This window comes from Buteo buteo, chromosome 9 (assembly GCF_964188355.1).
Source record: "Buteo buteo chromosome 9, bButBut1.hap1.1, whole genome shotgun sequence".
Lineage (NCBI taxonomy): Eukaryota > Metazoa > Chordata > Aves > Accipitriformes > Accipitridae > Buteo > Buteo buteo.
This window is the reverse complement of record NC_134179.1, coordinates 27,870,392-27,992,287: the sequence shown is the minus strand read 5'-3', so window position 1 is coordinate 27,992,287 and position 121,896 is coordinate 27,870,392. Positions and strand designations below refer to the sequence as shown.

General features: G+C 38.5%; 1 protein-coding gene across 5 annotated transcripts; it reads right to left on the bottom strand.

Moving 5' to 3' along the window:
* Window positions 1–330: 330 nt before the first annotated feature.
* On the bottom strand, window positions 331–115,953 carry ADGRG6 (adhesion G protein-coupled receptor G6). 5 transcript variants are annotated; one of them, XM_075035859.1, is made up of 26 exons: window positions 115,839–115,953; window positions 109,692–109,792; window positions 71,386–71,727; window positions 65,044–65,664; window positions 58,986–59,054; window positions 55,778–55,861; window positions 48,523–48,608; window positions 47,088–47,140; window positions 46,954–47,007; window positions 37,441–37,583; window positions 36,615–36,729; window positions 34,521–34,582; window positions 32,832–33,039; window positions 32,180–32,345; window positions 28,767–28,907; window positions 24,981–25,097; window positions 23,794–23,839; window positions 21,948–22,054; window positions 19,039–19,166; window positions 17,466–17,734; window positions 15,788–15,902; window positions 14,399–14,682; window positions 10,372–10,473; window positions 7,862–8,014; window positions 5,564–5,610; window positions 331–3,281 (listed from the first exon to the last, which is right to left on the bottom strand). In XM_075035859.1, coding segments are annotated over exons 1-25 (3,582 nt in total). In that variant the 5' UTR covers window positions 115,841–115,953; the 3' UTR covers window positions 331–3,281; window positions 5,564–5,596. The 5 variants fall into 5 exon arrangements, with proteins under 5 accessions (XP_074891960.1, XP_074891955.1, XP_074891958.1 ...); XM_075035854.1 differs by lacking the exon at window positions 5,564–5,610; XM_075035857.1 differs by lacking the exons at window positions 5,564–5,610; window positions 115,839–115,953 and adding an exon at window positions 114,989–115,100.
* Between the last annotated feature and the right edge of the window lie 5,943 nt (window positions 115,954–121,896).

Sequence of the window (121,896 nt, the reverse complement as noted above, 5' to 3'; positions counted from 1 at the left end):
AGATCATCCCAGCATATTGTCCATTGCCTTGATTTTCCTTTCATTTCTATGACATGACTGCTACCATAAATAAATGAACTTGCATAACTTTCAGATCATTCACTGAATGTGGCATTGAGTAAATCACAAAAGGGAAAAGCATATTCTGCAAACTGTGTTACTCTGATGAGAGGGAGTTAGTCTTGCACATTTATTTCCAACATTTTGGCTAGGCATGTACCTGTCTCACATCCTTAATAAACACAAGATTATTTTCCAGAATTCCACTGAGTAATTTTTCCCATTAAACACTAAAAAAGAAAAAACAAAACAAAACAAAAACCCCAACGATTCACTATTAAAAGACTTTAATTATCTGGAACACTAACATCAAGAATGTTTACTTGAAAATGTTTCTTTCCACTTTAGTCCATCTTTAAACCTGTTACACTATATTCCACTGACTAGTATTACAAATTACACTGACATGTTTCCTTATACTTGTAAAAGATAGAACTACAGTAAATTGTTTCACAAGGCATTTGGAAAAAAACATATATAAGAAATTATTCTTTCCTTCTTCTATGATGAAACAGAAGCTTAATTTTAAAGTAACAAGAACAGACATTGTAGAGCTAAATAGATTTGACATATTTAACCTCACAAATAAATAAATATATACAAGGGAGGTTACAGCATGTCAACTACAAAATAGAAGCTTTACATTGTAGAATTGAGAGCATTCAAGAGCATCTAACTGACACAGACAGTTTAAGATTACTACATGGTAGTAAAAAAAGAGAAAAAAATCTTAATTCAGCAAAAATATAGGTAGCTGTACTTTAAACTGATAGGATACAGCTCAGCTTCAGTCAGGATAGTGTGTTTGCTTTTTATTTATATTTTACTAACCTATTTTGTTTTATTGATTCCTCATTTTTTCAGGAATGTTTGTTTTTCCTTGTCTTCACTTCAGAACACCTTAATCAGGTAGAAATCTCACAGTAAGCTGCTATGTGAACACTATTATCTACAGTAGTTAAGCAAGTGGGATGATAAAATGTAAGTTCAGCAAATGCTTGTACATAATCTCTCCCTAAATTATTTCCCTTATTAAAGATATCTGACAACACTCATTCCTGTTCATAATTACCTTTAAGTGAACTGGGTTGACTTTCATTCATACCACCATGTAAGTATTTGCAGTTATGAGACTGAGGTTTCATTAAGGTCCGTGTAGCGACAGCAGTGTTTCTGGACGGAATACCATCAGGACATCCTCCTCCCACCAGGTGTTTGCAGCCAGGGAAAATACGCCATTTGTGCGGTCACAGCATTAAATGACCTCTGCACACAAAGTGTGTGCAGAGAGCAAAGAAAGGCACAAATCCACATCCCTAATCACTGAACATCCACCGGCTTGGCAACTGAAAAATCTCAGCATAACTTTCTGGTCACCTTCTGAATACAATTAATTAAATATTTGGCTAAAAATATTTTGGTTAAAAAAAAAAAGCCTTTTTAAAATGAAAATTTCCATTAGGAGACATTCTCCTCTGAAAACAGTACTTGAAAATACCTTTGATGTTTTGGCCCATGCCTTCAGTGACATGTGCAGTTACAATTGTTATAGAACCTGTCACTGGGCGAAACATGCATCATGAAGAGATGCGCTTTTGGCAGTCATGGCCACATGCTTACGTGTCACACATTTATAGAGATTAAAACAAGTAAGTATTTTATGCTCTTGTCTGTTCTCTGCACACACACAGCTCTGTGTCATTATGCACACAGTATAGCAATGCAAAAACCTTAATGTTGCCTGAACACTGTTTAAACTCTGTGCCTCCAACAACCTCAATCAAGTCAACCAAGAGCAGGGCAGGAGAGGGTTTCTGATACTGATAACGTTATGTCCCCAGAAAGATGTTATTTATTTACTACTGGTAAACGTATTCCAGGTTATTCTAATGCTGCAATGCCATCTGATGGAGGTGCCTATACATACAGTATTTCTGAAGTACAGAGACTGACAAATGAACCCATGGGTTTACAAAGTATTCATCTTGTATTTAAATACTTAAACTTGAGTTTTAGCACCGTTCATTGTTCTTAGATTGTCTGTGGTACACATTGCGGTTTCCTCTGTCATACTTACTGTGTGCATTATTATAAAAATATGTGTGGAGAGAGATCTAGGTATATATTTATATGTCTATATATAGTTGAATGTCTTCTATTTTGTTTAGTGGAAAAGAACAGTAAACATAGAATTGCAATGGGAGATGCTGCATTTCATACATACCAATCAATAAATGTTGAAACGTGACTTTGTGTAAACTTTGGGTTTACCTGTGTACTTGTTCTGCACAGATGCAAATGATAGGTATCACTGTCTGTTTCCATATGTATCAATGGACTTAAAATTTGCAAGCATTACTAGCAACCTGCACGCCCTTCTCAGCCAGCACATCTATGTAATAAGTGTGTTTCTATGTATATGGATACAAAATAGCCTGAGTTTACAGCACATACTGTTCTGGTAAGCAAGATTTGCGTGATTAGCTCTATTTAGTAAAAAATGGTTTAAAATAACCCTTTAATGTGGGTGTTAGGGTTTTATTCACTTACTAATAAAGAACAGACAGCACTAGACAGTCAAGAAGCAAGAATCTAACAAGTGTCATAGGGAAAATCCGTATTTTTCAAAAGAAAAAGACCATAAGTAGACTGTTCAATAAGAGCTTTCCTGTACTGCGTGACATGTCTGCTATTTTCTCAAGGAGTCAAGGCTTGCATCTGTTTGAACTACATAATTTAGAGTTAGGCTTGTGGTCCTTCAGTCTTAAAAAATATTTACACAGGATTACAATTAGCTGTCCAAGCATCATGTTTGCTGGCACACATTTAGAAACAGCTCAATACCATGGTAGAAAATTGTCTTCTTCCACAACAGTAAAAAGGTAGAGAAATTGGTCCTTGAGTGGCAGCTGTTAACAGGAGAACATTATAAATGGAGAAAAAAAAAAAAAACCTAAACAGGTCACATTCTACGACATCCAGTACTCTCAATTCCAGGCAGACTTTTTGTCTTCCTTTGGTTTAAAAAATTCAGAAGCCCAGTTAGAACTTTGTGCTGTGACTAAATGTGTCAGACATGATGATGTTTTTATAGAAGTTATCGGAGTGAGGATTGCAGTATCCCTTGACCTTGTCAATAACCTGGTGGACAGGGATGATTGATGTCTGTTCTCCATCCTCTTGGGCAAATTTTGAAGATGGCTTGTCAAGAAAAACATTCTCTAGGAAGAGGAAAAAGCAACAAGTAGTTAGGGCTTCTTAAGCAAACTCATAGTTTAAGCGGTGTGTCACTCCTGTATAGATATGCCTTCAATTGCCGCTACTGCTGAATGAAATTACTGCCCTAAAAGCCAGCAAACAACTTTTTGGCTTGGCACTACTGCTTCTAAATTCTTTTGAGATGCCTAGTTTTGTGGGCAGACCTCTCAGGTCTCTCTTGAAATTATCCCCCTATTCTTTTGCCTAAAGTGTAACTGAACCCTATGACCTTTCAACACTGGAATAGGGGTGACCTCCATAACATCTGGTAAATAACAACTCCACATAATGAAGTAGTGGAAAATGACAATAAACGGATTTAATTATTTCAACGTAGGAGGTTTTAAGCTGTGCGCAGAAATAATCACTCTGCACAGAATGTAGCAGGAGATGGTTTGCACCCTAAACCACTTTGTGCTTGCCTAACATCACTTTGTTTTTTCCATAATGTGGAGGGTACAGACTGAACAACTGTGGGGAGGAAAAGATGCAGAAAAGTGGCATCCCTTCAGAGTTCATGTGCTATAAGCCAAGGGTGGAGCTGAATAGAAAAAGGAGCCAGGCAATTCCCAGCCAGGCTGGGAAAGTCTCCTTCAGCTAACAGTACTGCTGTTCGGAGATCTGTCAGCAGGTAGAGCTCATGTAGCGAGCAATGAGAAGAAGAGAGCCTGTGTCTCATTTTCTCAAGTATAGTCCTAATGAGCTTTCTTGTCTCTTCCACTGTAGTGAATAAATCTGGAATTAATTCTTTTGACCCAGTCAAGGTTTGGACCATCGCATGCCGATGGTAAGATGGAGTATCCTGTGGAGCAATGTTTTCTACAAGTGACATTTTTGATGGCTGTTTACAAGACCTTGGTGAAATCAGCTTCAAAAATTCCTTGGTAAAGGATCATTTAAGAATTTAGCATATTAATTTAACTATTATTTCATACAAAACTTTTTTCTTATAGAAATAAATTAACCAAAACCAAACAGAAAAGTAACCCGCCCCTGCAGAAGTCATGATATCAAGCCATAACAGAGTATGAAGTATTGCAAGGGAGAAATGGATTGCAGAGTGAGAAATCAAAACAGTTTCACTCATGAAAAAAGAAACAGGCATGTTCAGGCATATCAGGATGATTTTTTTCGAAGCACGCAAGAACATCCATGAATTGCAGCAAATAACTCCATGTCCAATAGCAAACTGCTGAGTACTGTGTGCCTTTCAAATGTATGCATTTACTAGCCAATAGTACTACATTTTGAAGTTTTTCTACATATTGACATCTTATTACAAAGATGAAAATTTAATTCTCAGTCTCTAGGGAAAGTTTTTGAAATTCCTTGCAGATATGTATACTTTTTTTCACAAGTCATCATTACATTGTTAAATACCAGCTATTTCCTCACGAAATTTGCATGCACAGTAATTATGCACTGCTGTTGAAACTAGTGGGCCCCTCTGTTTTTTAGCTCAGTGGGCTTCACACCTAAGTACAGGGTTAAAATCCTGTATCACTGAAGTAAATGGGAGTTGTACCACCAAATTCTCTGCAGAAATAATCTTAACTTCTAATTCATAGAGGTGTTATATACGGGATTTAAGTATTATCTACAACACGTTTGTTTCAGACTTGTAAATAGCAGGGCCACAAGATGTCAAGGTGATTACTTTTGTCTACCCAGTAGGGTCCACCCAATATTCATGTCCCAGTTGGTGCATTCTGCAGTCAACCAGCAGTTCCTAGCATGTCTTTCAGGCATATATAGTTTGTCATTCAGAGTTATTCTGGGTGTGACTGGATATGAAAAAACAATAGCTAGAAGACTAATTCCATAGTGGCCATAGACCAAATAGAAATACAGTATCTTAAAATTCTTGTAACAACTTTTAAAAATACTAAAAATAATTCTAGGACTCAATCAGATTGTTTTTGCTTTTTAATGTATGCTTTGTGTATGGGTGTTTCAACTTAATGTCCTTTCCCCAGACTACTGTACACAGGCATTAATGTCAGGACATGGTCTGTTTTCTAAAATGGTATCTTCCAAATGCTTCATGCCCCATGCAGTGTGCAGACACCCAGAGTTTGAAGCACACTTATCCTTTGATTCAGCACCAATGATGCAAGATGTAATAGTGAGAAACAAGCAGCGTTTCTGATTAGCAAAGTCCTTTGTGTCAATGAGGACATCATGCAAGTGGCATCCCTCCACCCTGTTCAAACCATGCATTCAGCAAAAGCAATTCTCACTTTACCTGCAATGCTCCACCACTGATGAGGAAAGGGCCTTAGAAGACATTATCTATACCACAAACACATGAATGCTTGTGTCAGTTCCAGGGAGCACGTTATAACCATATTAACAAGAGTTGCCAAGACATGTTGCTATTACATTATGTGCTTGCAATTTAGCTAAGACATCAAACCGAGAAGTTTAGCTGTATTAAAAATCAGAATCTTAATGTTATTTTCTATTACTTTAACATGTGAGAAGATGAGTCAGTATTTAAAAACCTAATATTAGCAAAAATTCCTTTGGAGTGTCACAATAAATGTGTATTTTCAGAGGTCAAAGCAAAATGTATAAAAATTCAAAAAATATGGAGAAAAATGTGGTATTCCCTTAATGTCCAATAAGCCATCACATTACAAGTTATGATTACATTACCAACTGCAATCCCTTTTAGGAAATAATTTATGCCTGGGATTAAGCTCACTACTTTTGACAAAAGTACATGAGCATGTTCCTAACTGCAAGTTTCTTTTAACTTATATCTTCTTATCTAGAACTGTTTTATTGTTTTGCTTCAAGAACGCATTGCAAAAACTCCAGCACCAAGCCTCTTTAATTGTCAGACTGACAAAAAGCCCTGAGTCTAACAAAACATTTAAGCATATTTTTAGCATTAATCCCAATACCAAGGGGGTAGAGGTTGATCTGCCATGAGTACAAATGGGAATTCTCTGTCTGCAGAATGGAGAATACTCTGCTGCAGAAAGGGCACAAATCTCTCCTCCTCTACTATTAAATTAATAGCAGCACTGTGACCGGTGGATATTATAGACGCTGTTCGTGGAAGACTGCTGACAAAAGTGTCCCTTCATAAGGGAGCGAGCTGAAGACAGCTTGCGCAGGGCAGCTGGGTGCCTGGCGCATCAAACCTGAGATGGCAGCAGGGACGGGCACCCTGGTGAGGCAGGTGCCAGCTGTGTGCTCCCAGCGTGGCTGTGAACGGCAGTCCTGAGAGCAGGCTCAGCTGCACCGGGGAACTTCTAAGATACCACCCACTTTTACTGTATTTGAAGCAAATGTACTTCATGTACATTCTCAATAACCAAAAAAGATTTGCACTCTTAAAATACCTGATGCACAACCCGTCATGCTAATGGATGCACTGAATATTGGTTAGTGAGAAAATAACAATGTAATTCTTAAAAAAGGGGGCTTTCTAGACAAAAATTGTGTGCCTAACTGAACCAGTTAATGGTCATCAATAAAAATAGGAAGATATTTCCTGGGGACTATGCCACATATCAAGAAAGAAGACTGTATCATCATAAATGAGACCCTGGGGCTTCTGAAAATAATTTATTCTTAAGAAACAGTGGAACTTTCCTTCCACTAAAATAATCTATTTCATATCCAAAACAGTGCTTCTAACAAATATTTTAAAGATAGAAAATATATCTTTGGGTTAAATATGTTTGCGGACTTTATTTTCTCTATGGTTTAGAAGAGGATTCTGTGATAATGTTACGTGACTTTATACAGTACAAAAGCATGAGTTCACAAAAACCCAGTAACAAAAAAATCTGAGCTATTTAAGTGATTTTCTGAAATATTATATCAGACCTAAGCAACAGACTTGCAAATCATTCCATCTTCTCTCTTTTTGTGCTCCTTTAAAGTGTTCTTAAAATGAGCACATTTTTATGGCATGAGTGGAATACAGATGATGCCTTTTATTACATACATGACTGACATCTAAATAAAAAAGCAGTTGATATGGCATGCTATTTGTAGAAGGGAAAGACAATGCATACTCTGGGAACACAGCATCCATTTCCAAGTAGCCTCCATTTGTGACTTTACCCATAAATGTGTTAAATGGAAGCAATTTGACCGAGTGAATCAGCTGTGGACTTGGATTCAGAAGACTTGATTCCTATTTGCAGCTGTGCTGCTAGCTTTCATGTTACCTTGAGTGATGAATGTCATCTCTGTGTGCTTTGGCTACCCTATGTTTACAATGGGGTAATAAGACTCACCTTCTTACAGCCAAAAAGGTGAAAGTGTTATAGGAAAAGCAAGATTTGCTTTTGTCACGCCTACTTTGTTTAGTATGGGAACATACTGAGATCAGAACTATATATTGGTTGTATTGTATATTAGGTTAAGATTCCTATTAAACAGTAAAATATATTTTAAAACACTAAAACTATATAAATTGGTGAATTTTTTTCACATTAACCTTTGGGTAGAAATCCCTACTGTACCTTTAACATGAAACTACATATTTACAGAGGCACTGTGTTACAGTGCAAGAACTCACCTGTATGGCTGTTCCGTTTACAATATGTATTCGTTGTCGATTTTGATTTGGATGTTAAGTAGGTTGAATTGGAGCCGATGGAACTAGAGGATAAGGATTTCCCAAGATTATCAGAACTCTTCTTTATAATATTGGTTGCTGTTTTGCTCCAATCTAAAAATGATTGAAAAGTTTTACATAAATTATTACCATAGGTACTACATGCCTAATTTATTCAATTATGAACATTTCAAGTATCAGATGCATTTCTTAGTCTTGCTTATAACAAACAGCCTATCATTTTCTTGTCAGGTAGCCTCTTTGGTTCTTAAGAAACACAAGAATTATTCCAACTTGATTTACTTTGCTGTTTACCACAGTAGTTAAAATTGGTGGCTCTAACACTCTAACAGTCATTTGGCTGGATGGCAGAACCATAAGATTTGGCTTTCCAGGATGCAGGAGAGCAGTGAAGATCTGCAGCAGTATAAGGATGCCAAAGTTTCATCACCTCAAGAGAGAAATCCAAAGGGGATGGGTAGGAAAGGGAGGGATAGGAGCATTTACAGAGGTCTCATCATTTGAGGGCTTGATCTGCTGAGGTAGATACTACATACTAGTGGATTTGCACTTGCTGTTACAGGGTTTAACATATTGGTGCACTATTAATAACAATGAATAATAATGGTTATTCAATAGTTCACATTTGAAGAGTTTTGTCTGAACCATTAACACCATAGGCTCTTATACTGGAACAACTTCCAAAATTAAATTAAATAACTAATACTGAAATACTCATCACAAGTGTCCCAATACCAGTAGAATAAATGTATCAAACTACTTTTATATCATATACTTGCAGGTAGGTACAGGTAGTTTCACATGTTCGTCTTGTTGCCGTTATTCAGTGTACTGCAATGGGATTCACAAAATGGAAGAGAAGTCCAAACCAAAGACACATGGGCCACTTTAGTCTTGATTTAGATCAAGACAAGGATTTTGTCCTAAATCATTACTATAGCGTATAGGTTACTATTTCTCCATCCTAGCTATGGCAGTGTTGCAAGGCTTTGGCTTGTTTGTTTCTTTGCTTTATTATAACATGCCCTAAAGTACACTTAATTGGATAGGTATGCAAGTTCACATTTGGCTTATATTTCACTGTTCTGCCTGCAAACTGTGTCAGGTTCATGGAGAATAAAACCAGCGGGTGGTGACGGACTGGTTAATGCTAGGTGTAATGACAGCACATTAACTATACCACTGAGGTACTCAAATCCTTCAGGTTTTTATTTCTATCATACCCACAAGCTGCCCAACAGCAGCATAAAAATATGGAAATAATTTGATCCATCTGTGTTTTCCAGTTCAGGAGTTACAGCATGAACCCCATGGAAACTGAACATACGAAACAATCTGGATGCCTGAGCTGAATGAATATGCTTTTCCTAACTTGTATTAACTCTTTGAAATCATGAATCAGGTTGTCCTACTACAAAGTGAAAGCATAAATATTTTACAGTGTACAATGAGAATGCATTCTCTGAACAAAACAGAGCAAGAAGAAACAAAAGTTTTGATGGCAAAGCAGTTACTTAAAACCTTGAAACAAACCCTGGATGCCAAGAGAGAAAAGACACAAGAGTATTTGGAACACTTATTATCTGGGATAGACTGGCTTACCTTATTAGGCAATGAGCTGATGCCACCTTACATCAACTGTAGATTTCAGCCCTGGTCATTGAGCAAGAACCATATGGGCAAGAATTATATGGTCCACAGTCATTACATCATAAAGCAAACCAAGATCCAGTTGCCTAAAAAGGGGAGTCTAATGCCATCTGAGATGGCCGAAGGTGCTGGAGACTATAAACAGAGTGTCCCAAGTGTTGCACTTCAAAGTGTCCAAACCAACTGCTCTCCTTTCTCTCTGAGAGTCACAGATAAAGATGAACTTCAGTCCTGGAACCTAATCAGGCTTCTGCTAAAGGAATTTGCTATGTTTTTGAGTCTCTAATGGTCTCCCTGAATTACACGATGAAGGACAGAACAGTTTGAAAAGGCAAAGATAAAGGCAAAAGACCTCAGAGTATTTCTATCTGCCTATTAAGAATTGCTCCTATGTCAACTTAACAGTCCACACAATTCAGTCAACATACTGTAATGTAGGAGAAAAGGAATAAGATTGTCTTTTGAATGACAGAGTTTGAATCCTGGATCTTAATTTAATTTTTTTTTTTTTTTCCAGGGTCCAAAGGGCCTTCCAAAACCATTCTCATAGCACTACAAAATTTACCAGCTGTCTTCAGTGGAAAACTGAAAGAGAAGACTTGAAAATTTTTATGAAGTGATATCTGAGAAGTCCCTTGGCAATTGTTAGTACTGAAGTGAAGTGACAGCCTATGATTAATCTATTTTTCCACATCTCTGGCTTACATTGTATTATATTAAAAATAACACAGCAAGCTGTTCACCTGGGCTTTTGTGGACTACTGCAGCATCTAAGGAGGGGAGCTGTGAATTGTTTTTACCTGAATTGTCTGCCAGTCGGAATCTGCCACAACAGAGATGTCTCCTCCATTGTTTCTGCACGTTTTCTTTCATAGCGCAATGGAATACAAATATAAATAAACCTGCGACAAAAGCAAATAAACAGCAAGTGAAGCATGTATTTATAGATAGACAAACAGATTAACTAAAATCTGCTAACAAAAGACTATGAAGTACAAGCAGAGGAAAATAATCTTAAAATTTTCTTACTGTCATCTATGCCTCATTTAAGAGCTATGGAAATTAATTAAAGCTTTCTCATCCTCTAGCTGCTATATAAGCATCTGGGATATCAGAACAGAGAGAACAGGACCCCTTTTATTGACACTGTTGATTCAGATCCAGCTCAGTGTGTGTCTTTTTATTATTCTTTTTGGCTTAGAGGAAAATAATTAAAAGGTTCTGTCTTTGAACCAAATGAATATTTTGCACCCAACAAGACTACAAGAGCCAGATTGCAAAGTAAATACAGATACTGTTATATTCGCAAGAAGATATTTTATCTCCTCCTGTTCCATATCTACAGAGCTGTGGGCTACATTCTTTTAAAACCAGAAGTCTTGTAACTGGCACTAAAGAGTGCCCTTAAAAAACACACTTGGATTTATGTGCATCACATGCATGTACTTGAAAAGATTATGAAAATGGTAAGAATATGTTTGCAAGTACTAATTAGGTGTCCAGCTACTTACTGCTGAAGAAAATTACCTGCTTTGTGCATGCAATTGCAATAAATGTGTTTTAAGAATGTTTTTGCAGAGTTCATTTTTCTCATGCAATTGTATAATCTTTGTTTTCAAGACAGAAGATAAGCATCTACCACGTGGTAAAGAAGGTCTTAACTGGGCGTATGGTATGATTTCATCATTCTACAGAGATACTTCGGAGCTAAATATAGAAGTTGGAAATCTCATATGCTCCTGGCTCTTCCCAGGCAGGCACTGGCTGTGGAATCTTCCATCGTTCTCTGGCTTGGCCTGTTCTTGTTTTACTCTTATTCTCTGGGAAACAGCCAACCTGAGGCTGAACACCTGATGGCAAAATGTTACTGCCAAATCCCTCATGATTATATCTTAAACATGAATAAATGCTACATAATATGGGCAAACATGGTTAAGTGCCATCCTCTAAACACGTTCCTTTATGATCATTGAATAGTTCCATATATTAATGCATACTATGTTTCAGCTGGTAGAACAAAATGGCAGGGTACAGCTTGGAAAAAAATGCTCTGGAGCATAAAATTATCCTCTCTCCTCCAAGGTCCTGAGGTCTAATTTTGCACAAACACATATCATTGAACTGGACATGTATTTGCTTATAGCCATCAGGCCACACTAAGACCACTGAGATCAGTTTACTTTAGGTAAAGGTTGTGTCGTGAAACACATTTTTTGCAAAATTTTTCAAGACCTTGTGGGAAAAAAAAAAGGAAAAGCACAATTTAAGAAAGGCAAACATACCTTAATGCATCCCATATGCAAGCTCTGTTGCATTATGGTTACCGTGTTTGTGTTCAGTAAAACATTTCTGTGTGATTTGTTTTAAACACAGAGTAATTCCAATGCAATCACTAGCAGCTCTTACAGGCTTAGAGATATGCAGTTGTTTGTGTCCCAAAGTACCTCTTAGGACTTCTGCATAGCTACAAACTTACTAGATTGATGCTTAATTAAATTGTGGTTAATGTTTGGAACATTCTGAATGGTTAAAAAAGAAAATGCATATGTCTATAGTAATACGAAACAAATGTACTGCATTAAGTACTTTGCCTTTGCGCTGTCTGGGCTTGGTCTCCAAAATTTTTTTCTCTGTATTTCATTATTCATTAAGTTTACAATGTGCTTTAGTAATACAGCTTTGGTTTTGTTTCCCAGAGCCAAATCAGACCTTAGGCTTGGTTCTAGCTTGGCTCTGACTTGAAAGTATTTGGCTTGCCCAGGCATATATATAAAATGAGCAGCCAAAAAAGAGATGTTCCCAGATTTTTTACTTTGAGTGTCAAAGAAAGAAAAATCATTTCCTATGTAGATGAAATAGCAAAGTACAGTAATACCAGTAGTTGCTGCAATTTACTTTTTCACTGCCAGTGCCCTGAAAACTGTTGATGGAGGCTGCTGGTATAGCTTAAAATACTTGTGCAGTTTTCAAAAACTTGAAAGAGAGAATAAACATATTTACTGAATTCTCAACAATTACGCTCATGCTAATACTGATGAAAGACTTGCCATACTGAACTGCTTTTTGCTGCTAGGAAATATTTCCTGATACAAATCCTAATTTTTTCTTTGCTCCATTCCATCCCCTTACTGCTACATGTGCACCGCACCAGTTATATGTGATTTTAAACATCCTCTTCCTCATTTCTTTAGCTTTGCCTAGCTCTTTCTGATGCAGCAATAAGCATTTTCAGGTACGGGATTGTTATCTTCCTGTGCTTGGTATGACATGCCTGAGCATATACTGTGTCATCATTGCTACCATGATCCATGAAGAGCTCATCACCCTTCTTTTTGCATTTACTTCTCAGGTTTTTCAGTTTCATCTTCTGACTTAACTGTCTTCCAAATGTCCATTTTCCATTGAACAGTGCTATTGCCCCACAGAGACTTAAGCAGTGGTGGTCAACTTTGTGTGCACTCTGCAAATACAAGCTTAATTGATTGCACTGGAAATTCTGGTTACAGAGAACTTGTTCAATTTGATCCTTGGCATGCTTTTCAGAGTTTTAATCTTTTTTCATGTTCTTCCCATACTTTTAACCTCTCTAGGCCCTTCTGAATTTCTAACATAGACATTGCAGCAAATACTTCATTATGCTGCTAGGGGAGTATCAGAATCTGTCCTTTGGAAAAAAAGTCTTTAGTAAGAACTCTACATCCAAACAACTTTTGCCATTTTGCCTAGCATTTTAGGTTGAAACTGAACCAAACCAAAACCCACAACATTATTCTCTTTCCGCGAAAGCTCAATAAATCTTTTAGCACAGTAAATACATCTCAACTGTAACAGATAAAATCCATACAGTGTAGCATTAAGTACTTTTTCCATAAAGGGAAGATATTTTGCTGATCCTGGGAAAATTTATTTTTTATATCAATATTTGTGTGGCACAACACACGCTCCTCCAATGACATTCTTGGGTTTGGTTGGTTTTGTTTGTTTGTTTGTTTGTTTGTTTTCCAGGCAAATTTATTATTTATATCAATATGTGTGTCATAGAACACATTCCCGTCCAATGACTTTCTTGGTTTTTTCTTCGTGTTAAGTTTTTAGTTTTTCTTTATTAGTGGGTAGGGCAAGCGGAGGTGGTGATTCTTATGTCATTTGGTACATATGCAAATTTCAGCTCTGAGCTGAAATTATTTTAAATGTCAGCTATATAATTCTGTAATTTATAACCATTTGATTACAATTTACAGCATTTTTTCAGAAGGATAAAGTACGTTGGAAAAGTAAAATATTTAAAATGTCAGTAAAGGAAACAAAAATAAGTTGACTATAACAGTCACTGAATTTTCCTTAAAGAACCAAAGAATATCCCATACCTCTGTGCTATCTCTCCACACTGAAACAGGACTGAATTTTGTTTCATGAGCTTCTCATGCCTTAACAAAATAGTTATGAGTTTTACAGATTCTTTAAAGGAATAAATTAAGGAAAGAGGCTTTCTATATTTGTTATAATTAGTGAAAGGAAATGCTGAAGGTCATACAGCATCTATCTCAACAGAGATCACTGCAGACTGTTAGTTAGGAATAGCACTATTTATAATACAGTGAATTTTATGGAAAAGACCTTGAAACATTAACTAATTTACCTAAGATATTCAACCCATATGTAGTTGGTATCATTATTCCAGATAAGGGGAAACCAATGATGGTTTGTATCAAGGAAAAACCTAGAGAGCTTGGATCTGAGCTCCCTAGTCAAATAACTGGACATAATATGTCCCAGAACAGCAACAGCTCAAATATTATTTGTTCACAGAATAGAAATTCAGCTTACCTTGCAATGAATTGAAAATTGAGAAGAGGTACAGGAAAGGAAGAGTTAAGGGACCCCAGGCAAAAAAGGCAAAGCCCCATGTCATGCCCAGGAGGAAGGTCAGGCTGACAACACTACGGAGGTTCCTCAGGATCTCTTCCTTCAGGCTCCGATTAGTTCTTTTCCCATTCCTCCCACATATCTGCACCATCACCACAATAAACATGGCAACATTCATCAGAAACATGATTCCAAAGTAGCCGGCACAAGTTACATAAAAGACGACTTCATTCTTGATCCAGCAGCTGTAAAAAAATATGAAAATATGATCATTTTTAGATAAGGCAAACTATCCTCCAATTATTTACAGGATGACAAGGAAAATCAGACTATGTCTGATACCACTGATGCAGAGCTATACTTTAAAATGAAACCTTTGTCCATTTTCTGTTTGTAAATAGGATGAAGCCCAGTGGCATCTTAAGTGACTATGGCCTATAGGATTATCATGTCAGAAATCTGAGGCTTGTACCACATTTTAGTTAAAACTAATTTAAAAGGAAATCTGACCTCAGATACAAGTTGTGGGAACTGCAACCCCATCAGGGAAAGTTTAGACTCAGCATGAGTAGCTTCACCACTTTCATCTGTGTGAAGCATATGACGCTTTAGTAACAGAATGAGCAAACTTGGATCTTCAGCGTCAAAATCTCAAGTTTCTGCCACTTTAGCTAAAGGAGAACTCGTATATATATCTCTGGAGAAGAAACAGGACAGATAGTCCTTTGAGGTAGCCATTTGACAGTCAGCCATGTGAGAGATCTATCTTTTTTCCTCTAGCAGCAAATGGCCAGAATGCTTAGCATGATACTAAAAATGATAATGATAACAAAAATACCAAATGACATTTTAATTTATCATGATGAAGCTTTGGCAGGCAAGGAACAGAAAACGAGGTAACAGTCATATAAAAAGTTTGGCAATTGGAGATTACTATCTGGACATCAAGAGAAGAACATAGAAAGCTGTTGAACTACATTGACAAAAGGCTGGTTTATTTGCAAAGGAGACTATTTTTAGACAACTTTTTTCTTTGCTCTTACCTAGAAGATATAGCTATCATTTAAGATAAACAAACCCAGGTACTTTTATTTTATTTTCTTGACAAAACTTATGAATTATTCTTTTGCCAGAGGAGTGTTTGTACCTGGCACTGGGTAATGCAGATTTCCCTCCAATTTTTCTTACAGCCTTCTTCACACCTCAGATTCAAATAATTTAGAAAACGATTTTGCCCACTTTGCTTGTTTAATGCACCTCTGACTTTTCCAAAGCAATCTGACCGATGCTAATTTATTTTTTTTTCAGACTGTAAATCCTAAATTGTAAGAGATTAGATGAAATACTCACAAGTCGTCTCCTCCTTGCCCAGTAGCATCTTTGCCGTATAACTCTTTGCCATAAACGTGACTTGCATTTGTATTAGCACTCGCTAAAACAATTGCTATCACCAGAGCTGGCAAACCTGTAACACAAGAAAACTTGCAGCTTGCTTTCAAATCTCCTAAACCTTCAAAATCACCATGCAAAGCTGAATTATTGATGTCTCCATCCCTATTGCTTTAGTACAAAGTATCCTGAGTTCTATGTGAGAAAACTGCACAGAGAAGTAGAAGGAAACAATTTTTCAAACAGTACAAATGTATGAAACTTGCAAAGCACTTAATGGGCATTAATGAATAAACCTCATAATGTTCTGTAAGGTAGAAAATGTTATTTTAGTATGTGATATGGAAACTAAAGTAAAATAATCACCCTTAATTACCCAAAGTTAAATTTGCAATTGCACACAGACTCTCATTATATAGTGAGAAGATTAACAAACTATTACAAAAATGAGATCTAATGGAGGGATGGTATTGGGATTTTTTTGAGGGATATTTTTTGGAGGTGCTAATGTCACTGGATTAGGCTGGGGAACTGGGGAAGATGAACTTGAACCTGTAATTTCTCCACTGCTTCTCTCAACAGTAAATGTCTTCTCTTTTTCTACAGCATTATATATCCTTTACTTAAACGTGTCCCCCCAAAAAATGAAGCAAACTGTGTATTTTTTAATAATAAGATAAAGGGAATACTTTGGGCAAATAGACAACTATGCAGAAGAGAACTCTGTGCAAAGAGGTACAGCTCCCACAAAAGAAATGTATGTTTCCTGACTTGCCTTATTTACTTGTCTTATCCTTGCTATGACAAAACAGATTCAAAGGGGAAGAGGTTAATTTGCTTTTCCGACCACTCAGCCCTTGTCCTCTGCTGAGGTTGCCAAAGAGGATGCTAGTTGCCAATGGAAAGACATCAATTATCAGCTGGACTGAGGTCAGTGCTCTAGCCATGAGGTTAATGGTTTTGTATTGTGTTGTATTATTTCAAACACAATATGTGCATTCAAGCAGAAGGCACAGATTCCTGATATAGAAAAAACCAAAAAATAAAAGCCTTGCTGCCTGAGCCTTGCAGTTATTTTTCAGTATTACATTTTCCATTTCAGTCCTGCTGTGTATACTGCTTAGGGCAGGCAGGATCTCTCTGTGGTTTAAACATTGTGCTGAAGCTCAGGAAATTTTGGTTGTTTCTAATTCCACCATAGGCTTTGTACTTGTTGGCAAGAAACTTTAAGCTGGATTTAAACCTTTTTGAAAGTCAATGCAAAGATCCCCATAGGCTTTGTAGTAACTTCAAGAGTTTCTGAATTCATTGTGTGCCATGGTTCTCCATCTCTCATGTGACATTTCCCCTCTCCCATTCTGGCCTCCCTGGAAAGTAAGGCCAGTTTATCTGGTCTCTCCGCTCCTCCTCCAGCTGTAAGCTGCTCTGGGCAGAGAGTGCCAGTTATGGTGTATTTGTGCAGAATTATACAGGGGAACTTGGCGACAGAGAGGGCTGGCTGCACGCTGGCACTGCCATGGGGTGAAGGGAAGGAAATGCTATGCCGATTTTGATTCTGCTCTTCATTTATGATAAAGAGCTTTTATACGGCATCATTTCAATATACATGCTATGTAAATATTGCATCTACTGAACTCACCCCAGCCAATGATACAAAATTTCAGTATGTATCGCCGTATATACGTGTTGAACACTTTCACTAGAGCAATGTACATATGAACAGCTTCTAGTCCCATCCATGTAAAGGTGGCCAGAAGAAAAAAGTGCAAAAGTGCAGCTACACCTATGCAGAGGCCACCTATGTCAAACGATGCAATCCAACCATCAAGCAAGAAGATGAGGTTAAGAAAGAGCAGGGCTGTGCTCAAATTCATGAGGATTTTGGATGGATAATCTCTTCGCAGCTTCCTAATGAGAGAAATACAGGTACATATGATTAATCGGCTTCAATCACCCAAGCCACTTAGAGCAGCTGGGTTTACCAGTTTACAAAGTAAATAAAAGCACAGGGATCTCCTCCTAGCTGTAAGCTTTTATGGCAGTAAGTCATAGTGATGTGTACCTCTCTGTGATATCACTGAAGACTTCTGCTGTATGTAGTGTAGGAAAGCTACCACTTCTTTGGGTCCTTAATGAGCTAATTAATTGCCACAATATTTTAGCAACTGATTTATTATTAAAAACATTTCAAATTAAATATAATACAAAGTGGTTTTGTACTTCAAACAAAACCTGAAGAAAATGAAAACTTTCAAAATACAGTTGAGCAGAAGCTTATCTCTGACCATTTTATATGTAAATCTTTGCTTATTTTTTGGAATATATTGTCCAGTGCATGTTATTTTCTGTTTGTTTGGTTTTTTTAATAGCATAGGAAGACTGAAGATGAGGTCAATTTTCTTTCTTAACTGATACACATTGAAATATATGAACTGAGGGGCAAGCCAACAATTTCTGCCATCTTGGACCAGAACACTATACTGTAGGTAATGGAATAGGAATGCAATCATTGGAGATATTTAGAACTCAAACCCTCCCCCTGCCAGCAAACTATGCTTCTTTAGCAGCTACTCTGTCCTGTCCTGTTACAGGCAGAATGGTTCCTTTGTGTTTAAATGACTTCATTTTCTCTTTTCACTGTTCACAGAACTGTATCACTTCAGAACTTTTGCATTCTGTTGAGTCACTTTCACATTTCAGTAGGACTGCTGTTGAAATTGTTGTAACACTTCACAATTTATTTTCATTTTAATTCTCTTCCCACTTCTTTCTGAAGGGCTCTAGAATGTAATTGTTCTAGTTGGAAATTTCTCTTTTTATACTTAGGACTTGTTATGCTCACACAGGCAAATTTTGTTTTGTTTTTACAAAAAGCCCAGTTGAGGACTTTAAAATAATACATATCTGTTCAGAATCTAGAGGATACTGTACTCCCAAAAGAGAAAATTCTGAGACACAATAGCCTTATTCCCAGACCTGAGCAGCACAACACATTGGAAACAGGAGGAAAGAGTCTGAACTTAGGTCCCCTTGAAAAAAATTTCCACTTACAACATTGTGTCCATGATTTTGCAGGGTTTTTTTATTTTTATTTTTTTAACATAGATTGCCCTTCCTAGACAAATAAACCACACTAACCATGTAACTAATTTATTTTATTCATCACATACAGGTACATCCTTTGTGATGTTTTTCACAGAACTAATACTTACTCAAATGCAATATATGTCAGAAGAGTTGCAGCTGAAAATATAGCAGATATCCCACAGCCTATGTAAGAGATAAAGGTGAGGACCTTGGTATTCTGTGGGTCTATTTGTGTAACGGTTCTCTGAAGGTCCTACGGGAGAGAGGAGGAAGAGGCATCAGTTATAGCAAACACCTTTTCCATGAGCACAACATTCTTTCTTGGTAATTAGTCAAGTAAAACTCAAAAGCACTTTAGCAATACCACTATAACCCTGACATTAGGGTTCATGTTTACTTAGTCTACTTAGTCTATAGTTGTTACACCTCTGACTTCCTTCCCATAGTTCTTCAAAACATTGCACTTTTAAGTATTAAAACTGCTGAGATTAGCAGATAGACAGAGCCTGATACTGATCCTTAAAATTCAGTACCAGGACTTCAAATTGTCCTTCTCTGGAAAAATCTCCCCTTTTCAAACTTTTTAGTTCTGTTGCTTATAGACAACTAACTTTAAGAAGATGTAAGATTTAGGAAAATGTAATTTAAAAGTATTCATACTGAAATGTGCAACATTCTGGGGAGCTTCTGACATCACTTCTCATTATTAAAACTTCCTAAGAGTCAAGGTAGCTAATCATCTATGGGTGAAACCAAGGGTAAGATACTGCTTTTTGGTTTTATGGTCTGTTTTGACATGCAAACTACAGTTATAAATAGAATTGGTCAGAAAAATAGTGACAAAGACAACATAAAAAAAAATAAATTGGAAATGAAGCAGGAACATTCTGAGGATTTTTTTTCCAGTTTTCTGTCCAACTGTAATTGCCACATAGTACCGTCTGAGAATGCATGCCAGTGTTATTTCCTTTTTTAAGGACAAGAAAAAATGAGAATGTTTGGATCTATATCACTGTGGAGTAAATGTGAGCAAATACTGACACATAATGGTGTCCATTCTACAGTCAATGTTACTGTTGTCCCTAGCAAAACTATCTAGCAAAAAGAAATTAATAAAAGGCTGCAAAACTTGCCATTCTTCATAGGAAAAGGAAGGAGCAGGTTTTTTACACACTGTTCCAACCTTATGTAACAGTTTATACATATAAGGAGAGTGTTATTTGAAAACAATTTAATGCCTAAATAAAAGTCAGAAAAGATTATTACAATGGAAAAGCAATTGGAAGGATCAAAACTGTGTAAAAATCTATTGGAACACAGCCCAAATTCAAAGAACTTCTGCCTTATTTCCTAATGCCACAAATGCATTTGGAGAAGAGAAGGGACTCATTGAATATATCCTAAAGAAAGCCCTTTTTTCTCCCTTTGAGGATGAAAAGAGAAACAAGACCACAATTTAGCTTGCAAAAAAGACAAAGAGCTTATGGCTTTTTCATATCTACATTTAAGCATGACGTGAAGACAGCAGCTCTATTAAGAAGGGTCTGGAAGGCCAAAGCTGAAAAAGTCAGTGCATGCAGTTCCCTGTGTGGTTGTGTCATTGCAACAAGTTAAATCAAAACCCAAATACTTTGTCTAGGAGCATTGCTGTGATCAGGAGCAAACAACTTTTCTGCAGGTATGTTTTACAGGCCAAAGAATGTTAATTTCAGATGGAAAGAAATGTTTCAGCCCATTACTGAATATAAAAAAATCACCAAATGTTAAGAAAAGATAGCAGTGTTCCATCTTTTTCATGTTGGAATTATTTTCTCTCAAAAACATTTGACACATGCGAATTGCTGGAGCCACCTGAATGCTAGACAAATTACGCTACTGGGGCTGAAGTGCTCTACATGGTTCCCACTTTCATCTCCCTGATGGGCTCTACCTACCTCAGCCACCCAGCCTGGAGACTCTCCTTAAGGCTCTGATAGAGTCCAAGTTACACGTTTTGTACCAGCCCTCTGTGGCAGACCTTTTCCAAGAGAAGGCCTGTACTGCAAGGCCCCCCCAAAGCTGGTTAAAGCCATTTATAAGAACACAGCAAATACAGACTTACACATTTCATGAAAGAAGATATTTCTTTATACTTTTTTGACATTAAATAAATATAAAACTTGTTAATTTGCAACCTAAATTTGCAAGGGGCAATTTAGCCTCTTGAATCTCAGGATTCATCCTGATGAAAGGGAATTATTGAGTTTCCTTGACTTTTCATCCTCATTAGCAGTTTTACTGACTGTAGGGCATTTTTCTTTCCCTGACAATATAAGTCTCTCTTTTTTGTTGTTCTGAAAACAGTACCTCAACATTTTATCCTACTTTTTTTTTTTTTTTTTTCTGCAAACAACTTCCCACTTTCCTGATCTTGACATTTAAAATCTACCTAGGCTTGTTTCTCATTAGTTTCCCTGTTTCAGCTGCAGGTCATTTTTGTCAGATTATATTGTTAAGGGAAATGACAGAGACCCTCTGCACCTTAGGACTCATTAAGATCAATTTTTTCTGTTTCACTATGGAAGTTGTAGTGCTGGGCCTTGGTTTTACAGTCCCTGCCTTTCTTTTTTGCCCAGCCATGTCCCAGCTTTGAAGTTGGATGTTATAACATGCTATTTGTATTTTGGTATCGCTCAGAAGTCTCAACCCCAGCTCTTCTGTGGCACAGTATTTTCAAAATTTGGAATACTCTTATGGGCACATTTTACTTTTTATTTTACAATATTTAGCCACTTGTAAAGAACATAATAACAACAACGACAACAACTTTCATTACTAACTTTATTCATTATCTCAGTCCAGAATCCTTATGACTAGCTATTTTGTTATGAAAAGATAACTTTATGACAATAGGGGGCAAAATTATGTATCATTATTAAAAATCATGTGCAAAAGGAGTAACCCAAGTAACAAAAATGAGAGTTGTCTTAACCCAAGATGAAGACTGCATTGAGCTCCTAGGAAAGATAACTTAGTGAACAGTGAGTTTGCCTACCATTAGGACCCCGAAGTGCGTGAGGTGGTTGCATAAGCAAACTGTCTCATTTTCATTGGACTCTGTGTGCACTTGGCAGCCTGCAGGGTTCCAGCCACCATTGCCACCTGTGGAAATGAAACAGGAGAAACTGTACTTTCCAACAAACTCATGTCACGCACTCTTTTAACAGATTTCTCACTTCATCTGGTGCAGATGCAGAAGTGCTTTCTCAAACTGAATGAGTGAACATTAAAAACAATCAGGAGAGAAGCAAGTGTCAGATTTCCTGGTTTCTGCAGAGAATGGCACCAAATGAGTGTCCCAGTAATGGACTACTGAGCAGAAGCAATAGATGGAGATATATAATAAAGGTAGGGAGCTTTTTGGTTAATGAGGGTTGAATAAGACATACTATGAGGATCACGCATTAAGACACACCTTAGTTTTACCCAACAATAAGATGGTTTTAGAACTCCCTTTTACTACACTGATGTGATGTCTGCACCTGCCTCCCTCCTACTCATATATCCCCAGGCACATGAAAGCATTTATGGCCCAGGAGCAGAGGGTCCCGCCCTTCCTCTCTGCCACGTGTAATGCAGAAGGTCAGAGGGGGTAATCCTGATGATCCTTTGTGGCCTTAAGAAACAACATGAAGTAAACTACCCCCTTCTCGACCCACCTGAAAAGGCCATTCTGAAAAATAAGTAGATTTTATTTTTAAAAATTAAATGTTAAAGACTAGAATTTGTATTTCTCTTTACGCCTTTCATTTTTCTCTGCTAAAATACTAACTAATTTTGTCAAATAATTCATATTCTCTGAACCCTTAAAGACATTTTTGCACACCTCCAGGCAAAATCCAGCAAATTATCTGACTGGCCCTATAACTTTACCTCAAATTCAAGATAGAATCTCTCAAGACTGTCAAGATATTCCAAAACCACTTAAAACTCTCCCCCACTCAAGCAGTAGCCACTGAGAATAATTTCCTCCCTGTGTGTTTCTCCTTTAATGTGCTTTTAAAGTTTATCTTCCTAACTGGATTCTCTTTTTTTTTTTTCTTTCTTATTTTTATCCTTATGAGTACAACTTTGGATGGTAAACTTCATTTCTTGCAAGACTTTGTACTAAACACCTCCACCCGAAATCCTGCTGCTAAGGACAGTTACTTCTTCCCTCTATCTGTTTCATCATAAGGAAGAGTAACATCTCAGTAGTGATCTCTAAAATAGAAGGATCTGGAAAGTCATCCCAGAGAATGACTTTGTGCAAAGGATGAAGAGCCCGAGTGTAACATCACACATGGGTTAGGCAGTAGCAATGAAGAATGGGCTAAAATGCTGCCTCGTTAATGTGTGTCTCCATATGGGACCTCATCATGCTGACTGTCATCCATTTACAAGGTGGTTGAAGTTTGTGTAATGTAGTTCCTAACCTTCCATGGAGGAAAAACCAGCTTAAGGTTTGTAACAGGCACAATCTTGCAATCAAATAACCCAACATTTTAAAAATGACCAATTAAAAGTATGGCTAAGAACCATTAATGTGTCTGAGCAGCATCACTATTTAATTTGCACGTACAGACAGATCAGTGAAAAACTGCTATCGGATACAGAAAAGTAGAGAAACTTAATTTATGAATTTAAAATGTTAAACAAATTTACATAAAAAAACTTTTTAAAAGAATATTTAACATCTGCTGTTACAAGCAACTGTACTAACCAGAAGAAACGATACAGTCTAAAAACTTCATCAAATTCTGCAAGGATTAATTAAGAAGCAAAATGGCCAAGACTGACTGATTTTAAAACTTTATTCCCCACAAAAAAAAAAAAATAAATTACAGTATTTTTAAACTTACCATTTTTGTTCATATCCCAGAAGACACAGGTAGGCTTAGGATCTTCCTAAAAACACATGCAAAAGTAGACTTTGTATGCCTCTTCAGACATAAACCTCATCAACATATGCATTTACAACAGATGTTTTCCTACATATCTTTTCATTTAATGAGCAGAAGAATAAATATCATTTGGATTGTTGAAATTTTGTTTACTGTCAAATTAGAACTTGTTCTGCTGGAAAGACAGACCTACCCAGATTATAAAATCTAGAGCACTGTTCCTCTGCACTGTTCCTTTTCCACATCCTCCGAATAATGAAGTTTTATTGTCTCACTAAAGTTATCCATGAGTATGATGTCTTTACAGAGTCTAAATACTTTTTAATGTTCACTTTCTTAGGACTTCTCAGTGAATCCTCTATGTAACTGGCCTTGAAAATGTGCAAAAGCCTGCTGAACCTAAGTTGAGGTTGTTTTGTCTGACCTTAAAATTATCGTTATAATGAAATGCAAGATAAAGTTAATTGAACTGTGAAAATTACAAACCAGGTTCTCATTACCTAAACAATTTACTCAGGTAATGCATTTTAACAGCTTCTTTCTTAACTTCTCTAGTGCTATCGTCTCTTTTGGAGTAGCTACTGACAACATGTCTGAGAACAGAGTCAAGCTCACATGTTTTTTAACTGAAACACTATGTGCCAAAAGGTTGCATTTGGTCTGTATTTCCCTAAATTAATTGTAGTCATCTTTTAACAACGTGGTTCTGTCCATTCTTCCTTTGCTGAAAACCACATAACAACAAAATAACTTGGGGAACTGTTAACAAAGCAATTGATGTTTGATCAAATAATTTAAGTCATTCTGAAGTTCCAGAGTAATAAATTGTGTCCCTGGTCACTGGTCATGAACATGGTCATGAACAGAGGTTTTGCCTCCAGTTATTGGCACAGAAATTGCCTCTGAGTGGCAGAATCAATAGTCTTTCAGATAGATGCTAGATCATGAACAGAGCAGGAATGTGTGAGGATAGGAGAGTTTATTTGTTTTTACTTTTTGCTTACTTGCTTTTGTTCTAGAGTTTTTATTTCCATTTGAGTTTATGTTCTTACTCAAAATCCACCCAAATCAATCAGGCTATATGCTTAGCCTTTACTACATATAATCTGCATTCCTGTTTCTCTGAATAACCAGTTTTGTTTTACCTGAATTTTGGTGTGCTTAATTGTAACCTTCACATAATCCTGAAGATCCTGGATGGTTATGTTTCCAATACTGCATGCCACCACAAAACTGGTCAAATTGGCAGGATTTTCTGCATCCTTTGAAAGATTCAGAAAAATATAATAAATGCTTAGACAGCACATAACATAAAAGCTAGAGCACAATGTTTCATTTTTTGCAGCGTGCCAGAATAAATAAATTGTCAGCATTTCTACACTTTTGATTATGCAATATAAGAACATTATGTTTATAAAATCAAATTATGGGTTTGCCTCATGGAAGTTTCCCTATTTTCCTTATAGTCATAAACATATAGGCACAATTATAGAGAGAGGTTAGAAGGCATAAGTTCCCCTTTTAATCGTTATGTCTGATGCCAACAAAATTATAACTTAAACAATGTAGCAGATAACAACCCATTATAAGATTAGCTCACTTCCCTAAACAAGAATGAACTAGCCTTCTTATCTTATTGTCGATGCTGTCCTTTTTAGTAGATGCAAAGTTTTTTGGGAATAACGTGTTTTCTGTGTATAGTTGCTAAATCATCCTCTATCTTACAATGAATGACTAAGAAGTAGTAAACAAATTCAAAGCAGTGTTACATACTGTAGGAGATAATATTTCCTACAAGGTCTTATTTAATTGGAATTTAAATAGAAGACTGATGTTATCACTGAGAAATACCATTTCTAACCTGCAGTGAGAAAGCACCAGGTTGAGAATTTTCCAAATGAGAAGTTTTCCTTGGAAACTGATGATTTATGAAAATGGAAGTGAGCTTCCATTGAAACTTGCATAGTCACATGCCTGGTTAGCCTTGTGGGAAGCTGGGAAGCTTGGTCACTGCCTGCAGCAGATTTTAGGTCAAATGAAGTCTATTGCCACTCACTTTCCCTCCAAAAATCTGGGCTGCCAAACTCCTGAAGCCCCCTGATTCCTTCACTTTACCTTACTTTTGTTAGCCTGACAAGGTATCAGGTATCAGCTTAGCACTGGGCTTATGAGATCCCACCACTTATGAGAGACAGAATAGATTCAGTTATTAAGTGCACATTATCCTGAGAAGAACATTTCATTTAAGAACCATATGCAAGAGTTTTCAAACACAGTATTTCAGATTATACTGGAGCTTTGTGACATAATTTCCTAAAAACTTAAAAGTTGCAAAGGAATAAAAATGCAGTTTTCTAGACAGTTCTTGAGCATTCAAACAAGAGAAAACCTCTTGACTACCACCTAAATTTCAACATCTGATGAAGTCTATGAAAACCTTTGGACAGATTTCTATGGGTTTCAGTGGATTCTGTCTCTAGCATATAACAAAAACTAGAAATAAATATCAGATGGTCTCTTTAAGGAAGGCAATTTATTCTTACTTGTCCTTAGAAAGGAAAAGAAATTATGTGTGCATTGAAGTAAAATACAGATGACTGCTTATTTAGCTATAAGGCTGTGCTTAGCTACAGTTAGGGGAAAGGTTTTAGCCAATAAAATATATAGACGTACAAGGTAAAGCAATGCTGAGGCTAGTGTCAGTGATATAAATCTGGTCTAGTCTAGACAATCATTACAATTCACATATTTACCATGTTTGGACATTATTTTCATGTCCTCAGAACTCATGAGGATGATCCTTCCAACCTAACTTTAGACATGTAAAAAGAAGGTCTAGAACTGAAGTAGCCATTCTAGCATTTCTTAACATAGTCAATGAAAGGAAACTGGCACATCCAGGGCATAATCCATTTTACCTATTCTATACATCTAGGTCAAGTACTAGTTGCCTAAAAGTAAGTGTCCATTTCAGAACCTTTAAGGTGTCCTGCCCAGTCTCCAGCTGCTACTGCAGAAGATCTCACATCTCTTACAGGTTCATTGTCACATCTGTTGGCCAATAGTACCTTTGCACCTTGGGGTGTCTGAAATTGCACTACCCTCCTTTGTCTGGGCAACTGATGCCTAGTCCTGCACTAGGATGAGATGTGTCACACCTCAATGGTGTCCATTCTTTTCCATCAACTGTCTTTGAAGGAAGCTTTTGGATAACAGTGCAGGCACAGGTATGCGCATTGAACACACCGGCCTTTGGTGAAATGAATCCCACCCTGAATAGCCTACATCAATTTTTCATATAGTCTTCTAAATAATGTAACCATCTGATTTTAATGAATGACAAGATAAAATTTACTAGCATTCTCTCAGTTGCAATAAAAAAACCCCTCCAGTGCTGTGAAGTATGATGTTTCACTGTTATGTTGAATGTTTATAAGAAATACAGCTAATAGCTTTGGGAATTTTTTAAATTGCAATTGGAATAAATATAGTTATGAAATACTTTTATACTAATGGATAAAGTTATTGGGTTTGAGATGGCATGTAGAACAATTTATTTTTAGCCTTTTTTTTTTTTAGACTTATTTTATTTTTAGACTTACTAAAATGCAAGTTTTACACATTTTTGATTACTTGTGTTGAACATGTCACCCATTAATAGCTTGAAAAACACACAGAAAAAGGAAAGGAATTTTAGTTGCAAATGTAGGTGCAAATTTTCCTGTTTTTTGCTTTTCAATGACTTATTAAGTATCCCTTAGAAACACATTCTAGCACCTTCAAAGGACACATTCTTCATATGATTTTATGTCATTATGACAAGCCTACATCTGTATTCTTCTGGTTTCTTTATTAAATATATCCATCCTGTTTTTCATAAAAGCAGGCTTAAAATGAATACTATTTTAAATAGTTAAAGATACTTTGGGGTGTATTTCAGAAGGCAACTGAGGGTCATGGGTATTTTCTTGCCTAGATTATCTGAAGAATCTGGATACACTGCCAATAAAAACGATAATATAGGGACAATACAATACTACAGAGTTCTGCGGATGCACAAGAGCCAAAGGTCACTTGAAATACTAATGGGAAAACAAACTCAAGTCTTCTGAGGCTCAGTCTACAGTTCACTATGAAACAATGTTTCCTTCTTAATTGACTCATTTTTATTTTTTTTCAAAATAGGTATGCTTTTGGTTGTTATTTTTCCAAGCTGCAAACTCTTCCTAATTTTTTTGGCATCTACCGTGCAGGAACTATTTATAATTAGCATGTGATGGCACCCAAAGGAGAAAAAACCAAATCTACTTGAGTTCCTTTAGTTTTCAGGTACAGGTATTGTTATCCTTATTCCACATTAAAATACAGTGTGCTTGTGAGAACACATATATGAAAAGAAGAATATTATGTATAGAAACAAATGTTCTCTGGCTGATGACCATCAGCCCAGAGTTTCCAGCTGAATGTTAAGTAGTCAGCTGGATATGAGTGCCAACCAAGGAAAAGAGAAAGAAAGAGTACTTGACAGCGTTATAGGCCAAATTCTCTTCTGATAGAAAAGAATCTGGCTCCACTGAACATCAAGGACCTATATTAATGCATTTTAACAGAAGTTATGCCCTTTAAGAGGCCTTGCTACTTCACTCTGATTATAAGCAGCTGGGATACAGTTTTCCATAGATTAACCCGAGAAAGAGTTTATCTCACATGTGACAGGAATTTGCAGTCAAATCACTGACTTTAATTCAACTTGGGCACTTGGACTATTTTGTCATTCTGAACATAACACTGTCTCTAGTGCCTACATCTGTTATCACCTTGACATTCCTATAACTCATGAGATGCTGTGAAATGATTACACTACAGGAAACTTTTAGCAGCTGGCTTTGTCTCACCCTAACTGAAATGACTTCAAACACATTAAAGTTTACCTGAAAAAGACCATTTTTATTGAAGAAAGTAAATTGAGCCCTGGATATAACTTCAAACTCATCTTGACTTAAATTCTTCAATAAACTTGGTGGCAGAACGACAGAAGCGAAGGCATTTGTCTGATCCTTGTCAAAATCTATCTGTTAAATAAAAACAACAGAAGAACATGTTCAAACAAAAATCAAACCATCCATTGTCACAACTGAGTTCACACCCTTACACAAAGATATCTCAACATGGGTCTAGAACCAATCAACACTAATATGACCCGTACCTATGTAAGAGTTGATGCAATAAATAAATAAAAAAAAGGCTTATGAAGTTTTCCCACCCTTCAAGCATGAGATCAGTCTTCTGCTACAAAAAAACCTATTAGATAAAACAAACAAACAAACAAACAAACATCTCCACTGCTATAATGATGATTTGGAAATAATGAGATGGCAATAATGGCAGTCATAATAATTTTCAGTAAACTTCAAGACACTTTTCCTCATACCAAAAAACGTTGAGAACTGAAAAATATGCTCCAAATCCTTCTTTCTTGAGTTGTATTACTTAGTTTGATCTGCACATCTGAATTAATTCTCTTAGGAGCTTTTCTAGTTTCTCTGTTAGAGAACGGAGATTTTAAAATAATGATTAATGTCATCTCTCTATATTTATTGTGCTATGTAGCACAAAAAAGACATTTTCTGCCATCAATGTAAGCTTAATCTATACTGGCAACCTGTCAGACAGCTGAAAGCCCTCTATGGCACAGGGATGTAACTAGTGAGCAGGAAATAAATGAGGGTGAAAACTTGCATTTCATTAGCTACCAGGCAGTAATTCTATGACTGCATTGTCTCCCTCGGTGACACACTCATGCCACCCTACCCATCAAAGGAAGGGGAACAAGCCATCTCACAGTGGCTCTGTAGTAAAAGCATTTAAGAATTTCACTGTGAGATTAGGAAACTCACACTCCTGACTTCTCCAGAGGCAACTTGCTCATGTATTTATGCCTCTCATGATCAGCTGTATGATTCTAAAAGCACCATTAGCTAATAGAAAGTTAAAAGCCATAGGCTACTGATAGATTTATTTAACTTCTAAATTTTCACTGATTTACTGTGAATAACAGGCACCCTTGGAAATTAGTGAGAAGTGGTTCATAGGTATCTTCTGACAGGGCTAAATACAGTTGAATAAAAGGTTTTCAAAGAACAATTCTGCCACATTAAACAGAAAGTGTGTGTGATAAAGATGTCCCATTAGGTATTGTCTGCAAATAGAGTGGAAGAGGCTTCTATAAAGAAGTGTGGATATATTACAGGAACAATTTAATAATATGAATCACCAAGAGCTAAGTCAGTCAAAGGTTTGGCAAGAAACATAAAGACACAGGGGACTGAAAAAGAATCTTTCCAAATTGCCATGGATACATTTGCTTGATATCTTCTTTAAGAAAAAAATATGAAATAAAATCTGGAAACACTCTGACATACAGCTTGAAGAGTTTAATGCTCCCTGATGAGCCTGGGATAGATCATCACATCGCTGGTGAAAAACCTGGGCTTTCAGAAGGGAATCTCCCTCCAGCAGGGATAGCAAGTATCTTTCCTGATAGGCATGGAAAATATAAGCAGTGACCACAGCTGCTGCAGACTTTTCTGGTAGGAAGGATGCTAAGAATTCTCAGTCAGCTGTTGGAAATGTGAAAGTCTGAGAATAAACTCATGTTCCAATAGGAACATTATAAATAATTTGACAGAGTTTGGGTTTTATGATTATTTAGACAGTGCTGTAATGAATGATTCCAGGGCAAAAAAATTCCTGGATGTCCTCAAGCCACAGATGGTAATTCTTATTATACATGCAAACATCCCAAACCTGGCTTCAGAATTTTTCCTTTCCTCTTTCCATAAATACAGGATGAAATCTGGAGGAGAAACGTTCATTTGATAACAATCAAAGAACAATCAGCTATTGACCTTCATAATAAGAGAGCTAAAAAAAGTAGATTTACAATCATAAAAAATTTCTAATAAAATCGATTCAAAGAATTTTAGCCAAAATATCTATGAATATAAACATGTGAAAACTCAACTACATTAAATCCATTTGTATCTATTTCAACCAGCATTTGGGTTTTGATCTAAAGTCTATATACACAACACATAAAAGGCCTGCAGCCTATTATATTACTACTACTTTTTCTAGCACTGCCTTCATTACTGTTTTTGATTTTTACAGTACATAGTACTTTATAAAATGATCAGACATTTATTAGGATTGTTGTCTTGCCAATTTGCAGCAGGAATTAATTTGGTTCCATAAGATGCGTATACTCCAGTGATAGTCTTTAACACTTTTCATAATGCCATGTTTTATTTTAATTCACTTTTGGTTCCTCTGGCCCAAATGATAGCATATTTCTTGAATTTTCTGTTTAATCTTTTCTGTGTGTTTCTCCAAGTAAGGCTCTCTGTATTTGAATGGTTAGACTCCCAGGAAACTGAGATTACGTTACCTCTGTCATAGACTTCTTATATAACTGTGAAAAAAATACATTGCACTACATTTTTAAAAGCATTTAGGTGCCATAAAATGCAGACAGGCATATAGTGAAATTTAAAAAGTCTCCGCACCTCATTGCTATTGATTTCAACAGAGCCTTTGGAAAATCCCAGTAGGTGCTCATGTGCATCTCAAATGCTATTTCATAGCTTTTAAATGCCTGAGCTTTTATATTTGTGAAAAAAGAAGAAAAAATATTTTTGAGGTGATGATAAATATCTTAACTATAGCAGCCTGTCTAGATACTGTAGCACTGGAGACCATTCTGTATTTTGAGTGACCTGTGTTTCTTTTATTTTTTATGTCTAGGCTGGTCAAGCTCCACATGAATGTCTTGAACTGCCTCGGACATCCCAAATGGCATAAGCCTATCAACCTATGTGTGGACAACTGGATCACCCTTAGGTCTCTGTTAGTAGTAGGTGTTTAAACTATACTGGAAGGTTGAAGACCTATTGTATCTGCATAAATCTATGTGTAGATACCTACTTTTAGGTGTCTTATTCTAAAGCTGAAATGCATCAGTGGAGTTCTTAGCTAGTGTACAATGGGTAACACAGCAGACTGTTAAAGATTATTTTCCCTTTTCATTAGTAAAAAAAACCCCCTTAAACGGAAAAAATTCTGTTCTGGATTTGTAAGCAAATTACTTTTCATCCGTATGGAACATGTGAGTTTATCTGGGTTTCCTGTCACTCAAGGAAATACATTAATCTGTTTGGATGATTGCAGGAAAAAGGAAATAGTAGGGGGAGAATTGGGAGTTGTAAGTGGATTTATAGGAACCACAGTAAACACACTTGGAACAACAGGAACATTTCACGTTCAAATACAACTGCTTGTTCCATACCTGGAAATCAGATGCATTATTCTGTGGACTGACACTGAAAGAACCACCTCTGAATGAAGTTGAGTTTATAGAAGACACTCCAAGTGCGAGGTTTCGTGTTGAAATACTCATGGATGGTCCAGTGAACTGTATCTTTAAAGCCAAGGCATCGATAGTTTTTAGAGCTCTAAAAACAGAAATAAAATTATTCTAAAAACTGAATACAGAAAAAAAAAAAGTTATGCTCTATGCTTTCCATGTTTAAGATGATCCTCTTATTATTGACTGTGTTTCTATCACCCATCTGTGTATTCACACGGAGACTGTAGGGCTGTAAATTTATGCACCTCTGTTGAAAACAGAAGCTTTTGATTGACAGAAATGATATGACTACATATCACTGGTCCTGAAATAATTTTCCGACAATACTTAGATCTATGTTGTGTCATATATCAGGAGAGTTCTTTTCCATCCAAATACTTTAACTTTGCTAGGCACATTAATTTTAGTACAAATAGAAATATTTGTATATCTAATTTGGAAAGTTCTTTTTGATGCAAATCAGAAAAGTTTGATTTTTGTACTGCAATTGTTTGTCTACATATGGAAGGATGAACACTTCCAAGCTTGCAGGTTGCTCTCAAAAGCTTGTCTCAAATGCAGAAATACTTACTCTGAAGATGATGCTGCCAATACACTGTCTGAACTGGTTAGAATATTGGAAAAAATTGTGACCACGGTAGAACCCAGAGATTCATCAATTTCTTCATCATTCACAATTTTTTTGAGCTTTTGCACAACATCATTTACTTTGTCTGAGGTTAGCTGCTGCCCTTCACCAGTGAGATTCAGAAGCTGATTGGCTATATCAGCTGCGTTTTCTGTAAGTGTACACGTAAAATGAAGTAAAAAGAGAAAAAAATGCATATAAGTCCTGAAGAAATTCAGAAATACAAATTTTTATCCTCATTGTTGAAAGCTAAAGCATGTTCTGTGGTACTTGTAATGAACATAGGATTTTATCATTTTATCAAATTTATAATTTATGAAAAAGTATATAGAACCTGCTGATAATTATACGCTGTCCTCATTGGCTGTCTTTCTTTTCCTTAATATGATTTGAGTTTGTAAATCAGAATTATTATTGAAAGGACTGATTGAACAAAAAAAGGGAAAGTAAGGAATAAAAAAGAACATTTTCTCTCTTTTTTTTCTCCTTACGGTATCCTTTCTTTTTCACTGGGAGAAAGAGTGTCACTCTTGAAGTGAAAGAAATGCATCCAAAGTCACTATTACTGAGAAAGCATTCACCCTTTTAAGCTTTGGGGAGAAAGTCTGACCCCACTGCAAATACTTCAGTTCCTTCAGAAGACTGTATTCTTACTCAGAGTGTTGGCAAGCACAATGCACAAGCAAATTTAATGAGAAGAATCTTCCTGGTAAGAAAAGTTTGATAGTGTGTCCAATGGCGATACATTAGTGTAAATCACATGTTAAACTCTAAGTTTGATGCCACCTCGATAGAAAACTAATGTAAACACTAACATTTTACAATATCAAAATACGTGAGATTTATTGCAATTAGCAAATAAGATCTTGAAAGAAGATCAGCCTTCTTTAGTCTGCAACTGGCTGTGCTTTTTTAATGTTGTGTTTTATAATATAGCTTTTGCTACATTTACTGTAGCATGTTATTTTACATGAAATGATGTTTTCATATAGCCTGACTGCAAGTACTCAATCAACTAAGGTAGGTAGCCAGGCACCCTAGGACCCCTCTATCAGTGGAGAAAGAAAAAGAGGCTTCTCCAAGAAAGCAATTCAGAGTAGGAGCTTACTGTAGGTGCTCTGAATTACTTATGAAAGTATCATTCTCTTCTCTAGCTCTGGCACTGAATAACGGGGCCATAAAATTGTCGTCTATTTATTTTATTACTCCTTTAAGGACAGAATGACATCAAGGGGTGTTTTGCAAACTGAGAATAAATCTGAAAATATCTGATCGTAAGCCCAGTGAAGAGAGTGGGAGTCTTTCCACTGGCACCTACAGGCACTGGAAACATTTAAAAATTTGTCTGAACCTGAATATCAAATTGAGGCAAGCTACCACCTGACTCTATTCTTGCTTAAATTACCTGAAGAGTTTGATTTATCTCATTAATTGGTATCCAGAATTGGGCTGAGTTCAACTTGGTGCACTTCCCCAGAGTTTAAATATTTACTTTGCACTGATTTTTTAGAAAGATTTTAAATAACATAAAGGAGGAACATATTCTTCCTTAATGTAACCTCCTTATAGTAAGCAGTAACCAAAGTCTACAAAACTATTCCTTTAGCCAATGGCCAACATCAATATACTCACCTGTGCAATTTCTAAGATCAGGCTGGCCCCAGTATGATGTATAATTCTGCAGACCCAAATAGCTAAAGAGGAAAAATGACAAAATTCACATGAATACGATAGCAAAATTATGTAAATGTTTCATATTTCTTTTGTAGGTGTCACAGTGGTCTACTCTTCTCAATTCACAATTTTCCTAGCAACTTGGCACCTATTAAAATGAAATATGTATGCTTGACAGTGGAAATATGTGATCAATTAAGTAACAGTGCTGAGAGAAACCCTAGTTCTTTTGGACAAATTCCCAGCTGATTCCTATACTGATTTGATAAACTGCATCAGTGGAAATTCTGGCCTTGTATTTCAGGAAAGACCCAAATGTTGCCACAAACTATTATGCCCCTATTATGGCCTAATTGGATGCTGTTCCTGTAATTACCCTTTGATATAAAGGGCTTTGCTCAAGTCAATAGCAGGCTATAATACCTCTCAGAAGAACATGCAGAGGAGCTATGTGGAGATATAAACTTATGCTACCCATAAAAACTAGGGCAGGTCACCATCAGATCCAGGTCCAAGGTGAGGGGCAGATATAAAGGTGTATTTTTTCAAAATGCTTTTTTAAAAAGCCTTACCATAGAAAAATACCCAGATGTGGCTCCAAAATTAAACACACTTTTCCCTCAGTTTTCTTTGAAGACAGTCATGTTATCATAGCATGGCAAAGGCAGGATGGAGGATGGGAGAAAGTTACCCTTTCACTCAGCACATGATAGAATAAAGTTATTCCTCAGTTGATCGCTATTATAGCAGCACACTAGCAGGTAACCTTCTACTGTGGGATGCGCAGGACTAGAGACCATTAGAAGAGCTTCCTCTTCTTTCAAAACACATCCCACCTGTGCTCCATATTGGCAAAAGCTAGTGGAGGCAGAGGCAAGGAAAGAATAGCACAGTGCAGAACACAGCCATTTTTTTTATGAGAAGTGCTGCACATGGACAATCAATGGTATTGTGTAGACCACAAATGAACAATAAAGATAAGCAATACTGGGGCAGCAAAGGCCAGAAACTTTAATTTTTAATGATTCTGAGGCTCTGACAAAACAATTTGGCTTCTGCACTATTCTCTCTACAACAAAATTTGGTCAATCAGAATCCAGCAGTTCTTGTACAAGATTAAGAGGCTGAGGAAGTGAGTTAGTTAAATATAATGCTGGTTGCTTTCCTGTTTGGCACAGAACCTCAAAGCTGATTCATATCCATGTTGCCATATTGTTTTCAAAAAGTAAAAGATACGGTATTCTCAGAACATGTTCCAGATGCAATGTAGGCAGATAAGGCTACCATATTGCATTTAATGGTGATCATCCTAAATACTGAAGAAATTAATTAACATTGCATCATCATAGCCGTGTTCAAGGCACTCAAAGGAGATCAAAGCCATATTGTTTTGGTAATATATGAAAGGAAGTAATAATATTCCCATTTTACAAATGGGAAATAGAGATACAGTATCTAAATCTTCTGTACATGTTCCCAAAGAAAGCTTACATTAGGGAAAATTTATCCTAAACCTTAGAAACACAAGATCAAATCTTTAAGCATAAGATTATCCCCACCTCCAGTTATGACTAACTACTGGCAAAATACTTGTTTCACAGAATTTCTTTTACTTTTCCTTAATGAGATGAGAGGATCTGAATTAAACCAAATACACATCTCATCTTCATAGAATTTTGTTGAGAATTTCTCATACAAGTCAGATAGTAGTAGAGGAGTGGTAGCAAATGTGAAACTTTGGTTTCAGTACCATAAACAGCATGACTTGAAGAAAGCAGTTTCATTCTGTAAGAAGGTGCTATTTTTATAGTCCCTTTGAACATGTATTAATTGTGACCCTCAATATGCCCTGCAGAAGTGGTTGATGAGCTTTTTTTTCTTACCAATGAAGTACATACTCTTACTGCACACACATCATCTCTCACAGTATAGAAACCATCTTCCTGAAATACAATACCAGCCAATGGCAACCATTATGGGGGATGCAGTTTAACTATATAACCAGAAAGTTGCATTTGAAGCTCTCGGCTTCTCAGATGTTTGAATACCTACCAGGTTCTTGATGCAGTCTGAACTGAGCTCCCATGGCATAATGTGAAATTGGTCACAGTTGGTCTGGTATCTGGCCAAAAATAGTTCGGAGGGTTTTCTTCAGCTAAACATTTTTCTGTAAAAATAAAAGTATATCAGTGTTAATGGTAAATTTCTTGATCTAATAATTTTCCATTTCTTGTCCTCAACTCATCAACCAGTCTACAGCACAAAGCTGTCTTCAAATGAAATGCTTGGTTGTTATCTATGGAGTAGTGGCAATAGAGGAGTGCACAACAGGGGACAACATATACTGCTGCTGCTCAAGGGAAAGGATTAAATGTGCATGCTGCATCCACTTGCACTCCACCAGTCCCTACCTCCTCCTTCCCAAGGGAAGGGCAATCTCTGACTGAAAGAAGGTGAATGGGAAAAGATGAGAGCTAGAAGAAAATTGATTAAAGGCAGCAGCTGGCAGAAGCACAAGCAACAGAGTTGAGGAGCGGGCATGAGGGGCCTTGGAGGTCCAAAATGTCTCTTTATAGCTCTGGCTGTAAATAATATTTCTTTATCCTCAAACTACCAGAGGAGCTGTCAGGAACTGTCCCAGCCTCTTTGAACCAGACAGCAAAACACTAACTAAAGCAATGTGGACAACTGTGTTTGTGTTAAAAGAGGTATCTTGAGCGCAGCTCTCTCAGATTAGTGGAACACTGAGGCTTAAAGGGACAGTTTAAAATCTGAAACAGTCATACTGTTTGGAAATTGTGATTATTTTAACACAAAGATGCTTATTTATGGACAAGCAAACAAAATCTGTTGTGTAACAAAACTGAAAACTACTTACCCACTGGATCAACTTTCACACTATGAAGCTTGTATCCTCCTTCTATGGTCCCATTATTATTTATGAGCTTCTGTCGGATGTCTTCCTCTTCTAAATTGATGTTGTTGGTAGAATTATAAACCAGAAGAGCCAAAACCCCAAAACTGCAAGGAAAATTATCTGAGTGTTTGAGTCAGAACAGCAGAAGCCAAATGTGTGGAAATTAAAATATCTGACAAACTCTGGTTTTCTGCATATGGAACAATGTCACCAAGACAATGTTGCTCATTATCTGTAAATTATTATTTTTGTATATATAGGACCACAACAAGAAAGTACGGTTGGGAAATTTCATCCTCTAGTTACCATTAAAGAAGCATCTCATCAACAGAGCTAAGAAATGTTTTCAGAATATTTAGATTATTTTAAAAGATAGTAAAAGATGAAAGCATAAAGTTGAAAGTTGTGAGTTCTAAATGGGCCCTAATTAAGTTTAAAAATCTGGTTGCTGATGGCTTAGGAACTTAAGAGCTGATTCATCCCACCTTACAAATCTTGTCAGGATGGGACAAGTCAACCTCCAGAGGGTCTATCTCTTCACAGTCTACAGAGGAAGACTAGAAGATTAATAAATAACAGATGCCTAACATTTAAATGTTTAAATTTTGATGGAGAGAAAAACACCCTGACACACTTCTGAAACTTTTAGTCCTAATTAGGAAAGTCTAGTTGCTCAGATGAGTAATTCAAGTTTGAGCAGTAATAGCTGTTTTGTACTGTAGCCCACTGCTACTTTCTTGGGCATAAGAAGTAGTTCAAAGTGCCCAAGTCTCTTTCCTGTGAGAGAAATAAAACAGTCCCCACCCTTGTCCAAAAACATAGCTTTTCTGGAAGGGAAATAATGAACAGAAAAGCAGTTCTAGCAGGACACAGGAAAGCAGCCCAGAGTGGAAGGCTCAAAAATTTCCTCCTGGGACACAGAAAACACATGTTGGAGAAGAGAATATGCCGGTACCCAAGAGCATTGCTTGGCTCTGGCTAGTAGGAGGTGACGCCACTGAAGCATGGAACATTGGATCTCCATGGGAGCCAAAATGTGGAAAAAAGGAAAAAGCAAGCCTACTTTGGGCTGTCTTCATCTTAGCCTTGCCCTTGGATACCCAGCAGCCTGAATAAAGGCAGACCTTCGCGGTGTGTGAGCAGTTCCTGGCAGCCTGGGAAGTGGCAGCACTGCCAGCACACATACAGCGAGAAGGGCACACACTGGACAGAGGTGCTTCACCAGTGGCCCCCCATGCGAGAAAGCAGCAGTGACCTAAAAGGTCTTGCGGTCTTCTTGAGGAAGAGTAGGAGAAAAAAATCTGTAGGGTGCTGCATGGGAGAGGGCTAGTAGGGTTTTCAGGTACCCCTTCCTAGACAGACCAGGACTCCATTTCCAAAAATCTTCCAGAAAGACATCCCCATGATGACAGCATAGAGTTGCACTTTCCAGAGGTGCCTAATCTGGTACAGTATAAAACTGTACCTTAGTGTACAGATGTTCCTCTTAGATGGCAGATTTAACCCTCTTTCTGTCAGACATCAATCTGAAAACTGAGTAACTCCAACCAATAATTCTGAAGTATTCTCACTAGTGAAATGGCATTAAAAGAGCTGACATTAGAAAAACAACCTTTCAGTCTAGGAAAAAAAGAAAAAAAGAAAAGAAAAGCCCAAACCTCAGAAAGAAATCATGAATGTGAACTAAATTCTCCACACATTTCACTGTTGCAGCTGTAAAGAAATAAGCAAATAAATATACACAGTCCATGGTTGGTGTTTTTTTGGGTTTTTTTTGTGTGTGGTTTTTGTTGTTGTTATTGTTGTTGTTGTTGAATACCAGTACACTTCTCTTTTTTCTTGCCATATCTGCTGTTTTACTAGTAACATGTTGCTGGAGAAGATAAAAATGTGACTACCTGCTGGCTTGGCTTGTTTTTTCCCCAATGGATGTATTTTAGCAGAGAAATTCCAGCTATCCCTGGCCAGGTTGCTCCTGCCCTGCTCCCAGAGATACTGAGTTCCTCCTAACATTCCTTTGGTCTCTGTGGAGTGTTTAAAATATGGCAATAGCCTCATTAGGGTGGATGTGCATTAGCAGGCTTTTGCTGTATGCCTTGTATATATTACAAGGCACAAGTTTATTATGGCATTTATTTTTAGCAGAAGCATGGAAATTGCCTACGGGATTGCCAATTCCCTCAACCCTCCAGTACTTCAGCCCCAGAGTCTCCTGGCACTTAACCATCTTTCCTAAAAGATTCTGGCTTCACTCATCTATTCCCTTTACTTCAGAAGAGGAAAACTTAATATACTGATGCCACTCCCTACCTCAGCACTTTGGCTGCAAAACAGAAGTCATAAGTTAACAGTCACTGCTACTGCTATGCTGCCTATTGCAGGACTCCCAACTAACCAAAATGATATTTATACCCATAAGCATGCAGAGGGATAATGGCAACAAAACAGAAGGGATAATGATAGATGAGGTAGAACTGGTTACAGTTATCTCAAACAATTATAGAGAAAAGTATTGATTATGAAGCCCTGATAAAAATAATCTGTTAAACAACTTCGTTATTTGTTTTCTGAGAAACTCTTAGACCATAAGTCATATATACTGTGTAATAAGAGCCTGTTCCATGTTATGATGAAAACATTTTCTATAAACTTTTCAGAATGACTCATGCCAGCTTCCCAAAGTAAATAAATACCTTTTAACTTGACAGCTGACGCAATATGAAGCTGAGTGCTTCCTTCCACTTTTGTCACACTCAGATCCCAAAAAGAAAACATTTTAATGGTGAAGAACAAAGTTCTTGATTTCGGAAACAGTAGGCCTACACTCAGATAAATGGCAACACTGCCATGCTCTTCTGGTGTCACCAGATTTGCTACACCCAACCTTACATCTTTTATTGTGTGCCATATAAAACCAGACAGATTCTCACAGCAGTAATCAATTACAAATTACACATCCCCTGCAGTAACCTGTACTGCTAGTATTACTGCTGTCAATATAAAAAAGTGGACTGTGGTGTAGGTAAACACAATGGGGATAAGTATTTATGCCTCTCTTCTCTTTGACTGAAATGGTGACAGCTGGAGCAAACAGCAAAGCAGGGGACGACCGGCGTCTATCCCACTTTGTCCTGGTCTGTTGAGCTAAGCTGGCTCCGAGAGAGGAGTTTACGGAGCTGCATCTTCATCAGAGGCAAAGGAGGCGGTGGGGGTGCCTGCGCTGCCATGGCACATACCACAAAGCCGGCTTTCTTCTCTGGCAGCGTGACTCAGAGCTATTCCAGGACAGTGTGCCTACACACAGGCTGTGGTCTTACTGCTATGCGATGCGAGGAGCCTGAAGGAAGGATTAACAAACCATGCGAACCGTGCAGCACGAACTGTCTCATACCTGAAGATACGTGGTTGATGATTAGCAATGCATATTTCTCCTCTCATTTCAGTTCTACTAGACAGGCTGAACTAATACTGAATTACTGTGGTTGTCAAACTGTTTAACAATTCACTGTTAATTTCTTTCGTAGTTAATGTTAGTTGTTGTAAAGTATATAAAGAATCATTTTTAAAGCACCTAAATACTCAGGGAGTCTAATTTTCCACTAAAAGGCACTGGGAATTTCATTCCTAACTACCTTGGCATATTTTAAAAAGTTTTAAGATGTCAACATTAAATTCTTTACCAATCTTGCTGTTACATTGGCTTTGAAGATAAGCAGCGACGGGTAGCTGTAACTCAAGACTGGCAGCACAGGTAGGCCCACATAGTCACCTGTAAACACTACTGACTTCTTCACGTTAACTGGACAGACAAAAAAAAGAGCTGACTATTGCAGAAGTCACTCAGTGAAGATGTAATACAAACAGCAGACAAAATGTTAGAAAACACACTGAATGAGACAGAAAGAAATATGAAAGTAGAGGGAAATTAAAAGCATTCCACAAAAGCATCTGAGTTTTGGGTAAACTTTTAGTTGAGCTGATTTTGACTGTGATACCTTTAAAATGTTCAGAACAGAGAGCAAAAAAAAAGGACTGGGCATAATAGACACGTTCAAAGTAATGCCAAGGGTGAAGAGCTTCCTTTCTCAGCCGAAGGTGATGTTATAGAAAAAAAACAGTATCTGAGACTTCAGGGCACAAAACTAAAAATTGCACCTACTTTTTGGACTACTAAAAATAAAAGCTTCCTAAGCCTTTGTTTTAAGTTAATGGCTACTGTATCAGAACAGTGCTGCGAGGAGCATGGTCACCCCTCTGTGCCTGTCCTTATGTCTCCGGGCCTTGCTCCTCCTTGCAGATCTGGAGTGGGAATGAAAACAACTATGGCTTTTCAACAGAAAGCACTTATAATATGTGATGATTTGGTATGAAGACTATTCATTATTAGAGAATGTAGCAGAAAAGCAAAACAGAAAGGGCTGGAATCCCTCACATTTCAACAGCTGGTCTTCACTGAAATGAGTTTTTGGTTATGCTTGAACTATGTTCCAAAACAACAATGAAAACCCCCATTCCCCAATATACTACTTTCCTAAAAATGGCATCTAACAATGTCAGGTTTACCCTAAATCCAGTTAAAGTCAGTGGAAAGACAAAGGCAGTCATTGGAAACTGGATCAAGAACAGGCAGCTTCAGCAGAAGACTAAGAAGGGATCATCCTTGAGTCACTTGGGAAGAATTCCCAAATTCCTCCATCTGTGATGAAGGCTTTCTTTACAGGTCATGGACACAAGATGCCAGCAGGGCACTGTGGAGAAACCTGTAGATTTCTGCTTGGCTCTTTGTTGGTCAATTTTTCAAGCAGAAATATTACCCATAATGTACACACTATGTGGCATTTTAAAATGTTGCTCAGCACTGGTCAAAGCTGTCCCTTATTGCCTTTGGTAACACTGAAGTTGAAGTTGGGGGGAGTAGAAGTGGGCCCGGTCCAAGTTATTCCTAAAACCACACCAGAAGAAACCAGGAAAATTTTTAAAATACGAATAGGCATCACAGATGTGTTCACTTACAACAAGAATAGCATTATTATTTCATAACAAATAATTTGAAGTCATCTACAGAGAATGCAAAGGCCTAATACTTTACTCTGTAAAGATATTTATAAAACCAAAATTATGCTCCTCCAATGTTGCTAACTCCTGTTGAAAACTATTACACAACCTAATTAGCTTAAGTTTTATTCAAGTGCATTAAACTTTCCATTAAGCAACACGGGACCCAAGAACATAGCATGCAGGAGCCTGAATCTGCCTCACTGATACTGGTGGCAAAACTCCCACGGACTTAAAAAAAGTGGGACTAGCCAAGGGCAGCTCTGATTTCCTGCTTTCCACTCTATTTTCATTCCTAAGAGAAGGGATTTCAGTTTAAATTTAGTGGTCTTTACACAGGTGGCTACCACTGTGGTTTTTAATTTGGATGAGTTGTTTAACAGTACTAACATTAATTTGTTTCACATAGTAGAAGCAACTGAACGCAGGAAATATGCCAAAATTGTGACAATCAAGTAGTGGAAGTTGGAGCAAACATAATCTTACTTGTGTGTTAAGTGGAGAAAAGGTTATAAATGAATTGGGGCCTGAATTCTCAAAAATGCTTGCAAAATAAAAGAAGAAAGGAGAAGCAGGGGAGCTGAGCTGCTTCTTAAAGACTAATTCCCCTACTGAGGCAGCCCTATATAGTAATCTGGGAAGACCTAGGATCAGTAGGACCTTTCTGAGAAAAGCAGCAGCAGCAGTCATAGAAAGTTTTGACAAAGCTGCAGAGTGCTAAAAGGCATAGAATTAATGAAAGAAACAAACACATTTATAATTTATCTACATAAAATCCATAAATCGGCTTCACTTTCAAAGGTTTGTGCAAAATAATGGTGGACAAAGAAACAGCTATGTCCATAGCACATTCTGAACTCCTGTCTACTTTATTTTGAACAGCTGTGCTCTCATTAAGAGATGGGAACAGTATGACCAGAGGAAAAACTTAAAACACAAACACAAAGTCAAGTATAGCTGTGATAAAATTCTGTCTATTAAAGTAGTTAATAATCTACCAAAATATTATCTCGATACACTGCTGTCATCCAGAGATCTCACAGTATTAAAGGTGCTGATAATAATATGCACTTTTGGACTTGGCACACTCTGTTTGTCTCTCATCACCGTGTACATAAATGCCTAATAAGCACAGTGTACTTTGGATTTCTGCAGCTCATAGGACACAGCAATGAAAGAATAACAATCCACTTCCATATTTTTGTTTTGTTTTGCTCTTCTCCAGAATGCAGTAGAGTTTAAAATATTTATTTGGAAAACACCTATTTTTAACATGCCAAAAAAAGCCAGCTTCCTACCTCCCACTTCCAGCTTCTATTTCTTCTCTGAAACATTCTCTGTAATGATTCTTCCTCTTTCACTTGCAAGAAGACTAAGTGGGGAGACTGATAACAGAAGTTCCTTGATAAGGCAGCACTGTGGTAAATAAGGGTTGAAGCAAAGCAAAATGCATAGAAAAGGTTGGGAAAGGTTGTTTTGTTGTTTGTTTGTTTGTTTGTTTTTTGACCATTGTATAAAATACTAATCCAAAAGGTAAGGAAAAAAGACACGATCTGAATGGTAAGAATATGAATTCATATAAAGAGAGGGAAAACTTCTCAAAGAGAAATTTAAGGAATTATGAGATCTTAGAAATAAGAAGGCTATGACCTTGTGGAAAATTCAGAAAAGAGAGATAAGGTTTAGTGAGTTAGAGTAAGACTAATATGTTAAGTTCTGTAAAAGACAAAGTTAAGACCATGATACATACGGGTTAGGTCTTAAATTTTAACTGTGGAGTGAAATTCTGTTCAGATGAACATGAAGGTAAAAAGAATATAAAGTACTTAAAAACTAAGGGAAATAGTGGAATGTCTAAAACTGCAGCAGACGTATTCTTGACTATCCACAGGGGAGAAATAAGAAAATCTTTGGACAACTATTCACAGAAATAATTTGTAGGAATATTTAATTAATAGAAACTGTATGAAATCACATTGTAAGCAAGTTATGTACAAGACCTCAGCCATAACATTTCAGTGGATCACCTTAGCAGTGAGAAATTAACTTTATTTCCATTAGAAATTAAAAACTTCCAACCTGTAACCTGCTAATTTTTTATACCCCAAAATGTTACTCTGGTGTCTTGTAAGATTTCCTTAAAATGCTACCTGGGACAAATCCAAGAAAGTGGAAAACCTAATACAGTATCTTGAAAGCAATGATCAGAAAGTAGTAGGAAAAAAAGTTTGCTTTCTGGATCTTCAGAGATTCAACAGATTTCTTCCTCGCAAAATCTAGAAACAGCTGTGTGAACCTCAAAGAAGTGGAAACCTGGTGACTAAACCAAGGAACACTGAAGAGTACTGGGAAGCTGATCCTTCTTTTGTTTCAGAAGGGAAGCAATGTACGATGATAGACATATATTCAGAAGACCTAAAGCTAGGAGAACACCAACTTTTCCCAAATGTTTCTCTTGTAAGAGGTAAATTATGCATGAAAATATATGCAAGCCATGAAAAATACATAAAAAACAACAAAAAACCTGTGTATATATATTTTTATATAGGTATATGTGCACATACAATGTGTAGGAAATGTAATTTTTTAGTCATATATCATTTAGCTCAATTAAATTTTTAATTATCCTTGTGTTACACCAAATGGGTTGCTAAATTGGGCAGAATCTTGACTTCTCTTTTTTTTTCTTTTCTAAGAAAACATGCACAGTGGAAGAATCCTGATTATTTGGAGAACAGTAGCATTTTTTGTAACATGATTAGCATTTATACTAAAGTATGCAGAGTGATGACAAAATGCCATTTGGCCTTGACACAAAGTGCACTAGAGCCTATCAGAAGACTAGTTTCTCATTAGACCAGGCCTCCCTTTGAAAAACTTTATGACATATTATGAACATGTAATTCCATTGCCTCTGAAATTACATAAGATGAGCAAAGTAAATAGGAATTGGGGTTACTTTGCTGTAACAGTGATATATTATTAGAATTAATTTAGTGCCATATTCACTGTATGTCAGAAACGGAGGGAAAGGAAAGGGAAAAGGGAATTACAAGAATAATTTCTCCCTCTTCACCTCCTTTTTTTAATAGACCAGGAAGAAGAAACAAAATCCAGAGGACAGAATAGTGGGGAGGTGAGATGAGAAGAAATTGGGTGTGCAGATCTGGGAAGAACAGATGCCGGCGAGCTGGGCTGCTAGCCTCCTAAAAGCTGCAGGAATAAGGATGAGGAAAACTTTACATTCCTCAGCAGTCTTGGATTGTTGGTAAGACCTGAGGCATGGTCTCCACTTAAAAGGTTTTGCTGGCATAACCATATCATTTAGAAGTGTGAAAAAAATTCCCACCCACATCACTACACCCTTCTGTAAATGTAGGTCAAGCAGCAAAATAGCCCATTCAGAGACTGGATTTACACTATACCAGTTAAATCGTTTTGCCAATAAAAGCTGCCTTTCTGCTGTGGGTGTGTGGGAAGGAGATAGTACCTTTTACAAATCTTTTCACATCTAGGTAAACTCTGTAGGAAACTGGAAGCATCAGTAACTACTTCCGGATGGTAAATTGGGAATACTGGGCTATCTCTGAAATTCGAAAGCCCAACTGTTATCATGGCAGTTCTCAAGAATCAGCAGTTAAAGTCCTTTCCTATGGGACTTTTGCCTACACTGCAGATACATCCCATACCCACTTGCTACCCCTTCCTCACAAGAATACTTATGTTTTGGTTTCCTCCCCTTAATTTAGTCCTAAGATTCACTCCCTCACCATATATCCCTCAGAAATCAGCCTGCTGCTTTCAAAGAAATCCCCTGAGGCCCAATTTTCAGGGGGTGTGACCCATCTAACTTTCTTTGGCTGCCTTTGAGGCCATCGCAACTCCAGTGCCTCCAAGCACAGCAGAAGTCAGGAAATGAGAGCATATGGTAAATAGTTTAACTCACACTAGTTTGGCTTTCAATTCTAGCCTGATTTGTCAGTGTTTTGCATCTCCTAACATGTCTGTTAACTCAAAAGACTCTGGTTCAAGAGAATAAATGCAGTGACAGTGGATAGGTACCAGTGTACCAAAGCTTGTTGCTAAAGAAAGCTGGGTGTGCCATACCACACATATATGATATGTCTATTCAGTTTTGTGACAAATGAAACCCGAGCGCTGAAAAAATGATTTGTTAAGGTTTAAAGCTCAGTAGGTTTAAACCAAAACAAACACAATAACCAGTATTAGGTTTCTGAGCACATCCAGAACTCAGCTTGCCAGCAGTCATATATTTACAGACTGGCAGCATATGCCCAATAATAGACAATTAATCCAATAATAGACAATTAATCCAATAATAGACAATAAAGCCTGTTGTAAAGCCACTTGTAATAACAGCCATTGCCTCTTTCAAGAAAATGTATTTTAAAATGTTACCTTTTAATACTTCTTTTTTCTCTTACTCCCTCTTTTGTGGAGCCAGGTTGGATGCTATAAAAGAAATGAACATTAATTAGGGTGGGCTAATTCTCAAAAGGAACATAGCATAAACATCTTCCCCCTTCATTTACCTGATATTGACCACATACACAGTATAATTCCAGTTCTGGAAAGTACGGTTTAGCTGAAAAACAGGAAGACATTGATCACATGAATGGTGAAATGTTAATGGGGCTCTTTGCTGCTTAAGACAGAGTTGGAATTTCACCCTTCTCCCCCTTGAGAAGTCCTCTTCGGTTTTTCAAAGCAAAGAGAACACTCTCCCACTTCATTGAGGTGATTGTTGTATTAAATGTACAACTGGTAGCGAGAGATGTGGGCTTTTTTACTGCAGAAGGAAATCTCTGTAAGGTCATGATGCAGTGAATAGGTGAGTGCACAGGATGCTGAAACTTTCCTTTTCTCCCTCTCTTCCTCATCTTAAATTCTTAGAAACGTTTCGATTAGAAAAGATTTACTGACAAAACTACAGGGTCAGTTTTCACCTGAAAGTCTACAGCCTTATGATGATCTTTTTTTCAGACCTTTGTACTATTTATTCTGAGTGGGCAATGGTTGCTCAGTTTTCCCCCTGGGAGACACTTTTGCATACTCTGCTAGGGCCAGGTGACACCTTTCTAGATTCTTTGGCTCAGGCACCTAGGTCCTTCGCTGGGCTACTGCTGCTAAGAGAACAACCTTGGCAGATGTGGACGGCTGCATTTCTGTTTTGTAGATGACTATAGGTGGTTTCCTTAGTTTCTGAAAGCTGAAAGCCTCCAGGTTTATTAAAAGGAAAATAAAGAACAACTGCCTTATATTTATGACATCCTATTTTCATGTAAGTAGTTGATATAAAGACTACTTACAGATTGTGTGAGTGCCACTATGTGAACTGTCAAAAATGACAAAGAATATCTCTATTCAGATGGGAGGAACTTTCAGAGGCAAGAACTTCAAGAATACTCCACCCGGAGGGCCCAGAAAGGAGCTTTTATCTGCTAAAATGGGCTGAAAAACCAGGGGCTAATAGAAATCCCAGCAACTGACCTATGGCAGAAGACATCTAAAGTAAAAAATATTAAGGTAAATTGGAAAAGTGTATTGCCTCACACAAATGAATGTGTACTGCCTATTTTTTTATTATTTCTATCACAATATAGCTTCAAAACCACATTAGTATTTGGGGAGAAAAATTTTGGTCTGTATAGTGATGTTGGAACTTAGACATTTACCTCTTTCAGTGGACAATTCTGATTTCTCCATAGTTTCCAAAATCTCAACCAGTATCTACATTTCTTAAGAAGCTGGCTAGTATAGTGGAGACATTTCAAAATTTTATCCATAGTGCCTAATAGCTCCAGCTAGACCTGAATTCATTACTGTGCAAATCAATACTAGAAAGATCTTCAGAGAACACATATCAATTTAAGATTGGTATTGTCTCTTTTTTTTCCTTTTCTGGTTGATATCATCAATGGGGCAGATTCATATATGTAATCACACAGGAGAGAAAACTTAACTTACCCATTCTGCAACCACATCATGTACTTTCGACACTGAGTTGGAGTTGGAACTAAAGACAGTTATAGATATCCTGTAGAATAGCCCACCTGTCCATTAAAAACAGCATTATAATGTTAGAAACTGAGCAAATTTACCTCTTTAATAATGAGACTTCAGTTTCCTGATGAATATAAAGATTGGGCTGAACCCCAGATACAAGGACACCTCAAGCTCCTGTTGGCATTATACAAGTTTGGAGTAAACAAGCCCTGCAGGCTTGGGCCCATTCTCACTAGTCCTGTCAAATTAGACAAGAATTCCCTCCCCCTCCATATTTTTAGAGACACTTTAAATGTGACAGGGAAACTCACAAACAATGTACATATAAAATAGTATTTTGCATATGCCTTTAATGTGGTATGTAAAAGCAAGATCATGAAAGTGTCATGAATTTAAAAAATAATCATAACTACTAAAGTATGTAACACACATAAATTCTGCTCTCAGTCTTGTTGTTACAACCCAGAATTCAACCACTGCAGATTAGACTTAAAACTTTGTGATAGCAGATAAGTCTCATCAGTTGAAAGTAACAAGATAACTGAGGACAGAATTAGGTGGGAGAAGGGATATCCAGCTCTTGTTTTCACAGCAGTCTTTGCTCTCAGGCCTGGCAATGGCCAGATAGTAGAAGAACCTACATTAGCTTTACAAAAATGGCAGCTGAACAAACCATCTTTCAGTCACAAAATGTGTAACACTTGTCTTGGAGCAATTTTATATTCAGTAAAATTGTTTTGAAATGGCAGCAGGTAAATATAAATTCTCTTTAAGCTCATGAGTTGGTAGACTGCATTACAAGATTTCACATCTAACAAATAACATCAAATTGTCTCATAGTTATGCTCTGTGTTAAAAGTTTATACTTTTCACAAGTAAAATTTTTTTCATTAAGCTACTATAAATTCTGTGCACTCTACTTGGATTGAATTTCCCAGGATGTGGGGGAGGTTTAAGAACTTCTGGATCAATTCACTTGCATGTATAGGCACATGTGGCATTGCTTCGTTCAGGGCTGTTACCAAATGAACTTGTGAGTCTTGATCACAGATACATGTATTTATAGAAATCTTATGTAAATCTTACAGAAACACTACATAGGACAGAACAGAACATGACAACAGTTATACAGAAATCCCCTTCTGTCTCTTGATTGTAAAGGAACTGCTCTTGCTGACTCTAAATAAAGGACCTTTTATTCTAAGTGGAGCAAATTTTATAATTTTGCTACTTCATAGATAATAATTTTAAAAGAGTTTGAAATAAAAGTATCTAGAAAAAACTTTGAAGTCAGTATTTTCCAATTTAATTGTGGAAATTTAACATATTGGTTACTATCCTATTCATGAGCTGGCTTGAGTATTATTCTTTCTTTTCATTATGGAATTGATTGTATGATCACTGAGACCAGTGTGAAAATTCCTCTGTGATAAAATACTAAAGAATCAATTTCTTGCTGGAAGATGGTTTACCAGTTACCTTCTTTGGTAAGCTATGATCAAATTTTAGATATGAGTAGAATGAACTTGCTTTTTGATTTACTGTCTTTTTTTCCTTCCTTAACTCAGCAGACACACAAATTTGGTGTGCAGTTTAATCTGAAAATGTATTTTAGTTTTTATTATTACTGTGATAGTTTCAAATAAAAAAGAGAAAAAATATAAGTCTTTGGAAGTAGAAAATTGGACTTTGGACAGGTTGAAAACACTTGCAAGACTTGTATCTCATTTATACATATATATCTCTGTATATACATATATTCAATTTTGTACGTATAATGTACCTTTTATATGTGCTATACAGATACACACATACAGAAAGTGTGCATTATATATATTCTCACACATTCATATATAATCATATATATAATTATAACCTTATTTATATAATTATGTATATGGACAAATCACCTTAATATAGGAATATGCAAAGTATTTTTAAAATCAAACATAGTAACTACAAACTAGTCAACAGCTTCAAGATCTCCACCAGATGGTGACCCAAAGCATGTTTTAATGAGGCAAAAAAAGAACGAGAAAAAAGAACTAATCTACGTTTTTAAACACTCTCAGGAGACTGCAGTGGCAGATAGTGAAAACTAAAAATGATTTCTCGCTCTCCAAATTAAACAGTGGAAAACCCACCTCAAAATGCTGAATGAAAAAAAAATGTTTTTATGGGCAGAAAATTGATGAAAAGTTGCCAAAGATAATTTGAAAAAAGAGGGAAAAAGAACCTGGAAAAACAATTCTCCCCACACCTACCACCAACTATAAAAATATAATGATCAATGAAATACCAGGATTGGTTTTTTTTTTTAATTCTGTTAGGCAAATTATCCAAAAGTTTCCTTTGGAAAATCTTTGCTTTTCGAAAGTTAAATCCTCAAAAATATAGGAATACTGTGAAAAACATTCATACAATCTCAAACAAAAAAATGGCATAAAAATATATAAAATACATGGCAACCCAATACATTATTCTCACAGTCTCATGAGAGCTATCTTAGAGAAATGCACAAAAATTAGAAATCACATGTTAATGACATTTACTATCACCAAGATGTTACAAATTCCCTTCTACTGTAATTAAATTACTATTCCAAAATCTTTTCATATGCTCAATGGATCTATATCTAAAGGGTGAAAGCCAGCTACTTCTATGTTCAGTCTACAAACTGAATATCTAATAGATAAGATGATCTAGTTTTTTTCTACATCTAACTTAACGGCTTGACATACTGTAGTTGACCTCAGGTGGACACAGGCAGCCCAGCTCAGTGAAGGAGTAACATAAACAAGATAAAAAGACTGCAGGAGAGCTAGTAAGTTGATTCAGTGGTGGGTAAAGGGTGATATTTTGGCTTGTCCCAGATGGTAAGTTGGCCAAGGAATGAACATGTGTCGAAACTGATGACTGGTGGTACGTTACAGAAGAAACTGGCATTTGGGATTGCATGAAAGAGTGCTGGATTGCTGCTGCAGGTGTTGTCAGAGTGCCCTTCAGGATGGTCTCTTTGTGCTGAATAACAACTCCACCGTATGAAGATGGCAAAGGTATTGCATCATTCATTATTGCAGTTCTTGATGACTCCAAAATAGAAGGGAGATTTGCAAAATGTCCATAATCAGCATTGTCAAAATCCAAGGCACGAGTACTAACAATATTCAGAGAAGACATTCCTTCTCTGTGCTTGGTAAAGGATCCATACACCTCCCCTTCTGAAGCCCATCTGGAAAGCCTCAACATGTTTGTTGATGTCAGAACAACAGAATTCCTTATGTCTTCATTATCACCTATGATTTTTTGTTCTACTGCCCACAGAGAATATCTCAGACTGTCCCCTTGATTTTCAACGGAGTTTTGTAGTAAAACAGTTAGGTGACTTCTCGGTGTCACTGTTGTTGGCAAGCTTAACTCTGCTACATCCCACTGAGGGATCAGGCTTGGAGAAATTTCATCAAGATGGTTCTGAAAACTTTGTGGGAGTGGAGGTGTGGAGTAGCTGTTAGGAGGTACGCTGACTCTGAATTTTGAGTCTGAATGAAGAAGGTGCCTTAATTCCAAAGACAATGTCATTGGAAGGAAGTCAGAATTCATTGAACTGATGTTTTTTAAAAAAACACCTGCATCTATTTGAACTTTACTTCTTGCTTTATCAATAGTATTTGTTACAGCATCATTTGCTGAAAGACTTTGAGACTGCAGTGATCCATGTGTTCTTGTACAGTTTACCAAACTCTTAACTGGTGTGCTGATCAAGGAAGCAGCTTGGCTATCCCTTGAATGTGAAGGCTGGGTACCTGAATGTGTTGGAAGGACAGAAACAAGCTGCTGCCTATTGTTTAGGAAGGTCATGGTTTTATCACTGACTATGTCAGTTCCAATTTGCATGTGCAAACTATCAAATATCATTAATTTTTCTGTGGAGTTTTCAAGTACCTTATCAAAGGGACTTACCTGTACTGAGGGTTGACTCAAAGGTGCTTCCAGGGAAGGGAAAGGAAAATCACAATAAAATTCACTGTTGGAAGACACCATTAGGTTTGCAAAGTTCATTGTTGACTGCAACTGTGATATTGTCCTGCCATTACTTTCTGAAATTCTCTTTGAAAGGCCTGGAATAAATGAACTAAAGATTTGTGTTTCTAAAGCTGATGCATGACTAGAGAAGTTAATTTCTTCAGCCCTGTGACCTAATAATCTAATGGCAGATGTTCGTTCAGAGATACTGTCAGAGTTAGCAGGTGAACTAATGGATAGCAATCTCTCTGTTGGGGAAGAAAGCAGCTTACTAAATGAGAGCCACCAATTTTCTGATGGATCCCCAGAAAACACTTGAGATTCTTCTTTCAAATGATAGGAAGCAGTCCAGAAGCTTGGTGTTAAAGAAGGGGAAATATCTACATATTTTGTTGGAAAATCCAAGTAACCTGAGTCTGAGGATTTGCCAACTCTATTCATGTTCTCTGGCTCTAATATGGAAAAAGCTGACTCTCTGTTTTCATTGCTACCATGAAATGCATCTAAATTGTTCTCCAGTACTCCATTTCTGAGGGTCTCACTTGGCTTTTGAAAATATACTGAATGTTTTAAATAATGAGGCCAGTAATTGCTATTAGATATAAATATGCTGTCACTTTCCAAATATATGTCAGTCAACGATTGTTGATAAACAGGCAGGGTCGTTACAACATGCTTATATGCTGAGCTTGTCCAGCCTGTTCCTACCAGAAGTGCTGAAAATGTCTGTAGTTCTCTGCTGTGTCCTAGGACTGAATTTGCCTGTTGGATGTCAGGCATAAATTTTGTGTATGCTTTTTTCATGTTTTGAAAAAAAGTTGTTGGGTTTGCACATGGAGTCTCCACAGACGTTACATCTGTAATGCCTCCTGAGTGATGTTCCTTAATGTGTTTAGATTTTCTAAACTGAAATTCTGCTAACATAGAAAAAGTTTTCCTATCAGCATTGCCTTCTATCATTTTCAGGTAAAAATCTTCAGGTGTGAAGTCTAGCAAATCTAGCCTACTTTTTTGGAATGATGATTTCTCCTCTGTGGGTGATACAGATAAGCTAGAAAGAAAATGATGTCTGTCTTTTTGAATGCCAGAGTTGATATGATGAAATACAGTCTCACTCCACCAACTCACAGGCTCCAGGACATTGCTTATAGGCATGAAATTGCTTGTGCCACTGTTGGACGATGAAAGCCACACAGTTTCTTTTCTGTGTTCATAAGCAGTGCTGCCACTGCTAATGGGAGAGTGGACCGCTGACTCAGAGTCAGAACGATCTAGTCCATCTGCCAAAATCCGTGCTAGCTCTGCATTAGGACTTCTGCTTTGAAGAGAAGGAACTGCTGCATTCAAAGAAGGCTCTGTAACAGCACCTGCTGCATCAGAAATTCCATGGAATGAACTTCTAGAATAATTCAAAATATTTTCATTTGGTAATTGATTCATCACAGTATTATCTAGGTCAGTTTTTTCTGTAAAAGTAGCCAAGGTATCGTTGCCGGTCTCCTCAGAATCAGCTGATGTGGATGTAGTTGGAAGAAACAAGCTGTACATGTTTTTTCTCTCTGGGTTCTCATCTGCTGAGTTTTTACTGAAACGGAGAGGCCTTTGCTTCACTGGCCAAATAATTGGGGTTGAGATAATTCCTATGGTTTTGACCCCTTCTATCTTAGACTCTTGCTGCCTCTGTGGTTGTGAATGGGAGGATTCAGGTGAATTTCTCTTCATTCTGAAGATAACCGTAGCAGGAACTCTGAATTCCTGCAGGTCTGTGTGTAGTAAGCCACATAGTTAATGGATTAAAGAAAATATATGCAACTTAACTGTCTGTTCTTGGCTGTCTGCTTTTGGTTTAAAAATCAGTTTACCAAGAGTGGAAAATGATGCCAGTTAGCTGAGTGAAAGTTTAATTTGCTTCTACTGTAAATGAATTTGGCTTATTTTTCTTAGTCTTTCTACTTTCTCTTGGGAGTTTTAAAGCCAAAGAAAGGACTTAATTGTCCAATTTTTATTCATATTAACATTAATAAGGCATTCAGTTCCTTCTGCAGTTACAAAATTCAGAGTTAACTGCTCATGGTCAACATAGGGTGAGTGGCTCCACAAAAAGAAAAAAGCACAATTTGGAAGAAATTTTCAATATTTTCTTCTTACTTCTACAGCTTAGTAAACCCAAACAGGCTGAATTCAGATAAATACTTTCACATTGTCTACTGTACTGCCTGATTGCCAATGTACAAGAAATGATCTGCCAAAAGAAAAAATACTCCAAGAATTTTAAATCCTACAGTAACAACTGATGCATTTGGACACCCGCCCCCCCCCCCCCCCCGCCCCCGGTTCTAATTTATTTCTGTGGTGCACACTGAAAAAATAAATCTTTACAAAAAATATCTTTAAACCTCAGGTGAAAATTGTAGAAACCTATCTCTGTGTTGTTAATAATGTTTAACAACTATCTTTAACAAACTAATGAATATTTTAGCAGCGCCTCACAAAATGATGCTCAATCTCCAGGAGACAGTGATATCATAGAATTTGAGAAAACCTCAGAAGAAATCCCTGCTTTTTTCCTGTGCTAATAATAGGCTCATTTACTACCTTATTTTTTCCCTTAATCTTTCTAAATGAAAAGTAAATGATATCTGATACTGTCAACATTTTCCCTAGTAAAGTCTGATCCAGCTCTTCTTGAAGTCAGTGGAAAGATTCCTGTTGACTCAGTGGAAGTGGCTTTGCTCCATAGGAATGATTCCACTTGGCTCCTGTGCCTGACTAGTGAGGAACAGACAACCCCAGCATACTACCACCCTGGATGCACAAGCAGGAGCTACACAATGCCTCATAATCTGCAGCCTTGAAACATTTCAATAGCATGGTTCTTTTTGGACCCTTTTTAAAAATCCCTCTCTTTTCCCTCGTTCTTTGCATGGGTAAATACAATGGATGACACAAAGTGAGTCCCTTTCATACAAGAGCCAGGTAAACATGATACAACTAAACACAAAGTTTGGTTCTGTTCTCATTTACACCATTCTTACATGGTGCAGTGAAATTAGCCCTGATTTATTTCAGTGTAAATGAGATCAGAACTGAGACATGACCCTTGACATTATGATAGTATAAAAAACACACCTTAAAATACAATAAGTTTGCTCTAGACACAGTACAAGGAAAAATGTAACACAGGATTTCTTACCATTGTTTGGCTTATCGTTTCTATTAGTATCAGGCATGTTAGTGGTGACAGTGGGTGGTGTAGGAGTAGTAGCATTTACAGTAGCTGGTAATAAAGATGAGAAAGAGGTGAACTTGAATGAAATATGAATGTTAATAAGGTAAGACAAAATGGGAACAATGCATGACAATGTAAAATGAAACCAACTACACACTATGCCATAAATGTTAAATAAACTCATCATTATTTTCTGCACAAAGTGATGAATGGGTATGAACTGAGGTCCCAATCCTGCAATTGTCACTTTCACTGACTTGAGGTGGAGTTTTGCCAGTGTGAGGTTTGCACGATCAGTCCTGTACTGCTTTCATAAACTCAAAATCCTCTTATGAGAGCTTCAGATCCAAACGGCTGTCCAAAGACCAGAAAATAGATCTTCTAAGTTTAAGATGCACGCACTTAGAATATTGCTTGTGAAAAGAATAATTGTCCCTACTTGGGGACTGAAGATGACAAACAAACACGAAACTAAACTGCCCATGTAAGGATCCAATTAACTCCATTGAACACCATGGGATGAAAAGAATTGAAATCAGACTTGGAATAATTGAAGTGGAATATATATTTTGAAAGCTTCATGTAGGATTTCAGCTACACTGTTCCCACTGACACTAACAGGAGTCACCCCACACAACCCTGGCAAATGTTTCCCAGGAGAACCAGCTAGAACACTTTTGAAAATCAGAGTGAGGAACCAAAACGGCAAATTTCCCCCCCAGCAGACTGTGGGAGGGTATACATGCTAGAGAAATTCAAAAATCATGCCACTAAGTTTTCAAATAATAGTTTGGAAAACAGTTTAATTTTATCTAGTAACTCCTAGAGAATGCAAATCCACTCACTGACAGATTTATTTTTTTCTGAAAACTCTTTTTAAAATCTGAAGGTTGGTGCAGTATAACCTCACAGTGTTACATAGCTTTTGTAGATTTTGATGAAGAACCAACCTGGAAAGGTTAAACAATTGTATTTTAGGCAAGAAATTGCACTTCTGATTTTTTTGTGAGGTTGTTTTAGCTAACCTTTTGAGTCTGAAAGTCATAAACTCTGGTCTCAGCTTAGTGAGCAGATTCATGTTCAGGTTTCAGTGAAACAAGAAACTTAGGGAAAGAGAAGGAAGAGTTGGACACTGCTGCAAACAGGTTCTAACTGGAAAATGAGTATATAAAGTGACATCCTATAATACAACAAAGCTCTTCTTCCTTGAAACTTCAGGGCTATATTGTCTGAGAAAAAAGTTATAGGGCTTCTTACTGATTATATCTTCCAGTCAATACTGTTAAAGGGGGCATCTTCTAATGAATGAAAATATTTGCTAAGCATAATGGAGAAAACGACTCTTTTATCGGACTGTAGCTGACATAATCTGGCATCCACAAACTTTGTTACTGGTGCTACTGCACAACACACAACAAACAAACAAAAAAGGAATCCAAACTGGCCTCTCAGTGTAAAATAAGTCTGCAGTGCTGACAAAAATAGACAGACAGACAACTTTTAATGATTTTCATTATTATGACAATAATGATGATGATGATGAACAGGGTAAATCTGATCTGTCACTTCCAGAGTGACAAACAGAACACCAGTGACGCTTCACCAAACAGTTTTCAGAGAAGGAAAGAGTATTACCTTCATGAAAGTACTCATAGTCTTTCTTGAAGATGCGATGGTCTAAGAAGTTAAGAAAGGCAAGTTTGAAAGGTAGCATCTTTTATTAGAGGTAATATCTTCTACTAGACAAGTTAATAAAGCTGGAAAAAAGGATGAAGCTTTTAGAAAAGCAGGGTTGTTTCGCTGAAAGTGTGTCCATTTCTGCAGCCATATTAGCTGACCTAATGAAAGATATTCTCCCTCCTTTCACACCACAGCATTTTGATAGATGAAAACGCTCAGAGTTCTTCAAAGAGAATACACAAAGTTCTTTACATGGTGGCTTTATTACTCTACATATAAAAAGACTAACACTGAATAATTGTTCCTGTCACATTTACCTAAGGTATTCCAGTAGTAGTATTTAGATCATATTGTGCTTTGTGAATATGATGCCTGAAAATTAGTTTGAAATCTGATTATGGACATAACTGGCATTTCCCTTTCCCTGTGGAGACCAGTACAATATGGTCCAAGAACCTGAACCAAATTTACCTCAGGAAAATCTGGGAGAAGTACACTGAAGACTGACATAAATCTCTTACTGGCTTCCCAAGCAGACTGCATTTTCCTTTTTATTTTTAAGCTAAATCTGATTTACTTGTAAATGTTGGTTTTGAAAGAGTTCTGAGAATTCCTCTTCCCCTTTTATATTTTATTCTTTCCTGTCTCCTTCTTCCACCATTCAGCCTGAAAAGGGTTACAGAGCTAGACATTATTTTTGGTGCAGCTGCTGCTGTGATTAAAGTTTAACATAGCATGCCACCCCTCATTAGCAAGTCTGTGTTCACAAAGGTATTGTGGAAACGGGCTGATGTTGTTCATGTCAAGCATTTTTACAGAACTTCAGCCTCTAAGTAGAGCAGAAGGAATTAACTGTCCTTGCATGTCCAATGATTCACATGGCACGGAAATCTTTAGGGTTCACCTATTCCTTGCATTCAGCTCAGCTGACCTTTAAAAACATCTAATGAATTCTTATATGTGGTGTTTTTTACACTATTAAACCATCACTAAGTGATGATACAAGTGTTTCATTAACTAATAGCTGCTGGATTTTGCAGTTTGATGTTAAATTTTTACCTGTTTATCTCAAAGTATCTAGCTTCAAAATAGCTTATTGGAAAAAAAATGAATAATAATCAGTTCCTTTATTTACATCTGCTCATTTCTTACTTACAGATATACCCACTTCTTATCCTGGTTAATATTTTACTGTCAAAATGTGCAGGAGGAAAAGAGATGGAGAAAGAAATGAAAGCAGTCAATTAATTCAGTTTTGATATAATGGACACTATTTGGAAAATGTATTATCAAGGGAGTGATCACATTTTTTCCACATATTGTATGTACAGGACACCCACACACTTGATGAGACTAAAGAATTCCTTTCCTTGCTATTTTTTTACTGCAGTTCACCCTTTTAGAAATGATAATAAAAAGAAATGGAATAAAAAACCCAGGAAAATAAAGATTTCCCTAAGATGAAACTGCAAAAATGACCCGGGCTTCTTACCTTGGCAAAGGCTTCCCAGGTTTGCACAACTGGTTGGTTCGATTGCAGAAGAGGGAATTAGGTATGACCCTTTAGAAAAACAAAGTAAAAGAATCAGAAAAGTTTGGCTACTGGGCATAAAACTATAAAGTCTGAAAATATGTTACATATCTTGCAGTGACACAGTCCTTTTCCTAATTTCTCTCAGTGGCAAAACCGATACTGCCATTTGCCTATAAGATTTATGTGTTTTAATCTTCTGTTGCGGCTGAGGGATCCACAAAAACCCCACTGACTTACAAGTTACAGCCACTTACGTGTCCTCCCCCAGATTTCTTAGCTTTCGCTAAATAACATCGCATTAAATGAATGCAGCTCGCGTGTACTCTGTGAAACAGCTTTAAGCGGAGGGGTCAGTATGGCCATAGGATTTATGCAATCTTCATGAGTAGTAACGCACACCTTGGGAGAAGCAACCACGCTCCGCTGCTATAGCACAGGTTACCTACCCAGCACACACGTCTGAGTAATCTGCCTGTGACAGACATCGGCCAGATAAAAGGTGATTAAACTTGTTCCTCTGCCCGGGGTGTGGGCGTGATTAATATTCTGGTATGCATGATTTATAAGCAGATAATGTTACAAGTCTGTATCTCTAGTGAATTATTCATAACAACATGCACACACTTTGATGATCTGGAGGCAAAACCGGGGCATGTAAGACTGGCTACAGAAAAACAACTGGTGAAACTGCATTAATTACACTTTGTGCATCCCAGTGGTTCAGCTGCAGATACAGCTGCTTTTGCACACTCTGTTGAAAATAATCGGGCTGTAGAGCGTGGCAGAATATGAACCTACTCGGAGCATTGCCCTTTTGGCTTTTGCTTTACCACTTCAGAATCATATTGACTTAATGAGGTTCTCTCATGAAACATTGTATCCTTCCATAAAATTACAGAGCCACCACCCATCAGCTCGTAAAGATAGCTAGGAAAATATTTCCTGTGGTGCAAGAACAGATGAAGCATGGGGCCTCGACACAGAAATCATGTCATGCCACAGATACCATTACATTTATTGCCGACAAAAATAGGGCAGAATTTAAAACCTGTGATCCTCAACAAATATTAAAGCTCAGGGTTGGGGAGTTTTTTTGGCTTTTTTGTTTTTGTTTTTGTTTTTAAAATAGATTAAGAGATACAGGCAAGTTCACTTCCTTGGTACACTTCCTATGAACTCCAGGAAGGATGTTCCAAGTGAACATACTAGCTCCTGTGTGAGATTCCCCCCTCGCCCCCCCAAATATATTTGCTAATATTAAACAGTCAACATCAAAACCTGCTTTAAGTAATGTCCTCTTCGCTCTGTATCATGGAAGGATCACCTGAAAGTTGGCTTGGAAAATCTGTGGACCTTCATATTTTCTTCAGTGAGTATTTAAAAAAAGATTGTGATTTTATTTGGTGAAGCTAAAAAAAAATCCAATCCAACTTTACAAAACACTTAAGTCAGAAGACTGTATTGGGTTTGCATGGCAAGGTTTTGGTAGCAGGGGGGCTACAGGGGTGGCTTCTGTGAGAAGCTGCTGGAAGCTTCCCCCATGTCTGACAGAGCCAATGCCAGCCAGCTCCAAGATGGACCCACTGCTGGCCAAGGCCAAGCCCATCAGTGATGGTGGTCATGCATCTAGGATAAAGTATTTAAGAAGGGGGGAAAAAGAACCTGTGCAACAGCAATTGCAGCTGGGAGAGACGAGTGAGAATATGTGACAGAAACAGCCCTGCAGACCCCCAGGTCAGTGCAGAAGGAGGGGGAGGAGATGCTCCAGGCACCGGAGCAGAGATTCCCCTGCAGCCCCTGGGGAAGACCCTGGTGAGGCAGGCTGTCCCCCCGCAGCCCAGGGAGGTCCACAGTGGAGCAGATCTCCACCTTCAGCCCACGCCAAAGCAGGGGGATGCCCAAAGGAGGCTGTGACCCTGTGGGAAGCCCACGCTGGAGCAGGTTCCTGGCAGGAGCTGTGGACCCGTGAAGAGAGAAGCCCATGCTGGAGCAGGTTTTCTGGCAGGACTTGTGACCCTGTAGGGGACCCACGCTGGAGCAGTGTGCTCCTGAAGGACTGCAGCCCATGGAAGGGACCCACACTGGAGCAGTTTGTGAAGAACTGCAGCCCGTGGGAAGGACCCACGTTGGAGAAGTTTGTGGAGGACTGTCTCCTGTGGGAGGGACCCCATGTTGGAGCAGTGGAAGAGTGAGGAGTCCTTGCCCCTGAGGAGGAAAGAACGGCAGAGACAAAGTGTGATGGACTGACCGCAACCCCCATTGCCCATCCCCCTGCACTGCCGGCGGGAGGAGGTAGAGAAAATCAGGAGTGAAGTTAAGCCTGGGAAGAAGGGAGGCATGGGGGGAAGGTGTTTTTAAGATTTGGTTTTATTTCTCATTACCCTGCTGTGATTTGATTTATAATAAATTAAACTAATTTCTCCAAGTTGAGTGTGTTTTGCCCATGACAGTAATTGGTGAGTGATCCCTCCCTGTCCTTATCTCAACCCACGAGCCTTTCATTATATTTTCTCTCCACTGTCCAGCTGAGGAGGGGAGTCATGGAGCAGCTTTGGGGGCACCTGGCTTCCAGTCAGGGTCAACACACCCCAGCTGTATGCTTTAAAGAGGAATATTTTCATTTAATATATTCAATAAGATTTGAAAGTTTTAATTTGGTTGAATTCTGGCCAGACTAGGCATTCCTTCAGTGTCCACTAAAGAAAATATGATTTGGATGCAAACAGATACTTGCCAAAAGGTACTTTATGAAGCCAAGTGGCATGGTCAGTAATGTGAACAGCAGATATGGACCTGTATTATGGACACTTTGTGTGCTATATCTCACTCACTTCAAATCTTTAAAACTCAGACATCCATATCTGCTCGTCACGCTAGACTTTCTTTATAGTCAATGGGGAGGAACAGGCACTCCCACAGCAAAAAACTTCTGAGACATCTTCTCCAGTATGAAATGCACTGACCTTTGGAACAGCCCTTTTCATTCCACTATTCATAAACACCAATGAGGGCAATTAGCTCAGCCTGAAACATCATTCAGCTGCCTAAGGCAGACAGATCCCACCCTGAGTTGAATCTGACAGTGAAATCAAGAATTCCTCTGGCCTTTGGGAATGAAGGACTCATACAAAGTGTACATGAAGCAAATGCAATTGCAGGCATGGACAGACGTGCAGCCACATTACCCTTAAAGTGAGTAGATCATATCCTGCTATAGGTGTAGCCAGTGCAGGCTCCAAAATCATTACCAGAGGTTGATTAAATGCTCCTCAGTTTGCCTGCCCTGAGCTCTGAACTGGTGTTGTTACACCACTGTCATTACCTAGGCTACTTGTTTTAAAATTATTCTGGATACCCAGGCTGTGTACATATACCTTTAAATGCAAGCTGTGCAAAGGTACGGCAATAAAAACAGAATTCCAACATGTCTTACAGAAACACCCCACCATGACTGCACAGCTGTGAAAACATTAGTCTAAGGAATAAAGTAAGAGAAGGTAAAACTATGAAAAGTTTATCTGGAACAATTTGCCAGTGTTTTTACGCTCCATAAATCTACTTGTAAAAGCTTTGTCTGAAAAACCATGAAAATAATACCCTTTGAAAAATGTAAGCACTGTTCAGGCACAGATATGTTGAGATCACTGCTAAATGCTTGGTTTGGTTTTTTTTAAGTTACATGCCGCTTCCTGGGGAAGCGTTATTGGAGCTGTGTGAAAACCTCCTTTCTGCATAAATCCTTCCATTGCTGCTACATGAAGCCCAATCAGTTAGAGTCATCTCCCCACTGTCAACGGTTTATTCATGGTTGATAGCCTGACTCATCAACTCTCCTGTTGAAGGCCGGTTTTACAATGAAGGCTTTTATTCAAGAAGATGAAGGGAAGAAAATTCTAACAATTTCTTCTCTGGAATGAGTAACCATTTTTGAAGTGACACTGCACCCAGTACTTTCTTTTAGGAAATACTCTGGTTCAGGAAAGCCTGTATCATAGAGGGTGATTTAATATCTTTAAAAGAAAAAGACTGTCTAGTGAGTTAGTTTTCTCCTAGGCTTAGTTAGAGGAAATAACGATGCTTATATATAGATACATTTGAAGTGGCTTGTATAGACACCTGGGCCTAACATAGAAATGCCAATATACATTTTCTAGAATAATGTTCTGCTGTAAGGAAACTGCTGAACAATGACATCCCAAGGAACAAAGCTGTCGAATGAAAACAAGTATATTGTTTCTATGACCACAGCTGTGTTATTACATTTGTGTCACAGGACTATACAGTCTTTAACAGAAAGAATGACAAGACCCATACTCCAGTCAAAATTAAGTGAGACCACAACATTTGCAGAGGTCTTGGTAGGTTGTTTAGTAAAAGTATTGTGGTAGTCTTCACGGTATAACAGTGTAAGAGGAATAAGATTTTCTGGGAAGTTATTTTCTGTCAGATCAGTTTGTACTGATAGAAAAGCAACAACAATTTTGTCCAGAACACCTTTGTCAGTCATGGTCAATGTTTAGATCAGCCTTTTCTTTGCTCTGGCAGAGGGGTGAAGGCATCTAGTTGCTTGTGCTTTTATAGAGGTGTTGCTTAATTTTTTTTTAGCAGAGGCATGCTGAGAGCTGTCCCAGAGAGTCTAGCTGTGAATGAGTACCTCACGTTTTGGTTTGAGTAAACTAAAGCAAGCAAGATGGTTTTTTTAGCCACCTTAATCCCTCATGAGCTATTAGATACAGCAACTAGCATGCCTTAATGATGCCAGCTTCTGTTTTAAGCTAAGGATTCTCAGACCGCTGACAGATGCTCTGTCAGGAGACGCTTATATTGACACTATTTAAACTATGTTTAAATGAATAAGTAGTCAGGTGCCAGAGGAGCAAGAAGGCAAAATTGGAGAGGACAACATTAGATAGGAAGAGACCCCACGTGGTTCAGAAAGAACCAAGATTTTTAACTGTTTACTTTGTGGGCTTTGGTTTTTTTTTTTTTAACAAATGTATATTTGCTACAATAGGGGGGCTCAAACTCTGTGGACATGGACTTTGATAGCAGTTGATTTTCACAAGCATCATATGCATGTGTATGGGCTACTGCTGGCCATGATTCAGATTTTCCCCTATGCATTTTATAATTATCCAAATATCTCTAAAGTTGTTACTAACCAAAATATTCTTTTTAAAAAAAAAAAAAAATACTGGTCCAAAGTGATGAAGATTTTTTTTAATCTGGAAAAAATGTTCCAGTAGAAAATTATCAACCAACTGTAATAACATATACATATATAAAAATTACACCTGGACATTTATGAGGATCAAGTGCCTGAGCCATGAAATGAGAATGGGTTGGACAATATATTGAAATTTATCTTCTGGAGTAATCTACAGGAAGAAAGACCTTCAGTAATTACCAATTAAAAGAAGGACTGATAATATGTCATCAGGAAGATAAAACATGATGATTTTGATCTAAAATCTGCCTTCCTGTCTGCCTCCTCTAATTTAATCTTTTCTTGTACTTTTTCTGTCTTATGCATTGCTGTTTGTCACTGCTTTTGCTGGCTCTGCACACACAGCACAAGGCTAGCAAGTGCTCCTTCTGGCTAATCAAAGGGCCAAAGAGCAGGTACAAAAACATTTACTAAACAGTTAGTTAACACACATTTTTTTCTCCAGAGACCACCGTAATCTTACTTGAGGCTAGCAGGTGCTTGCCTGTTATCCCCATTTCATATGAGTAGATGGCCAATAAACTGTTTAGGAAAAGCGTTAGTCTGCAGACCATTTCAAGCAGCAACTCCATATACTTAGGGGAGTTGTTCTTTAGGAAATCAACTCTATACCCTTTCAAAGCCTCTGTGTATGGTAAGAGTTGAGCTAAAGTCTAAGAAAGGTAAGACCTAGCTGTTTTTCTTTCACAGGAAATCTCATTTTCTTCTGTGCTGGTATATGATATGTTCAGCACAATGCAGAAATGTGGGGGGAAAATAAGCAAAAAAGATTTGGCAGGGCGTACTCACCACAACTCAAATTGTTTTCTGCTTTCAGTGCTGAAGTTGGAATACTCCAGAATTCATTTTCCCAGTCTACAATGTTTCCTTTCACATCACAGCTGAGGTTGGCCAGTGTTTGCGCATTCATGGTGAAATTCCAGAGGCGGAAGTTGTAAATGTCCCCATTTAGAGAGCTCACTTCATTGCTGTTAGAGCCCAGCACCAGCCTCCCGTTTCCAGGGATAACTTTGCCAAAGATACCCGGACAGTACACTATATGATAGGTGCTTTTGGCATATATACCTACACTGCCCGAGAAGCTATCCGCTACGACGCAGAGCTGTTGAAAGGTTCCCGTGAAAAACTCTGCATTTCGGGGCAATGCATTCTCAAGGATGCACTGTGTGCCTGAAAAGGACAGAAAATGGCCTTTTGTGGTCTTCCCGAAGCTGAAGAATTCTGTTGACAATGCATCGGTGTAGGAGAAAACCTTCCAGTCATCATTGTCATCGCTGCTGCCCTTGGTTGCTTCAAAGCACAGTGTAAACTGGCTAAGCTCTGGCACTGAGACAGTCTCTGCCACGGACACAGCATCGACATCGGGAACCTGGGGAATGATGACTTTCTGATTCCTCAGAGACACAGCGACTAGAACCAAGAGCAGATAAATAAATTAACAAAAAAAATAAGTTCATCATATAGAAACAAAGGCAGACTGGCAGCAGGGGTTAAAGTAACATTCATTAAATCAAACATTTGTCAGGTGTTTTTTATCACTGTAATATAGTGATAGCACACACGAAGTGGAATTTGGTTTGGGAGTGCACTCAGCTGAAAATATGCAGAGTTCCTTTTCAACAGCACAGAGAATGCTGTGCTACAGACAGTTAACAACCCCTCAGGTTGCATTAAGAGTGATATTAGGACATATTACCTACTAACTTCCAACTCTGCCTCGGCTCACTCTATAAAAATTAATACTCATTCATCTAGTAAGGATGCATTAGGCAATGGAATAAACCAGTTATTTGAAAAACACAGTATGACTTGCTTTTAAGATATATTATTTTAATTACTTGTCTGCATGACTACATTACACCAATGAAGTTCAGGCCTTGCTTCTTTTAAATATCGCAATAGAAGAAAGCCCCCATTACATTCCTTGGCAAACTGAAGCCTTTTGTTCCTGAATTCAGCTAATGGGTTTCTGCAAAACGTTAGGCATCTTCTCATTTTGTCCCCAGCAGCCTTTTGGTTGACTACTGCAATCACATGTTCATGAATATTTATATCCAAGCTGTTCACTATTTGCTAGTATTTGGGTCAGCAGCTTTGGATTTTGCACAAGTATCTAGAAATAGCTAGTTCTCTTGCAAATATGCACTGCAGTAAGGGTATTTAGGCATGGGCAGAATTACTCCATCTCTAATCATTATTAAGTATTCTCATTTGCACTGACAAAATGGCTGCCACCAGATGTGGAAAACAGTATCACACAACATATGCTTCTTCTCCATGGGTATATTAATGAGAATTCTGTTCACTCTACTTTGGAGAACATTATTTTTCAAAATAAAGTGTCAATATGCTCAGTTTTACTGGCACATTTATAGCCACAAAATTCTCCTAGTAAATTTCTCCACAGAAAGAAGTTTCAGGTTATCAGTCACGCACAGGCATTGAGGTCAACAAGACCACATTGCAGCAGCCCTCAGTTTTATTTCTGGCTCTGCAGTTCTGTGGCAGACCACATCTCCAGCACACGTCTGCTACGTCTTTTATACATTTTCACAGTGTATATGCTGGAAGTGAAACTGTTTTTTGCTAGATCTGAAGAATAACTGCCACAGTAGCCTCCCCTGGGATTTTTAAGTGATGCCACAATGCATATTTTAATTACTACACCTGTTCCCTTCTCAGAATGAAATAAAAGCCTTTCAATATGAGAGGGTGAGACATGTGAGGGAAGGGTGACTGTCACACCGCACTCAGAAAATGAGACAGATATATGGGGTATAAGGATTCTGTGTAGTCTGTGGTATTGCAAATTCCCTTTGCCAGCTGCTTGCAAAGACTCTGAGCTCCAAACTACCATATTTGGATATACATAAGGACATAATTTGACCAATATATTATATACTAAAATAACATAAAGCATTGCACATTATCCACCAACCCAGCATGTGGAGAATGGGAGGGAAGAGAGAAAAATACTGGACTTTTATAGTTACTGGATTTACTTCATAGATTTTTTTTTCTTCCCGAGGGCAGAAGTATGTTGTAAGAATATTATAGATAGAAAATGTGTTCAACTCTCCATTGAAAACAGGGGTATTTTTTTCATGGGTTAATTATACTGTAAGCTTCTTTATGTAACATGGAAAGAGTTCCAGAAGAAGTATAAGGATTCAAGACTGGAAAAAGAATAAAGCTTATTCATACAAGCACTGTCCAGCCTGTATTAGGGTGGTCAGGAGAGTTATGGACCACCTGGTCACATTTAAACAGTATAGGAAGAGAAATAAACAGGCAGGATGTTGCTCCAGTACTGAACAAGTCTATTCAACTTTGCTGTACTCATCTGAGAGATTTAGCCACTGGCACCTTCCCCATACAGTGAAAGGACAAAACTGACAAGTATTTTGTCCATGTGGAGAAAACAGAATCCTGCCATCGACATTAAGCGCAGATCTCTTTCCTGATTACTGTTGCACAGCCAGTCATCATACTGATGAATTTCAGATGTTAGTATTGGAGAAACTGGTTATTCTCTGAGGAAGAATACACATATATTCTTGGAATATTCATCCAAGTGTTTAGACTACTTTCAGAATGATGTTAAATTGTTTCTGTTAGGAGTATAACTGGATTACAACGCACGGGGGCTTTTTTGGACACATTGCTATTTATGCATGAAGAATGTACAAAAGTCTTGGCAGCCTGGACGCAGGAGGAGCGACCAGCAACAGGCAGCTCACTGTTCTGAGATCCACATCTGCTTTTACAGGAGCGCTGGGATGCACAAAGCCCGCCCCTGCTGCTTTTTAGAGCCCCTAGCTTACTTGCAGCTCACTGTCCCACATCTCATACACCCCTTTACACATAAGCAAACCAGGAGTCCCTAGATTGTATTTTACAATCCCTTGCAGGGAAAATGGCTTTCCTTCCAGTTGATGGGCTTTTCAGCATGGTTTGGTGCTTGAGCAGTGGCTTCTGCTGTTCCTAGCTTCACTGCTTTCAACTGCCCTTTCACTGATGCTGGAAGAAATGCATCAACTTAATGAGGTCTGCGAGTGTCTACATACCAAATACCTGTTTGAGAGTATTTTGTTACTACCGCAGTGAATTGTGCTTTTAATCTGGGCTACTGCAGTACTACTCAACTGTGTGTTAGTTTTACATGACATTGTCTTAAGCGTTTCTGTACTAACAGAGGTCTGTCAGCTCTCCTTCCTCTCTTTTTGGTGACTGAGTGACTTTCACTTACCAGTAGAGCTATTACTTATGCAGTTAACTATTACTAGAAAATTATTTAATATGCCAGCTCTTCAGCTGGTGTAAATTAACATAATTCCCCCAAGACTAGCAAAGCTACATTCATGTACTGCAGCTGAGGATATGGCCTATCCATCTGCTGTTGGTGTTTTGCAGGAGGTGACAATCAGGAAAGGCAACATTTGCACTGGTGGCCAACTTGTTATGGATAACAAAATGTGCTCTGTGAAACTCAGTTTAAAAACCAAGCAGTCACACAAAAGCTGTTCTATTCTCAGCTAATTCCCTCCCCAAACAAACTTACTCTCTTATATTTGTCTTTTCCCACATATATTTTGTTTTGTGTACATATTGTGTATAAGGATGTACCACTAATATCTTTCTAAATGCCATTTCTAGATAGTAAATTGGTGTGTGTCTTTGAACAGTCCTTTACTTTCCAACTTTGCATTATTCTGTGAAACTCAAAATTGAACTAAACTACTTAATTTTATTATTTACCTATGATTGTTTCTGAGAAATGAAAGAAAATATGAAGGTAACGCTGTTCCTCTTGCTCTGGGAGAAATTAATGATTTTGCCCAGGTATCATGTTCATAGTAGTAACAATGGTGTCACCTTGACAAAGGAGCTTTGAAAAGCCATTGGGGACCTGAAGTGAGGGGGTGTGCAATCTCTCCAATGGCTTTGGGAACTCTTTGTAAGGACAGGAGAGTGTAGCACTGACATCTGCCATGCAGATGCATTGTAATTTCAGTGTGTGTGTGCGCATTGATGTCCTATTGTCTATATGCTTTTATAACCTGAAAGTAAAGCAGTACATTGTCATCCCTTTACCAAGCCCTTTTTTCTGTATCCATTGCCAGGTTAAACGTTGCCATGATCTTTGTCTGTAACTATCTTCTGAACCCAATGTAATTGCTCAACTGTAGGCAGTAAGCAGAATACAGTTATAATTTGCCCTAAATGCATGCAGCCAGCTCTCCTGGCATCCATGGTCAAAATCAAGATGTCAGGTGAGAGTTACAGATTTGCAATAATGAAACAAAATTCAGCAGCCTTAGCCTAGATGCTTAACAGAAAGCCTAGACATAGGGTTTCTGAGCTAATATATATGCGAAACGTTAAAATATAAGTCACTGGTGAAGGTCACTGACACCTTTACTCAGACTGGGGAGTAGTCTTCTCATTCAAAATAGAAGGATATCTTCCAAGACTATTTAACTTTAATGGTGCTATCCATGAATGTAAGGTACTATTCAATTTGGCATGGAAGTAATATTTTGCTCTCATAAAAATACATTACCTATAGGTATATATACACAAAGGGTTCTCTGACTATGTCTGTGGACCTTTCCTCTGCTCCTCAGTGAACACATCTGAGAGTAACATTGCATCTTTCAATTCCAATTGTAAGTCATCTTGTCACTTATACTTAAACATTAAAATATTAAAGAGGAATAAAGAAGTAAATAATTTTGCATAACCTGATTGCATGTCACTTTTTTATGATCCACTTGATTTTACAACTTCTTACAATACAGCAAGAGCTGCTATTTTCAAATAGAGAAACCTTTCAGGAAATTTTCTTCCACTTTCACAAGAGAACAGGTGCTCCTAGAATTATTACTACATTCATTTTGTGAGCATGAAAGGACCTCAGCAGAAAGAAGTATTTTTAGCTCCTCTGGTATAATGTAACCTTTTTTCTTTTCAGAACTGCAAACAAGTTTTGCTGGCATAATCAGGACTACTTTTGTCTTATGATTCCTGGGGTTTACTATCTTAATGATTTTAAAATATATGATATGTTTAATAAATATTAAAAAAAAAATCGCGAGGAAGATGTGCTTGTGACTGAAGAGATAACTGCAAACCTCCCTGCTCTGTGTTTTTACAGCAGCCAGCTAACCAACAGAACGTAAGCATACTACAGTAATATAAATGCTCAATGCAATACTGGTATTCAGTCTAAGGTGTGTGATTTCAACAAAAAGAAAGCGAACTGAGAGCATGTAACTGTAAATTATAACCCTTAAGGGGAACGAACTGTGCGTAGCATATGGGGCCTGTAAGTGATCATCCTAATGCCCTCCATTACCGTGCGGCCCTTTACAGTCATGTGAGAGCAACTTCTAATTAATGCTTTAAACAACAAAACAAACATCAATCACATGTTATTTGTACCCTTATCTTCTAAGGGGAAAAGCATGAGTGCCTTTTTTTTCTTTTTTTTTTTTTTTTGCAGTTGTTAGGCTTTTTAAAATCTAGGCATTGCTATGTATTTAAGGAAAGGAAAGAAAGGTCAAGGAACTGGAGTGAAAGGTAGCCATTTGCCATTTTGCAATGCCATTTCATCCCTGGGAGTTTGTTCTAAAGGCTAGAAGAAGCTCTGAGAAGTTCTGCCTTCTGCACAAACTCCTTCTCACTGCTGGGCATTTCAGTGGGACAGAGGTCCAGGCTGGCCTTGTTTCTGGCTCAGCTAAGTTCCCTCTCACATTGCCCTTTAGGTTTCTATGTCCTTCCGCAGGTATGCTGACGTGAAGGACAGGTGTCCTGCTTCCAAACACTCCAGCATAAATCTGCAGGGAAACGCACTATTAATTAGACCTAAAGTCTTTGCATGTGAAAAGTTTTTCTAACAAACACACTTGATGTCATGTCCCAGAATTAAATAATTTCTTTTCATCCAAAGAAAAATAGACTAGTTAAAAAAAAAACATACAAGAGAACTCTGTAGTTTTACCCTGCAGCCTCCCCATCCTTTCCCTTCTCATGGAGGACTTGATTCCTTTGGGAACTTTTGTTCTAATCTTTATAGGACATTTCCTTCTAACATCTATAAGAGGGATGAAATGCTTTGGGTCTACTCACTTCTTACATAGCTGGCATTAAAACCTTTCTTTTGGATACTGAAGTCGCTTTTAAATGACACGATCATTTCATTGCCGGTAGAGTTATAGGATAATCCTTTGGCAGTGATGCCACAAAGGTTCATTGGGCTTTCTCCATTGTCTAATGTCAGTGAATCATAAATACAGCCTGGAGCTTCTTCAATGTCAAAATCGATAAATGTTAGCTGTATGATGAATCCATGAGGTGCTCGGATGATCCACTTGCACGCTTGGCTGTTGGGATAATCACTGGGGAAGCACGGAGAAGTGAAAACTCCAGAGGGGTCAGTTAGCACGATCCTACAGTCGTAGCATCCGTGAGCTGGCAACAAAAATGGAGAAATGCTGGAGGTCAGGAAGAGAGATAACTTAACAGGAAAGCTATCATTAACACAATAACTAAATGTATTTCTATACAGAAAAATATAAACAGAGATAGGAGGAAGAAAGGCAGAAAAAGGCGTGGTTTCTAGTGGGCAAAATGCTGGAGGAATAGTACAGCAGAAGAATATTTTGTTAAAGAAATACTACACAAAAGAAATATAAATTATGCTGCTAAATATTCATTTGTGCACACAAAATATCTGCTATGTATATTGACCTGTCAAAGGTGAAGCAAAAGCAACATTTTTGAATTCAGAAAGGCAAATGATTTCCTAAACGGCGACTTTGAAAAAGATGACTGGTATCATTTACATTTTTTGGCTGCTGGTCTGATGCTGACTGGTGGCTATTCCAGCAGCAATGTGCCATGCTATTGTTACCAGTGGAATGTCCCTGGAATGCAGCAGCACAAGAGATGGGTTGAAGAGTGGCAGAAGCAGTAGCTCTGCAGAACTCTCAAAGGTTAGTCATCAGCATTTCTGGCAAATGCTGTCCACATCACCCAGAAGGGTAGCAGTGAGCTACTGTTTTTTGAATCAACAGCAAATTACTGCACTCTTCCCATGCTGACTCAGCTCCATTGACATATTTGTGGCAGACAGGCTCTAAGAAATTCTTGTCTTATTCCTCATACTCCTTTGCTCACCTGCTGTGCTTATCCACGAGGATTTCAGGCCCAGTTAGTCCCCAGAGTTGCGTTTCTTGTTTGGTTTACATTAGCTCATTTATCATATATTTACTTAGTGTATTATATGATATAATTACTGTGAACTGCCTGCTGCTAAAATCTGTAACAGTTTACCAAAGCAGCACTGAACAAACTAGGTGGGAACTGAGTATTGCCAATAGATAACCAAAGAAACTGACTGGCACATTTATGCTGAATTACTTTGCAAACATTTCTTTAGGCCACAATCCTGCACCAAGTACTACAAGTATGAAAAAAATAGAACAATGTGAACATGCATTATTAGTTGCCCAAGCTAAAAGCAACTAAAAAAGTTGCCAAGTGTAAACTACATATGGAGCAGCCATAAAACAGGAACAAATGCAACAAACTTCTCCAAAGAACCCTTGATGTTTCTTTCCACTGCTTGGGTCCTGATATTGTTCAGTCACATTCAAATGGTGTTTGGCCTAAGCAAATTGTCATGGTTTAACTCCAGCCAACAACTAAGCACCACGCAGCTGCTCACTCACCTCTCCCCCCGCAGTGGGATGGGGTAGAGAATGAGAAAAAAAAAAGTAAAACTCGAGGGTTGAGATAAGAACAGTTTAATAGAACAGAAAGGAAGAAATTTATAATAGCAATAATAAAATGACAATAAGAATAATAAAAGAATTGGAATATATGGTACAAGTGATGCACAATGCAATTCTCACCACTTGCAGACAGATGTCCATTTAGGTACCGAGCGGCGATCCCCCTCAGCCCCACTTCCCCCAGTTTATATACTGGGCATGATGTCACATGGTATGGAATATCCCTTTGGCCAGTTTGGGTCAGCTGCCCTGGCTGTGTCCCCTCTCAACTTCTTGTGCCCCTCCAGCCTTCTTGCTGGCTGGGCATGAGAAGCTTAAAAATCCTTGACTTAGTCTAAACAGGACTTAGCAACAACTGAAAACATGAGTGTGTTATCAGAATTCTTCTCATACTGAATCCAAACCATAACACTATACCAGCTACTAGGAAGACAATTAACTCTATCCCAGCTGAAGCCAGGACACAAACGGACCCTGACTCTGTGAATTGGCATGGAAAAAAAAGAAGCAGTTTACATCTGCAGGGAGAATCATGAGGTGTATTTTACAGAGTTTTTATAATTCTTATTTCCAAATCATGAATTCATATGGCCCCAAAGAGGTAAAGAGACTATAAATTAATTGGGGTCTCAGAGCCAAATACAGGCTGGCTGCATTAGAAAAGATCAGTGGGATGCTTATTTGTTCAAATGAGAAAAAAAATTGTCTGAAAGATTTGCAAGTAGCTTTGGGAAGAAGTGGCACTCACGACACAAGAAAACTTGATCTGTGTAGTACAAACAGGACCCTGTCCACTCTTAATTTCTCCGCAAATCTTTACAATTGGAGGACTATGCTTACCTGCCCTGAAATGCTGCTGTTCCATTTATCAACCAGAAAGGGAATATTTACTTATTAGTATAGTAACTATAAATCCTGCAGTTGTACAAACAGATGACAGCTTCATCCAGTGGATTTTGCACAGATAGGTATCAGTCCTCAGAGAACCACCCTAGACTGAGAGGAGGAGAAACAGGAAAAGCACGCTCTAAGCCAAAAGCCACTGTGGTCTCCAAGCCAAGGGTGAGTGAGCTCTATGGGGCAGAGGAGCTGTAAGACAGCTCCGGCCGGAGCTGCCTCCAGCTGGAAGGCTCGGTCATTCGCACTCCTGCCTTTCTTATTGCTAGGATGAGGGCTGCAGGGGCTGAGGATTTGGCAGCACACCGCGCTGCCTCTCCTACTCATTTCTGTCAGAGAAATAAATGACACAGAGCTATTGGGACAACTGAGAGCTTTCCCTGCACACCCAGATGGACCTGAAGCCAGGGACGAAGATGTTAAGTGATATAAATACATGTAGGAACACGGGTGTTAATGTACGCTCATTCAGCCTTGGACCCCTAAAGTAAATCTTAAGGGCATTACAAAACATTGCTGGACCAGAAAAAATATGCTGCTTGTCAGTAAAAGTGTATCTCTCAAATTGGTAGAATATTACACTCAACATGAGACTGGGAAAGTCAAATTTGTCCATCAGAAGGAACACAGACATTTTTCAGAGAGGCCCACCTTTATTAACTCTATTTATCACCATCAGCCAAAACAGGACTCAGCTCTTCTACTTATCTCTCTCTTGAGTATTTATCATTGTTTCTAAGTCGTGTAAAAGCCCCCGTCAGTACACGTAACAAAAATACTTTTATCCCTGCTGTCTGTCACTGTAAATACTAAACCAGAAATGTTATTTGTTTTTTTACTCATTTAATCTTTTCACTAACATAATCTCATTTTATTATATCCATATTGTTTTGTTGGTTTTACAGAAATAACGTAAAAAACCAGCCCCTAAATTTAGGTAGGAAAATAAGTGCTCAAAACTTTACATACACAGAAGAAACAGATTTGGTGAGCAAAATAGTTTACTTTTTTGAAGTGGGTTGGCTCCATTTTGGCATAGTAGCTATTCTGTCCATGACTGCAATTTGAAGGAGAAATATCCTGTTTTCATGCAAATGTCCACAGTAGTAAGTAAAAAGAAAAGAAAACAAACAACAAAACTATATATAAACAGAATGGTTTTGAATGGAACTTTTTGCGCAGCTTCTCATGAGATGACAGTTATTTTTCTATAAACACCACCTATTTTACTCATTAAAGAGAGAAATTGCTGTGGCAACCTTAGGCTGTCAGCCAAAGCTGACAGCTATTTTGCAATCCCATTGGCCCAGAACAGTTCTGAACTGTGGACACTGAATACTTGTTGCAATACACACCACAAGCATTTCTACAAGAATCTGAGATATTTTATTGATTTTAATGGGAACAAATTTAGGTATGATATTTTTGGTCAGGAACCCCACATACCCAGAATCTGCCTGTCGAGTATTTTTTATCACCCTAGACCTCAGGAAATTCACTCTCTAAATATATTTTATCCAACAAAAGCCTTCATCTTTTCTCCCTCTCTCTTGTTCCCCAAACCAAAATGAACACCCCATACAGTGCAATCAAGCACTTAATTTCAACATTTGCTAAATTGAAAGTTTCACTGGGCAATTCATTTGTCTCCATCATGAGAATACCCTGGAGTATGGTATCCGTATACTAAAAAGGAAAATTAATAAATTCCTCTGGAGTATGTTAGAGCTTTCACCAAAGTTTTCTAAGTGATTCACAAATGTTAAATAACTTCAGAAGGGGAACTGACTGTAGGGGAAATGGCTTTTTCCCTCCTATGATGCCCATTTTATAAGGATAAAGTTAGGCATGGAGATAATGGGCAAAAATGGCAAAAGTTTCCATGGATTTTGGGTTCCTAATTTAAGAAATGAGAGTACTGATTTTCCTTAACTACTTAGTATTTGCACAGGGGTTTATATGTCCAAAGCACACTATCAATGACTTTAAACTGCAGCTGGGAGAGCAGTCTGCCAATCTGGCCCATTGTAGAAAATCCACAAATGAGTACTTAGTGGCCAATGGAAAATTTTGGTCAAAGCAATTTGGCCATCTTTAATAGGAACTTATCGGTAAAGGCAAGGATAGAATCCTGTTCTCATGGTTGCCAACTTTCCTAACCATGAGACCATTCCCTCTCTTCTGTGAGCCTCCTGCCTATTTCACATATATACCTTTTAATTGCTATGAAGAGGAAAGAACCCTAAACTAGTCTTTCTACACCATGTTGAATCATCTGAAGACTGTCCTAAAACTAAGGGGCTAAGGGAAACAGTATGTGACTCATTAAAGATTGCACCATACAAACAGACATGTGCACATGCAAACCTCATATCCTATGGAACGAAATTAATCGCCCAGTTTGTCCTGTCTACCGATTTTGTCTCTTTATAGCCCCAGCACAGAATTCTACCATTTGAACTCATGAAGACACCTGTAGGCACTGAGATACACAATTTGAAAGCGATTTTCACAAGCCATTTGTGGGCAGCTGAAGCCACAGTCAGACCCAGATCCACAATGCTGAACTGCAGATTTGGGAAGGAAACATTCTGTATATAACCTCGTCCCATACGTTCACGCTTCTCTTTTTTTGATTTCTTCTTACATGACTAACACATTCCAGCACTTGCCTCCAAAATCTGTGCTAATACTCGTATTTTCCTCTAGCTCCTCACACTTCTCTAATTCTCTCCATTGTCATCATTTTCCCCCAAACCCTCATCTTTTGCCTTATTGTCCTCTGCACTTCTTTCTCAGGCATGAGTTTCGATTTCAACCTCTCCACCTGCTTTTATTTCTGCACTTACCCAACCTTGGAGAAATGCCGGACAACAAGTTTTATTTGGCCAAGAATTTTTTTTAAAAGAGCAAAAGCAATCCAGCTTGGGACACTGCCTATTTCAGCCCTAAAGACTTAAAGTCTGTGAAGGTTAGGATCAAAAGAAAACAGGGTCTCTGGGAAAAAGTCTGCCCTTGCAATTCGTGCATTATTCAGTTTGGTTTCACACTAAGTTACACCTTGCATTGGGTTTTTCTTTTTCCAGCTGTAGCATGCAGCTGGCCTTCTGTGCAGCATTTTCTACCTGACAGAAGTGTAAATGACTACATATGTGTAGGCAGCGGCAAAGGATACCAACGATAGCCAGTGTGGGTTGAATTAACACTACTGGTATTTTTTTTAATCCATTAAAAATCCATTTAAATCCATTAAATCAAAAAAATCCAAAAAAGTCCCCCATAAAAGTAAGATAGCATGCTGCTGGATTTCATTTTGGCATGAAAATTAACTCTACTTCTCCCTGTAGAGGACACAACTTTCATGTGAAAATATCCTGAAATAAATCTATGTAGCTCTGGGATCAAATTTTCAGAAAACAGCACAAAACAGTTTATGTTAACTCTGGTCTTATTCAAGTGAACAATAAAATCTCCCCCGCCTGACAGAATTAGGCCAATCCTAAACCACAGAAAATCTTAGCTACAGTACTTAGCACTTTAGACATAAAAAAGCAGTACAAAATTAATTATAATTTGCTTTCATGTAGACATCTGAGAACATTTAAGCATTTCACATATATTTGAAAAGGTAGCACTTACAAGGATGGTAGTTTTGAACTGAGTAAGAGAGAAGTACGGGGAGGTGACATGATGTAGGCCCTTGCAAGCATGTGGCAAAGCCCAAATCAGAAGAGAAACCTTACAATCATTTACTGTGACAGCACGAAAAAATACCTATTTTGATGAACATTAGGCAGGAAAAAATCTTGCTTTATAATAAGCAATTAATTGTTGGGAGGTTTTTTCTATTTCAAGGATGTCATAACAGAGATACGGCCAAACGTTAGGTTAAGCATATTTATGACTCCAAATAGATAGGTGAATGAGGTCAGCAATGGGCACACCTGCAGACAAGCAAGAGGAAGGGCCAAACCACCAAGATGTGGGTGGGCTGGAATGGCTACAGAACAAACAAAACCATGTTATTTCAACGAGACACAAACACTAAACCCAGAACAGCTATCACATGGCAAAGGCTTCAACACTAGCTTATCTTCACTTAAAAAAAAAAATATTTTGGATGTAAAGGGGATCTGTAGATCTACAGAAATACCTATACACAAAATGTGAATGTATTAATGGCAAAAAAGTGTCATGTCATTTGCTCTGGACATAAAGTAATGCTCTGCTTACTCACTTATAAGTCAGTTATAAGACATATACAAATTTTTTATGCAAAACATTAAGCAGAGCACTCTCCTGGAGCCTCTGCACACCAAACCATGTCGTCTGCTCTCTGTGCAACCCACAATTTGACCGAGTTCTGAGAAAGTGCAAATAAGGAGGTTTGGTAGGTTTATTTTTGCTTCTTTATTTACTTTCCAAATTGTAGAAGCTGTTTGATCTCCCCAAAAGATCCTTATTTTTCTACAGTATGCTCGCCTGATAAAAATTACTATACACAACACATAATAATCTTCAAATTAAACAAACAATCCTAACTATTTAAACTTCTGTATTTAAAAACAAAAAAAAGGACAAAAATAAAAACCAAAAACAACAAAAAAGGATTATCTCTGCAATAAAAAGAAGGGAAGTAAGAGTGATGTACATAAAAGTTTGTCCCTGCTCATACGGTGTTACAGGGCTGAGGTCTACTGTCTGGAAATATGATTGTGATTGTGTATAAATGTAAATGTCCCCTGATGCATAATGATGTGGAACCATTTCTACTTCAGCATTTCTACAGTGTGCACAAGCCTAAATTCACAAAAATCTTGAATAAATCTTAAAATCTCATAGATATGATTTGGATTTAAGCATGGACTTAAAATTCAGCAGCTGTTTAAAGTCTTTTCTTGCACAATGATGCCTTTGAGTCCTGTATTTGAAGCTTTACAATCCCGTCTTCAGCCTTGCAGCCCCCTCAAGGAAGAACGGGAGGGCATGACTCCATAACTGTTGCGGTATGAAAACAAAAGGGGAATCACTGCATGGACCCGAGCAGTGAGGAAGGTGTGCTATCTTCTCTAGTTTGATCATTTTCTTTTCCTTTTAAGGAAAGCAGTAATAACTGGACCAAGCTACACAAACACCCATTCGGGGAGACCCACTCTCAGACACGCAGGTTGCATATGAAAAGCTGCTTACTGTGTGATTAAGTAATTAACATGAACCATTTCACACCTGGCCTAACGTCCACACTGCAGTCCATACTTTTCCTCCCTTTCTTTGCCAACCCACTGTGCATATTCTAGATTTCCAGGTTGCTGACTGAATTTGGGGGGAGCGCGAGGTTGACCTTTTATATCAATCTGTCACAGAAATAGTTCCTTCCAATCTTTGAACACTTCCCAAATTACTTTCTGCCTAAAGACCACGAAAGGCAAAGTAAGGTTTGCTTCTAATTCAGTCATGAACTTTCTAAATATGTCACCATGTCAAAGTCTCTTATTCCCTGCCCTCCTCACTTAAAAATAGAAGCATTTTTCTGCTGGGTAGGGTTCAAACCTGTCCCATCACCCTTTGTTAGCAGGATGTTATATTAACTTCCAGCTCTGCAAAGGCATTAGTAGCAGGCTTGACGCTGGACAACTTGTGTGTGGAGAATTGTATTTCAGCTCACCTTTGAGGGGTTTTAAATTTCTCCAAACACTGAACAGTTAAACTGCTGGTCACTAAAATACCAGTACAATTTAAATAATTCTCTAAAATATTCCTAAAATACTTATTTATATTAATAGGTGTAGAATATATAGAATCCCCAACAAGATAAACATTACCAGTTTTTATGTGAAACCAGCTGCATAGAATCATCAGCAATATAACTAGCATAATTAAAAAAATAAAAATCTTATAAGCTTTATATGAGTGAAATTTTATATTATCCTACCTAAAGCTGCAACACATAAGTGCATTTTGCACAGCATAATAAAGATGCAATTAGGAAGAATCTTTCATCTCTCCATTATTCTTAGTTTGCAACTGTGACTTTTTTTGTTGATTTCTAAGAAAACACTATTTTAAGCACTATTAAAAACTCAGTCCTGACTCTCATTCTGCATCATTCCCATTGCATCATCTGCATAGTACTCCTTGTACCCAGCCACAATTTAAAGCCTCCATATTCCTGACTGGAAATAGCACATAACCCTGGCAGAGCCTTTTATAATTCAATGAAAGACAAGATTGTGCTCTCACAAAATAATTCAACAATTGGGTTTTGGCCACTGAAGCCAGGAGACAAAGAGAGTACTATGCCCTAGCCAGTCATATCAGCTTGCCTCGCATCTTCTCTTGCTGCTGCGTTATGTCCTGCAGCATATGCTTTAAATGGCTGAACCAGTTGGTGCACCTAAGAATAGTGAAATGGTAGGAAAAAAAAACCTCCTCACAGGACAGGCTAATATATTGACATATATGAAAGTGTAACTGTTGTCTGTGAAGTCACTTATTAATCCTGCTTCCTGTTGCTCTAACCCTTACTGCTTATCAGATTATTAACAAATTAAATTTTTCGTCACATGGAATTAGAACCGGTTACTTTCTTTCTTTTGTAAGACAAGAACAAGGCACTTAATGAAATTTTATGTGGCAAATTGAAAACTGATACAAAGGACAGTATTTTCTCTTATGTTACAACGTCAGCCTGTGGAACTCTGACCTGAAAAGTATCAAGGCAGGGAACATAAAATTCGGAAAGCCAACAGACATTTTTTCAAGTATCTAATAAGACCTCTGAATCCCTCCAGTTATATAATAATTGATAAGAAGACACATAACCGTAAGGAATTGCAAACCTCATAGCTTATGCTTGAAATGAATCTCAACCAACTGATCAAGAACAGTACTAATAGGTCCACCTTGGTGCTAGGCACCATCCCAGGCTCTGGGACTTGACTGCCCGTTCGGCCACCGTGCTCAGGCCAGCCCAGCCAGCTCTTCTCCAAACTTTCTGCACATGGCTCAGCAGCCGGCACAGGCCAGGGAGCATTCCCAGTATGCAACGTGAATACAGCTACCCTAGTTCTTAAAACCGTGTGCATATGGGACACGGCGTGAGCTGGCCTCCGAGGCAGAGAACTGCCCTGGGCACGGCTCATTTACTGGAATAGAGGTGGCCAGCGCATGTGTGGGAAAGCGAAAGCAGCCACGCGAGGCAGAGCACGAGGCCGTATCTTGTGTGTCTTACATAGGAGCCAATAGAGTAGTTCTCGCCAGTTTTGGTGGTTCAAACACTACACGTAAATCCAGGAGAAACAGGTGGTAGTACATCCTGTTTCTAACATGATAATCAAAATTATCTTTCAGGATACACTTGAGGTCAGTAACAGTAATAAGGTACCAAAAAAATCAGGAAAAGCAAAACTTAATTTTCAAATCTGAGGTTAAGATTAGGAAAACAGAATTGAGAATAGTAAATTAGTGACTCAGGAAGCGTTTACTGTGAATGCAGGCAGTAACCAGTTACTACTAAACCTAGCAGCAAATTTTTCACTAAAACCAAGACAGCAGAAGCTGAGCTGCACTTCCTCATGACACAACTGTATACCATGGTCCTACACCAAGAAAGATTTTGTTATTTATTTTCTCATAAATAAATATATAAAACACAGCACAATTCTTGGTCCTCTTTGTAAGGGAAATAGATGGACTGGAACTTTACACCGATTCAGGGTGTACCGTTCACGTGCAGGCTGTTGAGACTTTGGACAGGACATTTCAGGGAACTGACCTCTTGACTTCTCAAGACTAGCTTCCTAACCAGCCCTCAAATGGAGGGACTAAGTATCATCCAAGTATTGATACTATTAGCATTTGTTATGCACCAGATCTCCAAAACTTTATGATAGCCTTGGAAAGATTAGAGCTGATGCTCTTCAGTCTCTCAGACTGGGATGCTAGCACAGCCTAGAGACCATTAGAAATTCAGTGTGTTTCCAGGTATTCCATACCACCCCCAGGCCCCATTTTATGCTGGAATTCAGTAGGTATTTATTTCTATTGGGTTATCATTGCCACTAAAAGCTCTGACCCCTCTTGATCGCTCTAGCACAAATATCCTACCTCCTGACAGCGACCGACTTTATCACAGCAGTGACTCCTGCAGGTTTTGATTGATCTGGGAAATTGAGGGAACTAGCTACAATAGAAGAAAATACGTTCAGAGCCAGGGTGGGGGCCCTGCACTGCCTGTTTCCCCTTAGTTGTTGGGTTCATGCCAATGAAAATGGAAGTAGAAATAAACACACTGACTGGGTAAATCTGCCCTGACCCATATGAGTAGAGTTCACACTGTAGACAAAGTTATGGATTTCCCCCAGAGGGAGGGGGTAATGTGAAAATCCTGTGTTACACCCATTGTAACTTAAGAATATTTTTATTGGCATTCCTGTGATAATCTTATAAAAATAACAGAATTGACTCGCTAGTTTTGGCCTGAGTTGGATTTTTTTTCCACAAAGTAGCAGAAGTTTGGGACAAAGAGTGGTATTGACAGTTCAGTTTAGATATGCTGGTTAAAAAAGTATTAACTAGTAAGCATACGGGCTAGTACAATAAGCACATAAGCTAACACACATGTCAGTAAAGAGAAGATTATGTTAGGGAAGGGATAGGGTGGGAATAGGTGAGGTTTTTTGTGAGGTTGCTGCATGTAACATAACGGTCTCAAACTGAGATCTAATCATGCTGAGATTTAGAAGAGGAATGGTCATCAAGAATGTAATATTTTTGTCTACTCCAGCAAGAATTTCTGGCTGCAGGCTTCTAGCTGTTCAGTTGCTATATGTTACAAAGAGGATCACATGCTCAGCTGAAGTAAATCCATGAGCGGAGTTAGCTTCCACACAACTATACCAGGCTGTACAAGCTGAGGAGCTGTAGGGCCAAATAATTTCTTGGGTATCATTTGTGCAAGCAAGTGTCATGTTTGCTTGGGAAGCTGTTCAAAACTTGAATGGGAAAACAACTGACAATCTTTTAGTGAGGCATGGTTTGTAGGAATTTGAGATCCCACCAAACATATTCTTAGTAAAATTCAGTCATACAGATGCATACAAGAAATACATTTCCTTTACATATACATTGGACACGGACTAAAGAAATTGTTAGGATGAAATTTCTGGGTAACAGAATACTTTGTGCAGTGAAAGTGAATACTGCCTCTTCACCGGCTGCTTTACTCAACAAATCTAACACACACCCAGTATCCAAAGCAATTTCCATTTGACCCATGATGCATTCAACATCTTTTATGCTTGTAAGAGGACAGTTCAGTTGCAGAGTTTTCCTTCCCAGGCTGCAATGTTAGAATGCCTTTTCTGGCTGCTACTATCAGTGTTCTGAATAAGCATCATTCTTAACTCTTATGAAGGCCTCTAGAAAACACAAAGCAGAGGGGTTATTGTACTGCTTGTCAGTGATATTCTTCAACCTATTTATGTTTATAGGCCAAATTTTGGGTCTAGAAGGTTTTTTTAGGATTTTTTAGCTATCCCAGAAAACCTGCTATTAATGACATGGATCTCTTGCAGTAGAGGTTGAAACTACGGTTTGCTGGTGTTTAACAAGATACAGAAATCGTGCACAATTACTTTACACTGGAAATCACTGTTACAATACCAAGGCATTCTAGACATACTGGGAAACACCAACTCAAAATTGATTTCATATAGAACCTTTGAATCTTTTTTAGGGTTTTATTACCTGTCCTTTCTACTAGTTTTCAAAGTATCTATTCCAATATGATTTGGGCTACTTATACTTTAGCACTTCAGTACTTTCTGGTTCCTTTCAGTAAGCTATTGAAAAATAGAAGCCGTCAGTAATATATCTGTCTCATCTGATCTGCAAGAAGGAGCAATCTAAGTCAAACTGTAATGTTTTAACATCACAAAATAATAAAGAGTTCTTCTATCACACACAGAAATACTCTCTTCTACTCCGTCATAGAAAATCAGTCATGCTTTCACCTTCCAAAGACAACAACATATTCAGTGTTAACACTTATTATTCAAACAGTTCCGCCCACAGCAAACAGAAATGATGTTCTGAATAATGATATCAGTTATTTTCTTTTACATTATTAATGGAGGGGTCAGGAGACTAGAAAGGGGTTAGAGCCTCTTTGCTAATTGAAGCTTTCACCTCTCATACTTCATTAAGGCACTTGCTGCAAACAGTGAAGCTACACAAGTAAAAGTCAGATCAGAAATTACTTCTCAATAGTTTGCATTGCTAAGAACAGAATAATGCTATCTACAATATGGCAAACTAATATCTATTGCTGGGGGCAAGTGCGTACATTTTTGACATTTAGTGTTACTCTGACATCTTTAATGCTGTTTTTTGCTCTATATTCTCAAACAAGCTGTTCAGTGTAACTTTGAATAATTGCAGTGATACAGCATTTAGAACTGCTTTATCGCAGTGTTTCTGTCAGATGTAAAGATGAAATGGAATGGCACACCTAGCTCAAAACAGTAATTCCTTCACTGTTGTATTGCTAATTTCCACCCCTGGTTTGTTGGTGTATTTCTCGTTTACATAAGAACAGAAAAGAAAACATTATTAATGTGGACAGCAGTCTTATATTAAACAGTCAAGTGTCTCCTTACTGCTTCCATTTAGCTTACAATGACTGATCTTTGTGTGACTACACCTGAACCTTTTAGTTTTGTCAGTCTGGGCTATGTGATTTATTTTTCTAACCTCCATCCAGTTCTCCAACTGCTCTAGCCACCGAACTCCCACTGCAATCAATCAAGAAGCCTCCCTACTCATTCCAGTGCTTTTTCCAACTCTGTCAGCTTTTTCTCAGTTCCCTAGAAAAAAATATTCCATGGGTGAAGGGACTTCAAAGTTCGGAATTTGATTCTGATCAAACTACATGTATTTAACTCCTTGAGGATGGACAGTGTGTGCCCCACTTCTCTTTTTGTGTCTTGCTTCTTTACTGAAAGGAAGAAAATAAATTTACAGTGATCAAATCAGAAATAAATAACTGATCTGTGTCTTTTTTGTCAACTATAACTGCTTAACACAAACCCCGAAAATATTCTCTCTTTAGCAAGGAACCTATGATAGGTTTGACTCAGTTTGGCTTGAAAACCTCCCTGTTAGGTTTCAAAATGCTTTATGTCTTGCTTTTATTATTTGTCTACTCTACATCTTAATGAACAGGTCTCCAGATACTCATGTGATGTTTTTTAACGTGTCTGCTACAAAGCTAAACTGGTCTCTATGTTCAAAACATGTATAGCATTTAATTACACAATAGTGGACAGCTTCAATCTCAGATACCAGGAGAAATCAGCTCTTCACTGAAAGAGGAATTCTGCAAATAGACATACAACTTCTTGTTTCCCCAAACTGAAATCAGCAAGTTATTCAGCTTATTATAAGAACAAGAACGCTTTCTTAATCAACAGAACTTGCTTCATGTGAAGGAATTTATTTTATTTTCTGTGATGGTTCTGCAGTCATCAGCATTATTTGGAAACAACACCTAAAACACTTGTCACGTAATGGAATCTACAGAGTTTTACAATTGACTTGCTCTGTAATTTCTGAAACCAAACCAAGCCAATCAACCAAAGGAAACCTCTTTCATGAATCTGTTATTTACATATAAAGCAGACAGGAAAAAGGTATTTTGTTAGCTCTGGAGACACAGTTTAAGGAGGTTTTAAAAGATTAGGAAGTATAATGACAGGTGCACAGTGTTCCTTGAAATGAGACGGGAAGTGAGTACGAGACAGAACTTTATGGCATCATCCTTCTATAAAACTAAATGGACAAACTGTTCTCTCCTAATAATGACTATACACTAACATTTACAACCAAGTATTGTACCTTTACTTGACCTTTAACACATTGTACTGCATTAATTGCCTTAACTATTCAATTAATGACAGCCAAGCCCCGGGTTGCTCCCATATTCCTTCTGTCTGAGGTTATTTTTTAAAATATTTTCCTGAAATATTAAACTCTGCAGTTGTTTTGTATTCAACAAAGCCTTGAAGTTCAAGCAAGCCAACATATGTCATCATCTCAAAACTTAACATTCTCACCTTGTAATTTTTAATCTAATGTTTGTAGCAAAACCCACCCTCAGAGAACACCATTGACCGTGATGCTCTCCTCCTTAACACCATTTCCAACACCATTTTTTATTACATTTCAACTGTTCTCAAGGAAGGCCTATTTCAAAGCCACAGTGAAAAAGATATCTTCTTGTTTAGCATTGGAGTCCATTTATCAATTTTCTCTGTCTTTGAACCTGAAATAGGAACTAACAACTATAGGAAAGTAATTTTTTAAGATCTGCCATCAGTATTGAATACCTAGACAGAATATCTGGACCCCTCTGAGAATCAAACCGCAGTTTGACTGCAAGTTTACTATTGTTGAAATTTTCAAAGCCTCAGAGACTGATTCCTTCAAGATACTAAGTCCTGGGCCTTCCAGTGATGGAGCCTGACTGACATCTAAAATAAAATGGGCTTAATACAAAGAGAAAATATGGAAGAGACACTAATCAATCTCTAATATTGAACACCTGACTCTTTGAAGTTCCAAAAGTGCTTACAATTCCCACTGCTTTCACATTACTTACCTTTTATTGTAGTTCTTAATCACAATTACTCTGATTCCACAAATACTCAAAATCTTAAAGTTCATGATGCTGTAACTTTTGAGCTAGCATTTGAACAAGCAATGGTGCAAGCCCAAAGATGTAAACGTACTGGCATGGAGAGTACAAGCATACTTCTCAAAAAGAGGGAGGGGATTTTGCCTCCTGAATGTAGATTTACTATGCAGTAACAGTCAATAACGGGAGTTAGAAGCAACCAGTTAAAAGTCAGTATATTTTTACCATGAGTACAGGTTTGTGATTATGCAGAGTTAACTGCCAAGTTTGGAGGGAGAAGTTGAAAGAAATATCTTGGTGTTATGGCACAGAATGATTAACAGAAAAGGAATTTTCTATGTGTGACAATTAATAAAAAAGTAGCAAAATATAAAGCACATGCCAATTGCTATGGCACATACCATCATGTTACCAGTATGACCCTTCACAATGTACTAAGTAGAGCAGCAAGGTATTTAAACTTACCTCATTCAATAAATGGAATAAAGAAGTGTTCTTGGGGTTCTCTTTTTTCACCTAACTTCTTCACATATGCTGTGTAAACTATTAAACTGCAAACTGTAAACTTGGGTTCATAAGTGAACCCATCAATGACTTTTATCTCAGCTCTTTTAGGACTTATCTCAATGAACATTTCCCTGCATTGAAAATTCACTTCAGGGGTTAATGAAGCATATTAGTAAAGTGTACAAAAGCAGTCTGAGGAGACTGGTGGGGAATAGTGTCCATCTCCCACATCCGCATCCTATCATCCTGTCAAGTACAAAGTTAGGGTGAAGTCTATTCACTGTTGTCCACCCAGATGTTCTAGATATTTTAATCTAAAGTCCAGAGAAACACTTAAAAGCAGGAATTCAGGGTAAAAAATTTCAAGTTTTGAAGAAGTTATGTTTAAATATGTTAAATAAATAACATATATAAAATATATCTAATTCTCTTTTTTTTTTTTTGAGATTCTATGCTTACTAGAAGCTTTTCTCCTTTCACGGTCCTTGGCCAGATCATCTAGATTTAGGCTACATCCAAAACTCTTTTAACTCAAAGAAATGTTCTCACTGTTTGCAGTGCAATTTGGATCAAATTCTATAGACTCAAACATGAAAAACCATAGTTGAAAATAAGGTAACCTCAGAGGGTGATCTGACTGCTGATCACATACGGTTTCCAAAACAGAAAGAAATGACCTACTTTACTATCTTAACATACAAAGTTCAATATCTATCTGAACACAGAAAGCAATAAAAACTGTAAGATAATGAAGCAGATCACAGAAGATGTCTGGAGGGAAAGAAAAACACAAATTCAAGGCCTAATCTGGACAATATGTTACCTTCATAGAGGTAGTGTCAGAAAAGGCAAGAAGTGGCCTAAAAACATAGAACTAACTGTTGTTTGGTGAGTCCTAGCTGTTAACACAGAGTCATGATAGGAGAGCTACAGACATGGAAAATAAGGTAAGGCACACCATGACACCCCTTTGCTTGTTAAATGATCGTATCATTGTACTTACACAAGGGTGGAAGAGAAAAAGGCAGACAAATCCTGGTGAAAAAATGATAAGGGCTATATATGACTCTCCCTTTCTCTTAATAGTATCTCCTGAATATGACATACTGTATCGCAAGAGCAAGGATATTCCAAAACATCCATGAGGCCACCCCACAGGTAGGAATTGGGAAGAGACATATTAAGGCTACAATGTATAGATTGGAACCCGCTGTACCTACCTGCTAAAACACAGCTCAGCATATTTAACAAGTTGGTAAGTGTTCCTTGCCATTCCATGGTGAGATTTTTTTAGTAGGCATATTTCACTCATGCAAGCAAGAGAAGAATGAGTCATGAAAGATTTCACAACAGCTCTGCAGAAATTAGTCCAACACTGTGGCTGTGGGAGAACTAAGCTGGACAGGCTGTCAGAGCACTGAGGAACAAGGAGAAAGAGTCCAAAACCATCATTAAGAAGCACAGAGTAAAGAGGATAGAGTCTGTGTAAACAGGAAATAAAGGAAGTCTTGCATTTCACCCTGACCACAGTGTCTAATTGCCATGGATAAGAAAAATTAAACAATTCCTTTCACACTACCTATGTGCATAACCGAGTAGTCATTGTATTCTGCATGCTGTCATGTCAACCTAAATCCACCTTGCTACAGTCCTGTGACAGCATTATTTCTTTAACACAAGTCAGCAACTAAGCCTAGAACTATGGTAGGCTCCCGTGGCAGGAATGGCAGAATTTTTAGGCAGATCATCTGAGTTTAATTTTGATTTGTGACGGATCCCCTTTGTTAAGAGTAGGTCTTTGGTCAAGAATTCAGTCCATAAAACTTCGTGACTTCATGTTTTCTTTCTTCTTAATTTTTCTATCAAGGACTCTCAGCTAGTAGCTCAACTAAGATACAGTCAATATAAAGAGCTTCTTAGTTAGGAGAACTATTCCTTCTTTCTAATTACTCCAGTTGACCCCAGTGCCAAGGTCTGCAAAACAGATGCTGCACAAGAGTTAAAGAATTATTGTAGCTTAAAATTATTCTCTTAAGAGAGGGGCTATTCCAGATCTCCTAGTTCCTATGAAATTAAACTTATTCAATCTATTTTAGTAGCTGCATGGCTGGCAGTAGCACCAATCATTGCAAGTTTTTCAGTGAAAGTTACTGAGCCATGGGTGCAAACCGACACGGAAATCTTCAGTATGGTTCAGGATAGCTTCAGTATAGCTCTCCCTCAGGATGAATGGAAAAGTCGAGAAACTTTTAATACCTGCAGGTATTAAGTCCAATAAGAACCTAATACCTGGTTGGTTGATCCAGACATGTTAATTTGGTGTAGCAAAGAAGTAGCTGGAAGATGTAAAATATGATAGCTGCTAATTGGACCTTCTGACAACAAGTGGCATAGGAATAACTAGACAGGAAATTTTATTAAAAAAAAAAAAAAGGAAAAATTAAGAAACCTCCTTCAAAAAATATTCTGCAAAATAATATCAAATAAGTCACTTTGAGCAAATCAAAACATTTCACTGTTATTGCCTTTAAAAATTTTAGGAAACCTTTTTTAAATATTGAAGTCAATTCAGAACAGTGACTCAAAACCTTGCTTTGAATTTTCAAAGCAGTATTTTTTCATCCATCATCAGAACTTTTCAGCTAGAATTTTTATCTTGTCACTTTTCTTCAAAATTGATATACTTTTCAGTTTCAACAAAAGCAGTACCTTTGAAGAAAAAAGAAAAAGCAGTCTGATTTAATAACAACTGCATGCCCCATCCAAACATCTTTCCAGGAATTCTGATACTTTCCTCTTTATAGTTTTCTTAAGTGTTACCATGCAGTAAACTCTGTGGTGAGACAGAGTGCTGGAGATCCATCTGTAGTCTGAAAACCCTTCAGGTGTGCTAGACAGCTGTCCTCTGACTTTCATGACTACAGGGATTTCTCCATCCAGGCCGGTCCCATCCCCTCCTGTGTTCAATCTCAAGACTACTCAGCCAGAACAGCCAAAACAGGCTCTGACAGTACACAGTACTAACAGCAATTACAACATTTTATAGCATGGGATAATTGAGTCATTATGATCAGGCTGCGACAACTACAAGAAGGAAAATGCTTACAATAGCTCAGATGATAACTGCTTGCGTATTTTCTTTAGTCAAGTCTGGATCAGTTATGAAAATGGCAGAGCACTGCTTGACGGTCTGCCTAGGACACCGTTGGGTGAAATGCCTTCCTTCCAGATGAGGAAGGCCTGCAACGCTGAACAGACCCATTCAGCTACCCACTTGTATCTATACTATGTCGTAGAAATAAAAGGTTGATGTAATCCCGATCTAAATGACCATGAAACTGTGACTACATCTTCCACTACTGAATCACATGCTGCCCTACGTGTAGTAATGGTTAGCAGTTAAATGTAATAATTACCCTAGTAATGGTGGCAGTCTAAACACATTTTTGGCTCATCTGGTAAATCTGCTCCAGCCTGAACTCTAAACTTAACTAAAATGTAGTGCCAGAAGCAACTTTAAGCAGTTTTTAGTTATGGAAATGGCAGGGGGTTGTTTGTAAGTAATCGGGCAACTCTTAGATTCATCCAGGTACGACTTGCAAACTTTTGCCAGAAGTGTCTTCTTTTATTTATGACTAGACACACAATTGCACCTTTTATTTTCAAACTTCTTGGCTGTTCACAAGTGCTACCTCTGAGGCTGAACCTACTAACAAAACAACTGCAAAATGATTACAGAGACAAAAATATGAATACCGTAGCCTAAAACAGCTGATCATACCAACTTTTCAAATGGGACAAATCAACAAAAATAAACACCACCACACCTACATTCAAATCTTCTCAGTAGAGTAAGAATGATCTTGTTTTGCCTGTCTGTGGAGAAAGGGCTGTGATGAAGCCGCTCCAGCAAAGTATAAGGGACAGAGTGGGTTAAGTGATACAGGTGTGATGAAGAGTTGTCATGACAGGTCTGGAAAGCCAACCTTGCAGCACCTACTGCTTTTATCAGTACGAGGTGTCACTGCTGCTGCTTGCAGGGGTGGTCCCACCTCCTCCACCATGAGCCACACATTCACATCTGTTCCTTAATGGCAGCGAGGCCACCTTGGGCCATATGTAGCAGGACTACAGCTGCTCTGTGGCTCATAGCAGACTTCTGCTCAAAGCAACTTTCTGCTCTGAAGCTGGTCCTCCTCCCAGGACTGTGTCTCCAAGACTAACCAAAGGCCTAGTTTCATTTCAAAAGCCAAAGCAGGAGTTATAATGGGAAGTCACCTTGTTCTGGTTGTAATCCATGACTCTTAGCACAGAGGCAACGTGAAAGATGTATTATTTCATGGCAAATGACAGTGACAATAAGAAAACAGTAGTTCCAGTGTAGAAATTTGTTAACCTCAGGGAGTCAAAGTGATGGTAAAGATTGTAGAGGACCATGATACTATGGAAAACAGGTATATTAGAAATGTATTACAATAATCAGAAATACATGATTTTCCTCCTTTTTGGCACTTAAAGTGGTAAAATATAATGTAGAAAAAACATTCTAAACAAGATACCAGGCAGGTATAAAAAGAGATACTTCTGACTTCTTGCCCATGAGATTACCCTTGCACATCAGTAACACAATTTTAAAAGAATTCTAAGAAATTCTAGCTATGAATCATGCACACTATCTTTATATGTATCTTTTATATATTATTTTGTAAAGTGGAATGTATGAAAAGCTACTGTTCCAGTTGTAATGCTGATAGCCTGGAAGAATTTAAAAGTCTAATAGTTTAAATACATTAAATAATTTGGGTATTCTCATTCACACTAATTTGTCTCATACTTAAATCCGTTTTAAACCAATTTTGTTATTCCCCGCAAATGCAAAAACTTCATTTACAAGTTACAAGCCTTCCTGTTCTAAGAAAACAGTTACTTTCCAGGAAGTAATAGTATCAGAAGTTTCTCGGCATTTGAGTTTACTAAAAAACGAAAACTAGCACAGCAGTGTTATCTTCCACTTAGAACTGACTTCTGCATGGTCTTTCAAACAGAAAGGTATAAAAACCTCTGATCTCTGAACTAGCTGATTTCTGAACTGCCCATCAATAAGAAATAATCTATTCTGTTTATGTGACCATATCTGAGTCGATATGAGGATATGCAGATGTGCTCCATCCTTCTAGGGAGAAGTAGGACTGTTAGTCCCATGACTACCAGATCTGCACTGTGCAGAGTTAAAAGGTTTGTCTTTAACTTTGTGAGATAGAATGTATAGCATACATGATGAATTGCAGACTGTCTCCGTTCCTTCAGCATTTTAGTTTATTCCTGTCTCTTCTGCATTTCAGAAGAAAGCAGAAATTCATGCTTTCATTTTCCAATGATGGTTCTTTTCTCCCCTTCACAGTCTGAGGGGAGCAGGATACGCCCTCAATGTCATAGAAAAACAGACATTTGATTCTGTCCTCAAGATGGTCAAACTGTGGTCTAACTATTTGCTACAACTGAAAATGTTCTTCTGCTAATGGTCACCGCTGTGAGCTGCAAGAGTGGCTCTAGGACAAAATTATAATGAGGAACTAGCACTCAAGTGAGCTGCACAAACCTTTCATTACATTTTAATAAAGTACTAGAAGTACCACTCAGTCCTTTCTACTGCTTGTCAACATGATCAAACACATCCTATTATTTCCGAGCCCATTTCTGCAAAATGCAGTCTTAGTCTAGAGCACTGGAACAGCAGTGTAATTACAAGCCAGACATCCTGAAGATTTGCTAATAATGTTAACGCCCGTAAAGGTTGCCTGTAACTGGCAGTCAGGTAAAACTGGTTTACTCCAATTTTATTTTTCTCACTGAGCAGACCAGTGCCTTGGCTACCACAAGGGATCTGTGGTATAAGAAATGCTAGAATTAGTGGACACCTGGATAAATAAAATCTCTTTGAGAGAGTCAACATGACTTCTGTAAAGTGATGTTTTGTCTTACAAACCTCTTGAAGTTCTCTCCAGGGTTCAGTTATGCTATGTGGCTAAATGTGACCCAGTTGACATAGTTCACTTGGATATCCAAAAAGTTTCTGGCGAAGACTTTCACCAAAGGCTTTAAAGGAAACTAAGCAGCCATTACATAATAAGGAAGGTTCTGGCATGGATAAATAACTGGTTAAGAGGTAGGGTGTAGGAGCAATTCTGAAGCTGTAAAAAGGCAAGAAAGTCACCAGCAGAGTTCCACAGGGTTCTTTGCTGGGATACACATTACTTAACATATCCAGAAAGTATCTGGAAAAACAGTAGAAGAGTACAGACAAAGTTTGCTGACAATAGAAATCTACTCCAGATAGTAGACACTTTGAAGGCAAATTGTAAAGAACTGAAAAATGAGTCTCTCAGAGTGACTGGTAATAAAATGACAAGTAAAATTCAACGTAGGTAAGTGTGACAGTGCCCTGAGTGCACTAAAAGCCCTTAACTGGCTTTCAGTTCTTGATGGACATACACTGTAGGTGCATCTGTCTCTGGTTGCTCCTGACCTGACTCCCTGGATAGACCCTGGACTTGGTTCATTGCCTCACCCCATCTGCTAACCCAGCTCAGACATGGTGGGACTGTGCCCAGTCAGGGAGGGTCCTGTCTGCTCTGGGATTGCCCAGGCTCCCAGATCCTCCTCCATCATGGGCCACCCAGCTCCTGCTGCTGAAAGCCCAGGGCATGTGTGGGTGTCCTAGCCTGGGCTTAAATGAAGCCTTTGAGCCACAGACAGAGGATGCCTGGGTGGGGATCCTGGGTGGGGATGGTCAGGGCAAGCAAGGGAGTAGTCAAGTACTCTTCAAGCTGGGAAAGAGATGGTGTAATGGAGATCTGACAAAAGGTCTGTGGGTGACAGGGAAAAGGGAGAAAGGGGGTATCTGCTCACTGTCTTCACTTGGTGGGCCCTTGTTATGGAAGCCAGGTTCAAAGAAAGGAGAACAAGGTGTTTCTTCATGCAGTGAGAAGTGGACACGTGGCACTCCCTGCCTGAGGACAAGTGTGGATGTGCGAGCTCAAAGGGAGACTGGGCAACTAATTGGCAGAAATGTATTGCAGACTAATAAACAGGCAAGCTACACCAGCCCCAGTGAGATTTTCATTCCCAAAATGGAAACAGTTGAAGACTGGGAGAGTTTTGAGGGGAAGCATGATGTACTTAGGCCTTGTTTTAACTCTTCTATTCCAGGTACCTGCCTGTGAACACTGGGCTGCTTGGACCCCTGGCTTAAACCAGTAACAGACCTACTTCTGTTCCAAGGGCAGACAGGCATCAGGACCTTGTCCATGGTTACAGGAAAATTAAATTATTTGATGACTTGTGATCTGAAAACTGCCATAGTTATTAAACGTTTCTTAATTTCTGGAAGACTCATTTGTCCTACCACTAGCTACATGGCTGGAGGGTAAGAAAAACAACCATAGCTCTAAAGGAAATCCTTTTTCCAATCTGATGTTTTAAGGATTACAGTCCTTGTTCTTTTTGAGGATGTTGGCACCAAAGGCGTTAAGGAAGGGGGACGCTTGGCACTGCATGCCAGTTGCAGTCTTTCATCTAGCAGAAGATCTTCACATCAAAGGTATCCTACCCTTGACTAAATGTATTTATTTATTTACTTATTTTATTTATTGCTGATGAAGTTGGCACCTTTCCACAAAGCTCTGGGCACCCTGCCATTCCTTCAGTTACACAGAAAGATTTTATGTGTTTCAGAGAACCCCACTTCCTAGCAAAATGCCGCCTCCATTCAAACCTCAGTCCACACAGGATCTACTCATCCAGACTCCAACATTCCCCCAGTGCTCCTCCAAAAAATAACACTGCAGAAGTAGAAGCCTTAACATCTCTAGATAGGTATTTTCTGTCTCTCTTTTGCCAAGTGTAACATTGAATCCTCTGTTCCAAATGCAAAGTGTTTTGGTTTTTTTTCCAACAGGATGACACAAATCAATCATCAATAAAGTAAGAATTACAGTGCCTTAAAAAAAACCCCACCCACTCCCCCCACCAAAACAAAACCCCCATGCACAGTATTGCCCTGGAAAGAACATTGGAGAAGAAGGAAAAAGGATATATTTCAAATGTGTAACCAGAAATCCCCTTGAAGTTACGGATGGAATAAAAAAATTGAAAGGGGGGGGGGTGCGGGGAGAATCTACAAGTGGTAGCAGCATGTAGGAAGTACTACAACAGAATACCTCTCTGTTCCTTTTTTCTTTTTCATTATGACATACTATGTTTTGGTGTTACATAGGTCGTACAGAACCAGGTTGCTATTGTTCTAACTGCTGGGTCATTCAAAGGCCGCAATAAATAGTTAAATTAAAAGGGAAGTTCTTCTACTCCTAAGCAAATTGGTTCATAGTGAAGTGGCTTGATTACTCCAATCACTGTCAATCTCAGCTTCCTTAAACTGTCTCAAAAATATGGTGGAGAACATCCTGATTAAGTGAGAAAGAATGAAACAAGAAAAATTAGCAAATAACATTTTGTTAACAAGACTTTCTGCTCTGCATATGGGTTAAATAAAAATTCTGAGTAAGCATCTCTAACAGTAATTATATTTTTATCTGCATATACACACACATACCAACATTATAAACTCCTCCCAGAAACATGCAGACACCATTAGAATTGCACAATCGAGGACTATTCAAGTTAGGAAATGCCAGAGTTAACCTTTCTTTGGCCTTTGTGCATAAATAATTGAAAAAAATGTTCAATTACATAATCACACACTACCGTTTTTGCAGGACCTCACTCAGTGCACAGGAAGGACAAATCCCATGAAATAAGCAACTTTTCAGTATCCTGCTTTACCTCTGTTCTTCGATGTGTGACCCTCAGCCTTGCAGCAATTCCAGTCCTCTCCTGAGACAGAATCACTAATTTCCTCATGAGCTCTTCTGTGGTGTTCATTACTATAACATCTGAATGTTTCTCCAACAGTTATTCATTAAAAACTTACTATATGACTGTGAGGGAAGAAGTGTTCTTAAATTCATTTTATAGAAGATTAGTTGGTGAATATCAAGATGGAAAGAATCCTCTGATGTTAGGTGTCTAAATTTCAGACACACAAGACCTAACTTATTCATGATTTGCAGCTTTATATAGAGGTTAACATAGTCAAACACGGTTCCTATTCACTTCAACTGCAATTATAGATGCAAATCACTCTATAGCTTTAAATTAGGCACAGAAAATGAGACACATTAAAGACAGACATGAAATTCATTTGCTCAGCCACCCCTAACAGACAAGAGTCAGAGACAGCATTCAGTTTTCTAGCACAGCCTTCAACAACCCTAGCCGAGATCTTCTTGCAAACCAATGCCTTGTTTAGTGTACATATTCTACCTCTGGCCACATACTCAGCAAAGGCCTTAAAAACCATGTTTGCTTTCAGCCTCATAGCACGTCTGCTCTGTACAAATCTGGATGCCAATGACAAAAAGGAGGTGACTGTAATTAAAACCTGCATCATCATGGTGGATGTGAAAATGGAAAATTCTATAGCCAACCTGAATTCTTCAATTCTGTTATTTCCAAATTATTGAATTGCCAGTTTTCCAACCTTAGTATTTTCTTTATAATATTTTCTTCCTAAAGCTTTATTCTGTTATTTAAAATAAGTCAAACTCTGAAAACCACCATTGTGTAACAATCAAAGGAAGCCTACCCCACTGGTTTATGCCTTTATTTCCACCACACAGGTCTCTGACATTTCAACCAAAGTAGCAAAGGCTGATTCTAGATTATCATTCCCTATTCCAGTTCACTAGCTGAATCCAAATCTTTTCCTCACCTCCACATGAGACAGGAAATTACTAGAAAGTAAAAAAATGCAAATGTTTTACTCTGTCAGAATTAGTAGGAATGAAGGGTTGTGTTGCTTTAAAGCAGTAACAGCCAAGTAAGAGACATTTAATAGAATGTGAAATTTCAGAAATAAACGTACTGTGTTTTTTTACAGGGAAGTGGCAACACCCGTATGTAATTGGGAGCCTGGATATTCACTCCAACCTTTCATATTGCTGCTGATAAAAAGGTGCTCACAATGAAAAACATTATTTATTCAAGTCTCATACATATGTATTTTTCCATGACCAAAGCAGCCCATACTCAAGAACATAATTTACTTAAAGTGTGGACAAAGGCTCTGTGCTATTGGGCTGGACTTATAAATCTCTCAGTGCTCACAGACAGTACTAGAGATCCACCTGCACAATCCAAATATACACATTAACAGGTTTCCGTATGCATATTTGTCCTTAAACTGTTCTAAAAGTTTAGCTCAACATTTTCCTGTATTAAAGTTTAAGTTGCATCATAAGCATATGATGTTTTATAGACATTTTTGTCAATCATTTTTATCACATATAATTTATATTAGTTGCATTTTTAAAGTAGTGCCAAAGAACAAGTCAAGTAACTTTATTTATGGCAATACACAAGCACAGGGTAATGTCCGATCCTACATCCAGACAATATATCCCCAGTGAGATATGATGATGCTAGCTAGTATTAGTTTACTTATGAAAGATCACGCTACATGGAGAAAAATAATAAAATACCACCATTATTACTATTTGACATTTATATTATAACTTTAAGGGGGCAACCCTCATGGATTTGCATTATACTTTAAAAACATAGCAGATGAATTGTTAATCTTACTGAAAACTCTGTATGTGTAATGTACACCATAACCCCAAGCAAGGTCCATATGGGAACATACTCACTAGATCAGTGTTTAGACTGGGCATATTGACCTTCAGTGGTTTTCATAATTGTTGACAAATCGGTAAGTGTAGCCCAACAGTGGTATCTAATGGTGCAGATTATCTCCTTGCATTTCAGGTAACTCGTTCTTGAATTTGTAGACTACCTTGGCCATACAAAGTTGACTTGCATAGCATTTGATTATCATGATATTTGTTAACAACAGTATTTGTATATATACTTCTAAGTTTACACTAGAAGACCGTAAGTTTTATGAGGAATGATGTAAAAGGACTAATGGGAACTGTTTATGAGAACTATTGTGAAGGCCAATATAAAAAAAGTGAACTACAAACATGAAGACAATTAAATTATGACAAACTATAAAGAACAAATTGCCAGTACCACAGAAGAGCTTCTTGGAAAGAAAAAAAAAAGTTTCCTTTAATTTTCACCAACTGCTATTAAGTGATTTGTTTGTGAGTCACAATGTTCATGTTTTGACGACTAGATTCCAGTTTGAGACTTTTTTTTTTAAAATATGCAAGATTATTTTCCATTTTGCTGCCATTTTATTATTTCTTATGATGAATTCTGCGAAGGAGAGCTAATAGAAATCTAATATGGAAATATCATGAACTGCTAAAAGACCAGATTCTTTTTTTTTTTTTTTGTAGTTTGGCTTGATCCCTGCTAATAGAAGATGTTTCTTCAGATTTTCACATATTTCAAGTGAATAAACACAGTAGCTGAAGATAAGAACTATTGCAGACCTCACCGTGAAGATTAAAACTCTGGCAAGGCTGAGCTGTCTTCTCACTGGAAACACACACTCTACAGCACAACATGAGGAAAGCTCAAAAAATCTTTCATGCCACTATAATCAAGGGCAATCTATTTAAAGAAGAAAAAGAAAGCTTTCCTCTGTGTGTTAAGATTAAAAACCAGGCAGATTATGGATGGATGGGTAGGTAGAAACAAGAGTGGATGTCTGGATTCTTAACGATATTTTAACTGGCTGTGTCAGTTACTGAACAATCCGCAGGTGGATGCAGAAAACCTGGCTGAAAAGAGGGTGAGACAGCAAAAATGCTGTCTTCTCCTCAGCTCAGTTTTTGGGAGTCCTGAGAATGCTCATTTCCCACTGAATCTCTGGGAATCTGAGGTGCTCCGAACTTCTGCAAATGGTACTGTCCCCTGCATAAAGCATGAACAGTGCTGGAAGAAAATGTCTTTCAGTATCAGTCCTTCCAGGAGAGTTTTGCATTTGCGTTTTTTGCTGGAGATCAAGTCAATTCTTAAGTACCAAGTCAGGATTCACATGACATGGGGATCACACAGTCAAAAAGCAGAGTACAAAACCCTCTTCCATTTCAAGCAGTACTGCGTGAGATCACACTAGTCTGCAGACAAAACCCACAAGTTACAACATAGAATTGCTGCCAAGTGTACACAGCAACTCTTCTTTCGTTCTTTAAGCCTTTTTCCTTTCTGAGTACTGAACAGCAGTGCTGCAGCACCATGTAAGTTAAATCTTTTAAAGGCATGGGGCAGAACTTTGGCTTCCTCTGACATAACAGCATTGTTTGGCCAAGACACCAACTTTCAAATAGTTTCTAATTTGACATTTGGGGAGGGATTTTCCAAAGTGCTCAGCAGTGAGGTATCTCGGCTCTTATCCAAGGGGGCAGTAAAACTTGCGCTGACTTTGGTGGGACCAAATGAAATCAATGTTATGCAATCCAGTTAAAATGGAGGAAACACTGGACTATATATAGCTGAACATTTATTGAAGAGTGTCCTTATATCTTATTCCAAAAGCTGAGCAAAACTATTTCAAGGTTAAAGCAGACCTGTCTCAATTTCACCATTCCTAAGGATAAAAAAAACAAATGGCATGCTTGCTATGAATTTATTTTCTTATTTTTTCAATCAGTTTATTAGTAAGTTATTTTTGATAACTTTCTTGAAAACAAAGTTTTTATTTAAGAAGATAAATTCTTCTTAGAAATAAGAAAATATGGTGAAATTTAAAAATTAACATTGTAACTTTCTCCTTCAAATTCAGAATATTTATTACATCAGAAAACTGATTAAGATGATAAAGCAAGATAAATGTTTTGAAAACAATACCTTTAAAAACTGGACTCTTCTCAGCTACTTTTCTGGTATCTGATACATTCCATTGTGATGATGTGCTATTCAGAAAAGATTTATGCAGCCAAGCACAAGAAAATAGGCATTTTTTTCCCTAAGATCTTGAGTCCAGCTATTGATTATATAATTAAATTGCCAGTCGCTCAATTCTGACATGCTATAAACAATATAGAACAACTTCAGGTATTTTTTCTTGAATGTAGTGGTCAAAGGAGTCAGAAACTACAGGAGTTGCCTGAAAGAGAGTACTTATATCGCATTCATCAACACTGCTGACAACAGGGGGAAGAAAACCACTCAAAATTAAAGACAACTGACTAAGCCAGACATGTATTATTTGCAGGTAACTTCTAAGTTACTAGTGTTTGGCAAGGGATTTAGAAACCACTCATTTAGTATTACCCACATGTGCAAAATATGCACAGATTTTATTAGAGGGAGGGAGTGTATATAGAGACACGTTTGCCTCTTTAATCGTCAGTACTATCTTCCAATTGCCATGTGCCACCAGAGAGAGAAATTTATTATTATACCAATGCTACTTCTACGATTTGACTTCCACTGAGACCCTTCTGGGAACGTGGAAGGCTTAAATGCAATTCATTTGTAATGCAGTGAAACAATCGCTTGACAGAAGAGTAATTCCCCATACGCAGAGACAGAGGGAAGCCCCGACTGGTAGTATTGTTGCTATACAATGTCTTTGCCAGTTCCAGTGGCAAGATTTTAGCAGAAGCATACCCAATCAAAATAAGATCAAAATACCAGACGTCACAGAAGCAATATATTGCCAAAATCTAACAGGTCAAAGCAAAAATCCTGCATTTTATAAACTGGTTACATAATAAAGTGTAACCAGAGCAGCTGATGCACACAGCACATGTGATGTTCCAGGCTTCCACATGGAAGGGAGGGGGCTCATTGTTTTTATAGTTACACTTCCTTTAAATATTTCTATCAAACAATATTTTGTTTTTTAAACACCCCACAACTTCTAACTCATTGTATGAATAATGCCTTTGTTCAATACCAGCATTTCACCCTTTTATTTTTGTGTACATATTACAGATATGATTTCTTGAAATATAACAATTCTCTAAAGCAAAGTTAAAATCCAAGACAAGTTGAACACAATTTGGGTGATTTGTTATTCAAAATATTGCATAGGTGGACACCCATACCCAGTATGAAATCTCCTAGTTATTTTAGATTTCAGTACAAAAGACACAATATTGGTGTTCCTTTGCGTATGTTTAACGACTCAGCAGGCAAGGCGCTTTCAGCATCCCCTGTATAGTTCCAGTATCTGTAAAGTTCAGTATGATACATGAATAACATAATTTGGAATTGGAAAATATTTAGACACAGAATTAGAAGAAAAAAAAAACAGTAAAAGATTTAAAATTTAAACCCACTTACAGGCCTTTCCTGTAAATTCAAGACAATAAGGAAAAAAACACCTAACACAAAACCACACTTCCCCTTACTCCCCATGCCACAAAACAAAAATCACTGAGGACTGGGACTTGTACAAATGCCTCTGTGATAACTTCAACCATGAGGTCTTTTTCTCCACCTAAAAAGCAATTCTGAAAAAAAAAAAAAAAAATTCCTTCAGGTTCATAGTATGGATTTCTCACTGCACAGCTCTTAAAGAGAAGAGCTATGAGAAGCCCAAGCATGCATCTGAACAAACCAAACTCTGTTCAAGATAGGGAGTTGCAGTTTTCTGTCTGACACTCATTAAGAAGCATATTCATAAGGGAAAAAGCTAGAATTGGAAAAACTCTGATGGCATTGTATTCTTTCAAAAATTAGGTTAGCTGTGTGACGATCTTTTCACGGATCTACCCTGTGTTCTGCAAGAGCTAACTCCTGCAGATATTTATCCCTGATAAAAGCAGTTGTTTTACAACGTACTGGAAGACAGTTGAACTACTTTGGGGATATCCAGAAAAAAAGTGGTTTCAAGAATGGGAACAAACTTTCTGTCACTCTTTAAAAGAGCAAAATATTTTCCAACACACACTTCTTCAGGCTACAAGAACTTTTAAAAAAATATGTTCTTTGAAAATAAGCCATGCTGACACTTCTATAGTATATTAAGTATCTTATATCTTAATTGATATAGCTGTAGTTTTGGAGTATTAAACAATCTGAGCTACAACTGTGGTGGCCTCTCTCGTCAAAAGTGATTATTTGCTACAGTGGAAATTGGACAAACCAGTAAATAACATAAAAGATGTTCAGAAATTACTGAACAGAAAATTCACAGAATGGGAACTGGTGAGCATGTTTCGGGGCTGAAATCTTGAGGACAATTAGCAAAATTGTTTCCAACTAACAAACTGAAAACAGTCAACGTACTGCTCAAGCTGCTGCTATCCCACACAATAGGGTAAAAATGACAACATGAAAGATGAGAAAAAAGGAGCACAAGTTCGTAGTGGTACCAAAAAATTATGACTGGAGTTGGGTCTAGAGTAGAAAGTGGCTTGATTCTTCAAGAAAAGGCAAATAAAATGAATTAGTGTGAATGATACCCAGAGGCCAGACTGCATAAGCAGAACTCTAACTATGAATTATGCACTTAATTTTCCTGTAGTGCAGCAAGAGTTAGAGCTTAGTCTGTCATTTACAGGAACTGAGCAGACCAGTGAGCATGGAATTCAGACAAAACAAGAGGTATTTCTGGAAGCCCTGCCTTCCATTGATATGAGTGCCTATATAATCACATTTAGGGCAGGAAAAGTAGTTTTGGTTCACTGTATCACAGTAAGGGATGTAATTCTCTGATGTAACTTATCATTATTACACTAATATTTTAGTTAACTCTGTAGAAAATGTTTACAGTCGATAGTTGAAATACTTTCTTTTCCTCTCATGGGAGAGAGATTTTTCTCTTCCATGATGAGAGGAAGAAATTCTGAAACAGTACAGGTGAATTATTTAATCAGAGGTATTTCTATACACAATCTTAACAAGGAATGTAATTTTCCGGGTGGGTGGTCTTATTTCTTAGTACCTTACTAAATTGTAGCTTAAATTCCTTCACTTCATTTTTTTCAAATTCTTGTAAAATGAAAGTCATATATGTTTTTCTTCATTTTGGAATTGTCTATACATAACACATGGGGTACATATATCTGTCTCAGACATCTCTGTCTGTAGTTTTAATAAAAATGCAAATTTTAACATTTTAATTATCAGACAGTGATAACTGAGGCCTTGATCTAGTGAACGTTACATGTTACACCTTACGCAAATCACTTAAGCAATCCATTAAGTAAGCAAATCCAATATTCTAGCAAAACAATCATGGACATAACAATATGAATCCAAAATCTGCAAGATCAGCCCTTCTTATTAATTGACAAGTGCTGACTTTACAGTGGTAATCACTCACTTCTAAAAGGTCCACAGGTATATGAAATCAACCATTTTAATTACTCAGTATTAATTTTAATACATATTAAAACACGTCACATAATTGCTAGACTTGTATGTAAGGAACTTTTATCTGGTAAACTGTTCTCTTCCTAGTTAAGACCTTCACTTCATGATGCAACATTTCTCATATTAATAGTCCACAAGAATAGAAAAGTGACATTCACAAAGACTTAAAAGTCTTTTAATGAGACAGAAACTCATTTTGTTCTAAAATATTCACTCACTTTATTGAGAGTGACTGACAAACACCATAAAGAATGAATTTCTTTTCATAATAACCTCTACCAGCGGCAGCCTTTTGTAAAGCACAGTCCAGTTGGCCAAAGTCATTTGCGGGCTATTGTTGCATATACCACTGTGCTAGATACTTGTATTGTCTGTTTTCATAGACAACATTGACAAAGTGACAAATTGTCATTTGGCTATGTTTTTAATTTTTAACAGTAAAGAGAAAAAATGAGACAAAAGTTAATTATAAATGGATTCTAAAATCTACAGTTCATAAAGAAAGGACCTTCAGTGAAAGGTATATTCTTTCTTTAAAGGTATATTCTTAGAAAAAGGTACATTATTTAGTCTATCTTCCAATACAGGAGTGCAGAGACCCTGTAAGATGAGGTCCTAGTGAGATCTGAATTCCTGTGATGTTTCATGATATTCCATTTGGGTTTGGCTACAGGTACATATCAGAGGAAGGGGAAAAAAAAAATTACTGTGCTTTTAAGGCAATATTGTTATGGTTAATGCAATGAGGTCCAAACACCTTAGGGAAAAGAATTATCTGCACCATCAAAAAACTATAGCTAAAAGTAAACAGAGGTAATAAGAGGCAACTTCCTGTGAAATTCATTCCAACAGTGATTTACTTTTACATTAACGAACTGTCAACTAAGGGAAATACAAGAAAGCCAACTGGTAACTTTTTCTCTGCAAGATTTATATGAACAGAAATTCTAAACACGTGCCTCAAGGCAGCAGAAATTTAGATATTAAACAGAACGTACAGGATTGCTTTTGATTTGTTTTGCTTAAGCTACATTAAAATATAAAAGATGACTGACAGAGAAAGGGGAAAGAATAAAAATACTTCGGAGCTATTCATTAAATATCCAGCTTCCTTCTGACTAATCTCTCAGTTACACGTGATGTATGTATGCCTATGTAAGGAAAGAGACTGCCAGACTGAATACTTTTTTCAAACTTTTTAGGTTTTCTGAGTTTTTCCATAACATTCAGAAATGTGAATTTCCATGTCTGAGTCAGGGACAGCACTCTCAGTCACATTTACCCTTCTCAGCACTATATGCATGCCTGTTCCCACCCTGGGCATGCCATGGGAGAAGTTTCACAAAGCACCAGTAATAATGTTATAAAATCATCCCCCGTCTCCTCGCCATATGCAAGGATTGTGCTGACTGATGGGTTAATGTCTTGGCACTTTGGTTCTTGCTATGCACATGGTAAGAGAGAGGAAGATAAGGGAATGTGCTGACAACCATTTAATCATTTTCATGGCGATAGGATCTTTGGCCCTTGTCTGGGGTAGGCAATTTCAGATCTGTGGTGAAAAAACACACTTCCTGACCTGGGCCGTTCAAGATAAAACCCAATCCATTTCCACAGACAGCAATGTGACTAACCCTTGCTGCTAGCGTGGGTGGCGTTAGCAATACTTCCCACCATACTCCCTTCCCATCTCTTATTAGGCTCCTGAGCCCATGGGGTCACTCTGAAACTCTCCCATAAACAAGGGAGGACTTTAATCCCTCCTTTATCTACTCAGGCCCAATTAAGAAGCCTGACGGACAGACATGATCCTATATTGCAGACCATTATCAGCCATGTGGGTGAAGGACCTGCTTTCAGATTTATTCTTGTTTCTCACCTCTCTTGATGAATTAAAAACAGCACAAATTTTTGCTTTGAATCACCACTAAAAAAAAAAGAAATTAAAATTTCAGGGACTGTAATAGAATTGAAACTTACTCTTCAGTGAGCTCAGTGGGGATTGATTAAAGCCCTTTGAGGACATGGAAACTTGACTACAAACACCAATGCACTTTACTGATGGATGAACAAAAGGACAATTGCTCACTCTGGCATTAGCTACAGTCATAGTAATTCTGTAATAACAGCAGTATGGCACATAATGCAGCAATAGTGTAATAAAAATTGTAGATGCACTCATGGCTTTATTAAAATAAATATTTTCCACATCCTGAATAAAATTAAATATGGTTGCATGGTAGTCAAAATTTAAAACAGCTATTGACTTTTATGTAATTATGTATCTGTTGATGACAGAAAAAGGTAAAAACTCTTACAAGGATGTTGCAATCTCCTCAAAATGTGCAAGTGTTCAAAACCCTGGTAGTACAGTACTGACAAGACACTTGAAAACTGGTTTGAAAAGTAATCATGCAAACTGGAATCTGCTTTTAAGGTCACCAAAAAATCTCCAGTTCTGCTCTTGGGTTACCATAGATAGCACAGTCAAAACCAAGAGACAGTACTATATTGAAACATTAGACATTTTGCTATGAGACCAGAAAGGCCAAAAAGTAAGGGGAGACTAAACTGAACACTTCTTGTGAGGTTACACACACCTGAAGCAACTGATTTTTACTTTCCATACTGAACTGCTGCTTCCTTATGTCAGATGAAAATGAGGCCATTGCAACAGGACAAACGTCAACGCAATTTTGTAGGCACAGCAAAAGCACTGTCATTCTGAGAAGTGCAATGTCCAATGGATCTCCTAATTTCCCAGATTTTGAGCCAAAATAGATTCTATGGGGCGAAGATTAAGGAAGCACTAGAGAAATTAGGGAATTTTGGAAATCATCTAATATATTTCTCAGAACCAAGGAAAGCGGACTATATATTTAAACCATTTCTGGCAGATATTACTATACATTCCCAAGGATCGAGATTCCCTAGTCTTCCTTGGCAATCTATTCCACTGCTATCTATACCTTTTGATGAGATGTCCTCCCCTCATTTATCTTGCTGTAATTTAAGCCAATTCTTTCTGCCCTTTCAACTGCCCAGAAAGATCAGTCTATCCCTTCCCACTGCAGCTATCTCTTTAAATAGTCTCAGTTCTTATGCAATCCCCCTTCTGCCTACTCTAGACCAAAAAATCTTAATTCCTTCTGTCTGCCCTCATTATTTATGTTTTCCAGAACTCTGTTTACTTTTTGTTCTCTTTTGGGCTCTCTGAAACCAACAAAATGTACATACAAACAAAAAGTTAGGGATGTCTGAATCTCAGATAAAAGCAGATTTAACTAATTCTGTTTAAAACAGCACCATTTTAGCACCTCAGCTTCTATAAAGTCCTTTCACTGGAAGATAGGCAAGCTGTTTACAAAAGAGGCAAGACACACTCATCATTATAGGCAGGGAAACTAAGGCACAGCTAAATGACTCACTCAAGGCCATCAGGGATGTCTACCCCAGACAGGAATGGAAAGCTGTCAAGCTGTTTACTGAGCTGCTCAGTAACTTCACCCCATGTTACAACACATGACCTGAAGCCAGTATGCCAAGACAGTTACAGCTGCTGAGATTTTAACTAAAGTACACGTTATATTCTTATAATTAATTTCTATTTTTATAATTTCTTTCTGTCTTTCTGTTTTAAGTGTCAGAGTCTATCCATTGATTCCTCTGAGGTATCAGACCTATATTTTGGGATTACACTCCATTGCTGCACCTTGCTGCTTGTCAGTACCTTACTGATCAATTTATGGCTAAACATTCTTTTCACAGACCATACCACTCCTGTTCTAAATTTTCTGCTGTGTAATCCTTCTCCCAAGTTTTGTTTCTGAAAACAGGCCAAGTCCTGTAGTTTTTCTCAAGTTAAACTATAAAATTATTACTTTTGCATTTTTTTCCATGTCACAGCATGACTGATATTTTTACCCTTATGAATAGCCCTTTAAATAATACATAAAATCTGTACCTGAAGATCTTAATCCCTTGCTTGTATGTAACCTCCTCTAGGCAAAGCTTAATAAGCCCCAATAGCTTTCTAACCTTACAGCTCACTAGTGAAGCTGGATGAATGTTAGGTTTTATGATATTTCTACTGTAACTTCAGTAAAGCTTAAGCTGCCAGAGAGATTATGGATACCATATGAATCCACAGCCAAAGTGACCAATACCTTTTAAGAAGACAATATAAAAAATGCAGGAGCAGCAGTGTTTCCCACCTTGTCTGCCTTGCTCTATTAAAAAGAACAGATGAAAAGACGCCATTTTGCAGCATAACCTATGCTTTTACATCAAGATAAAAAGAATGATGAATCCCGAGGGTCTACAGGCAACTACTGCCAAATGACAGGTGGCTGTAAAGCTAAATGTCTCATTTTCATTTCAGTCGAATATTAACAGCAGACTATCTATGATCTCTTTCACTGTTGAACAGCAAACATTTGTCTATTGAGCCTGGGTGTTTCCAGTGTACCTTATTTATCTACTCATTGTTCAGGCAGATAGGGAAATGTCTTTTTTGTTTATTGAAAGTTTTGAAGATTTCAAATCTTTTCCAGTCAAAGCAAGAAAGAAAAAGCCCCAGAGGCACACACTTGAAATATAAAAGACTCAGGTTCAGGTCTCTGCTCTGATTTCCATCAGAGACCTGGTTCTGAGTATCCTATATGCCAAATCCGTGCCTGAGAAAAGAGCACAGACAGTAACTATAATAGAGGATACGGAATTATCTAGAACACTTTCACTGCTTTTACCAATCCAATGGCACCAACCACTTTATTGCTGAAGTAGTTAGCCAGGGGCATATATGATTTTGTAGAAGTGTCTCCTGGAGTTTGGCATAGGGCTTTTGACCCATCTACTTGTTCAGTGCCAGCACAGGCAGCAATGGTATGCTGGGATTAGCTGAATGCGCAGGTGAGCTTGTAGTTGGCTTTCTCTGTCCTCACGGCATACTGGCTAGGACCTTCTGGCTCATGGGACTTACTCTTGCTGTGTCACCTGTACTTTCAATAACTAAACTTTTATCAAGAGGAATTAACAAAGACTAATGGTCTTAATGTTCTAGTCACCAGATAACAGCCCAGAGCAGCTGTAAATTAGAGCTGCATGGCCCAGGATCACATATGGCCCAGGAACACAGGGAGAAAAAGGCCATCAGCCAACAGAGCCACGGGTGAGAGCTGTTTCCTAAGGACATTTCTGGCTACACGATTTAATGGAAATGGAAAACACCTATTAAAGTGACATGAAGCTGGAAGGTGCTACTGCACAGCTACTACACTGTTTTTTCTCTAAATAAAAAATACAGGTTTAAAAAAAACAACCTGCACTTTTTAGTTAGAGAAAAAAAAATATCAAAGAAACTAGAAACTCTTTCTATATATAAACCATCCTTTTTCCAATGGCAAGTCTGTAACAGCAAAACTACCCATCTGGTATGGAATTAGCTGAGCACTACAAGCTGCTCCAAAATTTTCATATGCTCCAGAATAAACTCCAGAGTTTTTTTTCCAGTAAAGCATCTGGAGCTCCTAAAATATTTTGCACTCTAGTGGTTAGGAAAAGACATTTAGTAAATGAAATCTCTCATTCATATGTTTAAAGAAAACAGTATGTGTTACATTACTCCGTACTCAAGTATCACTACAGACCAAGATGATGTTAAGTTTAAACTGATTGTTCTTTACAGTGTATGATTATCCTATGTACATATAGCTTGCCGAGGAATGTTTCTATTATTTGAATCATAAAAGTGTTTAAAAGTAATAAGCACACTACAGTTATTTTACAGATTTGAACTAGAGTGAAGGGAATACATAATCTACAGGCAGAGTGTTGTGGAAAACGGGAGAACTACGTGATTAGTCGCAGTATTCCAACAACCAGAAGAAATTCAAGAGAGGTAAATACTAACAAGGTAAAAGCAAAGGAAGGGCAAAATGACAGAATTCAAAGAACAAAGAAAAAAATAACAGCAAAATGATAAAAAAACAACAAAAAGAAAATTCAGCAGTAGCAGAAAATATGACCCAACCTAGCAAATCACAACTAATAATTACAACGCATCGCTTTCACCAAAATGTTATACTGTATATAATTCAGTCATATGTAAGCATAATCCTTAGTCATCAAACCTTTGGCTCCTAGGCCTTTTATTTAAGCAAGAAGATAATTTGCTGACTTACCTGCTTGCTGCATGTATATAATATATGTGGTAAACAAGCAGAGGCAGTGCTGCAGCTTCCATTTCCAGTGATAGCACCACATTTCACTTACATGAGACATCCTGTGGAAAAAAAAGGAGCAGGAATTCAGGGAGCTTTACAAGCAGCCAAGAAAATGAGAAAATACTGTTGTTAGTCAAACTAGTAACTAGCAGTAAATAAAGTAGCACTTGAAATTTATGGATGGCCCTAGTCTTCCTGAAACAGAGACAGAAGTCTCTATGCTTATTAAAAATGGTCAGAAATGATGTTGTCTTGTTCTTAACAGACAACAAAGTGGAAGACTTGTCAGCGCTGGGCTTCTAAGCAGATAGGTGTGGGTGGTATTTCAGTGAAAGAAACAAGCAGCCCATATGGTGACAGTCTGAAAGAATTAAGGTGTATGGTTTTTTTTGGAGATTGCAAAGCTTTACTTTACCTATTTACATAATTTACAAATACATTTATGCTGTTTAAATTTATATATAAACACATATTTGTTACTAACTATATAAAGAAGGTAGGTGAGAATTTGCCTCAGCCCTTAACCAGCCTTTCCATATTTTTCAGTGCTAATATTTTGATAGCTACAACATTTTCTGTTGGCAACTTTAATGAAAATCCTGAAACTTTCCTTGCCAAAATCTAGGGGCTCATCTGTGCTTCCAGTGAAGCCATGGACATTTTTATTATTTAATAAAACAAATGCAATTACATAAAAATCTTTATCAGTTATAGCTTGAAGTCAAAGTTTCCTTTGCCTTGAAGTGTACAGGACATTTAATGGCTAAACCAGTATGTTTCCTCCATGGTGGGCAGAAGAGGAAGCAAGAAAGGCTCTTAATAAATTTGGTCAGACATTAAACCATGTATCCAAAATGAATGGTGCTCCATTACATTCCTGTCTCATTTTATTCAACAATTTAGCAACAAGCAAAAGCAAGCAACAAGTAATGAAACACATGTATTCTTTTGACCAACTCCTTCCCCTCCTATTTGGTGATGATAACTGGCTTTTGTTCATTAAGATGTTATCTACTTATACTGGGAGAAAATCTCTAACAGAATCCCCAAAATATTTCAAAAGCCTACTCCCAGAAACAGTATGTGAAGAACCACTGCAAATGAATAGTCATGAAGAAATGACGATGAACACAAATGTCTTCCAGGTTAGTGCATATTAAATACAGAAAAAAGAAAGATATTTGGAATAGCCACCAGTATGATTTATCAGGATGAAAATGTGAAAGAGATAAGTGAAAGAAAGTACAGAGTTCATACTCAGTGGCAAGAAAAATTAATTTTCTTAAACTTGGGAAAACAGTCTTCCTTCTGCTCCACAGACATTGTTGTGAAACTGCCAGTGAAACCTGAGGGCAAATGTAAATCTTTTCCCAGTATCAGCTTCCATTTCTTCCCAAAGTGGAGTTCTGTAATCTAGACAAGCCAAACTTAATGCAGCAAGATAAACCATTGTAAAGGAACAACTAATGTTTCAGTTTTAAAAGTAGCAGTTCATCAAACCACTCCTGTGGGCTAGATGCCAATGGGCCCAGGTAAATGGCACTTCAACAGACTGCTGCAATCAGTCAGGTTTCCCTTCAGTGCAGTGTTACATAGCACAAGTGTATGATTACAAAAGAAGTCCAGTTCTTTATGTGTAGTTCTATCAAATTAGGAATTTGAAGCCGATTTATTTTTCTGAGATATTGTAAAGTCAAACTTAACAAGTGTTGAAGACAAGCACAGAAAACACTGGGCTCTGAAATACAAGAATCTCTTTGATGAAGCCAGACACACAAAATAACCAGATTATCAAACAATAGAATTATTGTCCTTCAACTTAATGACCCCAAAATCCCTACTAAAATCTCAGACAACAGAATGCTGAGGTTTGCGAACAGTTAGTGTTCAATGTATATAATTCATAAATCCACAGTACCCTTAATATTAATTTAGAAAATTGGCTTTGAACAGAAGTCATTTTAAGACATGAAAAGAGCTATATGTACATGCAAACGCATACAGCATGCATATATACTCACAGAGTGGTGAAATGGAAATGTTAAGGATAACAGTATGACATACCAGAGATACAGAAGAATATTGCTGTTTCTACAGAAGAAATTGTTTGCAGCTACTGGTGAGCTACGTGCCAGCCTGCTGTATAATCTACCAATGCAAACTTGTAGAAGTGGTTGCATTACTGGTTTTGGGTTTGTTTTGAGCAAGCACAGTTAAAGTTATCAGACTAGGAAACAGTCTCAAAAAAATTATTTATTAATTCAGAAGAAATCTGTGCTGGTTTTCATCATATTGATACATTTTCTGTGTGTTACAGCAATCATCACTTTCGATGTCTCTGTGAACTCAGCTGAAGTTTTTGCTCACTGAATAGCTGGTGAATCCAAGACACAACTTGATACTCAAGGAAAATAACATGACAAGTTTCTGCTGCCTAGGTCTGGAGTGAATCTACCCAGTCACATTGCCTTTAGTGCCCTTCTTAAAGAATCTGAGATTCTGCATTAGTCTGAGAGAGCTATTTAATTTGGCCAATTTCTATTTGTTGATGTTTACTTGCATTGCGGTAACACTTACAAGCCAGTACTCCATGGTGTTAGTTTACAGTCTGTTTCCTCACCCTCACTCTTGTAAAAAGCTCAAGTCAAGAAAGATTTCAAGAACGTGGATAATCAACAAGAGAGCAAAGCATAAATACATGCAAAGAACAAGGCAGAAAGGAGTAACTATAAAGATTTTTTCCCCAGAGAAAAAAAGCTAGATAATTATACAATGTCTATAAAAAAAATTACAATTCTCCACCAAAATAAATACATAAAAAATAGCAAACCTGTCTCCCCCACTTACATTCTCTACTGCTGAAGGACAAAACAATTTTCTTTACACCACATCATGTCAGTTGACAAGAAAGAAAGGTTTATCAAACTCAAGAATGCCCACAGAAGCAGCACACTACCAAAACACCCCACTAATGCATGCACCATGAGTCAAATCTGTTTCTTTTGAAGATCTATGTTACAAAGAATAAGCTCTAGCTGAGTGCTATAAATGAATGAGGAAACCTGTTATTTACATGTTCTTGAGATCTTGCATAGACAAAAAGCCAAAATCCATAAACCTGACTGCTCACAGCCCTACACTGTGATGTGTGTAACACTCCTGTTCACACAAGAAGTTTTCAGGGATAGAAGTCAGCTAACACATTGCCAACAAAAAGGCTTCTTTTATAACAAAATCCATCCCTGGTATTTTTATAATATGACATCCCAACTGGCAGACAATTACAAAAAGGAGCCAGAGAAACTGATAAGTACTTCCCAGGCATTAAAAAAACCAGCACAACAACTTAGTCACAGGTATTATTCACCTGTTAATACCCCACTATGTTTATTTTAGGGTTCATTTTCTTGATTATTAGTGTTAATTAACATCTAGAAATTAATCCAAACAGCATATGAATAGTTAAACAGAAAAATTAGCAAACAGTTCTGGGCTATTTTATAGCTTATTAAGGGATGATATGGTCCCCTGCCACAACAGCACTGACTTGATGGCCTAAGAGACCCCTTTGGTCTTGTGTTCCTATTTTAAATAGTATTAAAAGGATGTGTTCTGTCATTTAACATTCATCAGTAGCACAGAGAATGGACATCAGTACAGCAATGTACTAAAACACACCAAGAGTTTAAATAAGCAAAGCAGTCCATAACAAAGATCTCAGAACATATACAGATTATTTCAGTCTTCAATCCCGAATACATTAAAATTGCTGAACCCTGTTCTCTATTTTGTTTCAATTTATATGAAAAAGCCCTGTTCTGTCCCCAGCTGGTAACATGCTAGCAGCTCTGAACAAACTATTATAGATTGTCAAACACAGAACCAAACCAATATTTTACCCAATATATTTGGGGACTATTAGGACACCTATGGTAGGAGTACATCCATTACAGACGGATATAGTCTCCACAACAGCAATCCCTCTTAGAAAAATTACAAAGTGATCTTCTATGGAGTCTGATAGAAGCACTGCTAATTTTTCTATGGACTTGTATTATTCCATTGTAGACACTGTGTGACATGACCAGCTATGCACTCTAGCTACCAATTCAATACAGTCCAGTCCAAAGCTACTTTCATTTCCTATAACATAGGGAGACAATGAGCTTATTCACCATTCATTCCAGAAGAGCAAAGTAGACATGTAATTTATCTAAACCATAAATGGATAGTAACTTGACATAGTTCAAGATTAAATTAGTGGGATTCTTGCTACACCTAACTACTAAACCTTTTCCTCCACATGCCAGCAACCAGCTAACACAACATCATCACCTTTAGGGAGTATACAGCTCCGCAAGAAAATATACACAAGATGTGAATAATCCTGGAGCATTTCATTTGTATACTGTACGGCCCCAAAACATGCAATACATATTCAAATACACCATCTTCCTTGTTCAAAGCTTCAGCAAAGTTCCCTGGAGTAGGATGTGAATTCTGCCTCAGGCAGACTGACATGACTTTCTTTGGTCTTTGACATGTCTAAAGCTATTAAGGAAAAATGTTGCTGACACTTTAAAATTAAAAGAAAGATAACATCAGTTTCACATTTTTTTTCCTCATATAGGTTGTAAACAAAAAGATTTTGAGCTTAATCACTCTTAAGTGGAACTGCAACAAGTGAAAGGTGATTACAACTCACGGTTTAGTTCCTGCAGGTTAAGAGAGGTCTATTTTAACTTTGAAACCCTTGCTTTAAACTATAGTACCTGAATGTCTTGAAAGATTAATTACACAATGCCACTTAAAACTTTCATTTTGTTAAGCATTACTTGTTCCTACTTCTTCTTACAGTCAACCCTGAAAGCACCCTCACACTCATCGAAAGAGATGAAAAAAAATGAGACCCTGCCTTTTAATTTAAACAGTGCCAGCTGCATCAGCTCCATCTGAAGTCCCTCGGCTTTCCTTTCCAAATGAACTTTTCCCAGTTGCAGGCAACTAATCTGCTGGCTGTTTGCAACTTTGCAGCACTGCAACGCGAGGTCTTTAGGAACTCCTCATTTCTGCCCCAACTCCACCGCGCACTGTTAGAAAACCTCTACCCTTTTCCCCTTGCACTGATTCCCTTCGGTCCAGCCACAGGTCCCCTCTCTCACCTGGCTGTGAACGCACCACCGAAACTCCTAATCCCAAATTTTAGCACCTTGCCTTACCTTCGGTAAGAGCCTGTCAGCAAAGGTAAAACATACCGGGGAAGGCGCCCGGAGGCCACGGCAGTGGCACGCCCGGGGCAGGGCGGCGTGCGGACGGACGGACGGACGGGAGGGAAGAGAAGGAGGGAAGGAAGGAGGGAAGGAAGGAGGGAAGGAAGGAGGGAAGGAAGGAGGGAAGGAAGGAGGGCCACCGACCGGCCCGCCCCTCGCCCCCCGACGGCGGCGGAGCCCGCGCTGCCTCCTCTCCGCCGTGCGCTGCAGGGAGGAGCGGTGGGGCTGGGAAGGTTTTGTGGAGCCCGCCCGCCCCCCCCCTCTCCTTTTTTTCCCTACTTGTGCTGGCACCGCACCTGGAGGGCTGGCAACGGTGCCTGTGGCGGACGGGGCTCCTCGACGGGAGCGACCGCGGCCCCGGCGCCGAGCTGAGAGGCCGGGTCGGGCCGGGCGGGGGCCGGGGCACCGGCGTTCGCAGCGGCGGGCGGCAAGCGAGGCCGAGGGTTTCGCTACTTGCCTCCAAGCACGGGGAAACTCACCGGCGCGGTCCTAAGGACGGGATTACCGTGCTCGCAGAAAGGCAGCGGCCGCCCGGGACCCTGCAGGGCAGCCGCCGGCGGACCCGGAGCCCGGACGGGGCAGAGCCCTGCCCGCCCTGCCCTCTGAGCTCCCGACGTGAAACTCCCTCGTTTCCCCATTCCTTCAGCCCTACCTATCTGCACGGCTCGAACCTGACGTTACTCATCACCTACTACGGCGGGGGGGGGGTGGCGGGGGGGAAGCCCAGCCTGTCTTGCCGTGGTTTCTCGCCCCACGAAGGAGCTCGCGGGGATTATCCGCGCTGCCCGAGCGGCAAGCCGCAGCCCTCGCCCCGCAGTCCGGAGAAAAGACTTACATGGTGACATTACGGGGCGGCTCTCCTCCGGGGCTCAGCAACCATCCTCCCCCGCTGCCGCTCGCTCTGCCTCTGGCCCGCTCCCGCGCGGGCTCCTCGCAAAGGTCATCGCTGCTCGCCCACCTCTCGTCCACGCCCGCCCCCGCACACGCCGCCCGCGGCGGCCGGGGCCGCGCCGATCCGCTCCTCCTCCTCCTCCGCCGCCGCGATGCCCCCCGCCCCGCCACCGGGACCTGCCTCTCTCGGCACAAGTCGGGGAAACTTCGCAGCCGAGGGAAGCCGCCCCCGCGGAGAGCAGGGGCCGCCCCGCCCGCCGGTCCCCGCGCCCGCCGCGCCGAGGGGGGCTCAGGTGGCGGCTCCGGCGCGGCCCGGCGGGCTGGCCCGGTCGTCCCCCCCCCCCGCCGCCCGGGTGGCAGGAGGGGATCCGCCGAGCCGCCGCCGCCGGGGGGCCCCGCGCTCTCCTCCGGGGGCCCGCTCCACGGGACCGGCGCGCCGCTCGGGGGAGAGGGGTGGCTACCGGCACCCCGCGCCGCCCTTCACGCCGTCGCAGCCACGCAGCGCCCCGGCCCGCTGGTTAGGGGCTAGCCCGGGGCTGCGCAGTCCCCCAGCATGTTTACACCCCCCCAGCAGACGGTAGCCACAGGCCCAAAGCCAGCCCCGAAGGACACAGGCCACCTCTGAGGAGATCCCACACCAGGGACGCGACCCTTGGTGGTCACAGCCTCCTGGGCACGCAGCACCTCGCAGCATCCCCGTGGCAGCAGGTCCCTGGGGGCAAAGGCACCGTCCGTGCCCCCCGCACACCGCAGACGTGAGCGCACACAGCCCTGCCTGCACGCCTCGGGGAAACAAGCCACGGCGCTGTGTCCCAGGGCTGCCGACACAGACCCAAAGCGCTCACAGCGTGCCATTCTTCTCTGATGCACACAGCGCGCTACACTTGGGATGGAAGATAGGTAGGTGGAGGTGACGCGTCTCTCACCCATTTTCTGAAGCACACAAGGCTGTATGCCGCTCGCACATACAGTGCTGGCCCACACCTCACTTCTGGGTAGCATTTTTGGAGGACAGTAGTTTGCACCATTTGCCAACGACCCTGAGTTGCTTTGTTCAATTAGAATCTGTAGAATGTGGTACTACACTATAGTGAGGTAGGAAAACACTGAAAGGATAGAAAGGGAAACACAGCAAAACACAAGGTCACAAAAGAAGTCCAAAATTTTCACAGTACTCCTTGGATCTGATCTGGCAGGATTAGGAGGGATGGGGGAAGAGAGGACTTGGCATAGTGGATCATTCAATGAAGTTATCGGCATGCAATGGCAGTTAAAAGCAAACAGAATTCCTATTTAAAAAAGATAAAGAAAACATCACTAAATTTTTCATGAACTTTATACTGAACATTAATATTCACTCATTCTGGTCAATTTTTATTATCTGTCTTCAAAACCAATAAGCAGTAGGCTTGCTTTCATTTAACTTCCTCCACTGACCACGGGCACAGGAACCGCTGGGGCGAGGTTAGCCACCTCTGCTTGGCCAGCTGTGACTCGGAGGCTGTGCGGACGACGTATGTTCACGGTCGGCCCTTTCTCTGCGTGACGAGCGCTGTACTGGGAGCAGGTATTGCACTGCTTTCCACCCTGTTTCGGGTCTGGCGTCACACAGGGGGTGCCCCCAGGGGACTGTGGGAGACACAGGGAGGGCATACGTGCCAGCTTTCCTCCGAGACTTGTAGTCAACTGCCCTATCGCTTTCTGTAGCAATCTGCTCTATTTCTGGATAAAGTCTGTGTAGATCAACTTTATATTGCATTTGCAATGAGTCCAATGTATCAATGCACATAAGACTTATTCTATTATGTACGGTCAGCTTGTGCTTGGGCAATAAACCTACAAGTTCTCGCTGCCTGGGTTTATTGTACACACGCAGATTGCGTTTACCTCACATGCCCAGCAAAGTTTGTGCATCTAGAATGCATTGGACTCGCTGTACATGTGCAGATCAATTGAAGATTAAGCTCAATATCTCCTAGGCATATCGGGCTCACTGTGTATGTGATGTACACAGGAAGTCAATCTACTGTTCATGCAGAGATTAGTGATACGCATGTAGTGCGTATCTGCTGGCTATGTTGGAAACTTATATCTTCCTTCCCTACTTGGAAGGCATTAGAGGTGACTGCAATTCCAGAACCTGGGAGTCAAGCAAAGAAAAAAAGGAAAAAAAGAAATCATGGGATTTTTCTCCTGTCATGCTTTTGTTGAGCTGTTTCTTGGTTAATTCTCCTGTTCTGAATTTGCTGTCATATACTTTCTCAGTCATCAATCTGCTTTCCTCTTCACAGCAGGAGCACTGCCGCTTCTGCATCCCCAAACTGAGCACTGCCTGGTGTCCAGTGGGGATAATGTGCAGTGCAGATTTTCTGGATGATGAAGTAGCACGTTGCTAGAAACTGTTGCAGAGCTGCAGAGCAGCAAGGGACAGCCTAGCTGCTCATGAGAAAATGCCCATCGTTATCTGGCAGCAGCTCACTGTGCTACATCCACCTTTAATCACTAGTGAAACAACTTGGCATGGGGTGGGCAGTCAGAGAGGGGCTACTTTTCTGAGGAAGACATTTTTAGGATCAATTATTTGGCCTAACATCATTGTTGAAACAAATTCTTTGTAAGGGCAATGATCTCTTTAACAGACATAGATATTTCTTACTAACTTCCATAATGTGGTTAATCATCATGATATGTTAATCCATGTTAACATGGGATGATACTGAAAGGTTCAAGGCACTGGGAATTCACCACTTACATGTAAAGAAAAAAAGGAATATTTGCTTTCAAAACCAATATGGACATGAATGATGTTAACGTCCCTTTTGTAATTTTGAGAGAATTAATCTACTACTAGTGTCAGAGCTGTGGAAGCCTGCTCTCTGATACGTGTCGTGCTGCTGCTTAGCAAGAGCGAGAGTTTGTGTGTGTAGATTACAGTGACTTTAAGGTCTCTGTCTCAAGAGTGAGAGACTGCAAGCTACCTTACACCACCTGTCTCAGGTTAACATTGCAGGCTGTGTTTTGCACAATATGAGTAAGAGGAAAAAAAATTACCAAAGTCGGGGAAACAGTGCTATAATCGACCAGTGAAAGGTTCTTTATGTGGACACCCAGTAAGTGATACCAACAGAAAAGCAAGCGGATCTTTTTTATTCTTTTCTTACTGTGTCTGTGGCGGCAATGTCGCTTTATGCTTATTTTTATTATACTACAAGCAATGGTGTCTGAATATTGCTAGGTACAGAGGTAGCATATTCTATGAATATTCCAGAGTGTTTCATGAATATTCTGAGGTGATTAGTGAAATATTTTGTATGAATTTTATAGGTCCCGATTTTTATGGCTTTATTCATATTTTTTTAAAACTTACAGTTAGGATGGTTTCCTTATGTTTTGTGCAACATTGCATGGACCTCTGAAAACATTTTATAGGAATGTTAAAGAATGTTTCATGAACTAATATGATATATCATATTTTATGTCTGGATACTTCATTTTAACATTTGAGAAACACAATTTTTCTCAGAACTTTTGTTTTGAAACTTTCCTCTTTATTGTATCAATTACATTTAGGAAAACCTGTGTTTATATTCCAAAGAAGTGCAAATACTGAAACTGTATTGCCTGTAACAGTGTAAAAGAGAAAACACTTAATGCACAACAATAAAAAGGAAGCTTAAAATAAATTGTGCAATGCTATAAACTTATGAAGAAAATTCAAGATCATATGCATTCTCAAAAAGTCCAAGGGCAAAAAAAATAAATAAATTGGCTTGGCACTCTATAACCATTCCTGGCTTTCTGCCTGGTCATTCTCCTCTCTTGGAGAAAACTTGATAGATACTCCCAGCTGAGTCTGAAAGTTCAAAGGTGAGCTCACAGAAGCTGGTTTTGAGGATCAAAGTCTGGGCATTGATCTAAAAGGTGAAGTAGCAGAGTTGATGTGAACTGCTGCTCCCAATACTTGTAATTCAAGAATTACTTCAGACTGTTGAGATATCGCAGACAAGGACTCTGTTTCATTATGCTTTTACATAAAGTAATCTTTACAGTCCTGCAGCTCTTCCTTTTTGAGGGTCTTCTCTCTCTCTGAAGACTACTTACTCAGCTCCCAGACTTCCTTGTCCCTGTCAGCCTTGTTTGCAGCAGAAGCCATGTTTCCCAGACCAGAGGACAATCTGCCTGAGCTTCCTGGCTTTCCTACTGAGTCCGCCAGAAGGTCTCTAAACAGCTCCTCTTTCCTTATTTTCCTTTATTCAAGAGACTAAGAGCCTTATCTTTCTGTTTCAGATGTGGATGAGGTGAGAATAGGATCGGGCAGGTCTTTTTCTCTGTTCAGTTCTTTTTCCCGGAGAGATGTTTTCCCTTCAGATTTGACATGCCATCCAGAGAGGGCTGGTTCCCATTATTAAAAGACTGAAGATGCGGCAAGTCAGTTTTCACTGTGGTCCTTAAGGTAATGGTTTCATGTACATGCTGGACAGGGATGGCCAAATGCTGGGTTTCTTAGAGGCTGCTGACCCAGTAGTTAGGGGGAAATGGCATGCAGTTTCTATGCCTGACCAAGTACCAAGCAAGCATGGGCTTCCAGGGACATGGGAGGCAAGGGAATTGGAAGGATCATATTGACTAAAGTTAGTAATTGGGGATACCGCCTATAAATGATTGCACTACCATGTATGTTCTTGAATTTAATTTTTTGTCTCCTGAAAACAAGCATAAAGTGAATTGTAACTCCAACATATTTTTACAATGCATGTGCAGAAGTTCAGGGGCTAACATACACTCATATGTTTGCCTCATTGGTACTTTCTCTGTGTGCTTTCATGTGCATAAAACTTAGGTTATGAAATATTTCCTGTCAGGGAGGTTACCAATGGCTAAAATGCTGTGCTTTCTGCCAGATGAAATGTGTTTGATGAAGTGCTGAGAGCATGGCATATACAGTGCCTGCACACATTGCACTCCATAAAATTCTGTAAATCAAGCAAAGCAAGAGACGGACTGGGCAGCAAATATGGATGGTTTTCATAAAACATTTCAGGTTTTTAATCACTGTCTTTTTTTTGGAGCCCATTTCAACTCCTTACTCTTGATCAAGCACTCAGAGGGTCCTAAACCTTAGCCCGCTGGAGCATGCTGCCACTGGTGTTCTTGCACACATTTCTGATCTGTGGGGTTGGGAAGATGCTAGAGGTCCTTGCTTGCCCGCTTGTAAAGGCTTCCCGAACTTTCATTTCTCTCAAGGGGAAGAGGAACCTTAGAACTTTTTCCCAGCTTTAGATGAATGAACATGGAAGCAGTGCTCACGTTACATGGTGATGCACTCTATTGCTATAAAGAACCTGTAGGATGATGTTGATATAAGCAATGAACAATTATCAGCAGCCTGATCTGAGCAGCTGTCTGGTATTTGAACAGGAAGATAAATCTGGTAAGCAAGAGCTTGTAAAATCAGAGGATATGCAGGGAGAGCTAGTCATTCCTGGTGTGACACGAAGCACTGGGGAAGAAGCACAGTAAACAGAAAATCACTGGTACTGAAAATAGGGGCTTTATGAAAAGGCTCCTTCATTTCTGCAAAGTATACTTTGAATTTAGTAGATACCAGCCAACAGGGTAGAACGCATTAAGCTATCCAATTCTTTTGTCTAAAAATATGTCTCTGCATCTGCAAGTAATTTCAATGATAAGTTCAACACCAGCTAAACTCCCCCACCTTCTCAATTAGAGCTATTTAAAGAAGGTAACACTGGTAGCTAGGGTCTCCCCCAGAGCATTAATATTGGGAGGAAACACACATATATTTTTTGTGCAAAACTGAGATAACCTTTTCCCACTGGGATCTGTGTACTACCCTCTCATGAATGAATAAATACTTGGCTGGAATGAGAATAAATACTTATATTGGGTTTGTGTGGCTAGGTTTTGGTAGTGGGGGGGATTACAGGGGTGGCTTCTGTGAGAAGCTGCTGGAAGCTTCCCCTGTGTCCGACAGAGCCAAT

Bases quoted from the DNA above. Each gene is read 5' to 3' on its own strand.
- ADGRG6 (XM_075035854.1), bottom strand. The intron at 71,728-109,691 runs GTAAGTCAGCAA...TTTTGTTGCCAG, and splicing joins TATATACATGCAGCAAGCAG to CTCACGGATGCTACGACTGT. The intron at 55,862-58,985 runs GTAAGAAGCCCG...CTTTATTACCAG, and splicing joins CCTGGGAAGCCTTTGCCAAG to CTACTGTAAATGCTACTACT.